We start from the raw sequence: 123,000 nt of genomic DNA on the forward strand, positions 1-123,000 counted from the left end.
CGTATTTCCACAGGCACAAGCTTAATGGCCATCTGAGATGTCTGATTCATTTATGATTTAAGCACTGTTTATAGGAGTTGACCAAAGAATTTACTTGATATCACTGAGGAATGCAAAACACATGAGCAAATTATACAATGCAGATATCCACATGCAACTTGCCAGAAGTGAAATAAAGCTCATTTACACTAAAAAAGTAAATTTTGCATGCACACCCGCTTCTATGCAATCATGCAGTCCCAGTCTCCATCACTTCAAACCAGTGCTGCAGGTTTTCAGTTAGCATATTACAATATCACATTGGAAGCTTGAATCTAACTTGATGTCTCTTGTTTTCTTGATATTACTCCCTTTCCACTACTCTCTGTCTCTCTGTGTCTTGTGCCTGTGTTTACTATATGACTACTACCAAGTGCAGTCAAGCACTAGTCCCTTGTTCAAAATAGGCATCTAGAGCCATTGGAGATTGGTTACTTGTCTGGCAGATGCTCCTGCAGAAGCGTGTGGAGCTCCACTGGTCATGTGCCATATTTCTCAGACTTTAGCAGACAGCTCTAAATACTCCATCTATTCATGAGAAACAATGGACAAAAATCTATGTTTCTATGCTAAACAAGACATTTAAGCTCCTGCAATGTACCCACAGCCCTCACTCCAGTCGACACAGGTACCATCAACAACAGCTTAATCCCATCTATTGTAGGTGTTTACCAACAGGTGTGATGAATTAACATTTTGAGGTGCCCATCTCCCTCCAGTGCCTATGGTTACATTTAAATTAATAAAGTCATTAAAGCTAGTGTACATAGTCAACGTCTGGCATGTAATTGTGCGTACTGCTTAATTGTTAGCATGGCCCTGGTGTAGTTTTGACCTGGGTCAGATAGCACTCTCCAAAACAAAGCCTGGACATATTTCAGGAGCTAGCCAGGGACTCTTCCCAATATTGACAAAAGAATGGTCCTGTGTCATTTTATTTACTGGAATAGATGTATCTTTCATAACTAGCTTAGATAATGTACTTATAATTACAGCATGGCTCTAGACCAGGTGAGATGAATCTTATGGGTATGACTGCAATGTTTATAGCTTCAGTGACTGCAGACATTCTGCTAAAGACAAGAACTTTGGTCTTGCAATTCCAGATAGAGCCAAGTATTACTACTTCAAAATCTTATATGACCCTAAAATGGGTGTCATAGTATTTTTCAGTCTTACTTAGAATTGGCCTCATTGCACCAACTGTTTTACAAACAAGACTTAACAGAAAACATCTCAAATACACTGAATGAAACAAAGAACATGGAAAGGTAAGGGGAAGGGTGGGCTATAAACTGATACAGTATGTATCAACAGCAGCACGGACATTTTAGTTAAGCAGTGTACATTTTATAAAATCACAGAATCATAGAATGGTTTGGTTTGAAAGAGATCTTAAAGAACATCTAGTCAAGCCATGGGCAGAGACGTCTTTCGCTAGATCAGGTTGCTCAAAGGCCCACCCAACCTGACCTTGAACACTTCCAGGGAGGGGGCATTCACAACCTCTCTGGGCAATCTGTTCCGGTGTCTCACCACTCTCACAGTAAAGAATTTCTTCCTTATGTCAAATTTAAATCTACCCTTTTAATTTAAAACTGTTGGCTTTTGTCCTGTCACTAGAGACCTCAGTATGCAGTCTCCATCTTTCTTGCAAGCTCCCTTAAGCACTGAAAGGCCTCAATAAGGTATCCCCAGAGCCTTCTCCAAATTGAACAACCCCAACTCTCTCAGCCTTTCCTCATAAAAGAGGTGTTCTAGCCCTCTGATCATTTTCATTGACCTCCTCTGGAGCCGCTCTAACAGGTACATGTCTTTCTTGTACTGGAGATTACATTTTGAAATGTTTGTCTATTCATTCTTTCATGGTTGTCCAGTACTGATGGATAATTTCACCCTAAAACAGATATGCCGTGATACATACCAGAGATGATACCATGATACATAAACAGGCATGCCATGATTAAGACATTTTCTTGAGTACTTCAGCTGGCTGCTGGAAGTTAAGCAGAATGAATGAAGGCTGCTGTGACTAAAGGAAAATTTTCAGATTAGTTCTTATATTAAAGATTGTCATGTAATATGATAAGACAACATGTAAAAACAACATGAGCAATGTGTTTTCCTTTACAGTCTCTCACACTAGCCATAAATACATTATTTCCTCCATAGTGACTTCTCAAAGGCATTAGGCAATCTGGATGTAATTCATTTGATTTACATTTTGTAGGGTCGTATTCTCCCATGTTACTGCTTTGCCGTAAAGGGACTGCATAAAGAGCATCCCAGAACTCAAGCAGACTTCAGAAGGAAATTTTTTCAAAGCAGTAAGCTGGTTGCTTATTACGGCCTATTATGTGGAACGTAGTCAAAAGGTACAAACAATCTGAGTGTCTAGCCTCAGTTAAGTGGAGAGTGGGACTTGTTTCATGGTCAAATACTTAGACTCCCTGGAACAATTTGTTTGATTCCTGGAAGAGCTGACTTGGACATTGAGATTTCCAAGGTTCCACTGGATGCCATGGAACTCACTGTGGGAGCGGCCACAGCCTGTTAGCCAAAAAAATTTAAAACCTGAGGTCCTCTTACTTGTGGTAAACTTTACACACTGTGGCAGGTTTTCACATGACTCAAGTGAGACATGACCTATGGCCAAAGCAGTACTTGTAGTCAGTGGTACAAAGTATGTCATTGCGGTTATTTGGCTACTTCTCTCATCACAGCTGTAGCTGTAGGTGAAAGCTCTTGATGATTAGTTATAAAATACACTTTAAGATTGCCTGGGATAAAAAAGTTCTGAAGTGATGCAACATTCACAAGCATCGGTACAAAGTGTCCCATAAACTTCACATGGGTTTTAGCTCAGGCCCTGCAGGGACATACTTTACTAAGTGGGCAAGGAAAGTCGGCAGGCAGGAGGTGATTATCATCTTTACATAAGCCTCACATCTGACTACTGGGAGTAGGAATTCCAGCTGGGAATGTTCAAGCCACTGTCTGTGCTGAAGTTATGTCATCAATAATGTAGCTCTTGGCTGGAGTAATTTCAAATAATAAAAGTTTCTGTAGTTTGTAAAACTGGGTTTTGGATATATAGAAGGCAGTCTAATGTCTCAGTGTTGCTCTCCAAACATCATCTTTCACTCTAAAACAGTGTTAAGGGCCAAATTCTCTGTGTGGCTTCAGCCCAGACTCTAACATTGCAGCTGTATGTTCTGCACAGGGTGAGTAGCCATCTAAATTTACTGGTCTTGAGGAGTGTACAGTTTAATTCACACACAGCCCAGCAAGGAATGGCAATGGACCAGCACAGAGACTGAATGATCATAAATAAGCCAGAACATTTCATTTCTTCCTTTTTAAAAAAATGTCAGGAAGGTTATTGGGGGGATTTTATTAGAAGGGCAGATGGAAGAAAAAATGCAGCAGGTGAAATTAAAAAGAGCAGAATGAGGCTTCATAAAGCCTTATAATTCATAGTAAAGTTTAAACCAAGCAGAGAAGCAACATGTGATAATTCTCAGAGTCACTTGTGGGAAAAATAGAGAGCCAAAGAAAGCATAAAAGTGTGCTTTTCCTGCCCTGTAGGAGCAGCAGCATCCTAAAGCTGTCACTTCCTTGGGCTTATTGTGCTCAGCTACCAGTGCAGCTGCAGCATATACAACCACTGTTCAAACTTTCTGAAGTTACAAGCAAATGTAGCACACTGTGACTCATAGTCTATTGCACATTGACTTTGGAGAGGCGAGATACATTTTATTAATCTCAGGTGGGATATAGTCTTCCTAATTCAAGCTATGGATGTAAACAAAGCAGTGCTAGAGCATGGACATGAATGATGGAATCCAGCCATCCACACTTCTTTTTTGTTGGCATGACTGGCACGTTTTCAGCCAGTTAGTGGTCTTCTAGGCATGGTTTGGGCACTGGCATGCACCAGGGACCCTTCCAGTAGGTGAAGTGTTATTTCAGTGGTGAGAGGAAAAGGAATGAGAGACTTTAATGACATGGGCATGGCTATTTTGTGCTACATGGACTCCTTGCTCTGCTCAGTTTATTATCTTGGGTCTTGTCTTAGATGCCTGAACAAGCACAGAGGTTCTCACTCTCTGAAGGTCTTTAAAGCATCCAGCTCTCTGCATGTTGGGAATTTGCAGTATTCTGTTCGGAATTCAGTATTTCACAGGGCACCTGTTTGGATAAAGCAGAGAGGTTCACACCTTGATTTGCTAGAGCTGAGGAGCACCACAGGGTGTCTGCAATTCCTTCTGCCTCTCTACAAGCATGTAATGTTACCAGCAGAAACCAATGTACAGCAATCTGATAACATCAATATGGTCTTAGTAGCAGTGATAGTAATGACTTATTAAGTATTCCCAGCACAGAACATGTTCAACAAAATAATAAGTCTTTTCTTTGAATTAATTATTATAATAAAGATTAAGATTTTCTTAACTCAGAGCAAATTACTTGAACAAACTGTATCATGCAGACTAAGAATTGAATGAGTAATTCAAGACAGAGAAAAACAACACTGTTTACATTTAGGGAGCCATGGTGTTATCATTTCTTAAACCTTCAGAGTTAAACTCACTTCTAACATATTCTGTACTCTGCTTTTGACTTTTCAAAAAGACAAAAGTCTGAAGGATTTCTGCTTTTAATATAGGATGCACAAATGAAAAAAACAGTTCTTTTTTAAAAATTATCTGTATGTTCTACCACCCACCATAAACTTCTCTTGGCACCAAACACACCTCCAAGCTTGTCTCAGCTTTAATCCCACTTGTAGCCATGAGCATCATTTTTGACAGGTTTGCAGCCCCCATTTATTATCAGCAACAACTGAAATCATCTGGTTTAGGACACCTCTCCTAGCAGCAGCAGTCCTCTTGGTCAGACCAATAGATTGGGAATTGTTACTCCCCATACGCAAACCGTGTAGCACCCACCTATACTGGAGGTTTTCACTGATTTTACTGGAATAGGAGCATCCTGAAGGAAATATCTAGATGACATTGTTCAGTGCCCACTTTGTCATTCAGACAAATTTTCATTAAAAAAGAATGTAATTTGTAAAGAATTGTAAATTATTTGTAAAGAATGTTGTTTGTAAATCAGTAAATAAGATATTTCAAATCTTGCAGCAGAATATTTACACAGAGCCATTCTGTGATCCAGTTCTCCCTGTGATATGCTTGAATTCAGCCATGGGAATCACTCAGACCTTGTGAAACACAACACTAAAGACAAGGAGAAGCTTTATGCCACTTCTTTGGCATAAGGCAGTTATGGGAGGTTGTAAGAGTCAGACAGAGCTGAAGATCTCTGTTAGCTAGCTGCTACTTCATAACTCTTTGTCCCACTCTTTAAGACTCAAAGTGCTGCCCCTATACCTGCTGGAAAACAGCAGTATTTATCATTCAGAGAGATGTCAGTGGCAGCCCTGGCAGGCAGACATGCAGTATCCAGCATGTCTATAGCTCTTTGAGAAAAGAATCTTCGGAGGCTGTTTAGTTAGTAAAGTTTAGGCACTGATGAGTGCAAAACAAATCAGAGAGGAAATGAAGTCTATGTGACAGATATTTGTCATATTACTTAATACAGTGCTAGATGCCTCAGTGATAAAGACAGATTGATTCTAACTCACATATCCAAAGAAGCGCTGGGCATCCATTCTGCTTCTGGTGTATTAGACTGCCAAACTTTCCCAGCCTCCCAAGCTGACCTTGAGACCGTCCTGGTATAGGAAGGGGTAGACACAAAGTAATTCAAGCTGCTTTTTCTTGTGCACTTCAGATTCAATCCTGAGACCACACTCAGGAGTGGACACTTTCTATGTTGTAAGTTGAAAGCAGGACAGTAACCAGAAATCTCTAACTTATTCCACATCTGGGGGAGATTAAAAGAGAATGTGCTGAGATGTCTTTTTATTTCCTCCTTAGGAAAAATACCCCATCATGCATAAAAAAGTTATTAATTGTCTGCAGATTGGCTAAAAATCATGTCAATGAAAGTAATAATAGCTTTGGTGTTCAAGCAGTTTTAACCAGGTTCCAAAGTTAACAGCCCATTGTAAAAAAGAAAGGAGTTCTCACCTTTCTAGGTCTTTTCATTTGAATCTAACTTCAGAGAAGTTAAGGCTACGAAATAACAGTCTGAGCTATGAAAAATGTCTTTACAGTAACAGTTCAGGAGAAACCCCCAGAACTCCAGCTCTGCCTCACAGTCCTCTGATGTGAGACACAAACCCTTCCCTGGCCCAACTGCTTGGACTGTCTCACAGGGGAGAGTGAGAAAGAACCTTGTCAGCTATTATTGATTATTAATTTATTATCATATTTTATTGTAGCACTCCTGCTCCATGACAGATAAGTTGTGTCAAGCAATTTATAGGTCTTTTGAACTTCCAGGCTAAAGTGACAGTGGCTATTAAATAGTGAACTGTTATAAAAGAAGCTGAGACCCCGTAAAAGGAGTAAAATGGGATGAAAGGTGTCTCCACAGATCTTCATGTCATCTCCCAGAGACTTATATTAATCCACCAATTTCTGATTAATAGTTCATTAGGGGGTGGGGTAAATTTCTAGGAGGAAAGTAAAACCTGTGTTAAAGTGGCACAATTTGCCAAAAACAGCAGACAAAATCTCCTCCTTCTAAGGGCAGGTAAAAAAGCATTTGGTGATGAATCAGTATGGTCATTAAACATTGACCTTAACTACATTTATACTGTCAATCCACAGTTATGTGAGGTGAAATCTGAGTGATCTTGAGCTTTCCGTTAAAAGTTATCAGTCTTCCAAGAAATTTTCTAGGCCAGATTAAATAAATCACATTTTTTTCCTTTGCACATGCATGCCTGGGGGTAAAAAAATTTAAATTGCAGGTACATTTCATGTCACTTGGATACTTAACACTATTTAAGGATATTCAGCACATTACATTCCATCAGCTGCGTGGGTGCAAAGGAGATATTGGCAGAATTAGTTTTTTGGGAAAAAGATGTGGTACTTTATTTCATTTTTTAAAGGAAGAGTCAAAAGGGTTTTAACTGAGTTGGGTTTTTTGATTTGGTTTGGTTTTTCTTTTAAGTGTTAAAATAAAACAGCTGGATATTTCTAGTATTTCTCCTTTTTGTGTTAAAAAAGACACAAAGCAGCAACCATTTTTACTTAGTTTAAATTCATGAATAGTTTCAAATCAGATGAACCTGCATGTCTGAAAAATCTACCATTTGGTCCCAAAATTTGCAAAATCATTGTCAAATCATATTTTAAACATCCAGAACTTTCTCAAATACCTACTGCATAATGAACCACTTCTTTTTGTTCCTTTTGAACCTGCTTTTATGTGGCTTCATTTGGTGTCCCTGTTCTTCCATGGGACAAGAGACCAGAGGTAGATGAAATTCCGTCCTACTATGACTTGCCTAAGCTTGTTCAACAGATGAGCAGCAGATATGAAGATTATGTGCTCTCTCTCTGCAAAGTACTTTTCTGCTTCTGCAGAAAGGTCTGTCTTACTTTTTTCTGACTCATTTCTGAAGCTAGAGGAATTTTGTTCCTTATTTCCTATTCAGAAACATTCATTCGCCCAAAGATGGTCTTCCAACAATTGAAGGCCATCAAGTCCTCTTGCTTGCAGATGTTACTCTGGGGGAACGAACTGCCCATAGCACTGTTGCCAGAATTGCAGGCTTGAACTCAGCATCTTGTTAAAGCAGTAATTGCAGCAATATTCAGAGTGGGTCTTGCTTTGCATCCTCTTTTGTGCTTTTTCTCCAGTCACTCAGGAGTAGGAGCTGTCCTGGACAGCATCAACACAGATCCCACCAGTGCTCTTGCTCCTCATTGGGCAGTGAGGGCCAGCAAAGACACTGCCTTCCCACAGAAGTTTCTATCCAGACATCTTATATTTCAGCCCTGCTGTTCATGTCTCTATGTATTCATGTTTAAATGAAACCACTCTTCTTCTTTGATGGTGTCCTAGCTCTGTTGCTCACATCATTGTGCCATATGTGCAGTATGGATGTGTTGTTCCTAGTGTAGCTGTTAAACCCCATATGCTTCAGTCTGTGGGAAAGAAAATATTATATACGCAATCAACAGGCTATTTCTCATGTAAGTTTTTCTTCAACGCATTAAAATGGATTTTCCAGTGAGCTTTAATATTCATTATTCTTGACTTATTCAAGCAAATCCTGCAATGATTTTTGAAATTTATTGATTTTATTTATTTATTTATTTATTTATTCCCTAAAAGTCAGAGGCACTATATGCCACTATGATATGAAAATTCCACATAAATAGCAACCAGTACACAAGAGGAAATGAGGAGAACATGGTCTCTACAGTTAGCATATGTCATCAGATATTTTAAAGTGTTATCCATGCGTGCCCTCTTTCTGAAGATTATTCTGCTATTGTATATTGTGGAATTTAGTACAACCAAGTAGCAGATGATGTAACTTAATTCTGCAGTTCTCTACCTCTGGAATAATGTCTAAGGCTAATTCCTTATTGTTCCAGAATCAAGCTCTATGTAATGCAGAGATAACCTAACACCCTTTCTGTGGAAAGAATATAAGCAATGAGATGACATTACAGTAGAGAACTGGTTGACATACACAATAAGTAGACTGTGCTCTGTTCAAGTCACTTAATGATGAATTACCATTTTATGAAGTGATGCCCTTAAGTAACAGAAGTTCAGGACTCTTAGTTGTCTTTCAGGGTGAGACCTTAACTGCAGACAGATTTTACAATGAGGTTGTAATTCTAGTGTGTCTAGCATAACTAGTATTCCCTGTATGCCTTGGGAATACCCAGGCTAATATAAATTACTTTAATATGCAAAAGAACGTTTGAGGATTTAAACAGTGACATCCATGTTCTCAGTAAAAACACATTTTTTTTCTCTGTAAGCCTGTTCCTGATTTCCAGATTGTAGAAGGTACAATAAAATATTATTATTTAAATGACCACAGTCAGGTGTTTTTTTAAAGTGCCTGCTAGCTATCCAAAGATACCAGTGTCTATTGTGATCTCCAGAGCAACCAAGTTTTTCTCTTCTTTCTTGATGTGCCCTCTTTGTTTTTTTCAAGCATTCCTCAAATATCTAAAGACAGTTGAAGTCTTCAAACCCTTCAAACAAAGCCAGTAAGAGAGACAATTATCTCGAGTTTGTGTCTTGTAAACACTAGTATAACACAATCTTAATGGAAACCATCACTTATTTTAGCACGTCACTTTCGATCATTACTAACTCATAGATAATGGAATAAATTTTAAGATCCATTCTCAGTCTAATGCTATTAAACAGCCAGTGATGAGCAACATGTATTCATGCTCCAAACTGGTCAAATTAAATGTGAGTCTGACCAAGACAAAGGAGTCTGAAACACAGGTCTAGCTGAAGCCTGCAGACTGCTTCAGCGTGTGTGGAGACCAAAATCAGCAGACCACTTCTGGCCATCATTTTCCTTCGTGTAACCTAATGGTGTTAATGAAAACCAAATGAAAAGTAGCAGTGAATGAATCAAAAATTGATCCTCGGTTTATGTCTAGTAAATTCAAAGAGCATCACAGAATATTTCACTGTCCACAATCATGTTCCCTGGCATGATTTTTGGCTCAAGTCAGACAGGTAGAGTTCAGGCATTAGCATGGGCCAGGCATCATTCTCAATGCATAGCTGCATATGGCACATCTTGTTTCATACATTAAGGCATTTAAATATCATGGATGTGTTCAGAATAAAACCTGTTGGCCCTCAGGCTAGAAAACAAGTCCTGCCATTGTTTAGTTTGCATACCTGAACTTCAGTTTACTTTCATTTACCTCTGAGTCACCTGGTAAGCCTGATGCACAACAATAAGAAGAGAATATAGTGCAAGACATGATGTGTGAGTGTCTGTGTAAATTCATCCTCCATCCCCAAGAAGGGGACGAAAGCAAAGGGAGTAAGATAGCAGCACAGTCTGCTGCTACTAGGGAGACCATCACTGAAGGGATAGCATCAGGACCACTTGCATGGAAAGGCAATGAGAGAGACCTTCGTCACTTATTCAGTTTCTCACAGCTCAAAAGGCCTGTGCAGCTCTCACAGCCCCTCTTCAGGCACATCAGCCAATATTTATTCCAAGCACTCTGACGAAAAGAGAAAAAATGGCTATTGAAAACAACTGAATAGCAAGGGAGATAAAGTGTTAGTCTTCCACTCCATGACACCCAGGTTTTCCACCAACAATATGACTAGAGAAAGGCTGAAATTCAAAAAGTAGTTTTGTTTGGCTCAATCTAATGAATTGATGCTTAGGTTTTGGGTTATGGGGGGGTTGTTTTTTACTTTTCTGATCACTGAAAACATAGTGCAGATATTTTTGTCAGGTTTTGTTTTCACTATCAGTGATCCAAAAAATCAGCTAATGATGCAGCACATTCTGGGATTCTCTGGTACTTAGCAAGCTGCAGAACTAGTGAATCATCACAGCAAAAGCACTACACTGTCAAAGCAGGTCCACTCAGGCTGATCGACTCTGAGATCATAGTTCTGCAGTTAATGAAGGGCCTGATCTCTTTGGATGATGAGGCCAGATGGAGATCATGTGATCCTGCCTTGGCAGGGACTCTGGCCCAGATTCTGAAATCTGCTTGCATATTAGATAATTCTCCAGTGCCAAAGAAGGAAATTTAAACCTTCAGTTTAAAATATGTGTGTGTATCTATCTGTTACTTCTACCAAACTGCTAGATTCCCAAATTAACCTCTTTTTAATCTGGTCCCTCAAGTAGAAGACCTCCTTACTTTAACAGACACGGTGAGGGAATGAGCAAGTGAGAACATACACACATGCAGGCACGCACTCTTTGAAAAACACATTAACAGAAGACAGCAGCTCAAGCTGTATGATAATATAGTGCATTAAAATGCACTCCTAATACATTACTTGTTGTGTGACTGAGTAGAAACAGCATATGCAAATTGATTCTAAGCATGCGATGTAATTCCCATGTATATCAGCTCTGCAAATGGGAATTCAAGTTTGTTATGAGCACTGACTGAGACACGATCTTTGGTTGTTTCATTTTTTTCTGACTCTGAGTCATCAGTCTCACTGCCTGATAATGAATTTGAATGCAAGTCTGTATAATACTTTCTCATTCTCAATCACATACCCTCCTGTCATCATGTCATTTCCAGGGAAATACAGTTCGAATCACATCTCACAGTGATGAGGCAAGAGATTGCTTTTTCTGGAGGAGGAGGAAATATTTGTCACCTTAATAACTTAAAAATTGATGCTTTTGAGAACAGTCCACATCACAGTTTCATTGAGCTCAGGAGCATTGTGCCATTTGCCTGGTGAGTTTCATCTTCATGGCAACTGAGAACGTGCCCATCAGGCTCACAGAGGGGGACGTGACACAACTGAGTGAAGTGACCCTGTATGGTATGCAGCCATGAAAAGCAAATAAAATATGAATCATCCATTTGTAGGACACAGTGTTGTCCATTGATGCAGTTTTCAGCTCTTCTTAAAAATTGCTCTTTCATGCTCTTCTTAAAAAATTGCAGTGTCTTGGAGTGGACTCTTCCCCCACCCCTCACATTATTCTGTTTTTACCCTCACACTTTCTTTTAAGTGGCTTTATGAAGTTATGAACATAAAGACAATGTCTGGCCTGGAGTCACCTGCGGGGGATGTATGGCATATTTGCTACTAGAAAAAGAATATTGCAGGTGGGATGACAGATCTATGGACAGACTGCCTGTTCCCTGGAATAATCCTGAGTCTGCTGTAAAGAAGAAAAAGGTGCCTAAGTAACAAATCCAGGAAGTATTTCCAAGTCTTTGAAGTCTTAGGTTTGAGAAGCCATGGGAGGACAATAAAAACTGTATGGACTGAAACCGGCAACTCTGAATGACAGCTCTCTTTCTCCATATATGCATCTCAAGAAATTTTCCTCGAGAGCAGCTTAACCCATGACTAATCCCACACAGCCTAAACAGGCCACCAGCAAAGTTCACAACATTTCTGATGGGATGTGGTGCTTACAAAAGGAGAAAAGCTGGCAACCTCAAAAGGAGAAACCTGCTAGCAGCAGAGCATGCCCAGCATGCCAGGGGAACAACTTCCCCCCCCTCCAGTCACAGGCGCAAACCAGTCCTGCCTCCTAACCACAAGTGCACTTCTTGCAGCTGCCTGCACACAGCAGAGAAGAGTTTCCTCCATCTGCCTCTGACACACAACAGCGAACACTGATATCTGTGTGCACATGAGGCAGCCTCAAGCTGACAGATGGGGAAGGTCCCATGCAGGGTAAGGTCCCACACAGGGTATCCTGATGTCTTCTCTGGAGTTCATGACCCTCAGCTCGCTGCCAGTCCAGGACCTGACAGTCTTATCCATGGTCTCCTGCAACCCCATGCAATTTCATATGGCAACTTGAGAAGTTAGGTAGCGAAAGGTCTGGGCTTCAGCCTTCCTCAGACAGAGGTCAAGCTGCTTTTACGTGCTTCGTAGACCATCACTGAACCAGTTAAGGACACCCTCCCCTCCCCCTGAAGAAGCTATGCCACATAACACTGAAGTTCAGTGATTACAGACGTAACCGGGTTATGGGAAAGCCTAGCTAGTGGTACCTATTTATGAATTATTTGTGTACTGTACCACAAATGGACACTTTAGGCACAAAGACCAGGACCCAGGCCTCTTTTTTTCAGTGCTCTAACCTCTAGCACTGATGGCAAAGTACCTTCTTACCTCTTATTTTCCTATCCCCATGGCTTTTTCATTTTTTGAGTCCAGGCCAGGGGCAGGATGCAGGAGGGGAGCAATTCTTTGAGGAAGGGGCAGAGTGGGCAGAAAGACAGATGGAGAATGAATAAGATCAGGGAAAAGCCAGAGGCAAGAGCAAGGATGAGAAAAGAGAAAGAAGACTGGTGAGGATAATACAGTTCATCAGGAGTTGGAGACAGGTTTCAGATCACATGCAAAAGGGCAGAGCATCAACTCTGAAGGGCAGAAGATGGTAGTAACGGAAAGGAAGGAATGTGGAGAACTACCACAGGAGTCAGGGGCCTGCAACTTAATAAACTGAAGCCACAGAGAAGGTATGAGAACAGAATTTAATGGGGATGGTAGAGCAGTAGCACATGATTCTTTCAATAACTTGCTAATTAATGTCTTACTCCTCTGCTTTTGCTTTCTAACAAATTGTTGAGGCACACTGGCAAAAGCGTATGTCTCCATCGCCCTCTAGTGCCAGGTCCACTTTGGAGATGTGTGACGGGGATGAGCCCTTTGGCCACACTAGGAAGCAAGTCTGAAGAGCCCAAGGTTCTTGATAACCTGAATAAAGGGATCAAGAGGAGGAAACTGGGAGATCAAAAATAAACATAGTAAATTACATCAAAAAGTCTAAAGTAAAAGATAATTGAGCACAAAGAGCCATGCACATCACCACTTAACAAAATGTCAACAGGTAATTGTCATTCAGTGTTGTTTATCTTGCTTCAATTTGTACTTGGTAATATTCATGTTCATTTAGCATTATTTGCATAGACATTGAACAAGATGCATGTGAGAGGTGGGCTCAAATAATAATAAAAGAAACCTTTCCCACTTTGCTTATTCATTTATTTATATTGGATGTGCAAGTTTATTCTCCTTCCAAGCTTAAAGGCCAACTGAAGAAACAGGAACATGGAAACTGGGCAGTGGAGGGAAGAGATTTATAGACTGTTTAAAACCCTTTTGATCTTCATTTGGCCATGCTGCTTTGTTGATTTATTTGGATTTAGTTTTACTTGTACAAACTTGGTGCTACCTGGCAGAATACTGTGCATTCATGTAAAATGCAGAAATATGTACTTTCAAAACTAATGTTTATGCATTTCAGGTAGTGAAGTGGAAACTTTAAGGAAAGTCCTCTCTACATGGGATTTATTTCAACAGGTGCAAATTCCTGGTATTAAACCTATTGATGAGATTTGGTTTAGTCTAATTTAGTCAGACCTCTGCTAAATCACAGCAATTCTCAAAATGCCTTTAAAACTTGAAGCACAACCTGTTCTTTAAACCTGCCTCCTCTCATCCAGCTGTCTTACTGTGATTGCTTAACCCATTGCAGAGTTTCTCCCCTTCTTAGTCAGCTTAAATTCAGACCCAGAAGTCCTTGGCCTCTGAAGGAAGTTGTAGAATAATTCCTGTTCCTTCAAACTAAGAAGTGATTCAAAAATGTGTATCAGCTTGCAGTTTTGACCTACCACATCAGAGGGACTCATCTGGAAGCCAAGAAGTCTGTGTGGCTGCTCTGCAGGACCAGAGCTGATACCCACTGGAGGCAGAGATGCAACTCCAGTGCAGATACACTGGCGGAAATGGACCTTTGTTTGACCCCATGACTCCTGCATTCAAAACAGGAATGAAAACATGCTCAGGCCCCAAAGGACCTTTCAAACCTCCATGGCTGGCCACACACCTATTTGTTAATCATCATTTGTGAAAAGAAAAGCTTGGGATTGATGCCTGGATGAATAACAGCTGTGGGTCATTTCTAGAGCCCAGGGCTCTAAGTTCCCACTCTTACGTTGCAGATTAACTAGATACTAATAATTTCTGATCCCTACCAGTTCCCCTGGGATGCTGACATTCTTAGTAGTTCTGAAGCCAAAAGTCAAGCTGAAACAAAACCAGCCTGAAAGCCACTATCCTTCCCTCCTTTTAACATCACAAAACAGAACAGTTTAGGTGGAAAAACACCTATAATAATAACTTAGTGCTCCTTTTGTTAAGAATTGCCATGTTTTTTACAAATATTTAGGAGTCATCCAGGCCTCAGTTACACTATGAAAAACAAGAAAAATATTTTCAGAGATCTAGCTCTGAAATCAAAAGATAGACAGGACTTAACAGTCAGAATGGCTGATGCACTCTTTGAAAAATGTGCACAGTCTCAGTATGTGTTTTATAAAACTATGTTTAACACTTTATAGAGCTTGAACTGGCCATGCACACTTTATTAAGTATGTGGAAACAGCTGTTCACAATTAAGTTCTTTATTCTTCAAATACCTACTGCTGGGCACAGAATAGACTGCCATATGTAATTCAAGTCAGTGATCTATATCTCCACATAGACATACTCCACAGTATCCTTAAACTGCTTCTCTTTATAATAATGTTAGTTTTCCTGCATAGTAAAAAAATGAAAACTCAAAGTCTAATTCTCCTCTCATTCTCACCAACATGAATCAAGGCAATGGAGCTGTACTGATGAAAGCAGATGTAAAATAGAATGATGGTCAGATCCCTGGAGCCCATTCTAATTTTTGCAAGTCGCATATCTAAATAATACTAAAACAAACACCTGCCAAGCTGCTATCAGGAAAAAAGGTCAGTCTTTCAGAGAGCAGCAGAACTTCTCTTTGTGATCAATATACTTTCCACAGGAAGGTGGAATTGTATGTCACTGCTGTTACGCATAAACCATGGGAACAGGCAGCAACAGCCTGGTCAGAAAGCTGCTTTCCTTGACTCTACATACACCTTTTCCCTTGGCATTATTAAAATATGCAGGAATGGAATATTCTGTTACTTCTGCAGAACAAGATACGCAAAGGAAATGGTTTGGCAAGCTTATTTCCAAGTGTAAAGGGCTTTCTTAGTTCCCAGTAGCCCTGCCAACAAATTTAAAGCTCTTCAAACAACATTCCAGTTGGTCTTTCCTTAGGATGAATTTAAATGTTCCTAAGTCCACTAAGGTACTTCCTTGCTTTAGAATTCTTTGTGTCCAAATGTCAAGTAATTACTAAGGATGAACGTGTTCCAACAGATGCTTAATACTAAACTCAGGAAAGTAATTCCTCATGTGTTGGGAGCCTCAAACATTTGAGGCTGTCTGATAGAGCAAGATATTTAAACAGGTGTTCAGTTGAACAAACACCCAGTTCTGTTGGATGCAAAAAACAGTGAAAACCTGAATCTACAGTTTACAGAAGACACTTGTGCTAATGCCCGCATTAGTCAGCAGAAGTTCAGGCACTTGTCTGCTTGTTAACTGTGTCCAGCCCCAAGACAGCAGTGACATGGAGCACCAGAAAAGCAGGTTTTGTGGCATGCCTTTCTTTCTGGGACGTGTCCTGTATGGGGCTCTCCTTTGGAACTTAATCTCACAGGGACAGGATAAACACAGCAAACACCACCCAAAGGAGAGACGGTTCCCAAGCAGTATTCACTGTGAGATGTGTTTGGTTGGGATTTTTGTAATGGCATGTGACACACCAAGAAAAGTTGTCAGCCGAGAACATATTGGGATTTCCTGTTGCAGCCTGAGCATGTCACTGTAAGGATGAAAGTACCTGAAATAATATTGATTCCAGTTATGTAAAAATCTAGGTTAGGCAAGATGCGCAATGGCATTTGGTTACTATAATATATCACAATCACATATACTTGAATATATGATAATAGTTTAATAGGTAATAGTTTATTACTAGCCATGTGTTAAGCAGTATAGATAGGGATTGAGTCAGTCAGTGTTTGCCAAACTCGCAGAATTTAGCCACAGTAATGAAATAACTAGAAGTTACTTTGTGTTTTTCATATTAATTTCCTTGATGAAACTATGTTTTATAATGGTTAGACTAATATCTCTTAGTTTGCTCCAATGGGCTGAAGTCATGTGAAAACTGGTGTTTCTTTGAAAGCTAGGAGGAAATTGAAGATTAGCTGCAAGGTTCTTGGAAAACCAACACAAATCTTCATTAGGGCAGTAATGAGCATTAATACACTGTAACTAAAATGGTCTGTTTCTTTTTCTTGTTAGAAACAGGATGATAGATGGAGTCCATTTCCTCTTTCTGATCACCATTGCAATTCTAATGACTTTGGTGAATAAATATATGATTGAACCGATCATGGAAAAAACCAAGACCATAAGGCAGTGATTTGATCATATAACTACCTTCCTCCCTCTAGAGATAAAGCTATTTAATTTTAATGGCTAAGGACATGGATGTTACACAATGACAAAAATGTTTATACGTCTTTCTATGAATTTTGGAGGGAAGTCTCTTGTTTTCGTCTCTAACATTACAAGACCTGTTCTAGACAATGGTCCTAAAACGAATAACCTTCATTTCCATGTTTTTGCTCTTTCTCTCACTACTTCTCATTTTCTACCATCCTCCTGGTTTTACTTCAAACCAGATTTCTAGTTGCATCTTATGAGGATATCAGTTAGTGTCCCAGACCTAGTATCATGCTACACTAGTGCACAGTACTTCGGTGTGCTTAAGAAAATTATGGGGTTTTGACACATGACAGTGGTCTGCAAATTATTGTTCCTTTATAAAAACTTTTTAGTAACAACTTGAAGAAATGTGAATTGTAAATTAATATTCAAACACGTACAGATATTATCAAGCAAAAAAACTACCTTAAGACTATATACATATCAGTCACTTAGGATAAGGAGTGTTCCTCATATGTTGCAATTATCCCGTTATTGAGTAGTCAAAAAATAAGGAATTCAGAAGTAAAGTTCCCTGGGAAAACAATCCAGGCTTTAAGGCATGAAATTGTATAGTAAATGCACTAAACAATACCCCCACTATCCAGCTGCACTCTGTAATATAAAAACAACAAAAATACCCAACAAAAATATTATTATATAGGATTTTTAATATTTATGGTGCTTCTTTAAACCATTTCAAAGATAGATTCAATTTGTTTAAAATATTTTTCCTCTCCAGTACAACTGTAATATCTCAATACCATCTTCAATACATATTATAGGTTACCTGTTTTTAAAGGCAGATGATAAATATGGAAACATTTCTTGCCTCCGTTGTGCTTTTTTTTCTAGACATTTTCTAAATTATCTTCCAAAATATGTGATCAAAATAATATCCCTAAGGGTTTCATCAAAACATTGTACTGGCATTCTTAAGTGAACAGTGGGAAAGCCCATGCATCCTAGCACATATGCAAAAGTACATACCAAATGTGTATCAGTTCTTTTCAGTATGATGTCTTCAGTCACTTCCAGCCAAAGCACATCACAGATGGCCATGAATTCTGGCTCAGAGGTAAAGTGGAGGAGGACAGCACAAATTAAGTATTGCTCAAGTTAGGAAACTTCTAACTCCCATTTTCCTCTGTATCCTATCATCTTGGCTGAACATGAGTCAGCAGTGTGCCCAGGTGGCCAAGAAGGCCAATAGCATCCTGGCTTGTGTCAGAAATAGTACAGCCAGCAGGGACTGGGAAGTGATCTTACGCCTGTACTCAGCACTGGTGAGGCCAGACCTCGAATACTGTGCTCAGTTTTGGGCCCCTCACCACAAGAAAGACATTGAGGTGCTGGAGCATGTCCAGAGAAGGGCAACGAAGCTGGTGAAGGGTCTGGAGCACAAGTCTTATGATGAGCAGCTGAGGGAACTGGAGTTGTTTAACCTGGAGAAAAGGAGGCTCAGGGGAGACCTTATCTCTCTACAACAACCTGAAAGGAGGATGTAGCCAGGTGGGCGTTGGTCTTTTTTCCCAAGTAATAAGTGATAGGATAAGAGGAACCGGCCTCAAGTCCAACCAGGGGAGGTTTAGATTGGATATTAGGAAAAATTTCTTCACTGAAAGGGTTGTCAAGACAGCCAGACATCTGTATTCATCACATCCCCAGCAATCTCTGTATGCCTAACTGCATTTGATTATTATGTTCTGGCACTGGCCCTTTAGGTCAGGTAGCAGACCTGTTGTTTTATCCTCAAGGAACCATGCTGAAGCCAAAGTGAAGAAAGCAGGCAACTTCCCACATTCATATGCAGATACAGTTTAGAGTACTTTTTTACAGCACCAGCCAAAGAAGGAAAAGAGCAGCAGACTTTACACCTAGATTTTTTTGTCTCAGAAGAGGCATTTAATCTTGAAAAATTTTCACTGATAAATATATTTTGGTGTGCTTTTTGTCCCAACATCTCACATGGAATGTTTAATGGAAAAATCTCTCTACATGTAAATACCAGTTCAGCCATGGAAAATTACATCTCTACAAACAGCCACTGTTGTGGAGTTGGTTCTTGAAGTGATCAAGGAAAGTGTGACCCAAGTGGGACTAATTTGGCCCTTCACATATGGCATATAAACCTATGCATAGGAGACCACTAATTTGGGGAAGAGGCCAGCCTAGCATTAATTGTGTCTCTAGGCTACACATTCTTCAGCTGATGCAAGTGAAAAAGTACAGATGTCATTTTGGCCCATGGACAGATCCCATATTTTTTTACTGATGCCACAGAAAAGCTGATCATGAACAAAGTGGCTAATAAAAAAGCATATAATATAAAAGCTCTCAAGTTTAAACAATTCACTGCTTCACACCAAAATACCCATACAAATAAAAAAAGAGCAATGGTCAAATTTAACTTTCTCTATGTAGCTCTTGCAGCAAAGAAGTTGCCATATTTTGGCAATAAATTTCTTCATAAAAATGGCACCTATTTATATGAATTTTATATCATATTAAAGTACAAAAACCTCATAAAGAATTATACCATGCAATACAATTTTCCTTTGTGTTGTGTGTTTCCTGTAAACTGTGTCCCCAAATCATTTGCAGAATGAAATCATACTATTTAATTTTATGATTTCTATTATTAGTTCTTATAACTATCAGGCCATGTACCTGGGGTTCTGAATAGACCTAGTTGCAATGGCCCATGCAGTCACTTTGTCTAGTCTCAACGGGCTAAGCAGACAGAGGCTGAGCCAGTGTGAGTGCTCAAGAAAACCTTTTTTGCCCTTTATGCCTCCCCTCTCTCTTCCCCCAACTGCAGCCAAGAATTAGTCACAGCTGCCTTTCTTCAGGTTTTATAAGCCTGTCTTAAGCCCTGCTTCCAAAAGGGAGAAGTCAAGCTCGGGCACTGCAACCCATTTAAATTCCACCGGCACTTACTATTAAGTGCAGTTTAATCATTTATTAAGGACAGAGTTGTGAAAAGAGGCTGAGCCTTGAAATCCTTCCACTGCTGTTGCTGCTAGGTAGGGCACTAACAGGGACACATGCTTGGTCTTTAGGACATTTTGCGAAGTGCTCTGTTGCTCTGCTGTGGCTTATTAAAGAAGTCTTGCTGTGACTCCTCTCCTGCAGTGGCAGAGCCTCCTGGTAGCACATATACATGGAGCTCTGGGACACTCCACACTCTGAAAATATATTCCAGTGCCATTACCCCTGCAAGCATCACAGGAGACAGGAAAAGAGATTTCAGCCCAATTTAATTTTCTCCTGTTTGTCTGAGAAAGCCATTGTCTCAGCTGCAGCATGTAGCAAATGTTTCACTATATGGGCAATCCATGACACATCCTTCACCATCAGAGGCAAACTGCAAACTGAGATACTAACTCAGAGAAGCCCATGTCTATCCTATCTCTCAGCTTGCTGGCACAGAAGACAAAAGCAAAATTCCCCCTGCTTTCAATGCCAGAAGGCACCACGAACAGCCTTGAAGGCCTTTCACCTGGCTAGCTGACCTTATGCTATTTGGAAGAAGAAAATGTTTTATTTCCTAGCTTCATGCTGTAGAGACAGCTGGACGAATTATTTACTTTCTACCCTAAGCCATCCTACAGTGCTGCTGTGCGCTGCCACACAGCTGCTGCTTTCGCCCCGAACGCCGTGGGCAGATGAGAGCAGGATCTTTGGCCAGTGGCCACACAGCAGGGGGGGATCGGGTGCGGGGTCAGAGGCAGCGCAGCCAGCAGTGGCGCGGCACACGCATGGTTGCACAGCCCTTGCCATCTGCCAAGGGGGGAAAGGCTGGCTCACGCTGTTGGAGATCAAGGACTTTGCAGTGGAAGAATGGGAAAGTGGGTCTGGGGGAGATGTTCCATGGCAGGGGCTGAAATTTTGGGTCATCTTTGAAACTGTGGCCAGTCTAAAATCCATTGGGTTGCGCTGATTCCTCCCTTTTTAAAGCATCTCTAGTTCAGTGGAGTGGTGTCTGAAAAATATCTCTGCCAAGCAGAGAGTACAGTCATGAAATGATAATGCCACTACTGAAAAGTAGCCACCTTACATAAAAGAGAATTATTTTTTAAATCCTCTGCAATCCTGAGCCATTACAATCACGTGTTATATAAATGTGTGCTAATATTTTGATTTACCCAATTGTGCCTCTTTCTCTTTTGCTCCTCATTTGCTTGTCACCTGGAAGAGCTTAGTATAAAATTTTGCAGCCATGTTTGTGATTCACAAGCAATAATTAAACATTTTTTTTCTTTTTTTCTTTTTTGTACTCACACTTTTGGCTCACACAATGATACTGAGTAAAGCTTAGCTTCCCCTGGTGATGTGCAGATCCACCTGAAGCCCTTGCCACCGTTAACGTATATTCCAGTGATGGTACAGAGATCACCTCTCAGAAACTGCAGCTTGATTTAAATTCATTCACTGCAACTCCTCATCTCAGCTGGTGCCCTGCTGTGTTTAATTGGCCCTCTAAAAGTACATCTTCCTTATATATTGATTATTTTGAATAGGAGGTGAGAGGGGAGGAGAGAAGTAAGAGGGAGATCTGCAAGGAGTGGAAGAGGAGGACAGAGGAGTGGCAGTACTCAAGTGTTGCAGCAATGGCATGAGTTATTGCAACATGCTCCTCAGGAATGTTATATGGTATATCCTCAGACAGGGTGAAGAAATGTAGCTAGGAATCCAGGTAATCACAATTCTTCCTACAAGAAATGGATTAAAAATGTTTTGGAATAATTTATTTAGTAAAGTTCATCAACACTATAAATGAAACAGTGCCATGATGATTCCTGAGGGATATGAACTTCATTGTCTATGCTGATAAATTTTAAGAATGGCCCTTGGCACAATTTTGGCCTGAACCAGACAGAATTCATCCAACCAATTTCCAGTTGGGAACTGATACAGTTCTGGAGTTAGCAACGGCCAGGGCCCATCCCCAACAGGCAGTCTGGATGCAGCCACCTGTTTTAGATGGCAACTGAGTTCAATAGGATGAACTCAGCTAAACCAGACCAGGACCTCATGCTCAGAAAAGAGGCCCTGGGGTCATTCTGTTTGTAGATGTAACTGATGCAAGCAGTAAATCCCATGTTGAATGGATACTGTGCTATTTAGGACTAAAGATGTCTTTATAGCTCATCAAGTTCACAGACAATTCTCAAAAAGATCAAATGTACAGTCAATAATCTGTTTAAATCTCCTCCAGACTGACAAAGAACACAAATCTCACTGCATCATTTTCTGAGTGAGTGCTGCAGACAGGAGGGTATTTTGAAGATGATGGGCAGAAATTCCTCCCCCAGAGATGGCTGAGGAAAGGTGAGCCCTCTGTGCTGAGGCATCACAGCCCCAGGAGCAGCATGCCATTTGGCTGACTCTGCACAGGGTCACCTCTCTGCTCACCTTGGACTCTTCAAGACTCTTCAGTCTATGCATGATCCTAAAAATCAAGGCCTGGATCCACGTGAGGTACAAACTATACATCCTCCACAGGCTTCAGTGGGACTACTCATAGGCTTCTACAGAGGTCTTTAGGTGATCTGTAGAGGTTTGGTGGACTCTTTACCAAAATAAATTCCCAAGTCCAGCAAAAAATCATATTTCTATCTACAAAGCTGTGTACTGGCACTATATCTTCATGCTACAGGGAAAATCACTACTGTAATTAATTTAAGAATGTGTCCTGTCTAAACCAAACTTCAATGGGGTTGTATTTCTGAATAATTAAGCTTTAAAAAGAAAATCTAATGAGACTAATGGCTATCAAATTACTAGATTTTGAAAATCATTGATTTTCTCATTTACACTCATACATGGCTGCTAAAATTAATTGATTTCATTTGCATACAGAGATTGCATTTGCTTTGACTTCCAGAATGTTTCTCTCCCGAGTTTCTCATCAAACTTTCAATATTCATTTTCATAAAAAGGCAAGTGATCCTTTAACTATGCTCATTTGCATAGGAACTGAGACATTATTCCTCATCTAAATAAGCCCTATTTTAATTATCCTTTTTGTTTGAGTGTGTACTATCCCAGAGTGCTCAGATATTTCAGCTGTGCTCATCACCATGGTATCTGAATACCTTACCAAAATTATAATAGAAAACTCAAACATCAGATTATTTCAAAACTTTTGCTTTCTCTCTTTCCTTAGAGAAATACTTCTTTTTCTCGTTTCTAACACATCAGTTAAGCTAAGTAATTTTTTCCACCCCTCACCAACTTTCCACTTTCTGCCTCATAACTTTCCCTTCTCCTGCTTCTTCTCTAACTCCCTGGTTGAATGGGAAGGCTGAGTTGTTCATGTGTTTGGAAAAGGTTAAGGCGCCAAATGACTCGTCTTTCCCCTACTCTAAAAAGTAGCACTAAGAAAAACACAAATTCTTTCCAAGAGGACCTATTCCTAACAGCAGAGACAGAAATATAAAAAGAAATCCAGATAATGATATGTGAATTTAATGCTAGTGAAATATGTTGGTGCTAATCATTTATCCAGAGATATGTCTACTTAGTATCAATAGCCAGCTTATATCAGCAAGAAAGATGCATCATGATCAGTACATTTCTCCCTATCATCTCTCCCTCATACCATACTTCTGATCATCTACTAAACTGCCTACATGGTTTAATCTCTATTTTTGGAGTATGAAATGATGCCCATCACTTCACAAAGTATACTGGAGCTTTAGAAAATAATTAAAGAGGGAACCTCTCTTTTACTGTCAGAATCTCCTCTTCCCCAGCCCTTCCTCCTCCCTTCAGCCCCCATTCTGCAAAGATCTGTTTTTACTGGTTGGTTGCTTTTGGAGTCTTGTTCTTTAAAAAATTGGTTTTGTTGAATTATGGACAGGAAGCTAGATGAAATAAGTAGAGTTAAAATTATGTTCTGAATTTGATGTGTTTGTGTTAATTCCAGTCTCTCAGCAGGGAGGGAGCCACTGCAGAAAAGCCTCATTTCTTGGGGAGGGTTGTGCAGACCAAACTGACTGTGCCCTGAGACTGCAGACTGTAGGTGCCATGGGAGGCTGCAAGCCTCTGGCTGAAAGGACTCTCCCAGAGAGGGCTCTGAAGAGGATTCCTGCAGTCAGTCATCAAACCAAGCTATTCTGCATGAAAGGAACATTTCTCTAATGTTGGTAGAGTGACTTCTTGAACTAGTAGCTGTTTTTCTTCACCGCACAGTTTTATTCAAAGATGTAATTTATCAGAGGAAGGGGCAGGGATGCCCTGACAATCTTAGTCTCTCCTGACTCCTGGTCCTCTAGTAAAAGAAGGCCTTATTGATTGACTATCCAGTATTAACAAGGAATAATTCAAGAGCATGTGCATCCAGTCCTTCACCTCTCTGCCAGGAAGAGTGCCACTTCTACTGGGATAGTATTTGTGATGTGAACACATTTTTCTGAGATCTCAGTGAGCCATGCCATTTTATGAGGTTTTGACCACAAGTTATTTGGACTTGAACCAGGATATGAGCCTATTTTGGCTTTCCTGGGTAGTGATGATCCATGTACTGGATAGCACTACTGAAGTTGGTGCAAGTCATATGTTAGCTTCAAAAGAGCTACAGCACTGCAAAGTAGCATAAGTCCCAACTTCTGGCATCCCGATACACTTTTGATGCTTTGTTTTGTGTTATGTTACTACCTGAAGTTAGTCTTCTCAAGAAACAGGTTAACAGCACATATATACTAGCCAGGAATACACATAACTGGAAATCAGAAGAATGTTTCAAACCATTAAAAGACTTCAATTATTAAAAAATCCTGCCACCTGGAGAACTGGGGTGGGAAACAATGGGAAATTCAAGATTAAATTGGTGGGGGTTTCCAGAGATTAAAAAATCCAAATGATTGAACCACTAAGAAAACCAGGAGCATATTTAATCCAGTAGATGATCTGCTACAGGCTCAGGTCAGAAACACATCCAAGTAAAATTACACTGGGAAAAGTGTTCTGCAGTGGCATGAAGAGCTGAGCATGATTTCAAGTGTGATGAATCATGGAATACTGACTATTTTGACTGTCCAAGTGTTCATGTGGTTTTTCGGTTTCCAAATCTTAGTTATTATTCTCTTGCCCTTCGTATTAGTTTACCTATGGCTGCACCAGATTGAATGCACCCAGTCTGGTGTCATCACAACAACTAAATAGGTTTGTGCTTCACTGAAGGACTAGCTGGGAATCCCTTGCTAGGAATTAGACAAGGATTCATGGTCAAATATTAGACCCCAGAAATCAAATGAGCAGGAATATTTGTTTGGTTGCATCATCTCTACTGAGATGATAGATGTGAACAGAATAAAAAATAAAACCAAAAATGTGTTTCCCTTGCAAAGGAGAACATTTTGAAAATTATTCTCTGTCACTGTCTGCAATGGTTTTGAGTATTATCATCTGTGCTTGCACAACGATGGAATCAGAGCATGTAAGATCACCTTACCAAAACTGAACAATAATTAGTATCAGATGGTCATCTCATTTTGGATACACAGAGATTAGTTCTTAGAAACCTATGCATGTGATATGCCACAAAGGCAGACTGTATGGACCATAACAACAAATGCAATTAAGTGCCTGACCGCTGGTAGTTTCATTAGCATTTGGGTTGTGTATCATTTAGGAATTGGGTAACTTCTTAATATCTATGAGTTCTCTGTAGTCTGCAAGAAACATATTTTGGCATTTGCAGGGAGAGTGCAGAGAATATCAATTTGAGTGGCTATTTATTTCTGTACAGAAAAAAAGGGGGCGAAAAAAAGTTCAATCCTATAAATATAAACCCAAAGTCTTGATTCAACCAGACGCACGAACATATGTGTAACCTTAGGCTCAGAATTCTTACTATTGACATTTAGTTTAAGAATATTGCTTAAATCAGGCTTTTAATTACTGGGGTTTTTTTCCCACAACTCTCATGTATCCTTCCAGTGGTCTGATATGCCCTAAACCAGATTCCCACTAAGTCAGTTAATCTGAATAAAGACACTGAAGAGTTATTAGTATTTTTTTCAGAGGTTTTTTGCTGTATTCTTACTCAAAATTTATTTGAAAATTTAGCCACAGAAATTTCTAGATGTACATCTGAAGAGGAAAATAGGGAGCGTTAGTCATTTAGCAGACACAAATCTACTTTCCTGAAAGCACTGAATTACACTTCTCCATTAAAAAGCCCATGATGATAGTTAAAGGAGCAGAAATACTTTTTGTTCTTGATAATGATCCTAAACACTTTCTTTACATGGCTAATATTAAAAGGAGAGGATTACTTGTTTACATGCATATGTACATGTTTATTTGAACAAGGTAATTCACCCTCAAAATAGGTGATTTTCTGCCTGGTTTGTGAGGACATTCCAAGGACTGAGTGAATGAGGACTGACAACACTCATTGCTCATGTGCTGATCATAGGTAGTGGAAAATATTTTAATTTCTGTGTGTGTACAGTGTGCTAGATTAAAATGTATGCAACTTTGTCATTTCTAAACAATAATGCCTCAGGCTTAATGAAGTAAATCATTGGTCAGTACAGTCTCTACAGGCAAAGAAGGGGATGTAGAACAATGGAAAAACTCCATTTTTTCAGACCAGAATCCTAATCAGAATTTCTTAATTACAATTTACAATTTTGATAACATGTGCTGATATCCTAGAGCCAAACACATTAGGGAAACAAAGAGATTTATATCCAACCTACAGTCAGTCTAAATACTGCAGATTGGTCCCTTTACTTCAAGAACAGCAATATTGTCAAGAAAGCAACCTGAGGCTTTCTGCTTAAAAAGCCCTGCCTGGGGGTTGTTTGCTTGGGGTTTTTTTGTGAATGATAACATTTTCTTATCTTGAAATTGCTCCTTTTTGGAAAGGAAACTGTTAAATCCTGAATATGTTCATTAGAAGCTCTTGGAGAACAAAATGCAGAGCTAAATGAAGCATGAATACCATCCAGAAATTGCTCTATGTACTGTGAGCCATAGATTTTAAACAGGCTTTGCTGGTTTGGGTGCAAACCTTGTTTAGGGGTTTATTTGGGTTTTTTTCAAGTGGAATTACATGAAGGTCTGTAGTGGAGTAATGAAGCAAGACATTTTAATGAATAGCTCACTGTATGGCTATTGATTATCATGGCCATCAAAATTTTTATATAGACAATGATTTTGGGATGCAGAGATCACCAAAAATGCATGATCTGTCACTGTAAAATGAAGTGGGAGTTCTGAGTTCATCCATATGGTCATGTACTCTACAGTAATAATAATAATATTTAACACATCTGGGTCATTCCATTACCAAAGTACAGGCATTATGGACTGAAAATTGTGGCTCTAAGGAACCATCTCAGCTAAGAGGAAAAAGTAATGGTCCGGTATTCCTGCAGGACCTTGTAAGGGTGATGTGCCTGAAGGCATCACCAGGGACAGAAGCACAAACCCATAACTGAAGGATTTTACAAACTGCAACATGTACTCCCCTGGCTACTCTGTGTTCTGTCATTATTATATCTAGTGCACAAAGGAAGGAGACTTCTAGCAAGGGCAGTGTCATTAAGGGCCCTGGCCCTGGTTCAGTGCTGCTCCAAGACTCAAGTAGTCTTTTATTGCTGCTGAAGGGAAGAGGAAGTGCAGACATCTTGAAAAGGTGCAGGAAGAGCTAGGACAAAGTTTAATTCTTCTTTTCCTTAGGACTTGGAGGAAGAATGTAAATGATTTCAAGACTTTAAAATATATGACAGTTGTTTTTTTAATTGGAAATTAAGTGAAAATTTAGGATAAATCTGTTTTGGATCATTTATAAGGTTCATTTTTTCCTAAATAAAGATGTTTTGTTGCAATAGCAATCAAAAAACAATTGCATTCTTTCAAGCTGAGGAAAAGATTGATTTTAGTTGCAAGAGAAATCTCATATTCTGAAAGTGTTGAACCAGGCCTAAGAATTAAGGGATAATGTCACAGGTACAGAGGCAGAGGCTCTGCCTGTGCCCTCAATGTTGAGAAATATGTAAGAAAAACTTCCTGTATCCTGTAGTCATTGTTACTTAATCTGATCTTGACTAATGAATTAATTGCTAATTAATACTCTGCAGTTATCAAAAAATACCCTGAGTCCCACAAACAGGTCTTTCTAATAATGAAACATTAACCAAAGTGAGACATTTCATCTACTGTAAATGAAATCAGCATCACTGCTGGTATGGACTCAAAAAACTGGTTTTGATGTCTCTTTTGTTCCTAGAAGTGTGTTCTATTTCATATGCAAGCTCATCATGTCTCAAGTAATATGTTTGCTCCAATTCATAATGAACAACAGCGGGGTTCACTGCACGTGGGCCTGAAAGTAATTTCTGATGTGGGATATTCCATGATAGAACAGATTCTGTGCCTTGTGCTTGGGACACCAGAAAGATCAAGCTACATCTTAAGCAATAAATAAATAAATAAATCCCTTATTTTTCTTAACTCTCAGCATAAAAGGATCCAGTGTTCAAAGTCCTCTGTGCTCTACACAGCGGATGAAGAGAGATCACGTTTAGGAAAAGGCTCTACAAAAAGCTATCTCTTGATGGGAGCCTCTGCAAACATTTCTGTAGGTCATGCTGAGAAGGATGTGTATTAAAGCCTTCTTCCTATGGCTGAGGTTCTATTTTCTGGGCTGGAACCTGGGAAACCTGGCTACAGTTCTCTCTTCTCCATGTGGGAATTACACTGGGACTCAACTGCCCAATTCAGCTCTCAGACTGGGACTTGATTGCCTGAACACAGGCATCTAGTAACAGTATGAGTTTGAAAGTATCTTAAAGACATAGCTTTAGCCATAGCCGTAGCTCCAGAAGGATGTAGGTCTCCCACAAGTCCTTCATTTCATCTGTGATCCCTGAAGATTCCTGGAATGGCAAGAGGTGTCTCAAAAAGCACTGAGCACCTACACCTTGGCAACTAAATCCCATCCTCCATGGTCAGTTCATCTGACCAAACATAGACATATAGTGCTATCTACCTGGTCTCCTGCTATTGATACTCCAAAAAGAGTTCTCTCCTAGGTCCTGCATTGTATCCGCTAAGTCCATGTAGATGTTGTGCATATTCTAGAGCATCTCCAATGGCCATGGGTGTCTGGTTGAAAGACAGACTGGAACCTTCCAGGTGGGATTCTACCGAAGGGTAGGACACCTAAATAAATGTAGATGTCTGCTGGAGGTGTCTAAGTTCCCTTTGTAGTCACCAGAGAGCTACTTAATACAGAGAGCAGAGTGATTCAGTGCACCCTACAGGAGGTAGTTAGTAGCTGGTCATCTAAATTGCTCTTTAGGCTTCCCTGGCTGCACTGACTTTCCATTGACTATCATTGGAGTTTAGACTCTTCCAGCACAAGTAGACACCTCAGTGTAGACACTTAGAAGTCTTAAGATGAAGACAAAATCCTCTACTGACAGAATGCTCCCACAGCATTCTTTTGGTGAAACTGGCTACTCGTGGCTTGGATGGGCACACATTTCGCTGGGTAAAAAACTGTCTGGATGGCCAGGCCCAAGGAGTTGTGGTGAATGGAGTTAAATCCAGTTGGCCATCAGTCACAAGTGGTGTCCCCCAGGGTTCTGTTCTGGGGCCACTCCTATTTAACATCTTTATTGATACGAGGGAATCGAGTGCACCCTCAGTAAGTTTGCAGATGACACCAAGTTGGGTGGGAGTGTTGATCTGCTCAAGGGTAGGGAGGCTCCACAGAAAGACCTGGACAGGCTGGAGCGATGGGCTAAGGCCAACTGTATGAGTTTCAGTAAGGCCAAATGCTGGGTGCTGCACTTGGGCCACAACAACCCCCAGCAGTGCTACAGGCTTGGGGAGGAGTGGCTGGAGAGCTGTGTTCAGTTTTGGGCCCCTCACTACAAAAAGGACATTGAATTACTCAAGCGTGTCCAGAGAAGAGCAACAAAGCTGGTAAAGGGTCTGGAGCACATGTCCTACAAGGAGCGGCTGAGGGAACTGGGGTTGTTTAGTCTGGAGAAGAGGAGGCTGAGGGGAGACCTCATCGCCCTCTACAGCTACCTGAAAGGAGGTTGCAGAGAGCTGGGGATGAGTCTCTTTAACCAAGTAACAAGAGATAGGACAAGAGGGAATGGCCTCCAGTTGTGCCAGGGAAGGTTTAGACTAGATATTAGGAAATATTTCTTTACAGAACGGGTTGTTGGGCGTTGGAATGGGCTGCCCAGGGAGGTGGTGGAGTCCCCATCCCTGGAGGTGTTTAAGAGTTGGGTTGACATAGCGCTGAGGGATATGGTGTAGTTGGGAACTGTCAATGTTAGGTTAATGGTTGGACTAGATGATCTTCAAGGTCTTTTCTAACCTAGATGGTTCTGTGATTCTGTGAAAGCTCTAACTATTAGGCCATAGGCTACTCTGATTATTGGGGAAAACCAGTATTGTGGTAAGGGGTTTTAATCCCTCCTTTAGAAAATGGCACATTTTTCAGAGGAAAAATAAGAAATTCTTGTACAATTGAGAGATAAGCAAGAGATTTGCCCTTGTCCTGGTTTTGGCTGGGATAGAGTTAATTTTCTTCCTAGTAGCTGGTACAGTGCTGTGTTTTGGATTTAGGATGAGAATAATGTTGATAACACACTGGTGTGCTAGTTGTTGCCGAGTCAAGGACTTTTCTGATTCTCATATGCCCTGCCAGTGAGAATGCTGGAGGAGCCCAAGAATCTGGAAGGTGACACAGTCAGGACAGCTGACCCCAACTGGCCAAAGTCATATTCCATACCATGTGACATCATGTTGAACAAAAAAACTGGGGGGAGTTGGCCGGGAGGTAGCGGCCACTGCTTGGGGATTGGTGAGTGGGTTGTGAGAAATTGCATAGGGCAGTACTTGTCTGTATATTCTTTTATCATTATTATTTTTTCCCCTCCCTTTTCTGTCCTATTAAACTGTCTTTATCTCAACCCACAAGTTTTACCTTTTTTCCGATTCTCCCCCCCATCCCACTGAAGGGGAGTGAGCGAGCAGCTGTGTGGTGCTTAGCTGCCTGCCGGGTTAAACCACAACAGCACTCAAGCTCAAAGAGCAGTTCAGGAGGCTCTTGAGGTAAATAAAAATCATATATTCCTGCCTAAAAGAAAAAAACATTGTCAGGGTTCCTTACTTTCAGGAAATGTAGCTCAGTCTGCCACAGTTAAACAGAATGGTCAAGCAAGAAAATTATAACAGAGAGATCAGAAACATTAAATTTAGGCAAGCAATGCAAAATACATTAATTAATTCTACAAATAATCAGAACCTGTTAGTTGTCCATGCTGTTTTTTAAATAGTGTTTTTGTCTGAAGAAGTAATCCAATTTTAATTGGACAACTTTATTGTTTGTGGTTTTGTTTGTTTATTTGTTTTAAGTTAGGCTACAGATCCTTGTCAGCTGCTCTTAGGAGCAAAAGAGAAATGTTGCCTGCTTAACATCTGCTGTCAGATTATGTTGCCTCTGCTATCAGAAATGAATGCAGAAGACCAATTCAAGTTCCTGTCAGCTGTGATGCCTTTTGGACATGTTTCAATCAAGCAGCAGGCTTTTCTTTACACTTAAAGAATCATTAGAGCAGCTAAAGTCTTAGAGAAAACACATTTTGATTGCAATTGTAAACTAATGTCTAATTCACTTAAATTATCATGTATTAAGTAAATATTTGAACTACTTTGAGATCCATCACACATAATTGTAGCTCTATCTTAAATATTTCTTCCTCCTCCAAATTCTGATCAATAGAAAGCAAAACATCTTTTAGAGTTAGTGCTGGAGCAATCTGATATGTCAGTGTATATGCCCACAAATTCTCACTAATGGTTATTTGATATTTTGCATATTAACTATTGATGGTTCCCACATCTCACAGTGAACTTGGTAAAAGTTAATGATAAACCTAAACATACCTCAGATGATTCATTTCCATCTGATGAGTCAGCTAAACTCGGATTCTGCTACCCAATGTCCAGGTAAATTTTTTTAAGTGCCCCTGGACCTCCTTTGTATGGCATAGGGAGTCACAATGTGACTGTCTGAATTCTTTTCATGTCAAACAATTGTCACAACAATCTGAAATCCCTCACAGTGATGAGTAGGGATGAATCAAGATTGATGTTTGAGAAAGGGCTGTATGGGCTCCTGTGTGAATCACCTTTTTCCTATCCAAGAATTCGTCAACAACTGCAGTTCTATCATTTTCCACACAGAAAGAAACAAAATGTTATGACACCTATTCTAGTAATGTAATTACAACATTTGGTGTTCTCCCAAAGCCTCTATTTCTAGAGCCAAGTGATTAGCCAAGTATCTCAGTTTTCAGTCTTTTTCACAGAGGCTTCCAGGAGAAAACTTGGAAATGTTATAATATGTTACCCCTCCAGGCTCATAAACCAAAGGCAAGTAAAAGTAGTTAATAATGCTTCCTCATTTCTAAAGCTCACTATTTTAAGCCTGTCACATCTTCAGATACTCTGTCTCATGGTATGGTTTCAGCTATACTGGTTTCAGCTCTAACGTTGCTGTTAGTATCCACTTCCCACATCTGCAGAGAACCCTCCTACTGTGGAATTTTCTGGGCTAAAAATCTGTAAAAATCTGTAAAAATCAATTAATCTGTTACATCTGACGTAGTCAACCAAAGTTGGTTTCTAGTTGAGTAGTGTCCAGCTGATCCCATCACAATGGTGTTGCCATGTTATTTTCTTTTTGACTAACATCCAAAGGTTTTCATCAGACCCACTTCAAATCTACTACCTTCAGCAGACTGGATGTGTCAGACCTAGTCTACATGTCCTACCAGGAAAGAATGCAAGAAACGGAGTCATATAGACTGGAAAGGAGGGTGAATAGCCTCAGAACAACTGTGTTCAGATGCAGAAAGGCAGTTGCAAAGAGGAAAGGAATATTCTTTTCTCTGTGTTTATGGGCAGAAAAGAAAAAAGCATAATGAGCTTAAATGACAGTGCAAAGAAAAAGCAAGAAAGAAACAGTGAGTCTGGTGTAATAGATTGCCTGGGAACTCTGTGAGCCATATTTAGGAACAGGTTACCTTAATAACTCACAGGAGTCAAACAGACGTCAGGGCTGGAAGACTGGAATATGCGATTTCCTGAGATTCTTTCAGCCCTACTTCTCTATGATTTTATGCACAGGCTGTCCATGAACTGCACGCCTGGTAAGTGGGACATGTTCCAGGTACGATGGACTAACAGTGTTAAGGGTGCACGTGAGGGTTGTGCTGCTTGAGCAACCCTTGGGTATGAGAACCCTACTCTTTGCAAGGCTAAACTGAGATTTCTGCAGCTAGTAACAATAATATACTAAACTAAACCAAAAGTATTTAAACACTGAACTGAATTTCAATGCTCTGCATTGTTGTTCAGGGGGAGAAATCCAGTAAAAAGCTACCTATGTCATGTACCACAGCATCCAATTTTTACATACATGACACACAGGATGGAAATTATACCCTTGCATTAGGCTCCCGCAATTCCTACCAAGCTTTTATATAAAAAGTGGTACATCACAAAAGAATTTCCCTCCTAAACAGCCTGCTAAAGGCAGTGCTAGGTGAAAGGAAATACCAAAACAAAAAAAGGGAAGAGAGAGAGAGAGATTTAAACTCTTTTAAACTCCAGATCTTCCACAGCACTGAGGCACCTCAAGGTCTCAGACAGAAGCAGCTTTTCCCCTTCTTGTGGGAAGAAAGATGGGGTAGAGGAGTGCAGTGTGCCATTCTCACACTTGACAGCATAGTTCAGTGGAGAGAGCTTAAGGATGATGCCATGAGTATGTTTCAGGAACAGGCGGGTGTAACAGAGCATTAGGGGTCCCTGACCAGCAGCAGCTGACGGGCTCTGTGGGGTCTGGGTGCTGCTCTGCCCTGTCCCCCCCCACCAGCTCCGGGCTGCTCTGAGCAGGGACCATGCTGGGCACAGAGCTGCACAACACACGCAGGGCCACACTGCCCGTGGCCACAGAGGGGTCTGCAACTTCAGAGCCTCAGGTTGACAAGTTTTTATTTAGTTGGGTCACACTTTTTTATGTAGGCTCATCACCTTCACTTACATCTTAAAAATTATGAGCCTAAATCTACATCACTGCCCCACAGACAGTAAGCACCCAAATCCACAGTGTGTTCAGCTCATTACAAAGAGCTAATGCTGACATACATATCCTTTGGTTTTTTCTTATTCTAACCAATCTGCCCTTAAATTGGGATGAGTAAAAACAGGACCTCTCTTTTCAGGATAATGAGGGAACATCTAGAATATCCCACAGAGAAATAAAGTGTTTCTCTAATTTCTTGAAGAAGATGGACAAAACGAAGAGGGCTTTTTTTCTGGTGTGGGAGCACTTTCATTTTCTGAGCGCCATAGTCCAGCAAACCTTCCACTCACTTCACATTTTGAAAAGACGCATTATCTTGTTCTCGGCTCAGATTACTAGCTCCGAGGTCCTGCTGCAGTGGAGTGGCAGGGTAGGTCGTAGGGAGAAGCCAAAACAAGCTTCTAAGACAAACTCATTTGTAACCTTAACTATGAAGAATCACTTCTCAATAATGTTAAAAACAAAATCAGTGCCAGCAAGTGGAAAAAGACAGGATAAATACTGTACATGCTGGAGAACTATGTCTCTCTGCTCTGCTGACTCACAGCTTAAACATCGTGCAAGTCAGGTGACATTACCACAGTGATAAATCTGATCTGTATCTACAGGAGAAGACTCCTGAGCCAATCCTTTGTTGAATGCTGAGGAAATCATTGCCATATGTGAACATTTTTTAGTGGTGCCTTCTGACAAAATACATATTTTCCATTCTTGATTGAGCTGTTTATCTAGACTAGAATTATGATAAACTTCTCAAATGGTTCATTTTCCCAAGATTCATATGGAACAAATTAAAAATGAGTTTCCATAACAAAAATTACTTAGCAGTAGAGCTATGAGATCTCCCTCTCCTCCTCCTCTCAGATGAGCTTCACAGCCAGGCAGATGCGATCTGCTCCATTTGTGGCTTCCCAACATTCAGTTGCACGTGCCAGAGAGGCAGCCCTGCTCTTCCATGAGGATGCACAAGGATAAGGATGTTGCCATTGAGAGACTCCAAACCACTACTGCAGTGTGGTGAATCCAGCAGGATCCCATATATTCACTTCTTCAATTCCTTTTAAGGTGGTATTTTCCTCAGTGAACAAGGGAATCTGGATCTGACACCTAAAAAAGACGGCATTTGCTTTATAACTACATGCCTATATCATTTTAGTCTGAGTACTTCAGTACAAGGACTAGAGATAATCTAATTGACTTCTAAGAAAATTTTTGGCTAAATAACATGTGGATATGAACATAAGTAGCAGGCCCATTTGTGCTTCAACTTGGTGTCTATCCTTTCATCCCAGCTAAGGCTGCCTGACATTTCTTCTTGTATAACCATGTTTTCATTTGAAGCTTGGAGAAACTTTCTGAGATTTCACACTTGTCATCTCTCATGTTACCTTATATTTTAAAAATTGCTAAGACCTTTTCAAAAACAAAAAACAGAAGAAAAAAGAAAAACAAGTGCTAAACAACATTTGAAAAAATGTAGTTGCAAAGCTTTAGAACTCTGTGTTTTGCGGGAACCCTGTGTGGAGGAAGAGTGCGGCTTTTGTTAAGGATAAACCATATTTGTTCATTTTTATTCCCTGTGAAATATATCCACATCCTAAAAATGTACAAGTCTTTGACAAGTAGTAGTTTTACACATACTTCATAAAGACTTGCCAGCATTTCATAGCTGAAATCCCCAGGCAGTTTGTCTTCACTGAGCATGTCCCAGCTCCTTACAAGCTCTGTATGTGGCTGAATTCTATGTGCTTCACAGCCACTGAAAAAAGAAAGTTTAAAAAATGTATTTTGCAGCATAGGGCTATAGGAATGTAATCAGTTTTCCTCTGTAATGGCTGTCCCCATGTGTCCTGAGCTGGAACAGTCCTGGGTACTGGATGTTGCACCAGGGAGCTGGTCTCTCTTGCACTCTCAGTCCACCCACTGCTGAAACAGAGCATCACAGAGCAGGGAGCTACCTAACTGCTGTTGAACAAGGACAAGAGGTAGATCAAGGCTGTAGGAACAGGAAGTATGTAGAAAAAGGTGGATTTTTCTGAAGGAGAACACTAGGTCTAGATGTGGTCAAGGAATAGAGATTGGGACTAAATCAGGGGAATCATAGAATCATAGCATCATAGAATGGTTTGGGTTGGAAGGGACCTTTAAAGGTCATCTAGTCCAAGCTCCCTGCAATAAGCAGGGACATCTGCAACTAGATCAGGTTAGTCAAAGCCCCATCCAACCTGACCTTGAATGTTTCCAGTGATGGGGCATCTACAACCTCTCTGGTCAAACCGTTCCAGTGTTTCACCACCCTCCTAGTAAAAAATTTCTTCCTTATAACTAGTCTGAACCTACTTCTTTTCGTTTAAAACCATTACCCCTCGTCCTATCACAACAGGCCCTACTAAAAACTCTGTCCCCAAGTCTATCTGGGAAGGGCTCAGCAAACTGGGAAAACTGGAAAAGGAATAGGGGGTAGAGCCTGGGAACATCAAGGTGTGCCATAGGTCCAAGCAGTGGGCACGACCATGCTGAGGGAAGAGGTGGGACTGTGTGTGTGCAAAGAAACTGTGCTCAGGGGTGCACAAGGAATGGAATGAGGATCCCATGGACAGAGACTGTGTGCTAGTGCAGAGGAATGATGCTTACTGGAAGAAGTTTGAAGGCTGACTGAAGATTTGGTGAGGGAAAAGGAGTCTGGGGAAAGGAAAAGAGTGAGAATGGGATAAGAATCCCTAAATGGGGCACACTTGGACTTTCTGAGATTTCTATGGTGGCTACAAAGAGCTAGACATGGGACTGGGATAGGACTGGAATGGGACTGGAACAAGAATAGGCAGCTCAAGAGTTCTGCTTAAGGGGCAGAAAAGCTGAACACAACCCTCCTCAGAGCTGCAAACTAAGACCAAAATCTTTCAGCTCAGTCCTTTCTCTGACTACATGTCCCATGCTCTGCTAGTGTACATGTGTGAAATTTGCAGCATCCCTGTTACATCAAACTGCTAATCTCTGCCAGATGCAGTACTGCTGATGAGCAATGAGGTATCTGCATGGGACAGCATGAGGGACTTGCTGGGAAGAGGAGGTCAGCTCCAATCTATTTAACGTGGGTAAAATACAATATCATTTAGTTCTCAAAACTGAGGAAAACATCATGAGATTGGTGAGCTAGATGGTACTCCACTGGCTGTAGTGCACAGTCTGTACCCACACCCCATCCCTGCCCAGGACCCTTCTGCCCTGTCCTGAGTTATTTTCAGGACCCAAGAGCTTTGGAGGTGCCACAGACCCTGTAAGGTAATTGCCAAGGTCCTGACATGGTCCCTACTGGATGAGGGGACCCTCTCCCTAGTATGCTCACCAGAGCAAGGACAAAGCAAGAGGGCCAGAAAGCATTTGGTTGTAACATAAAGGAACTGAAATCCATACCTGGGCAATAGGAAGATCAGAGTATAGTTTCCACTTGTTCATGACTGGAAATAGAAACCCTGGTTTAAATGATTTGCACAGATCCTCACATGATCTTTGCATCAGAGGCACAGATAAAATCCCGTTCTGAGTGACATTCACCTACCTCAGCCACCAGACAACCCGCTTTCTCCCTACTGTCCCCCCACCTCATTCATTTCACATGTTCCAACTTGTGCAACAAATGAGTCAGGGGACATAGCAGACAACAGATGATTTCAGAGCACAATTCTGATACAGCCCCCTGGCAGAGTGGGAAAAATCATATATGACTATTTAATTCATGACTGTAACCTAAGAAAGTGAATGAAAAACCACAGACAACATTAATGCTGGTATTTTGTTACTCTTTAAATCTTTGCCTCTGCAACCCTAGAAATGTTCTGGTGAGAGCTATTAGATATCAGATGGATTTTTTTTTTGTTTGTTTTATTTTGTTTTCTGGTACAACCTAGCTTAGACTGCACCACAAAGAATTGGCTTTATAATCCCAGGGCAACAAGAGCACAAAGGTTCACTTGGATTTCACAGAGATTCACTTGGATTTATCTTTTTTGATTCATTATAGTAAAAATTCTGAAACTACTAATTTACTGTGGTCCTATCCAAAAAGATAGTCATATCCAATTAAAAAAATGATACCCAAAAGACCTAGATTAATTTGTACTTCTGTATGTACTTGATCTGCGTGTACTGGTTCTGTATATACAATTCATCTGTTTTCTGATGTGTGCTTTTCCAGGAGTCCTAATCCTTGAAGATTTTGGAGATCTGCAGTCTGGCCTGGTGGCAAACATGATGCACAACACATGGAACAGTTCTGATACTACAAATGCTCAAAGCAGGGTAGGTTTGTTTTGCAAAGTATGCACACACAGAGAGAGGTTAAAATGCCCCAAATGAGTCACATGTTTTCATTATCCATTGCACTGGGCTGCAAACATTTTCCATGGAAGATAATAATGCAATAGATTCCCAGCAGAAAAGTTCTCTGCAAAAGAAGAAAAACAAAGTTCTCTGCAGAGTACATCACACCAAAGCTGTCAGCCATGCAAGGGTTCATAGAACTGGCACAGTCAGATCAGATGAGTGTTCATTTTCATACACCTCTAATCCCCTTTTGTTCTTGTGGGTTATTATTTGATGGGGATTCTGCATTCTCATTATCTTCTCTTCCACATTCATGATACACTCCAGAGAAAAGTAGAGGTTCTGGAGAGCAATAGAAAGTAATGTCAGCAGACATTTCCTTCCTGACTACAGATATGCTCACTGGATTTGATGAACTACAAAGATTTTTCAAGTATCAGTGACAAGGTTATGATTTCTAAACAAATCCTTAAAATGTCTCTAATTTAGAGACTATCCCCCCATACTACCATTGATTCTTCAAGTACCTGGCTATAGAAGATTTTCCATAAAATACATATGAAGGACACTGAAATATCGTGCTCTACATGATATGGCCAGGAGTCTTGAAGCTTCTTGAACTGCTTGTTGCTGAAGAATTGGAGACAGGGAAAGGCCTGTCTGACAGGGACAGGGAAAGGACTGACAAGATCAGCCTCAAATTTAGCTACTGGCTCCTACCCTGTGCCTGATGTACTGAGACTGGGGCTGATTTGGATCCAAAGTCCCATTAGCCAGTTCATAGAGAGTCAAGATCATAGGACAACAAGCAAGAGAGTCTTCTCAGACTGCATAGTTTTGTCCACTCTTTGATTATGAAGAGGACAGAGGAGTTATTCCCACCATTATTCATCCTAATTTAACTTGCGAGGTTTATGTGTTCCTAGTACTAAACAGAGAGGGAGAGGCATTCACCTAGAAGACTGTTCAAAGCAGAAGGCTGACTTACATACTCTGAGATAAGATCTATCACTCTTCACAGCAACACTTGAGACCCAAGTGCCTGATGCACCAGCGCAGCCAGAAAGCTCAGAGCTTGGAGAAAGTCTGTGAACTCTCCTGCCAGAGTTCCCCTACCTGGAGAACATGTCAGCTCTCCCCAGACAAGTCAACACAGAGGCCTGTGCAGATTGGGCTCAGGTGTCAGCTCACACCCTGAGCTTATTTTGCAATACTAAAGGTGGCTTATGAGCATCTGAGTCAGGCTTCACCTCTGAATCACCTTCTGGAAAGCGCTTCTTACCACTGAGAAGAGAGGTTGAGAGATTTCCCAAGTAAATCACACTTGATTTTGTGACTACCCCCTCCCTTCCACTCACTCTTATTTACAAGTCAGGCATGCTTTTAGCACAGAAACTAAGCTGGAGAAGTTCAGATCCAGATACCCTCAAGGCTGCTAAACAAAGGTTTGAACATCTCCTTAAGTATCAATTGATAGGTCTTCAAACTCAAACAGATTTTTTGGTCTATCAGGCAGTGTTTTATTAGCTCCAGCAAACTGCTGTATTTGCTATTAGTTGTTTAGTTCTGCTGGAAATATGCATATAGTGCCATAAATATGATGCAGTTAAAAAAGGGCCATCTTCTCATACATATTCTCCTCATTATAGAAAATGAAATAACAAGGAAACATCAAGAGCAGAAAAGGATTAGGATACAATTTCTATCAAATCTTCAGCATGCCTTTCACCAACTCCTATATTTTCACTTTGTAGGCACACAGTGTGTAGTACATGAAGTGCAAATGTCATCAATCTACTGTTTACAGTCTTTCTAACCTGAATGGCTAATAAGTTTAACACATTCATTTTTCAGTACAAATTAAGCCTGTCAGAATGACTCACACTTCTATATAAAGGAAGTTCTAAACATATTTAAGGGGAAATTTAGCTGTCAAAGTCAGTTAGTTTGTCAAAGTAAGAGGAATCCCATGTTTCTTTGTAACCTTTCAGAGAACATGGTATTTGGCAGATGCAGACCTGTGCAAAATAAGTTGTTTTTAAACTTGTTTGTATATGTATGTGTGTGTGAAAGAGAGCAATTACAGACTCTGGAGAGCAATTCTGGAGAAGTTGAAGACATACATCTTTGTCCTTTATTACTAGCAAGGGCCTTTCTGTAAGTTAATTTAGCGAGGTCTGAGAAAGGGTTTGCATGCCCATTTTATCCCCCAATTATTGAAGTTGATATACTGAAAGACATTACTGTCCCTACAAATCTTGCGTTGCTGATGTCCCCAGGTATAGCACTACTGTTTGTTGCACTTCAAGATCATCTTTCATCACTAGTTTCTGAAATGTCTTATCTAAATATTGGTGCTCAGAATGATCTTTTCCTGAAAAAAGATCTAGCAAAGCAAAGATCTTGTAAGGTATACGTGGCTAAAAGACAATTCTACTTTATAATTTTTCCAACCAAAAGGGGAAAAATTTAGAACAATGCAGAAGTTCATCAATTTCATTGGTCAGCTAGCTAAGAACCCAATTTTCTGTTCAGGCATTGTTTCAGTGGAAATATTCTGAGCAGCTCTTAATGAGTCCCCTCCCCTCATTGTTGGTGAAAGGAGACTTTAGAAAGATGAGACGACATGCCAAGAATGCAGAGCAAGTTAGTTGCTTCTCCTGCTGTTAGTATATCCCATATCCCATAAAGAAACATGGGGATACTTCCCAAGTCTCTGAGTTCACTATGCTGCATTCAGTCCCTCATTTCCCTGTTCAGACCTGGAGGTCCACACACTATATGAATTGTTGCCTAAAAGGTATGCCAGTAAATGCCAGCATGTCTGTGTCCAAAGCACAGGCCCCTGTGCAAAACCAAAATTCACAGCTTGAAATCTGGTCAGAAAGTATGGACATCATTTGAACCATAAGTGCAGAAGACTTGCAAAAGCCCTGGACCAAAAAGAAAAAGAAACAAGAGGAAGTCTAAGTCTGAAGCATGGTGGTGAAAGCACTGAGCCAGGAGGAGGAGAATGATGGTGTGGGAAAGATGACTTATCACTGGAGAAGTAAGGAAAAAGGAACCAATATCCTTGCTGATACCAGGATTACAGTAGGCAATGTTGCTTCATTCTGGAGGGGTTGATAAGGAGAGTCTCAAGCTCCTTCCCCCAAACTCCACTTCTGGACTACAGTCCACATCCCTGAACTGAGGTTATTTTAAAAAATTCTGAGAAATACAGGAAGTCTGAGGTACCTAGGAAGAAGTCTAGTCTACATTCTAAAGACAGGCTGCCCTCGCCTCCAGGTTACATACATAAACTTCTTCAATTTACTGCCCTTAGGAAGCCCAGGCATGCCCCCTAGGCAAGCTGGATCACTCAAAACAGTTGGAGCCTTTCCCTAGATGCCTAGAAAAATAGCCAGTGAAGGTATAGTTCATGCTGAGTATGGGCCTTGTGATTTGCATTCATAGTCTTTAAACATCAATAAGCCATCTGAGTCCTTCCTTAGCATCTTGTGACCTTTTGTGGATTTCAGCCCTTGTTTAACCATTAAAGCAACATGTCACAGCATGCAGGTGGAACTGCAGAGGGACGTCAATCTTTGACTTTTCCTTCTTCTCACCATCCCTTTCAAAGAACAGGAAATTTTCAGTGAAAAATGTCTTTGCTTCAGGATCATGAGATCGCTTTTTAATCCAATAGAGGATTAAAGTAAGATGCATGTTAATGATGAAGCTAATTAACTAAGTTGCTAAGGATCAAAGGTAGTTTTAACATGTTGCTGTCCACTTTATCTGTGGGCAGGTAATGTTGAATTCACCCACTACTGGAATTCTTGCACTTCTAACGGCACAGTTGATCTCTCCACTTCCATTCAGAAGACGCTAAATCAGATGGTGTCCTGAGATGGGTGGGCACAACATCCTTTTACAAGGATAATTTTTGGTCAAAATTGGAGCCCACTTTCAAGCCTACTTTTCTTTGAACTCTCTATCTCTTCTGCCTGAGAGTGTTAATAGGCTAATATGACAGCAACAACAGGTCATGAGAGATTGCTGTTACCTAATCAAAAGAAGAATTGCTTTTCCAAAAGATTATATTTAGTTCCTTTTTGGAGGAAGGGAAAGGAAGCTTAGAATCAAATGAACTGTTTCAGGTCAGGCCAGTCACCATGGTAACAAATTTTTCTGATATTAGAAAGTATCACTTGGGAAGTGTGGTTAGTATAATAGCATCATGGATCATTTTCATATATTCACTTTAGACTTAGGTCTTAAAGGAACTATCTCCTTTCCTTCTGAAAAAGACTGTGACATACTGTTGTCTGTGCAACATACAGATCATAGGTGCAAAAAATTGTGCATATCAAAGAAACCAGACAATCTCAGTCAAATACAGGCCTTCAAAATTTTGGCTGGCAGAAACCCAGACTTAACTACCTAGTAGCCTGACTGACACACACAGCTGTCGTAGACCCTTTTTCCCCAATGACTACAGTATAACAGTATTTGTCTGCTATTTTGCTATAATTAGATGCATAGATGCAGATTATTTCTGCAGAGCAGAATATTACCTTGAATAGTGACTGTATTTGAATTGTTTCATTTCTTGTCACATTAGATTGAGCTGTATTTAAAATATGCTGGATTTGCTTTTAACAGTAAGGATAAATATGTAATTTGACTACACTCGGGGATTTTCAGTCTGTAATGTCATTCTTTTCAATTTTTCCTCTCTAGAGGTAGGCACATAGCTTCTAAAAGTGCTTGAAAAGAGCTGCTTAATGAGATGGTGGATTCTTAAATTAAGCCCTTTGGAGGATTTGCTCTGATGACATGAGAAGTGTTGGATTCAGTGCAGATATTAGGGATGAAATCTGATGTGTACAAGGCAGAAGGTTAGACACACCTATAAACTGCAATGAAAGTATTGAAGATTCTTCCCTGTCAGCTAAACAAGTCCAAAATTCATGACGGGACGAAAGAGATCAGTTACCTCAACTTCCAGCTCAATCTAAACATTACACTGCAGGATAAAGCAATGTACCACAAATACATAAATATGTATCTTACACTTTTTTATACAGGGGATTAAAGAAAACTTTTCATTGGCTACCATACTGTGAGAAAGAGTGAGCCAAATTCTGATTTTTCTTTCATCCATGTTAAGCCGTGAGGTGCCAAGTGAAACTCCTTTAGGGTTTACAAGCTAGTAAACTGATCTCAGGATACAGCCCAGTATATTGCATGAGGTAATGCTCACCTATATAGCTGGCTGGAGAGTTTCCTTATGGACCAGGGAAGAACTGCTCAGTCTGTACAGGAATCACCGGGTGAAGCTCCGTGGCCTCTGTTCTGCATTAGGTCAGACTAGATAATCAGAGTGCTCCCTTTTGGCCTTGAAATCTATGAATCTATTAAATGAAAACAAATGTTACAATTAATCAAGCTGCTTTTCCTCTGCTCTAACCCACAGGGTTAGTCATGAAAAATTGACTTCTCAAGACATGGTTCTTTATGGCGATTTTGAGTGTTCTTTGGTGCAACACTGCCATGAATAAAGACACAAGAGCTGTCAATCTTTCGGCTTCATTTTAGCATCAGTTACCTGCCGGAACTGAAATCCTGAAACCCTTACTCTGCTCTGGCTTAGCTGAAGCTTAACTCAAGTTAGACCTTTGGAAAGTCTGAATAAGTAATTTCAGGGACTGGATGCAGTAAGTGCTGTTAGGCTGGTAACATACAGACATGTGTCTGTCAGCTGCAGCCTGCAACAGCAGGATGATGAATAATAACAAAGGACATACGTCACACATGTGGGCAGAGTTTAACCTCCTACAATGGAAACCCTGTTGCATCATTCTCATGTAGAGGATTGAATGATTATAACTGTGTAAGTGTAAACAGGATACATGTCATATATCTTTACCTGGATCCTGCACTCATTATATATTTGGCATGGCTGTAAGCCATATCCAATGTGTGCTGCAAAACTTGAGACCCATCTGTGGGAACACAAAGCACATAAAAATACAGATGCTTCCATTGCACAGTAAAAATATGACATCTTAACAATCCTACCCAACGATTAAGCTATCCTGAAAATAACTATTCTAAGTCATATTAGTTGCTCAGTGTAATGGTTCAACTTCCTTCTATGAATAAAAAAAGAGGAATTGTTAAATCTATTTATCTGACATGTTGAGTAATTTGCTAACAGTTGAAACCAAACAAAACATACAAGCTGCAAGACATACACACTTTCGTTACAAAATGTGATCTTCATTATCACATAAAGCCTTCAAAAATGGGACTTTTGAAGCTGAAGGTTTACTATATGCAATGCTGGTTGTTTATTGTGCTTGATATAATGATCTGAGTAAAGATCTTTGCACTGAGGATAATCTTTTCAAAGAAATTTTCAGAGCTTATTTTCCAGACGAGATATAAAGTGAAAATACATTCTTCCTCCTTTTTTTTCCCCTCATACTTATATATCTACCAGCCTGTACTATTTTGAATCACCATAATAGATTAGAAACTTTCAGTTATTCTGAGACAAAATAGAAAACACCACTCATGAAGTTGGTTGAATATGAAAAAATATGCATTATTTCATGTTTAAATGTATTACAGTTAAATTTTGCTGTCATTATTTGGGCTTAAGCATGTGAATTACCAAACATGCTGGTAGAATATGACCTGACAATTCACTGGGGTGAGTTTGAAATGGCAACATCTGTGATTATCAAAACTAGGAATGACTGATGCAGGCTTTCCTACCAGATTAAATAAAACCTTCTAATATGACTATCGTCTAAATGAACATATCATTATATGAATGATTCAGAAAGTTTTAGCATTTGTACTGAAGTGACTTCATGTGTTGCATCCTATGATCTGTGACAAAAGGCAGAGCTTTGGTGCCCACACGTAGCCATTTTGCATTTTTTTTAGGTGTCATAGGTTGTCTGAGACATCTACATTGGGCCAGCAGAAATGACCTGCCTCTTCTGATGATACAGCTGGAGGCCAGACAGGGTTCTCTAGAGCATCTACCATGGCACTAGACATCAAAGTTTAGTCAGGTATATTGAGCCTGAGGCATCCAAGTTTGCACCGTATTAACAGAGATCTATTCGATACAGTCACCAGAGTCTGGAGGGTGACTCAACTTGTCTGATTGTAGACAGATAGTGGCTAAGGAGCCAAATCACTCACTGAGTCTGAGTGACTGAATTAACCAGATCTCCACTGACTATAACAGGAGTCTAGATACCTAGTTTATGTGTAGATGGGTATGCATGGGCATATGGATTCTTAATCTCAAATGGCTTGCCAACCATAGGGCTCAGTACCACTGCTCAAAACATTTAGTGTCATTTCAGATACCTAGGGAATCACTCATGGCATCTAACTAGTTTTCAAGAAAGGCTAATGTCTACCATATGTTCTGCATTACACCTGCCATTGTTATGGGGATGTTTCAGACACATAACACCTTGCCTTCCTTCCATAATACCTTCAGCAACTGTGGATGCATTCCAGATTGCAAAGACTACAGCCCCTAATAAGGACTAAGCATGCTTAAGGTAACATTATATGCAGAACTGGGCAATTAATTAACCAATTGCTCAGCCAGTCTGGGTGTTGGGAAAAACTCAACTCACTAGAGCCTTTAGCCAATGGCAATCACCATCCTTCCCATCCATCCATCACCACACTCATTTAGTGGTATTTTAAATCTTTCCTGTCCATGACTACATTGACAAAATAGATTATCAGGGGCAACGAACCTCAGACTGCCCAGAAGATGGTCAAATTAATAACTGGAAGGGGGTGCTCCGAAATTGTCAAGGGCAATCAGAATTAATGCTTGAAAGGAAATAAAACCAAGCAGATGAAAACCAAGAAACTGGGACTTCCCTGAGGGATGACGAAAACACTTTAGAATAATGGCCCAATTATTTAATTCTGAATTTCAGTGAAAATCCTATAAAAGTACTTAAAACACCCCCATTAGCACTAAATGAGCTCATCTTGATTAATGTTATTGAAACAATTGCCAAAGGGTTTAGTAATGATTAAGTCTTTTATCTCAGGTGATAAATTCTTAACATTCTACTAGCTACATTAGGATAAAGTATAAAAATAAAAGTTTATTTTAATTTTAATTTTTCTAATTTATTATCTTCTTTCTTCACCCTTCAATCAGACCCAATAACATGTACACATTTCCACCCTAATCTTAGTAAGTGTTGTATAGAAAAATTACGCAATAATTTTCCCACTGCTTCAGATGGGTACTTAGGTGTTCTTCCCACTATGTTTGAGCACTATTCAAGGCACCATATTAGAAGATTAATCTAACAACTCTTAACAGTTAACAGCATGGGATGGGCTCAGTAAGATAGTGTGACCTGCTGTCTGACTGCATCTCTCTCTTTACGCTGATCTACCTTAGACATCTTCATCAAATGCCTCCATTTATGTGGATGAATCCCAGTCTTCAAACCCTGCGTAGGCATGCAATTAGAGTAAGAATCCAAGCCCAGCTGAAGCCATTAAAAAGACCCCTGTTGACTTCAATGCTGAATTTGCCTAGGCTTTACTGTACTGGTAACTGAGAATCATGTTTGATAGTTTTCACATCCTTCCCACAGTGTCCTGGCCTTTCTCTCTCAGGGCATCAAAAGAACAAAATTGGTACAAAGTATGGCTTTTGTCTGTGGCACACAGTGAAGGAGCTAGGACATGTGAGTTCTGCACCACCCAGGAGCAAGTCTTCTCAGATGTGGAGAAGGTTTGTCCTTGCCCACCTTCATCCCCACCGGGACAGCAGGGAGAGAAGCTGAGGGCACAGCCATAGTGTTGCTTTCCTCTGCCAGCACCGGTTATGGGCCACGGCAGAGAAAGACATGCTGTCTTTCCAAGGTAGTTCTGCTGCCACTGTGGATCATGACAGCCAGGGAAACTCCAGCTGCACTGTCTGCAGAAGCTGAGGTCTCACTTTCAAATAACTCTAAATGCTCAGAACCTTGCTATGTAAGTGCCATTTGCAGAGGACAAAATACACAGGAAGTTTTTATTTGCATGGGTCAAACCTCAGAGTGCACAGCTAATCACCTTCTTTGAAGAACTTCAGAAGTTCTGATTCCTTTTCCTTATATATGTGCTTCTCATGTACTAAATCCCTTCCTTCCCACCATCTCAATGATGAGTGCATATTGGTGTCACTTTGCTGCTGCTGGGTAAGAGTTTTGATGTCCTTCAGGTTCAAAAGGTGTGGTGTGCATGTCAGAACACCTTGAGAAGGTCCTTAGAGTCCTTACTTACTTTTCTCAAGTTCCTTTCACATGTCAGCAGGCATTTTCCTTCAGTCAGGGCTGAGAGCAAACTATGACTCATGAGTACTCAAGCTGTGTTGCACTGAGAATGATAGGAGGCTGCTTTTCCTTATCTTCTCTGTTACAGGCTCTTCTGGCTGCATCAGGGCACACTGAGGTTTGCTCTTGAACAGACATAAAAGGGAGATTTGGGAGGTGTTCTTCTCCTGTGCAGTCAGATGAGCTGTAGTCCTTATCGCTGAGTAATTATACAAATATCTCTGTGAAATCCCTTGGAGACAGGTGCAGACAGCACCATTGCCCTTCTTTGTATAGATGGCATCTCCTCCTCAGAGGTACTGGGAGTATGGTGCCTGTGTGGCAAGGAGATCTAAGGATCTCCCACCCTCAGGTAGACACAATGGACAGAGCTATAGGCAACCCATGAAAAGCAGACACAGTGGACTTATAGCCACCAACTGCAATCCACATCCTGCATGAGCATGCACAGCCTCTGGTGAAGCCTGCATGGCCACAGATGGGCTGTTCTACCTGGTTACAGCATGTCTACATGGGCCTCTGTCACCCCTCTGCAATGCACTGCGGACCTAGCTTCACACCACAAAGTGCCTCCAGCTCTTCATCCAAAGCCCTGTAGACATCGGTACATTCTTGTGTTTTCACAAGTGGCACATAGGGCAACCCATCATGGATGGATACAGCAATACACAGGATAAGGGTCCTGTTAGCAACTCCCTGTAGTGGCACCAAGAAATGCTGAAGTGGAAAGAAAAAGGTGGCCTCAATCCCGTTAGGTTTCTTGGCCAACCAGCTTCCACATATTGTTATCAGGTTGTTAGAGATGCTGACAAAGAGCCCACTTGATCTGAAGTGACCTTAGTTCAAAGAAGGTTTTCGATGCTATTTGTGTGCCTGTATATAGAACAACTCTTGGTCTGTACAAAGGGAAGTGACAAAGAAACCTGAGCCTGTAAATGCAGATCTGAGAAATAATAACACCAAGAGTTTTCATGAAATAAAAATAAAACCAAACAAGTTTTAATTACTTTCTCTGACTTGAGTACTTTTTTAAAAAGTTACTTGTGAGTTGTGCAAAACCTCTGGTTTTCTACTTCATGACATTTCTTTGACAACTTGAAAGATCTCATGAATTCTCTGGAAATGTATAGAGTGAAATGTCCTCAAGTTTCACAGATCTTTTCATCCCACATTTTGCAACATGTAGCCGTTATTAGATAGCAGTTTGCAATTTGCTTGTTTTCACCAAAACTTTTGCAAAATGTCCTTATTTGTTGCTGCTGAAAAACCCCATTGAAGTTTCAGTAGTTTCTCCTTATGTGACAATGAACTGGCAGCAACATGTGCTTTCTTGCAGCTTTCTGGAAAATATCACCTACTCTAGTTCACAAACTTTGACTCCTAAGGACTCATTTGGCCTCTGAATTTAGTTCTCTCTGGCTTTATTTAGTCTCTTTAGTCAAGACACTTTTCTCTTTCTCACTCATCTTGCCCCTCTCTCCCTTATCCAGTTTCTCCTGCTCAAGGATGTTTTTCTTCTATCCAAAATGAAGATTCCCAGTCCTACAGGTGAACCCTGTACAGACCACAGGAGTCTGTTCAGCCACATCCATACTAGCAAGTTAAGTAGAGCCAGAACACAAGCACAGATGCTCATCATCTGAACAAGAGAATGGCTACAGCAGTGCCAGGACCATTTCTGACCTGGGCCAGCCAGCATCCTCCAACCAGTTCCTGGGCATAGCTAGGGAGGTCACACAGTGGAGGGACTGGACTAGACCAGGGACTATTCACTAGCCAAGTCAGATGCAGCCACCCTGTTTTGCAGGCAAAGAGACTTTAACAGTATGGACATTGCCAGATGGCTTCAGGGACAGAGAATGAGGCCTCAACAGATATACTCTCGGGGTCCCAGTAGTCCCTTCTCAGAAACTCTGCCCTGCTGCATTCGTGCAAACAAAAGCAGGCGTACTGGAGGCTGTTAACCTGTTCTGCTCATTGAATGTGTCTCCATGCTTTGAAAGGACGTGCCCACATAAGCCTGTGAACAGGCCCATGAACACTGTTTGCAAATGCAGGTGTTCCTCTTTCGATTTCACTCTGGCATAGGTTTTCTTGAACCCTCCTCCCCATCCAGCCACTCTCCACGCCAACAAAATACCCTTCAGTGTGGCTGGCTGGATTGTGCCAAGCGACTACTGCTAGTGTGGTGCTGGTAATTCCCATTGAGAAGTAATGCTGAATTTGACTGTAGGTGTTTTTCCCCAACTAAAACTAGCAGGTCTGTGCTTTCAGCATGGGGGGAAGGGACGTGTGAAAAAACAGAAGAGCCCCATTCAATTGCACAAGCTTCATGAGCAATTAGTAACTCAGAGGGGAAAGAAATCATGAAGCAAATCATAGGAAATGGCAACGGAGCTGCAAAGATGACATCATAGTTTATTGGAATTATTTAAACATCTTAGACATATGTGCAAAGCTCAATGGAGAACTCCAGCACTACATGCCAGTGTAAATCAGCTTTTCATTCAGGATCAAGTCAAAAATCCTTCTGACTTCATATTGGAGCGCTTTACTCATCTTTTTATACAAGGCATCTAAATAAAGCCTCTGTCACAATTAGCTGTGCTGAAACAACCTTGGGTATCACATGATGATGCATATGCTTTAGCTGATGTGCATCCGGAGAGAAAGCTAACCAGAACCACAGGATATTTCAGACCTCGAGGGGAGGGAAGTGAGCAACTCTGCTGTGGAAAGTAGCTGGAAGTTATCCAGCTTCCCCAGGCCAGTCAGTCATGAATATCCTGCTTTGGCCACAGAGGGGTTGTGGAGGAAGCAGGCTCACAACAATTGGGAAAGGTTTGTAACCACAGGAGTCAAATGAATGAAGCCAAGAGGCCGCCAAGTGATGCAATTCATGGAAAAAAAAAAAAAAAAAAGAAAAAAAAAAGAAAAAAAAAAAGTCCTCAGCTCCTACACAGGAGCATTCATCATTCACTGTGACCTTCCAGGAATGTGCTGACAGACACAAAGCGTTTTGTGTGACATTGTGCCAGTGAACTGGGATGACTGCTGCTCGCTGCATTGTTTCCTAACAGCCGGGCACCATCTTCTGGAGGCTGCAGAGACTGTCCCCGCCGCTCCTGCGGCAGCGCGGGGTGCGGGGGGGGGGGCGTGGGGGGATGGTGCACCATCCCTTTGAAAGCAATTTAGGATCTAAAAAAACCCCCAAAACTGTGTTCAGACCTCATATTAAAACCAGCCGCTGCCTCAGTTAGGCACAGGCGCCTGAGTGCCCGAGAGGGGTGTTGGAAGGGAGGGGGGTGGTGCTGTACTGTGAGGGGCTGGAGCTGGGGGAGACCTCTCCAGAATGTCCTGTCTGCGGGGTGGCTGGCAGCCATCGGCACAGCACAGCCACCGCTGGACAGGCAGAGAAGGAAAAAAGAGTGTATTACAAAGAGAACAAAGTGCGTTTCTTACCTTCGTTGGGCTTTCCTGTATTTTCCAGAGACAAAGATACATCTGTCTATTTGTTGGCCCGAAGGAGGATCGATTCGATCCACCACCTCCAGGTTAGCTGCCTTTGCTGCTGCTATGGTACTTGTAGTGCTGGCAGCAGTAAACTGGTATCTCCTTAAGCCACCAGGACCTGATATCAATTACTTCTCCCTAGAAAATTTAAGAGTAAAATACACTTTAATTTTAGGTGCATTTTATGAAGAAAAAAGAAAAAAAAAAAAAAAAGAAAAGGAGGCTTATATACTGGATACAGGCATATATGGTGACTTACACTGAAATTTAGAAGGGAAATTAGAGGCATTAGGCCACCATTTCCCACTGACACATCCATTAGGCTCTTTAGGCTGTTTTGGCTATGCCATACTTTATTTCTGCTTCCAGAGCTTTACACTGCTATGTCCCCACTGCTGCAGCATCACCTGAGAAAAAATGCTGTCCCCACAAGCCCACAGACACGTCCTGCTCCCTGCTCATGGTCACCTGTCAGGAAAGGGCAAAACCCAGAGCTTCAACATCCTGCAGGGCTGTGGGATGAAGGCAGCGAGAGGAGGAGGAGCACCCAGACAAGTTGCCATCTTGACAAGCAGCCACTTCACCAGCTTCTCACATGGATGGAAAAGACTGCTGAAGGCACAGGGGAGGGACAGGTATGGCGACTGAAATTTCCCTGAATTTTCATTGTAGGAAAACCCTTAGGGTGGCCCCAACATGGCTCTATGCCATAAAGACACAAGCAGTGCTGTACACAGCACTGAGAAATACAAGCACTTGTGTAAAACCAGTAGCCAAGTAAATATTTTCTGAGAGCCTCAGTCCACACCAAGAAGTTCAGCTCCCAGAGCTGTGTCTGCCAGGAAAATTCAGAAATGCTGCCAAAATCACTCTGCCAGCAAAAGTGGTACAGGAGGGGACACAGTTGGGGTGGCAGGCATCTCCCTTTCAGCTGTGCCTCTGCTGGGGACTTTGCCACCCTGGGTGCTGCCAGTGAGGCTGTAGCAGCATGGTGTTTACAGACACCGCGTTGCCAGGGCACACTCTGCTTCCTTACAAGCAGAAGATGTGGCATTGGAGGGTTAGAGGTCATATCAAGCCATGCTTAGTGCAGATGACAGCGTCTCATTCTTCAGAAACATGTCCAGCGCCCTCTTCATTTCCTTCTAAGTGGGGTAAATTTTATTCCCCGGTGATGCACCAGGCAACAGATTGTTGGTTTGGTTATGCCCCCAATGTCATCTCTCAGACCCTCTTTGTAGAGTCCATTGCTCTCCTTTTTCTGCCTTTTCAGACACTAACTCAGTACAACATACATTTGCCTGAGTGCGAGTGTATTTTGTTCTCCCCTGTGCAATGCTGTTGTCCAAACTCTTAGACTCATTCAAAGAAATTAAATTATACCTGCTCCAATTTATACCTGCAAAATTCTTAAGTCCCAAGCCCTTTGAAGTCTGACACACATCTTGCTATTCTGCTCTTATTAAAACAGAAGTCACATATTTTAGCTGAAGGACAATGCCATAGGTACCACAAACAGAAGTGTCTAGGCATCTGGGTATATCTGTGAGCACCTGGGTACAAGCTGCTCCCCATCAGTTGAAGGGTGGCTGGGCAGCCAGAAGGTTTCCCCACCCTCCTTTTCTATTACCTTTCCTGCAACCCTTCCAGCACATCACATCATGCAAAGGGAGAGGTAGAAGAAGGAGTAATGCAGGGGCATGTGGCATTATGCTGCCCTTGGCACCGTGGTGTCTGCCTTGCTTTGGCTGCCAGGAGAAGAGAGGTTGTCATGCTGCATCTATGGATGGTGCAGCCTTCGCTGCACAGTGCATCTGGCTGCTGTTGGCCAGACCTTGTTCCTGAGTGGACCTGGGGCTCCGCAGCCTCCCAGTCAGGAGAGGAGTGGAGCCTGCCCAACAAGGGGAATGGACGTGGGTAGCAAGGTCCTGGAGATCCTGACCGTGGCTGGGGTTACGCACTGCAGGATTCCAATACGTCTTTCTGGATTTCAATACAGCGACTGGAATAGGTTCATTTGAACAAGAAGAAATAAAATAATCAGTGACAGTAAAAGGTACAGGGAGCTGCTGGCTCAACTGTGTCCTCCACAGAGATGGTGGGTCACCTGGCCAAAGCCAGAGAGAGGACACAGTCAGGTGATATGAAGACAAAGACTGGGATGGTAAGGAGCCAGTACAGGAATGAGTGTAGGATTATGGTCCAGGCTCAGAGAGGTAGGATGTGGGGAAACAGTTGGAGGAAATAATAGATGCTATAACCCTTTAATAAAAAGAGAGTAGAAGATGCCAAGATAAACTTACTCCTCTGTCCTTGCCTGGAGCTAAATTTTCAGGCCATCCAGGTGTTGAAATGATCAGTCAGGCAGAGATAAAGGATTCACAGCACCTCTGTGTAGCACTGTCGCTGTAAAACTGAGTGCTCAGTGATGTCCAGTGTGCCTTAGACAAGCATTTGAGTTTTGCACTTCAAAACCAAACCCGCTGCTTCATTTCTCACAGTCCAGCTGCAGCCCTGAGTCTCCCACCGCTGCTGCTGGCTGCGGTCACAAGGCTGTTCCCATGCCCCTCGCTAGCTTGCTTCTTGGCATACACTTCTGGGAACGGCTATCCCTGTGCCCCGTGTATCTGGGAGCATGTCATCCTGGGCAAGTGCCTTATACCCTGTATGCCGCAGATCAGACTTACTGGGAACAGTTCCCAGGGACTTCCTCAGTAATTGACCAGTGGTCTCTTACAGTGTTTATTGGAAAATGGGGAGACAATCAAAGCAAACCTGTAGAGAAGCATAAAAAGATCAGATCTAATCTAAGCCATGGGTAAGAGCCTGGCTAGACAGTAAAAGCTTCCAGTTACAATTCATTTAAGAGACTAACTTCCTTCTATTCAGTGCCTGATGCAATAGCTGATTTTTATGAGATAATCAGCCAGAGCTCTCCAGTTATCTCAGGGAAGGCTTCACCTCCCAGTGAGCAATGAAATACTAAACCCACCTGGTGTCAAATGGCGTAATTTAACTGGTGGTAGTTTGCACCAGTGGATATCAAAGAAAGATCTGACTCGGTAGCTGCCAAGGCAATGTTAGTGAAAGGTAGTATCTGTCCACTACATAACTGTGGGTTGTGGCAGCATGGCACCAGAAAGTCTATGAAATAAAGAGTATTGTCAGCTTGTGTGGGACTTTCATCCCCAGGTATCCCAAGCCTTTTATGCTTGCTACATCCTGTGAATCATTCCTCCCTATATAAAGACAACAGAGTTGTGTCCACCTTTGCAAGACAAAGACTAGACCCCCACAAGCACTTCACTGATTTATGCTGAAGGTCTAGAAAACTGACACAACGCTCTATAAAAACAAGGTTATGGATATTATGATTTATCAGAAAAGCAGGGCTACCACATTTTCTTTATCATAAAATCAAGGCATAACACATTCAATAATTGCCAATGTCTTTTTTTCTAATTCCACACATGTTGAGACATGGAAAATTGGGTATGGGAAGGTTTTTTAAGGAGGAAATTACATCTTAAATTTTTTAGTATATTTCCATAACTTCCAAGCTTTTCAAGAGTTCCTGATGAATTAGAGGATCTCAGTCCTGAGAGCTAAATTTTAACGACCATAAAAGGACTTAAATTTCAGATGATGGGTGCTCAGCCATTCTGAAATTCAGGCGTTATTACAGTGTTTCCAGTTAGGCACCCAAAGTCATTAGTCACTTCTGAAAACCTTGGCATAGAGTAAAAGAGAAAATCTCCAACTGAGCTAACATCCTTCATGTACAGTCTCGTAAAACAAAAACTAGAAAAAATGTCCTAAAGCCCATGAGTGAGTCAATCTCATTCATTGTGACTGTGGTAAGCTGTAAATTATTTTTATTTAATAATAGCTAATACCTGGCTTTTACACAGCTGCTTTTTTTTTTATCAGTGGGCTATAAATGTATTATAATCTTTAAATGCAGCATCGTGGAGCCATTAGTACAAGAATTTAGTCAGTGTAGACAGACCATCATAGCAAAAGAATCCGGCTAAACAAAATATACACCAAAGTATTTGCTCCTTAGAAGACAATGGGAAATTTCAAGCAGGCAAAAATTCTGATGCCTTTCTCACATATTATTCTTGAGAAATCATTTCTCAGTCAGATCAAAGACAGTTGTGTTATTATTTCTTTCTCCAGTTTCTTTTGGTTCCTCCTACCAAGCCAAAGGGAAGGAGACTGTATCACACATCCCAGCATCAGGTTTTCTATCCTGTCCTTCAGAGCAAAAAGGCAGGAGGTTGCACCATGGTTGCAGTGTCTCCCAGGACCACGTGCAGAGCGGTTGTTTAGGCATTTACCCAAGGTTGTATGTGAAACAATCTCCTGGCCCGTAAGCCACAGGAATTGATTCAACAGCCAAGGGGCCAAAATCATCCTCAGCACCACTCTCAGCCTGGGGTATTTAAATATTGTGGGGTACTTATTGGGGTACCAGTAGTTTGACTGCAGGAGTGGACTTATTCAGGATGTGCCAGCATCATGTTTCTGCTGGCCAGGCATGTTTTACCATGGAGCAACATGCTGCCAGCCAAGCTACTGCATGCCTGCATAGGCCTGATCAAGCAGAGGAGCCCTTTGGCAGATTGGTCTGACTTTTTCCAATTCAAAAGTTTCAACCTTACACAGACAGCAAGCACCAGCACTGGGCTGTGACACAGAAAAGCCAAAGTGGTGGTGGTTGCCCAAGCAGGGCCGTGTTTCATCCAGCACAGTAGGTCTGTGCCAGATCCATCACCCTGTGGCTTAGATAAGCCCCAAACTGAGCCTAAGTTGTACTGAGCTCTACTTCTCTCATCACAACATTTTTTCTGTCTGGGGCCAACTTTCCTGAACACTCTTACACAGGGTTGAAAGTATGTACAAAGCCAGGCTAGAGCTGCAAAAGGAGCTGGTCATCTGGCTCCTTTATGAGGGCTTTACAAAAGTTACTTTATAAGTATTTTTGTAAGTGATGCTATACAGCTTTTCTGCACATACCCGTTGAATCATTACTCCTAGCTAAAACTGGTTTCTGGACTGGGCAGGCTGAGGGTTGATTTAGGTGGGGCAGCTCCAGCAATTTTCAAGAGGTTAATAAATAAAGTAAGTCCTTGTGAAATCTTTGCAGAAAGCCTTGGTGCCATGAGCAGCTATCATTTTGTTCCTGCCAACCCTACAGCTGAGCCTCCTGACAACAGAGAAGCAGATGAGCATATAGGCAGGATCAGGCCCAATGCAACCCCATCTCACAGTCCCTCTTAAATAAAAACAGATCCTGACACTGGCACGCAAAACAGGCAGGTCTTAAGGAAGGTAAGAATAAAGAATCTAGGAAGAGAACACAATTTAAAATGCAAGCACAAGCCTCCAGGAAAGAAGGAGGGAGAGGTGGATGCAAAAGAAAAGAGAAATACATAATAGGCAATAATCCATCCAAAATACCAAAGCAAATGTCCTGGATAGATGCAGCAGTCAATACAATTTTCTGGATATTTTCTTTCTAGCCCAATCCTAGAATACTGTGGCTATGTGTTAGTTTTATATATTCATTTAACAGTCAAACCAACCCTCTGTTTCATTTTTACCTAGCTTTAGAAGCTGGAGTTTCATTTGCTTTGCAAATAAGATTTTCTTTTAATGTAAAATGATTCCAGATTAAAAAAAACAAGCCCACACCTGACAAATTGTCACATAAAAACTTTAAAAAGCATTTTAAAGAGTTAAGGACTACAATATACTTGTATAGCCCATCATTAAAATAAATATTACTTTTTCATCCCTAAGTACAAACTATTAAATAGTCACGACAAAATATTTCGCCAGAAAGGAACATAAAAATTGTTATCCCCCTCCTGAAAATAGGCAATGGTTTTATTTGACTTATGTGCTTATACCTATTGAATTCAAGAAGTGTTTGCTCACCACTGTGGAAGGTCATGCATGTGGTTATTACTAATATATTTCAATCAGTTTCACAGGTAAATCAGTAGGTGGCTAATTTGACCAGACATCTGAAATTTTCCAATTTTTTTTAGATTAAGAATTGCAATCAGAGTATTATTTTCAGGAACAGTTATTGCTGTTATCTGCAGTATACCCCACCAAATGCTCTCTCTTCAAAGGCGGTATTTAGAAATTCACATTAGCTGAAACTCTACCTCTGTGTTTGTCACCAGTACATTGTGGAAACGTTATCCCTGGGTCAACACTCATCTTGCTGAATTTTAATGAATGGTGTGAGCCCTTCTGATTTGCATAATAGCCAATGTTTTCAAATCCAGCTGGAGCTAACACCATATTATCCCCTTTCACAGGAGTACCTGGGTAGCAGTGACCTGGACACCTCACCGTTGCCATTATTCAGTGGATGTGATAAGTGCTCAGAGCTTCTGAAAACCAGCCTGCATTTAATAGGTAGCTAAAAATACATAGGCACAGGCTTGCTTGTGAGCCGGAACCCTTTAGCTGCTCCACCCTGCCTACACGCCAGTGTCCCCAGCTCTTTCACCTTCTTCTTGGTGATAGGGGTTTGGAAGTGGTCTGATACAGAACTGCATCACTGTCACTTAGCAACCTTTGCTGTGTTCCCTAAATGAAGTGTTTTATTGAGGAATTCATGCAAATACGGCATTTATAACCAAATCAAAGGCTTTTTCCCTCTGTCACCAGATAATTAAAGTATAATAATTAAAGTTTAAAATAAACCTGTGAGGGCTGTTTCTCACTGATAGAAATAGAAACTAGGAAAAACTGATCTAAGGTTCTGCTGCCAGTTACTGCGATTGTATTTACCTAATTTTTAACCTCTTGCCTGCTTGTTGTGAAAGGACATTGCTGAGCTGGGGGGTTGCCAGGAACAACCGCCTTGGAAATTGCCTGTTGCCAGAGCCTCCATCAAGCCTTAGCTACACTTACAGTTTACTACAGTAAGAACAACTTTAGTGGGAGATGTGGTTGTTTCCTGACTTATTTATATCAGTGCAACTTTTAGGTTGGATGAATTTCAGCATTACGGTTTATGCCCCTTTTTAATATAAATAATAATGATAAAGTATTGTTAAGTATACACGTGAAAATTTGAAGCAACATAGCTGCATGAGAGTCTTGTACAGATTTAACAATACACATATGGGTAATGCAGCAATATTTTTTGCATATACCAAGACAGTGACTATTTAAAAATATGGCAAATAGCCCTGAATGTCTGAAAATGGCTATAACTGCATGCTCCTCTACTGACCAGATTGGGGGTGGTGGTCATCTCTCTGAAACTCTTGACCCTCTCCACCAGCAACCAGCCCACCCTTGGCTGCCTCTCCCTTGGCTGGTAGAGACAGTTTGGGGTGGGGAGAGAAACTGAGGCAGGGCTGCATGCAGCTGGAGACAGCTTGTACGGTGGGTCAGGGAGCAAGGAGGGCCTTGAGAGGACCATGGGGGACCATGGATGCTGGGTGTACAAACCAGGACGTTGGTGCTCAGTTCTATCAGCAAGAGTCAGGCTACAGCTGGGACTGAAAGCCAAGAGCTGGCTAAGCTGGCTGCATGGGCACAAGTCCTGCTCAGCCCTCCTTGCAGGAGGGAGTCCCCACCCCCCGCTGAGAACTTCCCGCTGAGCAGCCCGGGAGGCACCGAGCAGGAGACACAGGTGTGTCAGGCTCTTCAAGTGATTTTTTTCCCACAAGACAGCACTAAAAAAGGAAATGAGAAGCGGCCTCCTTCATGGCTGAGATTCGCTCTGGAGGGCTGCTTCTTGCCTGCTGCTCTCCTCCTATGTTGCAACACAGGAAATTTGCTTCTGCTAACACCTGGTGTTGTTTCAAACAGCCAGATGGTCCTAACCTCAGTCTCCTGTAATTGATGGCCTACTTGTCTAACCCTGTAACTATCTCTCACTTTAGACACAGATGCTGCATCTCTCTAAATACCATTCCACATTAAAACATCCTACTTTCCTGTTTCGCATATCAATCAACACAGCAATTCTTACAGAAACCAGCAATGGCCTGTGTAAACCAGGAGACAGTGGGTGTAAGCAAGCAGAGATAAAATTATGCAGGCTTAAATTACAAATTGGATGTGTGGTTGAAGGATTTAGACTCACATTGCAAAATTAGCTGGGACATAACCAGCAAGCAAACAAACATTATGCAGTGACCCCAAGAGCAGATCTCCTAGCTGTTTGGACTTAGCCCACAAAAGCCAGGATGCCCTGGTATATACTATTGTCTGTTACAAATGTTAATTTGGTGTTTCTACACACCACCCTAACTCTCTGCCCATTTCTAGCAAATCCAAATAGCCTTATACTTGTAATATCCATTTTCTGGGTTCTTCTGGTAGGTTGTTCTCTCTGGGTCTCTTACTGCAGGGATCATGATGAAACCTCCTAGAAGCCACCGCAGTACCAGAAGTCATTAGCAAAGCAGTGACACTTCATGAGTTTGAAGGCCAGAAGCCTTTTCCTTGACAAATTAAAGCAGGGAGCTCTGCCCTGTGCTCCCCGCTTCCTCTCAATCCTTGTTCTGAACACCGTACGTGGCTGACATAGTACCTGGGACCCTGACGATAGACTCAGGAAACCAAAGCTGAATTTACTGAGGCTACCAAGACCTTTTGTTTCCTGATGTTAAATGGAGGCAGTATTCTTCCCTCTCTCATGGGCCAGCAAGGACAAAACTTGACTGTCAGGTGTTCAGAAGCTGAGCCACTGGTGGCGGTTCAAATATCTTTCTTGCATAACCCCTCAGTTCTGTATCACAGCATCTCATAGGCATTAATGCCTTGTCCTCAGAGCATGCCTGGGACAGAGGAACTGCCATCATCCCCATCTTGTGCACAGAGGACTGAGGCACAAAGCACATTGAAGGATTCACCTCAGCTGACACAAGATGTCTGTGTCGGGGCATGGGCTGGATCCTGTTCCTGACTTGGGATCAGGTTTTTTATCCCAATCAGTCCTTCCATCTTTGGCAGATGGTTTTGATCCTGCAATTTCTTTACTTGTGGTATGTCGCCACTCATGGTCTCATCTGGATGTGGTTATGTCCATGCTCTCATATTCACTGATTGTCACCAGGCATGTCACTTTATAACGCCTGCCCACAATTATATGAAAATTACTGTAAGAATAAAGAGGTCAGGTGTAGGATGGAGATGGACATAGTAAAATTTAGATTGCACTTTCATAGGACATAGACAAAAGCATAAGGTCCTGCTTCCCTCTGAACCCATTTAACTCACTAATGCAGAACAAAACTATCCTGGGAGTACAGCAAGGGGGTGGGGTGAAGAATCAGGAGAAGCAAAGGAGGAGGCAAGGAGAGTGACTTTTTCCTTTAGGCAGTAACACACTGGTAGATCAGATCAGTCACCCATGAAACCACAGCCTTGGTTTACAAGAATTTACAAGGTCAAAAGAAAATGGTAGTGATTCCATGCCAATGATAAGTGCAGAGAAGCAGTCCAGAGCAAGAGAAGAAATGAGCCTTGCAGGGAGGTGTAATACTGTGTGGGTTCTCTGGTTGTGCAGAGAGTGCATTAGAAAGCAACATGGCTATGAAAAGCTGAACTGCTCCCTAAGTCACTGTATCTCAATACAATCTGTTACTGACACAAAAACAAATGAACAACTCCGCAAAAAAACCCACTCCACCCAATCATACTTTGAGAAATAAAGCCATTTCTCATGTTATTTCCATTCACACAGTACATGGATCAGAAATGAAGTCCACAATACAGGGCATTGCATTTTTACATGGTATCTGGACCCCTAGTGCATATGATAATACTGGGTCTCCCTCTTTCTTTGCTCTCAGTACTTTCCCAATACAGCTGCTTCAGTTTCCGAGCCTGACAATTTTTCCTTCCAATTGTTGTCTCTGCCAGCTTGAACTTGACAGCTGAGATAGGTAACTGAAAGGTCATATTTTTAACATGATCTGTTGAATTTCTGCTTTCCCAACGTGTTTATTTGCTCTCAAGTATGGTTTTTTGTACATCCCCATCCACACTTTTGTCTCTAAGAAGTCTGTGTTAGCAGAGCTTTTAGATTTTTTCTGGCCTTTTTGCAGAACTGCAGGGATGATCTCAGCCTCCCTAACATGCTTTAATATTCCACAGGCTTGCACTAGACAGAGATGAAAGCAGTTCAGGACCAGATAGTGCCTCCTCTTGAGATCGAACTGAACTACTGAAAAACTGAAGCACTTCCTCAAGCCCATAGGAAGACCCCAGCTCATCCCAAAGCCTCTGGAAGGAGAGGTCCCAATATCTCATTATGTGGCCAGATGGGATGCACCTGGGGAAAGGAGCTACAGCCTAGACCCAAGACCTCGACCTGGCTCTTTCCAGGTACAGCGTGGACACGTCAGCAAACTGACAGGGCACAAGTCCAGGCTCAGGCATGCAATCGCCTAGCCGGTATGCTGCTAGCGTGGTCCCCAGCTTGACCTCAGCCAGGCCAGCCAGTGCTCCTCCAAGCCATGACTGGACACATTCCGAGGGTCAGCAAAAGCCAGCGATTACCCTGACTTGGCAGGCAGGCAGCTGGACACTCGCCAAAGCCTGCCAGTTGGCAAGGGGACCAAAGAACGGTCCCTGCCCTTTATTGGGCAGCAATTTATCTGCACAGACATAGCCACTGAGCCTGAAATATAAATAGTTGTATCTAGCAATGGGGAATGGAAACTGTCCCAATCATTGGTTTTGATGTATTTATGGCTGCTTTTAACGTAAATCTAAGTTTTCAGTGCTAACAGTCCAAGCTTGCAGAGGATTCTCTCCTTCTGCCACATTTTTGGCAAAAGTCAGAAACAAATACATCCACATCTCCTACCTCTTTGTCTCCAGTATCCTAAAGGGATGAGAGGGATCTGGAATTGGATGGAAATCTGTAGCGCTTGCTATTCACACTTCAGATTGCAGTTGTAGCTGTGCATATCTGAGCAGCCATCCAGATGCTAATGGAGCTGCTCCTGTGTCAGTAAGATCAGTGAAAGGCCTCCACTGTTTAATTTTTGGATATTTATTGGCTATAATTCAAAGGGCTAACACATATTGAGATATCAGGGAAAATGTCTTTTTTAGCTGTGTTAACAGCAATGTTCTAAGATAAAGCTGTTAGTTTAAAACACGACCTATTTTCACTTTGCACTAGTATTCCTAACTGTCCTGAAAAGAAGGATGTTTATACAATTTTGCAAAGAAACGTGAACTGTTCTACTCCATTTACATTTCTTTGTTCCAAAATGTATTCCTCTTGTTGAGATTCCAGCAGACAAGGAAAGCAGACACAGCGGTTACTTTCCAACGTGAAACTTAAAACCACAATCTCCTGCTCAGAAAACACAGAATGAGTCACAGGAAGGGGCCACTTGCTTGCAAAACTCATTAAAAGCAAGGCACGGCAAAATGGATTTCCTGTATCAATAAATAGATTGCTGGCAGCAGGCAGAACACCTGACAGTGCTGGAGGCTAAAAACCGGTCCAAGGGTAACCATTAGAAAAGCCAGATCAATTCTTCAGCTCAGAAACTGTATCTCCCCAGTACACAGTTTTCTTGGCATTAGTTGGCTTAATCCAGTAAAGTGCTTAAGAATATGCATAAATTTCAGTGCAGGGAGCGGTGAGTTAAGCACATGCTTAAATAGGCTGATAAATTCTGTATTTTTTTTTTTCTGAAGCAAGCCTTATTAAAAGGATGCATGCGTGGGACTATAGGGGTATATAAACTGCAGGTGAAAGTTTTGTTTCCCAAGTTCATGAAAAAAAATAAGGTCTAGTGCTTACCTAATCTTAAAATTTAGCTGTAATTGCAACTTTGTTTTGCTGTTAGCAGTACCCCTTGGACACTTAAGCATAGATTTCCTTTTGGTCAATGCTATTCTCTCCTGTTTGGCAAATGAAGCCAAAATGGCCTTCTCGCTTCTTCTGTGCAACGCAGACATGCAGGATTTCAGGCAAGACTGCTTAAGAGGCAAAAGGCAAAACGCAGCATCTGACCTGGTACCACCTACGTTCAGCACTAGGGTGGAAACCAGAAGCTGCTTTTTGCCCACTCTTTTTGTTCCCTTTCTCTAGTTCCTCCTAGAAGAAAACTAATTTCTCATTTTGCCTTTATCTTTCTCCCTCACATCCCAATGGCTGGAAGGGTCTTGAGGAGGATCTCTTCCCAAAAGCATCCAGCTGCTGCAACTCCTCTGCACCACTGCTGGGTTTTCTTTAAAGCCAGTCTCTCATCCCTCATTTACAAATAGCCCTTTCCTTGCCTATCTCCAACACGCTACAGAACAAAATGAAGGGCTGGATTTCACTGCGAGCAAAAGAGCTAGGACTACCTGAGGTTGTGGCACTGTGAATACTTCTTTCACCACCCTAGTTTGCTGGGCTTTTACGAGAAGAAAAAAAGAAAACCAACCAAAAAGAAAACCCACACCAAGAACAACCTCCAGGTTTCATCTTTTTATGCATTCACAGAAGAGTTGAAAGTGCTATTAATTATATTTTTAGGCACTGGCTTTTAGCACCAACAGTCTTCTGCTTCTTGCAATGAACTATCCTGAGGTACCTGATGGCATCTGCAATGCATATTGAATTAAGACTATTTATTTATAAGGAAAATAAATAATGTATTCTGGGAATATTCTCTACCTTCCCCATGGCATCAAGAAAACCCCAACTCCATGGTCTTTGCTCCACAGGAGGCTTGCTCCCTCAGACTTTTCTACCTCTAGTGTTAATGGGATATTCCAGGAGCAATGAATATGTCCTTAGAAAGTTTGGTTTGCTGATGCAAAAGCACCATTTCTTTGACTTTTAATTAAAAAGGCACCTTCATTTCAAAGCCTGTCTCCAGAGCTCCAGTGTAAATGTTTGTACAAGCCAGAGACATACAGAAAATAGAGAAGACTGAGGAATCAGTGACTGCAGGCTGCCCAAATACGGCTGCTTTTGTATTTTTAACACAGAACTTGAGCTGCCGCAGAGCCTTATCAACCCCAAACATCTTTGTTTTCATACCAACTAACACAAGCCTGGCAGTATCACTACACTGCAGTTAGTTTGCTCAGCAAACCTGTCTGAGGGAGCAAAAGGCAGCGCTGTGTTCACACAGACAGGAGGAAAGGGTGTTTGCTTCTCACCAGCAGAATGGCCAATGTCAAAGAAGAGAAGAAACAAAAAAAAAAGGCTATCTCGTCATTCATGGCTATGAGACAAGACTCCCATTCAAAACATATGGCTAGTTTTTCCTTAGGTCACACTAGGAATTAGAGAAAGGGAAGATTCAAAAAAATTCAGTAGGGTAGGATTCTTGACTGGTCCAATTTGCTCCAGTCCCCGTCTGGTTGCTCTTGGCTCCTTGGTGCTGTTCCCACACCCCAAAACAGCCAGAGCCCAGATCCTGGCTCTGTCTCCCTCAATAAATTCTTTCCATTTGAAAAGGCTCTGGGTCAAACACTGTAGGTGAACAGCAAAAATGTTGCAAATGCTGGAAGTTACACCAGATAGTCCTGATAAGAGACACACAATTGAGACTGGAGCTACAAAAGCCACACTTTACAGAGTTTCAGCAGTTCTGCAAAAGCACTCTGCTTTTATCAAAGCATACAGAAAAATACAAAAGCCAGAAAAAAATTTATATTTGCCTTTATTACAATATATATTTCTACCCTTGTGGCATTCAACAGATCAAAATGAGGTGTTAAAATTATTTTCATCATTGCAGTAGCACATACATATACACAGTAAATACTGTATATAAATAGGCTTTGAAATAATAATCCATATCTACAAATAAAAAATACCCAATACCCTGTTTCTCCTCCCTCCCCAAATTACAGCAGTAACATTTTATCTTCAACATAACTAATGCAAAAAGTATGGTATTCTTTCCCTCCCATGACACAGCTGGAGCAGTATGGTCATCAGCTTCAAGAAAATAAACATTAGTCACTCCTCACTGCTGCATATTCTAGTCTGTGTATTGTATAAATAGAATATACTGTGATTTAATGTGTCTGCATATTTATGTTAGCCAAATATTCTTTCTGTAACAGAAACCAGGATTACACTGCAAGCAAGGCTGAATATTTTTTTCTTTCACAGAAAGAGTAGGAATTTGTTAAACCATTGCTTTTTCTTCTACATGACTTAACAAAGCAGTTTAAATATTATGCATAAAGTTGCTCAGCTACCCAATCAAAATGTCTTACACTCTGTGAAAAAGTATGGTGATGTTTCTAGCAGGTTAAAACTTTGATTTTCACAAGTGTCTTTTCTGTGAGCAAATTCGATAAACATTAGTTATAGAAACACACGTTCATTTCACTGTTCAGCTATATTTCAACTTTCAGATACAAAGGGGTGAACAGTATGTCAGAAGTAAGGCGTTTAACTTCACAGAATCACAGAAATGTTGGTGAGAAGGGACCCCTGGAGGTCATCCAGTCCAACTTCATGCTTGAAGCAGATGATTGCCAATATGAGATCAAGTCAGCCATAGCTCTGTTTAACCAAACCTTGAAAAACTCCAGGATGGAGATTCCACAGCGTCTCAGGGTTACCTGTCTGTACCAGTGCTGCACTACACCTATAAATCTGACAGAACTCTAATGACCACTCATTCACAGTCATTTGATTTGAAATACTAATGGCAACAAACCACCCTGGAGTAGCTATTTATTAAATTATAAATAAATACATCACAGGCTTTAATTGTGGAGAACTTTCAGGGACCGTCTTTTCTGGTGGAAGCTACTGTATGTGGTACCTTAGGAAAATAGATCTTTACTGTTAAGGATAAAGGCCACAAAACTGACAGCCTCTTCTGAAGAGAAGCATTGGTTTGGTTTTATTTTGCATAATAAATGGATTGAAATAGGCCTTTACCAAAACTGAATTAAAATAGGATGCAGTTAGTATATTCATCCCTTTATTCAATCATTAATGACAAGTATTAATAGACACTTAAAGGATGGTGTGGCTATATTTAGAGATGCAACCATCTCAGTTTGGCAACCTGCAATCCCCACTGATTGTCTTTCAGAAAATCCATACCACATTTCTTCCGTCTTTAAGTAAAAAGATATTTGCGTTTTCTTTAAACTTTCATGAGAGCATAATCAGTCTGAGTTGTTAAACATACATTTCTTCCTCTTCGTGTTTGCCTAATCCCGGTATCTCCAAAGTGGACATGCCTCTTGCCCAAAGCAGCAATGTTCGTGTGAAAAGGAAGACCTAGGGAGGGCTCACCACTGCACATTGCAGCTGTATAAAAGGATTGCACTTATATTCATCACTATTGAAGGCACAGAGAAATCATAAATTGGCCCCCTGACATCCCAGATAAAGTCTGCAGCACTAAAAGTTAGAAAACCCCTACTATAGAATTACCATCCTACCTATCACTCGACATGCAAAACCAGAATTTGTTGAAACAGAACAAATGTGACACAGAGCAGCTGTTCCCAAACTTTTGGGTGCTAACTGACCACAATCACATCTTAAAATTTCTCCTGGACCACTCTGCCTTCCTATTATTAAACTCCTAACTGAAGACACTACAAAGCAGCTGCAAAACATGTACCACAGCCTCACAGGTCACAACCTGGCAGAGACCACAGCTTGTGAACCACTGTTTTAGCCATATTGAAATACAATATACATGGAATCCCATGATGCCATTTTCAGTGTTTCAGAGAACAATTAGACTTTTAATATATTTTAAAAAGGAAAAAAAAAATAGTTCTTTCCTAGCTACAAGCACATTTGAGAATCATTTGGCATATGGTCACTTGATGTCTACATTTTAAGTACCACATTGTGTAAAGGCAGACCATTTGGAATAGATTATCAACTGATCTGCAGTATTGCTTTTAGCACACACAGTCAAGTCTTAAGGCTGTCAAAAGCAGGTAGCAAAAACAGTATCTACAGCTTGTGTCTGGACAAATAAAGGAAAAAAAAAAGATGAAAGAGGAGATTTCATTATCTTGGAGGAGAGTAAATTGCACTAAAAGTATCCATTCTTTATGACACAAAACCAAAGAAAAAATTCATACAGTAAAAACCTGAGATGCATCATTCACCAGCATCAAAGTTCACATTTTAGCCAAAATTATGTTTCAAATAAAACTATTCCATTTTGACAAAATCCTCTGTGTTCTTGGCTCAGTAACAATCTTGAAACTCAGCACATTCTGTGGGTAAGATGTCTTTACTGAAAATCACTGACTTCAGTAAGATGGGAACTACGCACAGTAGCCTGTATCTTCCACTGCACACTTACCTCAATCCAAATAGCTATTCTTGAAGCATGGTACTTCTCAAATTGAGAAAGACTGCCAGAATCTGCCCATCTTATTTCATTTGCTTTCTATTTAGATTACACATCATTTATTTTCTCTGAAAAGTGTTACCGTGTCAAACCAACAGGCTGGAATAAATCAACACAGCTCAACTGGCTTTGATAGCTACACTGATTTACAACAGCTGAGGATCTAGACCAGTAATTAACTCTTAAACAGTTGTTGGTCAAGCAATGGGAAAGAAGAAGAATCATTTGCTCCTTCAGAGAAAGGAATTTTGACATATGGATTGCAATCCCTGTCCGTGTCACCAAATGATGTCAGGAATGGTGAGCACCTTCAGCTCCCTTACTTGCAGGGTGTTCTGATGAGATGAAAGATGACTTCAGTGATGCAGAAAAGGTACAGAACCACTTTACAACCTTATGGCATGTTTAACTGCAACACCAATATCACTTTTATTTGACCTTAAATAATGAAACTGTATGGCACAATTTGAGGAGCTGGGTGAAGAACTAGAAATGCAACTCCTGTTCCTAGTAAGACTCCTTCTTGTCATCTGGAAATGTGACTATGAAAAAGCATTTCTAAATTTGCTCACAGCAAAAGAATACAATGCTCACAATGTCACATATTCCAGTTGAATTGTCAGCAGCAAAAGCCAAGAGGGGTCCTTTCAATACAAAGCTAACTCATTCTTTGAGCTGAGGCCAACAGTTTGGAGATGCAGTTAAGATGAAGCTGGATGTACGTCCTGAGTTTCAAAAGGTGGTAGTGGTTCTCTCCAGTAGGTGAACTGACTGTAGGTATCCGAACAAGGGAAGTCTGAAGAATGGCTTCTTCTCAGCAAAGGGAAAATGTGATCTACCACTTCACATAGTCTGACATAGCTGGAAAATAAATAAGAAGAATGCTGAACCATTTCAGATCTTCTTACTTTGAATTTTTTTAAGTCCCCAACCACTAAGGCATGGCTACTCTTGCATGGGCAAGTCACCCTCCTCAAATGAATAAAACTGAACCAGATTTTGGTCCCTAGCTTCCAGAGAGGATTCACAGTTTGGATAAGAAATCCATTCCTTCTAAGCAATGATACTTACCTAGTAAGAAACAGATGCCATTTTCCACCCAGATCACCTGCTAAAATATTCAATCCCCATATTCTGCTTCTCCATTTTTGTCCAGCTTGGCTCAAGCAGCTCCCTGCTCTATTGATTACTTGTATTTTATACACATATGGCTCCCCCTTCAATTAAGGACACTCTGAACATTACTAAAGGCCATCTCCATTCAGTGTTAGGTGCTACAGTGCCTAAGCATCTTGCTGGAAGCCTTCAGCCCTGTCTTCAGATTTTGTTTTCTGGCTCTTCTAGATAGGAGCTCCAGGAAAAGGAAATTTTTGAAAAGGCCATGAAAATGCAGATGGCTTCAGGAAACTAGATAGTGTCATTTTTATGCAGACTAAATCATACACTGATAATTCCTTTACATGATTAAAGAAGATGGAATATATTAAACTAAATACTGAACAATTTCTTTTTGTCAGGTTTTTTTGTCAGTTTAACTGAAGGAAAATGGAAAGTATATTTTACTTTAAATTTTTTATGTTTGTTTGAAATATTCTAAGGAATCTTTCATTAGTAAAATCAAATGCATCTTTGGGCAACTTGAGCCATAAATTAGAACAGCAAATTAGTTTAGAACGTGTTAGGGTAAGAGATTACTTACGATGAGATGTTTGTCTTTGCATGCTCTTGTATAAGTTCTCCTTTGGGGTTAACTGTAAATATCCTGTTTAAAGAAACCCCCACCTGTTTGTATGAATAAACATCCTAAACAGAAGAGAGGAAAAAAAAAAAGGAAAAAAAAAAAGAAAAAAATCATGATTCTGCCTTTGTGAAATAATGTTTATTCTTGCTGGAATATATTACACAGAAGAACATAATTGCACAGTATTGGTACTAAATTTACCTAGTTATTGTGTATCTGAAATTCTCCATTATGTTACAAACGAAGTCAGTCTAACAAAATGCTCATGAAACAGACAATTTGCAGCTAGGCAAGGAGTTTGCCACTTCAGTTTAAACTATTGATCAAAATCATGTTCATTTTTTCAATAACTTCCCTTGACACAAAAATAACATTCAATAAAAAACCGATGATATTTGGTGTAAAAGCATTTGCACTTTCATTCTTCTTTCAGAGAATATTTCATTTCCCGAGTCCATTGTACTAAGTATCTTGCAGCAGTGTACAGAGGTTAAAACATAACTGACATGTAAAATAGTGATTAGTTTGTAAGGACAAGGTCACAAAAGGAAGTCATAACAACTGTGTCTACATTAAACCCCCTGGAAACATCTCTCAGCTCCTGAGCTTGGATTTGTGACATACCCATATATTGACTCCATGTCAGAGCAAGGGGGAAAGAAGAGAAAGAAAAGAATATATGCCAAAATAGCAGCAGGGAGCCCCAGCAGGTAATGCAGATGCAACTCTGGGAAGTACAATTAGAAATAGGGATTAAGAACATCCTCTAAGAAAATCAAATTGTTAAGGAAAGCAGTGAATAAGTTTTGATCCCTTCTGAAGAAAAACTTGACAAAAGGAAAGATGAAAATAACTCTCAAAAGATCAGAGCAAAAAGCAGCTTCCATTTTACTAATATAGATCATTGAATATGATTTTAAAAGCTGAGGTGGTGAAAGACTGGCATCTTAATAAAGATATAAAGGGTATTTTGATCTCTATATTGTAAAGACTGTCCCAAAAAAACTTAAGTAACTGAACAAGAGTGAACAGCAGTCACTTCAGGAATTCAGCATCCTGGCAGTCCATGCCTGTGACATCCATGAGTACTGAAATTGAACTGAGTTTGTTCTGGGAAAAAAACAAAACAAAAAACCAAAACAAGCAGTACAGAAATTTGAGAGAGAGATGATCCTGATCTTCCCAAAGCCAGTGACACACCTCACACCTGAACACACTCCAGCAGTGAGCAGTTACCAGTAATTCCTTTAGAAACATTGTTACTGCTTTACTTGAAATTTCATTGAAGTACACATGAAAATAATGATTTTATTTCCCTGAGGTTCAAAAAAATGGAACCAGATGTAGACATCATCCGTAACACAAAACCACAGAAGTGTTTAAAAAAGTTATATCAGAACCATGTCTAAAGGTACCTTGATAATGGAAGTTAAGCTGTGTATGATATAACAACTTAATATAGCAATTGGACAGTGAGGAACTCCCATCCTCTCTGACATAATGCTTCTAAAAATGTAATTGGCTAAAAGGTGAAGCTGAAAAAGTTACTGCTAATAAATGCCAGCAACCCTAACAAAAACACCAGAGATGTGGAAACAAAGCCCCACCATAAAGGCATGCTGAATCCTCTCAAATAGCAACAACAAGTTCCTCTCAAGTAGCAACAACATCCATGGTTTCAGTGCCAAAATATCTTACCAGGCACATCTACCCAACATTTAGGCGTCTAAAGTGGCCAGTCTCTGAATGTTCGTGTTCAAACTGGCAGTGGCCTATGTTCACATTTATACTGTTAATTTCCCCAAGGTACCAACGTTTCTGCTAGGGAACATATCTCAGCTCTTATAGGGCTGAGCAGCTAGGGCTGGAATTCACAGTCCTTGGAAGCCTTTAGCTCTCCTGGACTCAGTGAAGAAAGACGGTCACCTAGCACCCGAATTACTCTCCAGACATGTCCCATTCTCTCCACCAACTAAAGAAAGAGGTAACCAACTGAAGTCTTCTCTTGCTAATCATACTAGGAAATATGAAAGGTCAAGGGCCATTCTCTTAAGACCAAATGGCACAGACAGGATACAGGTATACAGTTAAGCAGGCTTAGCTTCCAAAACAGGGTGGATATAACCCAGGCTGCATGCCAACAGTCCTTAGCCATAAACCCCACACTGGTGTTACCAGGCTTCTTGTTACACATTGCTATACTACACATCAGTTTCTACAGGAGATATTACCTGCCAATACAGAGCTGGAGGAAGTACCAAACACTCTGTGGAGCTCCCAGGCACAAATAAGGGCCTCATCTGCCTAGTTTAGTTAGCATCTAAACTTATATGCCCAGTGAAACTGTAAACATCTAAAGAAGTAGGTTTTTTTTATATATCCCCTTCTGAAAGCATCCTGCTTTCAGAGATTTTAAGTGAAACAAAGCTTCTGTTTTTCCTTAGGCACCTATAATGATATCTACACCAGTAAACTAAACAGTGTGATTGCCCATTCTCAGACATGGAAGTCTCTTGACATTGTGTCAGTTTTATTAAACTCTATATACCCCTCCCATAAAAAAAAAAAAAACAAACAAACAAAAAAAAACCACCACACACACAAACAAAAACCCCAACCCAAAACCAGCCCTCAACAAAAGCCAACCCCCCACACCCCCACATACACACACCCCCAATATAGCTATATCAAACGCCCATTGGGAAGAGTCCATTACCCACACTAACACATCAATAATATCCAGAAATTGCCTGGGAGACTGCTAGCTGCCTGTGTCAAAACAGTCTCTCGGATCATGCTAACAATTTAAAAGACGGGATAATCACATGCCAGTGTGCCCTGGCCCCTGAGGCTGTTTCCTTTTCTGGATGCATAAAAGTATTCTTTGGGCTAGGACAGGAGTAAGAAAAGCCTATAGCCCAATTATACAGCCTTCAAATGGGTGACAGACACATATCTTCACCTCTCTATGTTGCACAACATACCACTTTCCATGCAAAGTAGAACCTTTTGATTTCAGTGGGACATCCGAGTTCTTTTGAATGTACTTAGAGTTTGAAGTCGAACACCCACCAATATTAATCTGAAAGACTTTCTGTCTGTCCAGAGGTATCTCACTGACACTGTATCAGTGTGGAGTAAAATGAGATCAGTGTTTTCATACAAGCCTAAGGATTTTTTACATAGTTAGGATTTTAACCAGTATTTACAGTTAGGCTAACTTATGCAGATATAACATAGTTACTTTGCTGCACATCCATCTCTCTTTGCATCCTACATTGTGAGGTCTTTGAGGAAGAACCTTTATATCTTCCTTTGTACAGGGCCTAATAAAATATTCTTAACTCCCATTTAAAGCTTCTAGGTTCTAATGCAACAGACCTAAGAAATAACAGCAACCTTTCTGTTCTCTGCAATAGAAATAAATTCAGCTATTACTTACAGCAGGTCTGTTTCCAAAAGCAGCATAAAAGGGTTCTGTGTTAGGATAAAACAAGTTTTTGATGTCTGTCAAACACTGAACTTTAAATTTTTCTGGCTTCTTTTCTATCACCTCCCTGAAATGATAAAAAAAGGGAGGCTGAATAAGTACACATGAAATACAGCACAAACCATTTTATTTTCTTTATTCAGCATTTTTCACCTAGCTAGATACTCCTACAGAGTCCCCACCCTTCTCCAATATATCTTCATTTGGAAAACACAGTGCCCATGAAGACAAAATAGCATTCCCAAGCTTACATGAAGGGCACAGTAAATAAATCCTCTGAAATGAGGGAACTTCTACTGAAACCTATGTTGTAAAGATGGCTACTGAGCAAGGACTGTTGATTACAGGGAGTAGCTGCTAAATAAAGACTTATGAAACATAAATTGTCATCAAGTAAACTGCTTCCTGAGCACTGCAGAATGATTCATAGATTATACTAGCCTTCACTGTGTATAGCTGCCTTTTTTTTTTAAAAAAAAAAAAAAGGACTGCAATTACCATATGTGCTAGAAGCACCTCAGCCTGTTAAAATACTTCTACAGTCAGGGTCCTCCATCACTGCTAATTACCAGAAGTTAAGGAATAAAGGAATCTTCTATTTCTCCTCAGTTGATCCTTACAGTACACAGAATTCATTAATGAACAGAGGAGTTCTCATCTCTGGGCAAAAGCCCTTTCACAACAGCTTCTCTTGGCAAGGAGACTGAACAGGTGGCAGAGTCTGGAGTTCCCATAACATAGGAAGATGCCAGCATGACACAAAAGCCCTTAAGAAGCTCAGAATCCCACATCCTAGCACCAACACATATGTCAAGGAAGATGTGAATAGTACAGAAGCTTCATAGGAGTAATACAGCCCTTTGGAACAGCAGCTCCATGTATAAGTCGAAGTTTGAGAATGTGCAAAAGAGGAATAAAACCGTCTTTCCTCAGTCTCACATGCACCTGATCTCAGAGCCCTCAAAGTCACAATAATTACATCTATAGGTAACAATGAAGTAATTTATTGACTACACATCACAGCAGTTACAATAGTGTATACTGAAAGATGGGCATTTTTTAGTCTAAAGATACCAAAAAAGTATTACTTTAAATATATTTCTAGATATGAGGAGCATAAGATAACAGTAACTACCCTTTCACTGCATTTATTATTTAATCAGTCTAAGTAGTGCTCTGTAATACCTTCACGGTCTCTTATATTTAGAACACGATTGGTAAGACAGCCTGTAGCATGTCACTCAATCAGGAGAACATCTGAACAGCTTCCCATTAAAAATTCTAATGAAATATATCCTGTCACAGCAGCTTTTAACATCTTAAAATATTTTCAGTAATCACTTGACATGCTTCACTGAATTAGGAAAAAGGTATGATTCAAAATCTGTACTATTATTATTCACTTATTACAGTTCAACACCTAGAAAGAAAAACATTGTCCACACAGAATACCACACTGCAGTCAGGAGTATAAAAAGTTCATTTCATTTTCACATTGATTTCTTAAAAACCCACCAAGTGATATTCTTCCACAAAAAAATATTTTTGCCAACTGGAACACCTTACAAGTCAAGACAAGAGTGATTGTTATTAATATATGAATGTTTTTCCCATAGCTAAATATTAACACACCATGTTAAACACATGAAGCCAACAGGCCATACATATTGGTAAACAGTGAACACGGATGTATATTGAGGCATGTCTAAGAGATAAACTAAGCAACGAGACTATCCACTGAATTTTGGTTTAACGAAATTTCTTCTTAATTAAACTTTGCATTGATATGCAAGAAAAAAACATTATGAGTGATTTCAAGCACTCACATAAAAAAAGCTGAGAATTCAGCCTCCACCAACTTTTAAGTCTGTTTCTGCTTAAAAGTGAAATTGCATTACCTGTGAAAAGCTGAGAATAAGCTGCTTGGACTCAACAACACTGGCCCTTGAGGCAGCACAGTTCCTCGTTCATTGACCCAGTGCAAGTATCCTCTGGTCATGTCTGCCATTCCAATAGCACGTGCCGAGCAATACAAAAATTTATATCCATTTCTGTGAACAGAAATAAAACAAATTACTGTAAAAATAAAGCAGGTATTTTGACATTAACAATTTTGTGGGTTTATTTTTACATGAATCAAATTATGACTGTTAAAACAGACTTATGTTTAACCTAGACTTATTTAAAAGGAATAAAAACATTTATGCCAGAAACTTGGATAATTAAAATCAATCTAGCTCCACTGCAGTTAGTGATTTATACCTAAAGAGGGCTCGTTTATCTCTGGTCTTCTCATGACTTATGACTTCTTATGGTTTTCTATCCACCCCTGCATAGTGGAACCATACTCCTTAGAATTAACTGAAATGGTATCTGCTAAAAGGAGAGCACTTGGCATAAAGCAGACAGTGGTGTATTAGCCTTTGCTGTATTAACAGTGTTGTAGTCCTGTCTCTTGGGCCTCTGCAAAAAAAGACTAGTCTATGTGCGGCAGTAATATATTTCTTCAAGTTGGAGCAAATTTGAACTTCAAAACACAGTATGAGACGTAATCTTTGACTTGACACTGAAATAAACATTCCAGCAGAAGTCACAGGTTACCCTTAGTTCTGTTCATGATAAAACAAAGTCCAATGATGTTAGTTCAACTTAACTGCAATTTACTTTGCAAGTCCTATAAAGAAATTATTGTTCATAAAATAAAGAACTACTGTATTCAGTGCATACACGGTCATTACATCTAACTATTGAACACTTATATGGTGTTCAGCTGTAGTATTAGCCACTACATAATTAACTTGGGTAATCAGAAAAACAACATGACTCAAATCTAATTTTTTCCCCTATGTTTATGAACAACAAAGCCCTAACAATTGACAGTGCTGGCAGGCATAGAAATAACAATGCAATTTAAAAAATTAATTAACATTTTCATCAAATGTAGTGCAGAGGTTATGCACAGAACTAAATACTGCTCAGCATGTGAATTATCAGGCTGTCCTGTCTTTTCTGTGACCACATATGCCTATAAAGAATAAAAGCACAGACAAGTGTCTCTGGCATAATTTAGATTCCATCATCCGTAATTTATAATTTATCATCTGTGTAAAACAAAAAGCAATAAACAAACTCTAGCGTAACCCTAGTACACAGAACAAATCAGATTAACTAAGAGGACAGTTGTGATGTGTACCAGAGGCTCTTCAAACATTTTATCATAACAGCTGAATTTAATGTAATAAAAGATGACCAATGTTATTTTCTGTGTAAAGCAGAAATACCAACCTGAACAGACAGCAATCAGTAATCCTCCTTCTAAAAGTTAAAATCAGATACTTCATCCGATCCCATTCTGACACCAATTAATTTTTCTCCTCATTTCCTTTTTTCCTCTCAATTGCTCATCACAAAAGTCACCAGTCTGTCTTTGATCCTCCAATGTACACGGTGGCTTGACTATGTTGCAAAATGTATCCAGTGGAACAACAGTATACCTGTACTTTTGCACTAGCCTTGCTCATCTAGAACTACTCCCACACACCACCCATGTGAGTTGGTACAGCCTGATTGGTTTTCTCCTGTTCACATTCATCAGAGGAAATATCACCTTTTTTTTTTTTGGAATATCTTGTTCTAGATCATACCAGGATATTCTCCCTGTTAATGACATTAACTGACCTAAAGCACAGCTGATCTACTGTTGCCCAGTATTTCTTCAATAGCTAATGGAAAAAATATTTTCACAGAATCACAGAATCATCTAGGTTGGAAAGGACCTTGAAGATCATCTAGTCCAACCATTAACCTAACACTGACAGTTCCCAACTACACCATATCCCTCAGCGCTATGTCAACCCGACTCTTAAACACCTCCAGGGATGGGGACTCCACCACTTCCCCGAGCAGCCCATTCCAACGTCTAACTACCCGTTCTGTAAAGAAATACTTCCTAATATCCACTCTAAACCTTCCCTGGCTCAACTTGAGGCCATTCCCTCTTGTCCTATCACTTGTTACTTCATTAAAGAGACTCATCCCCAGGTCTCTGCAACCTCCTTTCAGGTAGTTGTAGAGGGTGATGAGGTCTCCCCTCAGCCTCCTCTTCTCCAGACTAAACAACCCCAGTTCCCTCAGCCGCTCCTCGTATGACATGTGCTCCAGACCCTTCACCAGCTTTGTTGCCCTTCTCTGGACACGCTCGAGTCATTCAATGTCCTTTTTGTAGTGAGGGGCCCAAAACTGAACACAGTAATCGAGGTGCGGCCTCACCAGTGCCCAGTACAGGGGTAAGATCACTTCCCTGTCCCTGCTGGCCACGCTGTTGCTGATACAAGCCAGGATGCCATTGGCCTTCTTGGCCACCTGGGCACACTGCTGGCTCATGTTCAGCCGGCTGTCAATCAACACCCCCAGGTCCCTCTCTGACTGGCAGCTCTCCAGCCACTCCTCCCCAAGCTTGTAGCGCTGCTGGGGGTTGTTGTGGCCCAAGTGTAGCACCCAGCATTTGGCCTTATTGAAACTCCTACAGTTGGCCTTAGCCCATCGCTCCAGCCTGTCCAGATCTCTCTGCAGAGCCTCCCTACCCTCGAGCAGATCAACACTCCCACCCAACTTGGTGTCATCTGCAAACTTACTGAGGGTGCACTCGATCCCCTCGTCTAGATCATCAATAAAGATGTTAAACAGGAGTGGCACCAAAACCAAGCCCTGTAGGACACCACTCGTGACCGGCTGCCAACCAGATTTAACTCCGTTCACCACCACTCTTTGGGCCCGGCCATCCAGACAGTTTTTTACCCAGTGAAGCGTGTGCCCATCCAAGCCTCAAGCAGCCAGTTTTGCCAGGAGAACGCTGTGGGAAACTGTGTCAAAGGCCTTACTGAAGTCGAGGTAAACTACATCCACAGCCTTTCCCTCATTCAATAAGCAGGTCGCCCTGTTGTAGAAGGAGATCAGGTTTGTCAAGCAGGACCTGCCTTTCATAAACCCATGCTGACTGGGCCTGATCATCTGGTTTTCCCGCACATGTTGTGTGATGGTACTCTGGATGAGCTGCTCCATCACCTTCCCAGGCACCGACATCAAGCTGACAGGCCTGTAATTTCCTGGATCATCCTTCCGACCCTTCTTATAGATGGGCGTCACATTGCCCAGTTTCCAATCTGTCGGGACCTCCCCGGTCAGCCAGGACTGCTGGTAAATGATGGAAAGCGGCTTGGCTAGCACCCCAGCCAGCTCCTTCAGCACCCTCGGGTGTATCCCATCCGGTCCCATAGACTTGTGTATGTCTATGTGATGCAGTAGGTCACTGACTGTCTCCTGGATTGCGGGGGGGTCGTTCTCCCAGTCTCTGTCCTCTGGCTGAGGAGGCTGGATTCCCTCAATACAACTAGTCTTGTTATTAAAGACTGTGGCAAAGAAGGCATTAAGGACTTCAGCCTTCTCCTCATCACTTGTTACCATGTTTCCTCCTGCATCCAGCAGGGGATGGATACTCTCCCTGGTCTTTCTTTTGCTACTGACATACTTATAGAAACATTTCTTGTTGTCCTTGATTGCTGAAGTCAGGGTAAATTCCAGCTGGGCTTTAGACCTCCTGATTTCTGCCCTGCATTACCTCACAGCTAGTCCCTTCTTCCAAAGGCTGTAAACTTTCCTTTTCTCCCTGAGTTCCAGCCAAAGCTCCCTGTTCAGTCAGGGTGGTCTTCTCTGTCGCCGGCTTCTCTTACAGCACCTGGGGACTGCCTGTTCCTGAGCCATTAACACTTCCTTCTTAAAGAGTGCCCAGCATTCCTGGACCCCTATACCCTTCAGGATCATCTCCCAAGGTATCCTTTCAAGCAGGTGCCTAAACAAGACAAAGTCAGCCCTTTTAAAATCCAGGATGTCATTTCTGCTGCCCCCTCTCCTGGCCTCCCTAACAATAGAGAACTCTATTATTTCATGATCGCTGTGCCCTAGTCATCCTCCGACCGCCACATCATCCACCAGTCCTTCTCTGTTCACAAAGAGGAGATCCAGCAGGACACCTTCTCTGGTTGGTTCTCTCACCAGCTGCGTCAGGAAGTTCTCCCACACATTCCAGGAATCTCCGGGACCGGTCCCGCTCTGCTGTGTTGTATTTCCAGCAGATGTCTGGGAAGTTAGTCTCCCACAAGAACAAGGGCAAGCGATCGTGAGATTTCTCCTAAGTGCCTATAGAATATTTCATCCACCTCTCTGTCCTGGGTGGGTGGCCTATAGTAGACTCCTACTATAACATCTGCCCTGTTGGCCTTCCCCCTGATTCTAACGCAAAGACACTCTACCCTGTCTTCACTACACTTGTGCTCAAGGCAATCATAACAATCCCTACATACAGCGCCACCCCACCACCTCTCCTTCCTTGGCTACAAGCTCTTTAGGAGGGACAGACATCAACAGGCGCACTCGTCATGGGAGACATCCCACCATGTTTCTGTAATAGCCACGACATCACAATTTTCCTGTTTCATCACAGCTTCAAGCTCCTCCTGTTTGTTACCCATGCTGTGTGCATTGGTATACATGCACTTCAGATGGGCTGATGTTTTGCCCCCTTCCCCCTTCAAATCTAGTTTAAAGCTCTGTCAATGAGCCCAGCTAACTTCTGCCCCAAGATCCTCTTCCCGCTCTGGGACAGGTGCATTCCATCTAATGCCAAAGTGTCTGGTGCCCTGTATATCAACCCATGATTGAAAAATCCAAAGCCCTGATGGTAACACCAGTCTTGGAGCCACAAGTTCATCTGTTGAGTTCTCCAGTATTCTTCTTCATCCATCCCCCCAACTGAAGGGATGGAGGAGAACACAATTTGTGCCCCCGACCCCTTAATCACTTTCCCCAAGGACCTGAAATCTCTCTTCATTGCTTTAGGACTTCTCCTACTAATGTCATCACTACCTACGTGACAAACCAGGAGAGGGTAGTAGTCCTTGGGTCTCACTAGACCGGGGAGTTTTGCCTTGAGGTCCTTGATGCGGGCCTCAGGGAGGCAGCAGACATCCCTATGAAACAGGTCCGGTCTGCATATGGGGCCTTCGGTACCCCTCAGAATGGAGTCACCCACTACAACGACTCTTCTGGGGTTCTTTTTAGAACTGGTTTTAATACCTGGTCTGGAATGACCCGGCCTTGGTGGACCTTGGTCTTCCTCCTTGTTTGTCTCATTTCCTTCCTCCTTCTCTTCTTCACTCAAAAGTTCCAGGGCCCCAAATCTATTGTGAAGGGACACCATGGAGGGTGAGGGAGGTCAGGAGAGGATTTTCCTTCCTCCCTGAGCAGGGACCTGTTTCCAGCCTCCCCCATCTCTTAGGTCCCCTTCTTCTGACTGGTAGCAAGAGGATGAGGGATTACCTACCTCGTTTGGAGCCTCCATTTACTCCTGTTGCTTTAGGGATGCTAGGGTGTTATTCCACCAATCAAGTTCCCTTTCACGCTCCCTAATACTTCTTAATCTCTCGACCTCTTCTTTGAGTTCCGTCACCAAGCTGAGCAGGTCATCCAGCTGATCGCAGCACACACAGGTGTTATCACTGGTGCCTTCTGACAGGACAGGCTCAGACACTCCCTGCAGCCTGGGACCCGGACCGGGGCATGTTGTCATGGTAGTTCCGTCTGGGTCGCCACGTTCTTTCTGGTGGTGGTTTTGACCCGAGTGGAGACCATGGTTCAGTCTACTTGTGGAGGACGATAAGATGAAACTAGCTCAGATAAGTTCTAGACCCCGGAGATAGACTGCGCCCTGCCTGCGCGAACTGCCGCGCAAACTGACATGCCTCACCCTTCTGACGCGCCACGCCCTGTTCACCGTGCTCCCTGGGGGCTGCTCTTGTACATGAGGGGTGTGCGGTGTTGTCACTCCAGTCTCCGCCCACTCTGACTCACCACCGCCCTCGTTAGCGGCAGCTCTCTCTTCCCGCTCAGCGGGGAGGCAACTTGAGGCTCTCCCTCTTCCCTGGGCTTCTGCCTTCACAGCTTGCAGTTTTGCCGTGGGTTTTTGATGCTTTCAGGAGGGTCCCCCGCCGCTGTCCTCCTCCTCAGAGTCCCTCTCCTCAGCAACGGAGCTGAAATGGCCACAACTGACATCGCTAACGCGTTCTTCTCCATCCCAATAGCACCAGAGTGCAGGCCACAGTTTGCATTCACTTGGAGGGGTATCCAGTACCCCTGGAATCGATTGCCCCAGGGGTGGAAACACAGCTCCACCATTTGCCATAGACTGGTCCATACTGCACTGGAGAAAGGTGGAGCTTCAGAACACCTGCAGTTCATTGATGATATCATTGTATGGGGGGACACAGCTGAGGAAGTCTTTGAGAAAGGAAAGAAGGTAATTGAAATCCTCCTAAAGGCTGGTTTTGCCATCAAGCGACAGAAAGTTAAGGGGCCTGGAAGGGAGATTCAGTTCCTAGGAATAAAATGGCAAGATGGGCATCGCCACATCCCAATGGAGGTGATAAACAAGATAACAGCCATGGCCCCACCAACCACTAAAAAGGAGATTCAGTCTTTCCTGGGCGCTGTGGGGTTCTGGAGGATGCACATCCCAAACTACAGCCTGATTGTGAGCCCTCTCTACCACGTAACCTGCAAGAAGAACGATTTTAAATGGGGCCCTGAGCAACAAGCCTTTGAACAAATTAAGCAGGAGATTACCCAGGCAGTGGCCCCTCGGGCCAGTCCAGGCAGGGCAGGAGATTAAGAACGTGCTCTACACCGCAGCCGGGGAGAATGGCCCTTCCTGGAGCCTTTGGCAGAGAGCAGATGGGGAATCCCGAGGACGACCTCTAGGCTTTTGGAGCCGGGGATACAAAGGCTCTGAAGCTAACTATACCCTGACTGAGAAGGAGATACTGGCAGCGTATGAAGGAATTCGAGCTGCCTCAGAAGTGGTCGGCACTGAGACACAGCTCCTCCTGGCACCCCGACTGCCGGTGCTGGGATGGATGTTCAAAGGAAAGGCTCCCTCCACACATCATGCAACAGATGCCACGTGGAGTAAATGGGTTGCGTTGATAACACAACGGGCTCGAATAGGGAACCTCGACCGCCCAGGATTAGTGGAAGTGATCATAAACTGGCCAGAGAGCAAAGATGCTGGGATGTCACCAGAACAAGAGGTGAAATGTGCTGATGAGGCCCCACCATATAACAAGCTGCCAGAGGAGGAGAAGCGATATGCCCTGTTCACTGATGGGTCTTGCCGCATTGTGGGAAAATATCGACGATGGAAGGCTGCGGTGTGGCATCCCACACGACGAACCACTGAAGCTGTTTAGGTACAAGGTGAATCGAGCCAGCAGTTCACAGAGGTGAAAGCCACCCAACTGGCTTTGGAGATTGCTGAGCGAGAAAAGTAGCCAAGGCTCTATCTCTACACTGACTCGTGGATGGTGGCAAGTGCCCTGTGGATGTGGTTGCAGCAATGGAAACAGAGCAACTGGCAATGCAAGGGAAGACCTGTCTGGGCCGCTGAAGTATGGCAGGACATTGCAGCCCGGGTGGAGAACCTCATTGTGAAGGTGCGCCACATGGACGCCCATATACCCAAGAGTTGGGCCACTGATGAACATCGACACAACCAGCAGGCAGACCAGGCTGCTAAGATTGAAGTGGCTCAGGTGGACTTGGACTGGCAGCATAAAGGTGAACTGTTCATAGCCCGGTGGGCCCATGAGACCTCGGGCCACCAAGGCAGAGATGCAACATACTGGTGAGCTCGAGATCGAGGGGTGGACCTCACCATTGACACCATCGCAGAGATCATCCACGGATGTGAGACGTGTGCTGCAATCAAACAAGCCAAACGGGTGAAGCCCCAGCGGAATGAAGATCGATGGATGAAATATAAATATGGAGAGGCCTGGCAGATCGACTACATCACACTGCCACAGACCCGCCGAGGCAAGCGCCACGTGCTCACAATGGTGGAAGCAACCACTGTGTGGCTCGAAACTTATCCAGTGTCCCACGCCACTGCCCAGAATGCTATCCTGGGCCTTGTAGACCGAGTCCTGTGGCGACACGGCAACCCAGAGAGGATTGAGTCAGACAATGGGACTCACTTCCGAAATAACCTCATAGATGCCTGGGCAGAAGAACACGGCATCGAGTGGGTCTACCACATCCCCTACCACGCACCAGCCTCTGGGAAGGTCGAGCGCTACAATGGACTGTTGAAAACTACATTGAGAGCAATGGGGGGTGGAACCTTCAAACACTGGGACACACATCTGACAAAGGCCACTTGGTTAGTGAACACAAGAGGATCTGCCAATCGATCTGGCCTGGCTCAGTCAAAACTTCCACATGTTGTAGACGGGGATAAAGTCCCTGTGGTGCGCATGAGGGATCTGCTGGGAAAAGTGGTCTGGGTTAGTCCTGCGCCGGGCAAAGGCAAACCCATCCACAGGATTGTTTTTGCTCAAGGACCTGGGTGCACCTGGTGGGTGATGCAGAAGGATGGAGAGGTCCGATGCGTACCACAAGGGGACTTGATTGGGGGTGAAAACACACCGTGAATTATACTGTGCTTTTGTTAATTTTTCTTTGTTATTGCTAATTGCTAAATGGCAGCTGGATGTGACGCACATGGTATAGAATAAAGGGGTGGATTATGTCCTGGTTTAGCTAGGATAGGGTTAAGTTTCCCCAGCGGTGGGGGGAAGCTCTAGCCAGGTTATTCATATACCATGCCGATGTCAGGTCCTGGCGCCCAAGCACGGGAGAATCAGTGCGTGTGTTTTCAGATCGCTCTGCTCTCACTGCTGTATTGGTAGATATCTTGCTCTGTTCATTGTTATTACTGTTATTGTTATTGTTTGTTTTGTTGCTGTTGCACTGTTGTATTAAACCTCTCCTTATCTCAGTCCCAGGGCTTTGTATTTCACTCCCTTTGTGGGGGAGGGGCAGCGGCTGCGTGGTCTCAGACCCTGGCAGGGACTAAACCACCACACCACCCTAGGCTAAACGGTCCTTCGGTATTTCACAATCTCTTCAACAAGGAGGGAAGGGAAGGTGTATTAGCATCTTATGAATAAATGCTGCTGCGACTACCAGTTTGCAGAAGAGTTCTACTGGCTGCAACTACACAACTCATTCAAATTACTGCAGTTTTAGAACTAACTGGAGCTATCTGTTTGGGATGGTTGGAAAAGCAATCACTACTCATTGATAGGGGGCCTTCACTTTTGTTACCATAAGGCAGGTTTCACTCTGGATATCATAGAACAGATGCTTACACTGTGTAAGCATCACTGAAGTGACAAGATATCAATGAAATTGTCACCCTTATAGGTTAAGAGAAGCCTAGAGAAATTTTAGATTTTTATGTGTAAATGAATAAACACAAGCCACAGATGCATGAACAGATTTACTGAATACTCACTGGCTCACTTTATGGTACAACTTTGCGATCCCTTGGTGTGTCCAGTCTTTGCCAAGAGTCGGCAAAATATGACCTAAAGTATCTGACCTGAATAAGGGAAAAACAATATAATTGAACTGAAAAAAAAAAAATCACAATATTCATAAGAACAGTTTAGGCTAATACAAACCCCACTAACTTATTTGGCTAGCGGGAAAGGAAAATAAGGTTTTCTGTAAGGTACTGATTGTGATCAGAAAAGGATGATTTTATTCCCCCTTCTTTTGAAATAAAAACCAACATACCCATCCCTGGCCATGTTGTTTTCATTACTCTTGTGCCCCAGGTCTTGTCTTCATGGATAAGGTCGTGACCCATAAGGTAACATGGAAGTTACAGCATATAGGCTATGAATCAGACCTGTGTAGTAGGCCAGCCAGTACTAAGCATACTTTTGAGGTTTACATTAAATGTTTCCTAAATAAACTAAATCTACCCATAAGGGAAGTTTATGGGAAATTGCAAACATGAGATAAGTCACATTCTAGCTCACTTCAAACTAAATTCTCCACACGAAGCTGGCAGTTGGTCACATATAAAGTATTATGAAATAGTTATACTGGTTTCAATGTACTTCCCGCTTTACATGAGAGAGAATTTATACTATAATAACATCTAGAAATTCCAACAAATGAGCACCTCACTTGACTAAGCACTGTACAGATACACAGCAAGAAATCCACACCCTGAATATCTTGCATCTTAGAGAGGAAAGCATTGGGCAGTGGCTTAGGATGGACTTGCAATGGTATTGTAGGGTGAATTGATTCAGTAACTCTCTGGTCAGCTCAACAGGAGAGAGAAGAATAGATTCCATTCACTCTACTGAAGCTTAAGAAAACAAAAGGGGTGGGGGAGATATTCATTTATGTTGGCACCAAAAAAAAAAAAGTTTGCCCTACAATGGATAAATCACAATGAAAAAGAGTTTCAGTTTAAATCAAGTATTTTAGTTCACCTCAGATTGCTCTTGGAAATTGTTTTTTCTTGTTCTTTTTTCTAATTAGATATAGCCAAATTTTTGAAAAAAAAAAAATGGTTTTTAAACAAATCTAAGCATTTCATTTTAAAAGGTCAAAAGACAATGCTTATATTTTTATTGTTTCTCTGTTCCACTCACAATTGTTTCCCCCAATGTTAAATAAATAGCTAACTAAAAATCAGCAAGTGAATGAATCATTTTAGTCACTCCACAATTGTGGTGTTTACCCAAAGTACTAATCTGAAACTTTCCATCAAATTCTAATCCTGACATTGATTTTGGAGTCAGGTCTTCTAAGTAACAATGCCTCTCACTGCAATGCCCCAGTAATGCCTTTTAAAACAGAATTCACATGTTTCTTCTTTTTGATGTACCCAGTATACTTCATAAGTGTGATGCAGCAAGAGTTATGATTTTGCAGAAGGTCCTCCAATACTACTGTAAATACTATCATGAAACACCAATGGGTGACAAATAATGGGCACATACGTTAGTGTCTTTATTAAATTAACAATTCAGCCAATGATTCTTGCATTGTTTGAAAGCCAGATAAACCCCACTCCACCCCCCCCCCCAAACACTAGAATATGATGATTCTGTGACTCAAAATTCCCTATCACTTTTTCCTTTAGTCCAAAGGACAACTTGTCCTTGCAGATAAAGCCTCTCCCTGTGCATGAACTCACCGTGTGATTGTTCCATCAATGTCAGAAATAATAACTTTATCGTCCCAATTCCACAGGTAAATGGTGCCTTCACAGCGGCAAGTGCCTTGATACTGTGTTGTAACACTAAAGGTCACATCATTGGGGCCATTCTTGAGCTTTAAGCTCTTCTGCAAAACATTATCAGCAAGATAACCAGCAAACTGAGCATGTGAAACTAACACAGTGCAAACACAAAGCCACACATGATCATTGCCTTGGTCACACTGAATCTTATTGCTTTCAGCAGAGCTATTGTCTAAATAATGATAGCAGAGGTTTGCCCTGTGTGGTGGACATTAGGCATTGATTTATAGAGCAGGACAAAACAAGTAAGTGAAAACTAAAAAAAAAAATCTGTTTCACAGTCAGAGATATTAGGAAAAAAAAAGAAAGAAAAAAGTTCACATAAACTAACGAATTATGGAATAGGGACTATCTATGGGGGTTTTCCATTCTGAGAAACAGATACATATGCAGAAAGAAATGCGGGAAACAAGGAGTTCCATGAACTCTAATTAAGAGTGTTTATATGGGGATTTGTATTCTATGGTATTACATCTCTTTCCTATAATAACCCACCTCTTATACTATATGATCTATTACGCTTCAGTCTCCACCAAATTTCCTTAACTCTCCCACTTCGCTGCCCTTCCCTCCCACTGTCTCCTGTGTCACTTAGTGACACAGTGGGCAAGAGACTAGTGATTAGATTCTATTTGTGGACTCAACTATCCATTTTCACAAAACCTGCAGGAGTTTAAGTGTCTCTTCTTCTTAGTTATATTTCACTGCAATTGTTCAGTGAGTTAGAGTGAAAAGAAGGTGAGAATGAAGAACCACTGATGGGTAACTGATGAGTCTCACCCACTGTTTCATCAAGAACCCATCTAGTTTTAGCTTCAGCTAATTTCTGCAAGGTTTCTGTATCTGAAAAGTATCAATATATTTCTGTAACCCTTGCTTTCTGTTTGCTATAGAAAATTACCAACATATTCTATCTGTCTCTTGGGGAAAATTCTACATTTGTTACAAACTATTCAGGCAGTGAGTGATGGCCTGTTTAATGCTGTACACCTTGTGTGGGTTTCCTTCAGAAAATTAATTTGCTGTAGAGAAGACGACAAAAAGTATTTCTCTAAAGTAGCCCATTTTTCCAGATCAAACTGGAATGTGCAGAATACAAAACTGTAACAGCTTTGTCACCATTAGTCAAAACGCCTCTGTCACGGAGGAAGAGAATTGGCTCCAAAGAAATTAATAGCCTGGCCTCACAGTAAATTCACAAGCAGCTCTTTCAGAAGCTACTAACAGTATTTCTGTAAAATGTGACTGTCTGACTATGAATGAGGGGAAAGGAGAGAAGGAAAAAAGAAAAAAGAAAAGAAAAAAGAGAAAAGAGGCCTGCGGGTTAATATACACATACACAATTCAAAAAGGATGTGGTTCCAGTACGCTTATTCAGGTGACAAATACATACTCTGCAATTTAATTTTCATATTTTTCTACATGGGATCCCATGTCTCCCAACATCTGAACCCCAGCACTTCCTGTAAGGTACAACATTCAAGCTTAATACTGAAAAGAGAAGGGAAAGTTGGGGTTTTTTTGAAAAATAAAACAAGAGAGAATTAAATGCAAGACATAAGAGCTAACTAAGCTTTGCAAGGCTGAATAACAATATTGCTCATGTTGTATTAGAAATGACATTTCAGAAGAAGGATGTAAAATTAACTCACAAGCTGGTCAGAAGTGAGTCGAAGTGTTTTTTTGTAACTGATTCCAGACAATAATGAGACATGACTTGAGTTGGTTTGTAATGCCCCGAGGTTTTGTTTGGCAACTCTAGGGTCTTCATCACTTGAAGAAGATTCATCTTTTATTCTGGAACATTGCACACAGAGAAAATGATGTTATCATGTCAGTAAATGCATCTCAGTATCCATTAAAAATGCATTAACAGTGAGTCACCAAATAAGTCATTGATTCTCTGCTCCTAAGGACTGTCTCACAGGTCATTCACATCATGGCTTTAAATATATCAATGAAGTGCCAAATTTTCATTCACGTATATTGCCCATTACTCATACTTGGATTGTTCTAGCCATTCACTTGTCTATAAGCTAGTTTTCATTACTTAAATTTAACGGATGCAAATTAATGTGCTGTATTGACTCAACAATCTCATAGTGGTAAAAAAATAATACCTATTAGATACTGTAATTACAAAAGTTCCTCAGTTCTTAGAAGAAGAAAGAAGCATTTGTTATGCTGGCTTTCTCTTCCCCACCTTCTCTCCTCCCCCAAAGAATTTAGCAATTAATAAGAAAAATCCAGGTGATGGACATTTTATTACAGAAAGTAATTCCTTCTCTTTCAAGAAGCAACTTTAGATAATGGGATTATTCTTTTCCAGGATTTGCAGGATTACCCGATTCAGGATATGATGATGAAAAGTCATAAAACCTGACCTCCTTTACACAATTCTGTTTAAATACACATCAGTGTAATTCTTTTTTTTTTTTTCTGCTACAACCACCTTTTTCAGAAATTTGTTAAAAATAGTTTTCTTCAGAGAGAAAGTTTTCCTGCAGTAAACAAATCCATCACCTTAGGTTGAAGGTAAAATATCCTTTCAGATCCTACAAATCTCATCTTTAAAACAATCAGCATTTGGCCTCTAAAGTCAATCACACCTGGACGTTGTTTGATGTTAGGAAGTCTTGACCCAATATCAAGGTACTGCATGTCATGACTAGCAACAGTTAAAAGCCTACCTTATCCTTTGTAACATCAGATCTCAAAAGCTTACTCAACATCCCACTTGTGGCATTTTTCTTGCAAGCAAAAAATTCTTAATGACAGATTTCTAAGGTCAGTTAAAATTTAAACAAAGAATACCTATTACAGAATCTAGTCTGCTTGAAGTCTTAATCTCACTTTAAAGCTTAACTTTAAACCATGTAAGAAAAACACCTAAATGTCATCCTTAAAAGGAAAATCAGCCTTTCCGATCTATGCTGTTGCTCCCACAAACTCATAGGCAACTGAGATAACAGCTAGTCTCCTACAGAACGAGGAATCCTCTTTCCAGCATATTCACCTGGACTGCAATTGTTGACCTCCAGAAAGAATGGCAGCTAATGCTTTTTTGTTTCATAAAGGTGATCCTTGAACTTAACTGAATGAGCATAAAGCATATTTGCATCTGGCCCTTTACAGCTTTAAGTGCTGAGAGCACACACAGACGGGCTGGGCTGTCTTTACAGTAAGATCTGTATGTACAGAAAAGGGGTGAGGTAGGAGAGCTGTCCCTGGCCAACTCATCCCTCCAAAGTCTCCAGAGCAAGTTAAAGCTCATTTATGGAACCCTCCTTGAAGGAGAGATTCTGGCCGTAGAGTACGATTAGTCTGAAGCATGAGAAGGAAGAGACTTCTGCAGTTCTTGAAAGAAATAATAGAAAACCATGACTACTGCCTGCGAAAAAAACTCCAGAAAGTCTTAGGCCCCTGAACTTCCCCAAATACGCAGGAAAAAATTAAGTTGTCAGGTCATAAATATAAGTAAATCAGAAATTTTAGCAACTGGGATCTGACAACAGCATGGGGTCATCTATGATGTTCCCTTGAAAACTCTAGAGAGATACATATAGCTTCGGAGAACTGCTCCAATTATTGTTTTCAAGGGGCTGGAGTCTGTGTCACAGAGCTGCCAGCCAAACCACAGAAACACCAGAGTGCACGCGCAAGGTCTGCAACCCTGCCATGGGTAAGGCCTTCCTATCTGCACTCACTTGGTGCAATGAGTAACAAATTAAATATATTTCACTCACAGTATTTCTTTGTTCAAATATAAGAGGTAGCTTGCTTTCATTTTTAAATGGTAACTCCTGGTCATTTCAGGTACAGGTAATTTGGGGGGTACCTGTTTGCCATGCTCATTTGTGAAGAGTCTTCTCCTGGAAGTCCACTCCCACTCATACCTTGCTCTGGCTTTGTTTCCTGAAAAATACAAGTACAGGAAGCTGTGCATCTCCTCTTGGGTATAGAGCAAATGTTTTTAGAAAAATATTTGAAAACCAAATTCTGTCTTGTACAGACTCGGTAAAAATCAACAGCATGTTTGTTTCCTCTGCTTGTAGTCAAAGTAAAACTTCATGGCTTTCTTAAAGAATAAAGGCTGCACAAAGAACTAAACATTGCAAATATAAAACTCATAAGAAGAATTAAGATTAAGTTTTTGCATGGAAGAAGTACAGAAATATCAGATTTCACATCTAGTACTGTTGAAGTTCTGGGATCAATCCCATGACTACTCAGTTCATGCACCTCAAATAGCTAGATTTCACCTGAAAAAGCAAAGTATGGCTCTGAAGAAGAAAAAAAAAATACAATTACCTTTCATAGAATCATTAAAATCTTTAATTCAATAAAACTTTCCAAACTGCTTTTACCTCGCGTAGATGTTAAACTCTATCAATTTCATTTCACAAGATTCTTAAATAGTGAATGATTTTGAGACACACAAACAACAACCACTCTTTCTATTTATTTACAGCTGTCACAGCTCAAGAGATAACCAAATACTTCCAGAGAGAAATTCTAAAAACTTCAAACTGTAAAAACTAAAATCTCATACTCTGAAGTCCATACCCACAGATCAGTACAATGGTTATTTCATGCAAGGCTAAAAAAGTTCATCGACTGAAGCACAACCATAAAAATGTATTACAAGTAATTTTCTCCCCTCAAGTACTAATGCTTCTGTAGTATAAATTAATATGAAGAGGTTTTATTAGTCAACTTTAAAGATTAAATGTGTCTAGACAGGAGATCAATATTTCATATAAAGCTTTGCTTTTTTCACTATTCTTTAATGTTCATCTATGGCTTTAAGACTGTTAGCACAAACTTTTAATGCTCAGAGAAAAAATTCAAAGAGACTTTAAAACTAATATATAGTCAATTTTCCATCTTAGGTTTTGCTGAATTTTACAGCTCACGCTACTCATAAATATGTCTGTTCTTCAATTATCAAAAGAAAGCTGCAGAAAGGTCGGTAATCTGCACAAAAACACTAAATTAGTGGCACAGCTCTTCGATTCTAGGCTCCCAAACACAGACTTAATCCACTAGATAATACCGCCTCAGGATTGTGTAATGAAAATAAATGCAGAACCAAAACACTGCAGACAGATGTTTCAGGTAGGATCTGATCCAAAGCTTTCTGAAGTCAAAAGTCAGACCATTTAAACATCTTTTAATGCGTATATCCTCGGTCAAATTGAATATTGAGTTACTGTCAGAAATGAAGTTCTGAGGGATGAATATGGAGTTATCCAGTTTTCCCACTGCAACCAGAAGGAAACTTTGCTTGCTTTTTAAAACTTACCTCTTTAATAGTGCTGTTCCTCCCTCGCCATGAAAACCACCACCTTCCACCTTTTTTGGGCATCTTGTCCCTCATTATAGATTCCACAGTGGCCTGTGATAAATGGATGGTAACATAAAAAAAATCCAAACCAAAGGACAACCTGATATATGTAAATGAAAGAAAGTACCAAACACACAATTTTAACTGATAATAAATACAATAAAAGTAAACATACTGTCTGTGGACCATAAATTCTACTAAAGCAAAATCTAATGGTATCCAGAGCTGCTCTGAAGTAACTTAAGCATGAATACTTATGGTATTTTTAAAAGGAAAATGAAAAAGATATAAAATCAAAGAAGAAAAAAAAGCATAAATAGATATTAGTATAATGTCTAGAATGGAGAACCTACTGTTCAGAAGTTGAAGTTACTTAGTGCAAATTATATTTAAAAAAAAAAAATCACTTTCTGAAGGAGCTCTCATGCAAAACAGTAACAAACCCACATGCAAGATTGTTATTCTCATTCAAAAATTACTACAAAGTTCATATTTAATCACCAGTTTGGAAAAAAGCAAATACATTACTAGCTTTTATGAGTTTAGTCTTGAGGCTATGACCTTGACTGACAATGTAAGAACTGATTTTTTTAAACCCTGGCTATTTTTCATTGGTTATATACAATAAACCTCAGTAAAGAAAAGTTTCTCTCACTACCGATAACAACTGGAGCCTTATGCGTTGTAACAAGGAGAGCTGAATTCTTTCACTCAGAGAGCAAGCAAAAGGCAAAAGGGAAAATGTTACAGTAAAGGTGGCCACAGTGTTTGGTACGCCCTAGAATAGCTTAGCCACTGACTGCCTGAGATGATAGCGTCCACTGTAAGTAAAGTCACCAAAATAAAACCGTGACATTGATTAGTGATTTAAAGAGAGGTAATAAACGATTCCAAGAATTCTTAGCAGTTAAGAAAGAGGGTTGAGTTCAGCTAGTGTATGGGACAATGCATCCCTTTTCTCAGTTTTCCATAGGTTCTCTTCGCTATACTATCTAAAGCATATGAGAAAAGAAAAAAAATGACAGAGGAATACAGTGAGCAAATAAACTGAAAACTTTTTAAACAAAAGTAAGAAAAACAAGAAACAGATGGAGCTACTGAGAACAGAATGCCACTGTTGAGAACAACGGCTACAATTTAAGGATAAGGAGGTTCTCAAACATAGGGACAACTTCAAGCAGATATTCTATTGACTTTTAATGAGATAATTCACATGTTTACAATTAATGATGTGTTTAATTGTATTTTGTGGGATACGAGTGATTTTTTTGCAAAGGAAGGAAAGTTTAGGTTCCAAAATATATTAAATCCATGGCTAACCAGGATACAAAATAGTGCCAACGGTGACTACTTCTTTATATACATTTACAGTAGTGTGTATTTCTGTCCTGAGCATCTATGTGCCACCAGGTCACATGGAATTGGACCAAGTTCATCAACACATTTAATATAAGCCATCATATACAGCTGTCATATAGTCATAGCTATCTGCCACTACCTACCCGGGTTGGTTATGAGCAACCATCCAAAAAATAGAAAACTGGCAAGCTACAGGCCTTCCTTATCTGGTAGTTAAAGCTTAGTCACTGAGGTTAAAATTCCTGGCCTCTACTTTTATTTAATAATATATGCTGTACACAGATAAAATGGAAAGCAGTCACCATGTATTCAGCTACAGCAAATATTAATATAATTTATGTTTACAATCCATATTAATGAAGGAAAACAGGAAGTTTTCCTCCTTCAAAGTATTTGTAAAGATCTTAGCCTAGCAAATAAACACTATTCACAGATCAAATTTTGTCCTGCTTATTTAACCCTTAGCATAAGCTAAATGAATGGTTATGTGTGAATAGATATTATTGATGGGCAGATTCTCTTGTACAACAACCCTCTTCCCTGCCTTAATAAATAGTAGAATGTCACAACTCCTCCTCTGACCAACCTTCATGTTCAATCTCACCTTTGGCAGAGGTTTCTGAAATGCCTGCATTGCCAGCAGAAGGGGACCAGCTGTTGTCCAGTTGTAGTACCTAGGCATGCAAGAGAGGCAATTACTGCATTTTGTAATCCCAAAATTCCAGTTCATAATCTACCTAGTATTTATCACCTGGTAGGTTAAAGCCATCAAGCCTCTTCAGCACAGGTCACACTCCGGCCTGCATCAGTAATAGCAGACCCACCTTATTCCACAGCATGTTCACAGGTATTTACCACATATACTTTTCAAGCAATGCAAGAGAAGTCCTTAAGTAGAAACAGTATTTGTCATACATTCCTCATGTTCATACTATACCTCATTAGCACAGCACAAGCTACATTTATCACAAGTTGTTTTCACTGCTTTTCCAACAAGGAACTACATAAAAGTTAGGGGCCATAGTCTGTAGGATGTCTTGCTTTTGATATTATGTGCTGAACATGGGTCAACTCTTGTTACAGACTGTAGGACAAATACAGTATTATCGTCCATCTGCCTAGGGAAGCTGAAGCTCACATGACATCCAGAGAGTATGACAGTAAGATCCTCACTAAGTACTCCTCTCCCCAACTTATCAGTAGGCAGGTAAACATTACTATCAAATTCAGAGAACTATGGCAGAGAAGCAATAAATGACTCACCTCAGACCACAAAGAGGGTCAAGTATGAGGCTGTAACATACACGATACAAACTATCACATAAGGGTTCAGCAGGCATGTCAAGTTTGTATGAACAATGTCTATGACTAAGGGTAGCCTAACCTCTAAGTGCAGCACAATTACATGATCTCCCCTCTACTCTTTTAACATCATATGCCAGGTGCAAGGAGCTCTCAGTTTAAAACATCCTCCAAAAATCTGCATCTGTCATAGACCATAGTGCTGCACTGCTGCCAGCAATATAAACATACAAAATAATGTCTTAACCTTGCAGAAACAGAAGTCTCATATTCTGTGGGTGAAGTTTGACAAGTCTTGAAAAGCAATGCCTCCATAGAGGCTTATTAGAAAAATATTCAGTATATACAGACAAACTGCTGGGTACAGAGTGCTTGCAAGCAGACTGCCATATCCCTATAAATATTAATTATTCAAACTGGCTCAGGGCAAGCCTTAGCAAGTTCACATGCTATTTTATTTTTACTCTGCCTATTGAGTGGGAACACTATTAGCATTTAATACTAGCTTCTTGAAATTCAAATTGTGTCAGTTAGCGACACAGGTTATCTGAAACTGCTCTTTACTTTCAATTTAAAGGAGGAAAGGTAACTGAAGAGCCTGAATTCACTAGAGAGTTGATTCTTTCGGGATGAATCTAAGCTATGAACACCCAAAACCTATTTTTCAGCTACAGTTAAACTGATCTAATGCACTGAAGTCCTACAGAAGTGTTTTTGTTGCAACAGTGAAATATTTTTTTCCTGAAATATACTTACTTATTTCCAATCTTAACCACAAGGTTAGGGTCATCAATGATAGCAGGATTGTCCACAAACTGCTGATATGTTACTGCATGTTCTAAGAATTCTTCTGTGGGGGGAAAAAAAGTACATATGTAAAGCATGAATTTACAGATGCCTGGGATGGGCCAACCTAAACCTCTTAGCATCTCTCAGACACATAGGTTTCACATTCAGGGTCAGCCTTTCATTACTAGGGTGCTGAAATTAGCAGCAATACGGAAGCAAAATGTTCAGAGACTCTCAATCCCAGAAGATGCTGAAGGTTTCTTTGTTAGATGCTGGGTGTCTTTCCCATTCAAAATACAAGCTAAGGGGTGGAACCGTGAGGAAGGGAAATCAGGCTTCTAAGCAAGGCAAGGAAGTACTTTGTCATGCCTTTCACTGATCCTCTGTCCAAGTTAGTAGCAGGAACTGATGGGCTCAACGTATATATAAACCCACAGCCAGAAACTTAATGATCGCTTGTAAAGCCTACAGCAAAGTGAAAATGTCTACAAATAAATACCCCTTCCACTAGCTGTGACTCATTTCACAAAATCTATGTAATTTACAAATGATTCAGATAACAATACAACTCCAGTGAGTAACAGTATATTTGAAATGTTTTAATAACTAGCTTCTGAACAGCAGTCAGTGTAGCATCAGTGTCATGATTTTATGATACTGTATTACTGCAGAAAGTGCAAGTCATAACGCATTTATCCTCACATTATACAGTTGGAAGTTCAAGGCACAGAGCAGTGTAAATGATTTATCTAAAAATCACACAAGAAATTGGGGGCAGAGAAGGAACTCAGGTTAAAGTTTCCAACTTCCCCTCCTCGTGTCCCCATTTACAGACCACCTTTTTCATTCCTGACACCGACAGCTGTGAATTTCCTAGCTATACTCTGTACCAAGTGGTAAAAGTACCATTAACACTATTGTGATACAAAACATTACTATCAGGAAATAAAAATACCAATAAAATACTCACCAAAAAAATGTAGCATATGGTGGATTATTAAAATGTGTTAAAAATCATAAATCCTATGTAAGTCTATTATTTTAAGTATGAAAAATTCTAGGAAACTTATCATTAGAGGGACAGTATTTATCTTATCAACACATTCTTAAGTACAGCCACAGGAGGGCACTGCTTCCTCCGTCTAGGATGCTAAAATCTGGCTGACAGCACATACCTATAATTCAGAAAGTAATTCTGTACCTTTGGTTATTTCTTTGTTGTCAGTAAGGCCTCCACAGAGAGAAATGGCAATCGAGGGCAAATCTCGAATTCCATCCGAGGTGTTTTCAACTCCACTGTCAACACCTGAGCTCCCAACAGACTGTGGAGACTGGCTGGCGGACCGTGTCCCTGTCTCGTTCATGTTCTTGCTTTGGACATTATCCCCACTGGAAAAGTAAAATCAGGAATTCAGTCTTCATGTATTCATTCCCAAATTCGCTCCCTTCTAAAAGCACCATTTACATTTGACACTCACTTAGGAAAAAAGGAAGAAAAAAAAATTTTTGCTTAGTTTTGTTGTAAAATTTCAACAAAGTAGCACAGGCCTCATGTACCTTCAAATATTAGATTGCTTCTACTTACTTGCCTAAACTACGCATGTATAATTATAGCTTCACTTATTTAGAAAAGATAGGAAAAATAAGACAATAAACTGTACAATCTTAGTAGACATAATAATGCTACTGTAAGCAGTGTTCGTGGTAGTTAAAACTATTACCACACAGGAACAAGAATAAACATATTAGTTTATCATTTAATTTATATTAATTCTATAAACTGATAGCTAAACCCAAAACAAAGGATGTGTATGTTTGTGTATTTATGTCATGTATATATAATAAAATGCTCCACATATAAACTACTAGGATTAAAATGTTAAGAAACAAGAAATCATTATACCCACTTAAAATCTGTGTATAGATGAGATCATTATTACAAAGTGCAGGCTCATCCAACTCTGCTTTCCATTCCAGATTTACATGAATGCACTTAAGAAAGGAATTTTCAATCCAGCTTTTTTCTCCGTATTACTAATCTTTCTCGATTTTATTGAAATGCTAATATTACAACAGCTGAGTTTAAGCAAGCAAGAAAGAAAAACAAAATATGCAAACTACTTTAGTTGTTCCTCAATGACTTTAGTCAAATGACTAGAGTATGACGTGGAAAGAGGACTATAAATAAGAAGGTCTAATAAAGATGGGAACAAGTTGGAAATTTTATGTTCAGGGTGCAATATTTTCATAAATAAATCTGTCATGCATCTTCCAAAAATTATTTTCTAACATTCATATTTATAGGTGATCACCCACAGCAGAACAACATCAGAGCAATAATGTTGTGTTAATACTGTTAACAGTAAGAAATGTTCTTCACGGTACTAAGCAAGGACCTAGTGATAAATATATTCCAAGGCCAATTGTTCTACCAGGGCATGTAAGACTCACAAACATCAGTGTACATTACATACTAACCCACCATCAATATATGATGCTTAATTGACCAAAATAGAAAATCAGTTTCAAGCACACTTCTCAGGCCCAAATGAAGAGCCTTCCAAAATCTCTAATATTCCTCTCTACAGTTTTATTTTCCTTCTGCCTTCACCTCCGCTTGGACTCTGAAAAAGAGGTCTTATCTGGTTGGCAATTAAGAGTTTGATCTAAACTGGAAGGTGGTAAGAGCTCTTTTAAATAGTAAAAATATAAGCAAAGGACTTTTACTTCTTGGGGAAATAAAGTGCAGCAACTTCTGGATCCATGTCAGTGAGGTCATCTAAATAGACACCATCAGCACCAAGATGCCGGCTTCGTTTGTCTGTAAGGGACAGCACAAATAAGCCTATTAATGAGCATTTTCTGAGTAACAAGCCAGAACTGTTATTACTGTCTAACCATTCACTTTAAGATTGAGAAACCAGACAAGTTATAACAGTCTGTGAACTGTATTTGTATAAAATGGTACTGCCAAAAATTGCAAAACAAGTTGCTCCTATACATTGCTCAGACTTTGAATACACAAAATGGGACAGCAGAGGACTGTTTTGGAGATATGCTGAAGCCTCCCTATCCCACACAAAACCACTGGGAATTAGAAGTCAGTGGTCACTGTAGGAAAACAGCAAAATGAAAACTTTCTGAGTATTTGCATAGGCCTATTATCACAGTAAGGCAATCAGAGCATTTAATCTCCAAGAACTAATCTTCAATCCCCCCTTGCAAAAGGGAAATAACAGACTATACTGTAGTCACTAATACACTATAACTGGCTTGTTAGGGAGACAAGATACTGTTTAGCACATACAACTGATGTGTTGTGTGTGCACATGCACCATTGAAGGGGACAAGACAACCCTCCTAGGTCTTTCACTAGTGCCAACACACTGAGTCACTGTTGTCCTGTTGTTGGTAGTGCATTCAGATAAGTAACCACTGTAAGACCAAAACCTAATCTGGAATTCATTTTAAAGCCCATGACTTCTCACTGTCTCAATTTCCAAACACCAGAAAAGCAATCAGAAAAAAAGTTATGTAAAGACTGAATCGTAAGCAGAGAAACACTGTCATTTTTGTCTTCAAAGACAGTGGAATGCATGGGAAAGTGGCTAAGAAACTTGTACATTTACTGATTAAAAAGCAGCTGCACAAACAAGACTTATATAGGGCTTACATAATTATAGAACAATAAGAGCTCTAAAACATAACATTTGTAAGCAAATAAATTTGATGTGAAGATTGTAATACTTATTATAAAATACCACAGATTTAGAGCCCAGAAGTTAAGAAGTAGAAAAGCAATTACATTTCACACAATCAGGACAGGATGTGTACCACACAGAACTGAAATTGCTCCTGTGAAACAAAAGCACCTTATATTATAGCAAATCTGTTGTTTGTGCAAAAGACATTCTACAACTTTGTCCTACAGCAGAGAGGTTCCACAACTACAAGCAACACATAACAACTCAGAAAGTAGTCAAAAGGAGGTAAACCAGCAGATCTATAGTGTGCTTGTACCAAAAAGTGAAATTTCTGAATCTGTCAAATATGGATGAATTTGGAGCAAGTTTTGCAGTCTTGCTCATACACAGAGCTGCCAAAAATTCCAGTTCAAGGAGAATCTTTTATCTTACTATATGGCTCCTGTGCATGATGCACAGCTCAGGTTTTGAAGGTTCTTTCCAAAGCTTATCTCTTTACCAGATCTGTAAGTGCTTTCAGGGCACAGATTAATTTATATAGCAATAAGGTGCTTTATCACCACAAAATTTAAAGACAAAATCATACATATAAAAGTGCAGAATCAACAGCTTTACCTTTCTTTCTGGAAGGAGAATCTGTCTTGCCAGCTGTTTGGGCTGAGCAAGCTGCAGCTTGTTTTATTTCTTCATTGGTAAGCAATGGTGGTACAGCTGCTCCTGAAGATTCTATCTCTGGCTTATTTGTCTCAGCTGGTAGGGGGTCACTTTCATCAGCAGTTGCTACATCTGCTTGTCGAAGGGCAGGTAGAGGAGATGCAGTGTTAAGCTCCTCTACAGAAGAGCTTTGGATGACCCGAAAGTGAGTGCTTTCGGAAGGATTTACATCCACCATGCTGGGTTCCTTTGCTTTGAGCAGAGAACTGGCCTGTGAGGAAAAATAAACAGATTGCTATAAAGAAAAGCTCTTAAAAAATGCAACAGCCAGAGTTTAACCTGTTCTGTTTGCTCCAGCAAGATCAGATTCTCAAGGTAATCAACTACAGCACAAAACCACTACTAGCTGAGGAGGAGACTACAGTGTACAAAAACCTCTCTGCTGTGCATTTGCTTGTGCAAAATTCATCTGTATCTTGGGGCCAGGAAAGATTTGTTCTGCAATGTGCTCTTCATTTTCCACTCACCTGTCTGTGAGCAGATCACAGCTCCCACCCTGCCCTCCTCCTTTCCTGTGCAAATCCTAGCTTTTTTTCAGAAGGTAACCCTGACAAACATGGGAAGGGAGCGCAGACTGAAGTCCTTACACAATCAGGGTGCTCTCAGGGGCCAGGACAGGAGTACACTGTCATACAGCTATACCCCTGATTTAGATTTTAAATCACTTTATAGGAACAATTCCAGATCTCCGAGTGTGGGACAGGAGGTTTTCTTACAGACGGGAGCTGAACTCCTACAGCAGCAGCTGTATAGCTGCTATGACCTTCACATCATAGCAAACAAACTCTTACACGAAGATCAACAGCATCCAAAACATAACTCCCAGTTCAGGTATGGCCACATCAACTCTGAATAGCTTGGCTAGGGACACAGACAGGGACTGCAGAGGGAAAAGCCTTCAAGAATAAGATTTGCAACACACACCAGGCTGGATGACTGGGATAAAAATGAAACACCCAAATCCTAAATCCTAGACTGGAGATGCCAATTTGAAACTCCTGCCTGGACCTGTGCACTTAAATCAGTTCACTATGTACAGAAAATAGCTGCCAGTTTTCTTGTAATATACATGAGGAGGAGAATAATGCGGATGGGACAGTTCATCTTTGGCATATTAAAGAGGCCAGAGCTCTTCTGAAGGAATTAAGAATTCTGGATTCTCATCCTTACTTTTGTCACTAGCTACCAACAGTGAATTCAAGGTAAATTATAGTAGTGTCATTATAATTCTGGTGCCACCACCAGAATGCAGAAGTCTGAGGAGGATATCCGCTTCCCATGCCTGCAAAGCAGGAATTTTGTTTCTTCATACTGTTTCTGACCCCATCACCCCTGCAGTCCTTTCTGCACAGAAGCCAGCCTTCAGCAGAAGGGGACAAACCCTGCACCATCACTGCCCCCATAGTTGCAGTATGCCACTGGAACTGGACCTTTATTTTTCACACCCCGAGGCAGGTGTAAGCCCTAAGTCTCCCCTCTCCTGTATGAATGCTCTGACTCCACAGCTATCACAAGAAGCTGGCCAGTATATGACTGACCTGCAGTGTACGCAGCAGCACATGGCTACTGTGCAGCAGGAAGACAATGCTGCTGGCACACTGCAGATCCTGCCATCTAGCTGGGCCAAATGGCTTCAGGGAGGAGACAGGCACCAAGCCAGTCAGCTCAGCCAAGAGAACAGCATGTCTGGGCATGCAGAGATACAGAACTGCAGGTGTTTCTGGATGCTTATGTACTCAAGCAACTGATTATAGTTTTTGTGAATCACGCTGCTAACACCAGGCACCTAACTTCCATCTAAGACCATTTATGAATTTCAATGATTTATCAAAGGACATTGGGTTTGATTTTATATGTTATTTAAGCTTCTAACTTTTGCAAGACTAGGTGTCAGGTACTTCATTTTCTACTGTTTATCACTGGTGTTGAGAACATCCATGGTACAAGGTACTTTCCTGTACCTCCTAAGGAGCAAGATGTAATTCACTTACATAAAACACTGCAATTTTATGTAAAACCAGGATCTATTCCCTCTTCATCAGTCTGCAATAGAATAAGCACATGTGACCCATTAAAGCACAACAGATGCTAGCAGGATTTAAACAAATTACATTCAATACCTTTGCAGCCTGGGGTAGCTCTCCCCATGCCCAGTGCATGTGGGGATTATTCTTCAGTCCACTTCTATCCATAGGTTTACTGACTAATTCTGAGTCACTTTGAGGAGTAGGAGGGCGTGAACCTGATGGGCTGAAGAGAAACAAACAAAAAATATTACAAAACCAAAAGTAACCACAATGCACTAAGCACTTTCTAAACTGATACCCACCAACCCAAAGCACTGAAGATCTAAATTAATCATTGGCAAACTGCAAGTGTGAAAGCATGGAAAAAGTTTAAACAGTTCAGGATCCTCTTAGACTAGCATTCAGAGGTTTCATCCATTTTTTAGTAAGTGCTGTCACACAACCAGGATTTGAGATGCTGAAAGAGATGGAACAAGACCACTGGACCTAAACATTTCAGGAGGATTTTTGTTTTTCTGTGTGAAAAAAAGAACGGAGGTGGTACAAGCAGCAGTAGATGAATAGATGTTAGTATTGTTATAATGGATGTGAAGTGCAGAAATTACTCACTTGCATCAACAAGACATTTTATCCTACCTAAGTAATAAATTGGTCTAAAGAATCCAGCTGATTACTTCTTTCTACTAACTTGTTCAGTTCAACCCTTGGATGCATGTTTATCAGGAAACCAGCAGGAGAGCTACACAAAGAATTTGAGTCCTTCCAATTAAAAAAATATTTGTTTGTTTTGCTGACTACTTAATATAAAATATTTAATAAGTAATTAGTAAATTATCAGTTTGTAGCATATTTTTAATGTGATGAAGTCAATAATGTGAGGTCAAGTCAGCCATTAATAAATAATGGTTCACTGATTTCAGGACAAAAGGAAAACTTCTGATTATCTACTCTGCCTTTCTGCATAATGCAAGTCATAGTATTTCACCCTGAACAAAGCCCATTATTTTTTGTCTGACCATAGCATGTCTTTGGTATACTCATACAATCCTAATTTAAAAACTACAAGCAACAAAAGAATCTACAACATTTCTAAATCAAAGGTCCAAACTGAGTTACTTTCACTCTCAAAACCAAAAAGCTTCCTACATTTAGTATAAATTCTTCATGCTTGATTTGGTCTTTACCTTCTTCTGGATAAACTGAATATCCAAGACAGTTTTGCTTTTGTAAGGCAGTTTTCTAGAGTTGGCTGGTAGGGAATTCACTAGTCACAGGAAAATAATTACTTCTCACTAACACTAAGCAACTTTCAAAAATCTGTGAATTTCATATCTGAAAACATAGCAACCTAATTATCTATATCAGTCCTTGTTTTCATCTATGTTGCAGTAAGATATACTCTGAATGTGGACAAACGCTATGACTTTTTAGCTACAGATAATGATGTCATCTAACTAAACTGTAAAATTTATAAGCAGTACCACTGCGGAAGATCTTTTTTGGTCATAAGAATTTCAAATTTTTATCAGTCCTACCATTTGACAGATGAAGGAATCAATACCATGTGATTTTAAAAGTATTTTCAAGCTCTAACGATTCATGAAATGCCTGGTGGATTTTTCAGCAACTTCTACATCTCCCACTGACAAGTTTGTAGGATTTGCAGTATTTTCCATGCATCCTAGGGCCCACTGAAACCTTGGAAGTCAGGTGCACGTGCACTTCAGAAAATCTCAGCAGACAATAGTGCTTCTACTGCTGCTTTAAGCCCAAGACATCTACATTTAAGGAAGTGTTGTCACTGCACGAGTTAATCTGTGCACTACACACATTGTAACCTTCGAAATACCTACTGTTTACTTAGAAAAATCTCCAGTCTGGGCTCTGGGGTATGTTCAGCCCAGGTTTACTTACCCAGACAAACGACCTGAGAGAACACAGGCATTGCTTCAGTTTGGGCTAGAAACTCTGCATTTTGCAGTGAGAACACTGACCAGGGGGAACCTTGCCTTTTCCATAATTTTCCCTGAAAATATTGTTCCCTTATACACTCAAGTAAGTGGGGAAGAAGCCCAGGCTGTTACTCAGCATCCCAAGAACCATGATGTATATTCCCAGCCACACACATGAAAGTGTCAGAAATATGGCACTTGCATATGTACATATATTAAAACAGACAGAGTTCTGCTCTGAGAAGGCTCTTGCTGTGAAAGGCTGCCCGAGGATCCATGCACGAGTCTGAGTTACTGGTTCAGGGTAGACATAGCTACAAGTATAACCATGGTAAGCTAGAAACAGGGTGAGCATCTAACCCCCAAAATATTGCCCACTCTCCCAAAACAAAGTACACAAAATACACACTATCTACTGAACTTTCAACACAAGCACAATGGAAACATCTTAATTCTCATTCTATAAATAACACTTTTCTGTAAAATAAAATACAAGGATTTAGTAGTAACAAAATGTTAGATCTTCAGAATTCTTTTCCGTTGATTTCTCCTTGTGTAGTAGCGTAAAAAATGCCAATACAACATCAGGGTAGACCAGAATTTTCATTGCAATGTCATCTTAATTTAAGAAGCCCAAGACCAAATCAGACTGCAAACATGCATCCACAAGGCAAACAGGGTAAATTATTTTGTTTGTATGAAAGGCTATCAAAGCATTCTCATTCTTTATATCATCTGGAACATAAGCTGGAATTTTCTACGCGACCCACAAACCTTACTACAGGGTTGGTGGCTTCCTGATGAGAGCTGGTTTTCCCTTAGAGAGAAATACCTTTACTGTTTTCTTCATATGGTATATTGTTGTTTAATACTCAATAGCTACTCTCTCCAACTAATATCTCTCTGGAACAGCAACAATAATCTCTGTAGTTTATGGACGCAGATGGCAATTATGCCTACTACAGTCCTGTTTGTATACTTTTTGTTTCTACAGTTCTGCTTCCGTACGTAATGCCAGATGTCGTCTCCTTTACCCGCACTGGGACTATTGTGGCTGCTACTCACTTCACAGTATTGCCACCAAAGTAAAATGAAGTCTAACAAAGCTCACAATCACATTCCTTTAAATTTTTTTTAGCTCATTTAGGTCAAACTAAATCCTGAATTAATGTTATGCTTGCACTGGGCGTCAATAAGGCTGAATACTAAGACCGTGTAGGATATGTAACCCAGTGACAGTATCCTGCAAATGCATCCATGGACCAGATTCAAAATGGGTCCTTTATTCCTTACACCACCAAGACGTTTGTTTTGGGCTCAACCATGCCTTGCAATTCCCCTGTCCATAAGTTAGGCACTCACCCAGCCCAGCTTAAATTCTCTTGCCTTACATAGATTGCTGAGATATTGCAGACCAAACTAGAGCCACCCATCCTGTCAGCACTGCACAAGAAGGAAGGGCAACTTCAGACATTTAGATCAGCATATCTGATTCACATCCCATAAATGCTGATTATTTGTGTCACAGTCCTACGTATTCCTTAACAGCTATGATTGTACTTAATGTAACGCGATGTCAAAGAACTTGGCCTGTAGTTGGCAGTTCTGCAATAGGAAACCACCCTGATCTTTTCAGTGTTTCCCACTGAAAGCAGAGGGCCCTGAGAAAAAGTCCTGTCTTGACTGAGGCCAAATAAAGTAGGAAAATTTAGTCAGAAGCGAAGAGACCTGCCTCATGTACGTGTCACAACAATAGCCAAGAGCCTCTGAACCTCCTTTGAGGTGGTCGTCATAGAGTTTCTTATTTCACACAGAGGAAAATGGTTGCAGACACAGAGGGCTTTACTCAGACAAGTTACTACAGCACTTTAGCTGTGTATCTGGACTGCAGGACAGGTGAACCCAGAGCAAAGTTCATGAAGCCACCCAGAGCACACCACTGCTCCATCCCAACCTGTGTGCCTACCCTTCCTTCCCATGAAAAACACTGAGGAGATCAGCCTTGAATGCCCAGGATCTCACCTCCACTTGGTGCTGCAACATGGTCAGGTTAAAGAGGGCAGACCTAGAAGCTGGGAAAACCTTAAGATTATTGGTTTCAATACAGCCTTAGGCACCTAGTATGGCATCTAAGTTGAGATAAGCAACAAGCAATTTAGCTCAATTTATTACTGAAAGCTTCCTCAGCATTAATGGAGAATTGTAGAGATCATATTCAGACGCCTACTTAAATTTTTTTAACCGAGTTGCTGTGACTTCTCTCCATTTACTTAATGAGGAGAAAGGGCCTGGCTGCAGAATCTTGAGACACCTCAAATTTAACGTATCATAAAAAGTGTCTGTATCCACTTTTAGCTCTGTAGAAAAGGGTCCACAGACAGAGGAATCCTCTACTACAGCAAAGGCTTAAGTCTGGGTCTCCTAAACATTAGACAAGATGCCTTATCTACTGTGTCCTCTTTGCTCTATAAAATGCTCCCTCACTGCAATCCAACACAGAGAAGTCTTCCTTTCCCCCAAATCAGGGAACAAAGGAAGAGAAGCTGTCTCTTTGTACTGGGTTCCTCACATTACAAGCTTTGCACTCCTTATTGCTCACTTAATCTGAGGGCTTTGTTTTGCTTTTACTTTTGCAACCTATGCACAAGCAAACAACTCAGGAAAACCATGGGATAAAAATGTAACTGAAATATACACTGACTGTAAAAAGCCATATGGAAATGTCAATCTTCAGAGGAATGTAAGCTTTCACTAGCTAAGTTTTCTTTTTTTTTTTAATCATCTTAATCAACTTCAGTTTTAACTCAGGTTTTCACTGGTCTGATTTTTATATTAGCCATCTTTATTCAATAGATGATTCATCAAGGTAACTTACCTCCAGTCAATGCCCACAAAGTAGCAAGCAAAGGAAGTGGTTTTCAGTGTCACTTTCTTCAAAGTGTCTGGGTTAGCAATAAGTGCAGTTATAAATTCAACAGAGTTCATATACTATGAATGTGTTAAAAGTGTATTAATGTGTTAAAAGGATTAAAGAGCAGCCCAGAAAAGAGGGAGGACAACTGTTCTACCTGTCTGGAGGAGAAAAGTGAGAAGGTTGTTGAGGACAAGAGTTAGATAGGCCTCCGTCTGCTGGAACAGTGAGAAGGGAGGATTGCCCTGTGCAATCTATAGGCTTACTGGACAGCACAGCATGTTGGTAGAAAGAAAAACAGGGTGTCATTATTCACAAGTGCTGATTAACATAAGCTCTTTGTGCATTAGCTACATGAATGCTGAATTTACATCTAGAATTTTCAAAATCCAGAATACTGCAAACAGAATGTACAGTTCAAAAAGCCATCGAAGGGGCAGTGTATTGACAAATGCTGTCACCAGACTGGTGAAGCTAATCACGTTAAGCTTTACAGTCAGTGGAAAAAGTTTCTTCCAGAATCCAATTCAAAACATTAAAATTAGGCCCTTGCTCTGAAATAATCTCCCCACTCTCCCTTCCGCTGCCCCTCAACTATAGACGCAGTATATTTAGATTAGACTTCTTAGGATAAAGTCTTGAGAATATTGCTCCACTCCAATAGTCTGCATGGAGGGTGTAGGGCACATGTGCACAGGGCACACACACAGAGACCACTGGAATTATAATGCAATGCACATTAAGCAAAAAAATTGTCCCTTTTGATAGCATTCTGTAGACACAAGAAAGGAGGTCCAAACTGATCTGTTTTGACATCAAAGGTACACACATGCACACAAATACACAAACAGCAAAAAGTAAGCATTACTGTGAGTGTTGTTTTCACACAGTAGGTATTTCATGTCTAACTGTGTAATTCAATAGATTAGCTTTGAAAGGGACACAAGAAGTTCATATTCTTAATCACTTAAAAAAAAAAAATCTTGTTTTTATACATCAACCTTGCAAGTTCTTAAAAGGATTACGTCCAAAGTACTAAAGATTTATATACCTGCATTCACTTAAGTCCTTACAAGGTGTGTGCATTCAAGCAAAGATTCAGATTTCAAAAATGTTCATCCTCTCTACAGTACTTATATTCAAACAGTGACATTAACAGATATAAACATTCTTCAGAATTTGTGGACCTGCATTTGTATGCATGCACTTGTTGAATCAAGAACAAAGCTAACCTGAAGCCTCTGTACACTCTGATTTCAAATATAGAAAGCACTCATCTAGTAGTTGGCAGCGACCATGTTTGATACCAAAATTTTTAGTTAGATTTTATATAGCACTAGCATATAAGACATTAATGGAAAGAGGAAGATTATTTAGAACTGTACTATCAGAAAAAGTACCTTTGAATAGGTGACCATTCTCCATCTGAATGAGGGTAAGATGCAGACTGAGAAAACGTAGAAACTGCAGCAGCCTTTATGTCAGATACATCATCAACAAAGACATCTGGAACAGGGATCCTACGTAAAGGGAAAGATGTGACATTTAAAAACCATACTTGATTACTGAACTGTTATATACTTCACATAACAAAAAACCCCTACTGCAGAGAAGAATTAGTGTAACCTGAACTGAGATAAAGGTTATCCGACTCACACCTTTTAGTTCACAGCATGATGGAGGATTGTACTTATGTTTTGAATGTAATTTTCATGATTTTGGTTACTAACATTCCCAATAGCTTTTTAGCCTAAATCTTTTTCTTAAAAAAACATGTTCATCAGTCACGTGTACTGACTTAGATAGAAATTACTGTTAGAAGGTATGGAATAGAACATTAATCCAGCAGTAGGTTTCCATTACATATCTCAAATCCACTGTGATACCTTGAACTGTCCAATGGTTCTTTTTCTTCCTCTGAGCTAATCTCTATAGGAAACATGTCTTCATCTTCCGATGTGTCGCCAATGTCTTCTCTTTTTAAGCTGTCTATTTTATGGGTAGACTTCCTCCTCTTCTTCCTCCTCTTTTTCACAGAGCTACAGACTGGAGATGTTTCAGTAGAAGGCTGGGATCCATGGGCTTGGGGTGGTACTTGTGAGGATGCACTGGTGTCCAGGTTTCTTATCCTGTCTGTGGAGTTCCTCTTCAGCTGAGCTTCCATTAAAGCAGTTCCCTCAGACAGAATGGGAGATGTGGAGAGATGATAAGGAATTACCTCCTGAGAAAGAAAAAATTTAAACCATGCAACATATTAGTTCCTCCACCAGTTGTAAATCTAGTTCTGAAATCCATGCACAATTGCCAAAATCTAAGCCATTTATTCATCAGAAAAGTAATAAAGATTAGACATCTGGATGCTCAGTATGATCCTATAGCATACGGAAATTGTTCCATAGCTGCACCTCCTTAGACAAGCCAGGAACAATACTCTTAACAAAGAGGATCCTTTGAGCATCTACTATTGGTCAGATTATGGCAAAAGGCTCTATCCACTTGATACTAGATATAGAGCAGAAACAAAATCCTAGTTTATAACCTGAACATTTTGTAAAATCCAATTCTCCTTCACAGTTCAGATGACAGATAGTAGTCAGGTTTATAACTAGGTCACACAAACATAGTCTTATTCAGTCATATATATACATCTTTAGACACTCATGGAAGTATTTCTAGTGATTTTCAGTCACCAAATAACTGTTATCACACAGGAGATTTAAATATAAAGATCAGAATATTTAAACATAAAGATATAGAGAGAAATAGTGCACGTGCACACAGCTCTCACCTGAAACTAGTAGTATCATACTCAATGTAAGAATCTGAAAACTCATCCCACTCCGGACAGTGACAAAAATTGTTGGGATATCTGAAGAGACATGCCTGTAAAAAGCTTTTCTTATGCTACATTATGCGTGGACTGTTCAAAATTATTGTGACCATAACTTATTTAGGCTAGTAGTTAAATTACAGAGCTCAAGAGCAGGCATTCTCTTTTAAATATAATTCCACATGAATAATAGTTGCAAGATCACGTCTTTGGTGAGTACCAGAATTATTGTGTGCACAGATATTTACAGGGCATGTGGACTTTTACTGGCAGTCTGCTGAGTGTATATGTTCAAAGTAAAGATTTCTGCAAAAAACAGGTCCATGGACACATTAACCTCTGTTGTACACACCTTTGGAGCATATGAACATATCTGTACATGTTATTTCTGCTCACACACTGGCACGCACATAAACTATGATTTATTTTCCAGTTATGTGATTACCTTCTTTAGATTTTTCCATATCTCAGCCACTGCATAGTATTGAATTTTCATAGCAGAAGATTGTCCAGAAACTTTCAAAACTATAAAATGGGTAAAGATGTATTTTTCAACAAAATTCCTAAACTCAAAACTGACTCTGAAGAGCAGGCATTGAATTTTTATCAAATTAAAACTAGCTTTGACTCTTACCTGATCATTATCCATCTCCTGCACAAAAAAGGCCTCTCCATTGTCTCCTAGTTTCATGTGCAAATCTACAGCCTCTCCATTAATTTCTATGTCAACCTGGAAGACAATAAATATACTCTTGTATGAAAATAAAATTATTTTAGGTACACAGTTCCTGTTCAGCTATCCTACTGCTGTCACTGGGCAAATGCTTCTCAGGGAAGTGTAGGAAACCTCATAAAAAACATAAAACAGTGAACTTCTCTGTTTCTCTCCTCACCCCTTCACAAGGCCATCAATTGACAAAATGTTTTTTCTAACTCATTCAGCTCATTGCTGGTTTGCTCCTCTACTCAGGAAGGTTTATAGACATTATATAAAGTTCTGAATCTTTTTAAATGTAATTCCGAATGCTTCACTCACAACACAGACCTTTTTGCTCTTTAATTCATAGCCTAATTTTGAATTGTGCAAGAAGTACTTTCACAAGCAAGTTCTTAATATGCTGTCTTTCAAATTCATTAAACAGACTTCTCTTTACATTATGGGAAACTCAAATAAGAAAAATTGTTTTACATTCTCAATGCAATTCACGTGTCTATTTCTTCCGCACATTTATCTCACTGCTATACAGTCCCAACTGTTTCCCTTGCTTCTCAGGATGATCTCTCCCTTTGACTATAATCGTTCTTGGCACCAACTCCATTTTCACTGTATTTTTTTTGGAGACTTGGACAAGTCTACATTTATGTTATACTTCAGGATACAGTATATTATTGTCACGGTAACATTTTCAACTTTTACCCATTCTAAATATTGGAATTTCTTTCTGATTTACGTAAGAGTTGAACAATGTCTGTGATGACATTAGGATCTTTCTGCTGAACAATTATAGCTACATTAGAACCTAGACTATATGTAGTTACAAATTATTTTCTAAAATAATCTGTCGTGCATTACTCACTGGCAACTTCGCATCTGATATCATACTGCTAGGTCATTCAGCCCGGTTACATTTATCTCAAGGTCTTCACTGCTTTTTCTAGCTTCAATTAACCTCAACATTCTGTTAGCTGAAAATATTACTTCATTATTACCTCCCTTTTTGTAACTATCATTGAACAAAGGGGTCTTAATACACTAATGAAATCTAGCATAGGCCCAAATTAGGACATTCAAAATTTTGCTCTATGAAAATAAATGGTACAAATGTCGTGACTTGTTTTGGTTTTATTATAGTCAACGTCTTACAAATTATGCTTTGAAATGCAAGAATCAGTAAACCATTTTAATTGAACCTTGCCTCAATTTGGGCACTTTATAAAGAATGTCTAAAGAAAACCTTGACTAGCACACCACAGAACATTCAGTAACTTTCATGCCATTAGAGTTAACCCACAGACAGACATACCAAAATCATCAGTTTTCTTACCACTTTCTCCCTAGAACGTAGAACTCCCATTTTCCCAAAGCGTACATGGAAAGGGGAACACTGAAGATTTCCATCTGGCTGACGTACAACAATTATATCTATACATCCCGACAACGTGGCTGGGTTTAGTCCCTTATAGAGCTCCTTCACAGTTACAAACACCTGCCCTGCTAACTGTCCAACGTAATTCATGGTTTGGACCTGAAAGGCAAAAGATAGAACAAGTAAGATTTTGATCCCCGCTTTACATTTTAGAGTCATTTGAGACAGAGATTCCAGCAGTGGGGTTTTCTCCTGTTTCACAAATTAACAACTTCACACAGAATCAGGATTTCCCACCTAATTTATTTACAGCTGACGCATGTTTGTAGAGAGCTATTAAAAGACAAAAGCAAAAGAGAGCTTGTAAGTCAGAGAATTGTAACAACTTTCGAAGTTCATAAAATCATTTGCATTCAAAACCACTGTCGGACTTTTAGACTCTGCAGCTCATAAATGTCTCCAAAGCATTAATTCCAAAATAACATCTCCTACCATTTATTGTGCCCTCAACACCAAATATACTTTTCTCATGTATTTCTACAGGCTTTAAGGGCAGGGCAGGTGAATGATTTTAAGCAGATCTAATTTCCCCTACGCTGAAGTCAAAGACTATTTTCCCACTTTACAAGGATTTCTCCTGTTAAAGGATTATTATAATGCATACGCACAATAGGTAAGCATTAAGATTTGACAAGCAACCTTCAATCCACAGCGTCTGAACTTCAGAGTGCTTCCCAATGCAACTTTACTGTTCTCGTTTTAAAACATACTTTTAGTATCAGCAGGTTTATTAAAAATCAGGCATGTGTTGATGGTTGAAGTGATTGGCTTTACTTCCTCTGCTCCTGGATTTATTTAGTATTTAGCATTTAGTGTCCTTCTTCTACTTCATTAATGCATGTGCTGTTCATGATCCATTGATAACACTCCCCTAGACAGGACAGCATGCATACTTAGACATACTTAAAAACTCAGAAACTCTTTTAAGGGCTCTCAAAATATGAATGAATTTAAGCCAATACCTTCCTGAATAGTGGAGATTTTAAGGACTTCCAGTGTCTATTGTTTTCATTATTTTTCCAACACTTCTTGCAGATTCTAAAATACTGATTTCACCAAATTCCTTGTGCACTCAGTATAAAGAGTATGTCTCACATACAAGTTCTTTGCTAGGCTCTACAACATCACCTGGACATCAATAAAGAGACACTTGCAGGTTAGGCAACACTAAAACTCCCGCTAATGGTGATGAGAACATAACTGAGCTCAGTCTAAGAGGCAGTCACCGCACTGAGCTGCACAGCATGTGTTAAGCAGCATCAGCTGCTACAACAGACTCTCTTTCAGCTGTGTTCTCTCATAAACAACAAAAAAAGGTGTGAAATGCTGTAAAAATAGCTTAAATTTTTAACTGTGATTTATACTTAGAAACAAAAAACTACTAAAAGAAAACAGTGAAAGAATTACAGTAAAAAAAATGGAAAGTTAGGAAATGCTGCCATTAAGGTTGGTCTCTTCATGCATAGCTGTTCTAATTAATTAATGATCACCTGTGGTTTTTTCCAAAAGTCCCTCCACATAGGATGGACTGAAGCTTTGCTTTCTTCTCTGTTTCTACTGCAATACATGGGTATCAGGACACAAACCATGCTCTGAAGGAAGATTTATTTATGTTCCTTTGGGCTTTATGATAGGCATCACTACATTGCCCCTGAAAAGAGATGGTGTTTCTCCCCACGTGACAAATGGGGAACTCAATGACAAAAAGATTAACATTCAAACTAGGCACCAATTTTGGAAACCAAAGAGACTTTTTAAAAGTATTTAGTATACAAGATGTTAACTAATGAAAGAACAATCTCTAAATACTCTTTGGAGAAGCATTTCTGCACAGCCCTCAATTAAGGGATCTAGAAAGTGCCAACTACTGAAAAGTCAACATGCAAAAACTTCAAGGCAGAAAGAGCCACGATTATATTCAGTTCTTCAGCATTCAACTGGTATTAGCACTTATGGGCTCCTATTATACATTAGAAACATGCCTTCCTGAATTCAAATCTAGTGATAAGCTGTTTCATAGGGAACTGCGCTTGAAACTCATGCTGCACCCTATGCTGCGTCATGGAACAACAGGTTGGAACAGACCTGTAGAGGTCACCTAGTCCAAAAGTCTGCCCAAAGGAGGGGCAACTTGGACCAGGTTGCCCACAACCTTGGTCTTACTGAGTTCTCAATGTCTTCAAGGATCGAGATTTTTCAGCCTCCCTGCACTCCTGTTCCTGCTTGCCTGTCCTTACAGCAAAAATTTTCTTCCCAATATCTAATCTGAATTTTCTTTGTTGCAACTTGTGCCCGTTGCCTCCTCTCCTATCACTGTGCACTCTAAGATTCTGGCTCCATTTCCTCTATACCCCCCAATAGGTAACTGAATACCTTGAAGACTGAACAAAACCAGCTCTCCCAGACTCTCTTTTTAAGTCATAAACTCTTGGCCCCCTAATTATCTTGGTGGCCATCATCTGATCTCTTTAAAAAGCTGACACCACACAGGCATAGGCCTAAATTCAGAAGTGAGCCTCCAGGGTGACAGATGTCAGCAAACTTTCAAAATTATCCCTTTGCTTTGGAAAAATACTTCACAGTTTCTACTGTGGATTTTTCTAACCTAAAGCATAATAAGAAACACGTTTCTTATTGAGCTAATATTAAATTTAAAGATGGCTACAATTAGACTCAAAATTACATGGTGTAGTTCACCCCAGTTAATGCTTGGTCTGCTGAAGCAACAAAATTTCTAAGTGCAAAACAGCCACAACTTCCTTGGTGGGGAAGGAGTTGCTGGGACAGTACATACACCCCACTGTTCAGGAGAGTTATGGGCAAACAATCCAAATATGAGGACTCACACATCCTCTTAACAAGTTACACCAGGAGGTCTCCTAAACTCCTAAACAGAGAATTTTGCAACTAATCTTGTTCACAACAAATCTTAGCTGCACTGCCTGCACTGTTTTAGGACACAGAGATTATTTTTATACTAGTGAATTAAAAAAAGGTAGACACCATCCTCAAGCTCTGAGGCCAACTGGCACAGCACAGCTTGCTTCCATACAGTGAAAGACTCTGATGCCTTAAAAAGAAAGTGCCGCATTCAAACCGTCAGCTGGTGATGGACACTCCTTTCAAGCTGGGCTGAACCTGACTTGTGCAACAAAAACACTGCAGGATTAAAAGAAAAACTGGAAGACTAATCACATAAAACCTACTTCCTCAGGAAACTAGACAGAAATGGTTTTGTATTTCATATGTAGCAAACAAACGATGCTGTAGCAAAAAGGGGGAAGAATTCAGGAACTGGACTCGGATGTAGGCCCTTTATCCTAACTTTTATACATGCCAACCAAAGCTGAGACTGTAGTCTGAGGTTTGTAAATTTATACTCCAAACCTAAAGTCAGTCCATACTCTGCCAGTACTCCAGAAAACCAAAATTCCTCAAACCCCAGAGAGACTGCCTGTGGTTTTGGAGCAACATTTTACTCTGGCTACTCCAAGAAGTCTTTCACTTACTAAACAGGCAGCAGCAACTTCAGCAGTAAACATGAGTTTACGTCATGGGTTAAACCCCCAGTGCCTCCTTGATAATTATACTGAATTTAGTAAAATTCTTCTTCTCACACCATACTAGTGGACATAGAATAGAATATTTTTTGCTGCTAGGAAAATTCAGAATCCTTTTGATCTAAGCTTGCAGCAAGTGAGAACAGCGTGTACTGCTTCTGTCAGGATTTTCAAATGGCTTGAGTTTTGGTCTTCGCCAGGAGAGACTCCACAGCTCTATATCATGCATCCATTATGAAATTAGAAGTATTTTGTAGTATAATTCTTAATGTCAATTTAACTAGCATCTCCTGCCAGGAAGCTCAGAAAATTTCCAACTCTTTTGATGGAAAGACAGCAGTCATTTTCCAGAATTGATCATCCCATGGAAAAACAAATGAAAAATAAATAGCTAGGTGTTCCGTTATTATTACTTAACTTAGCAAAGATTGACCTAACAATGTTAATTCTTTAAAGTCCCACTCTACTGGATGCCACAGTAAAATCAAATGCACCGTCATCTGGATAACCCACTTCTTTCATACAGATACACCAGACTATGTCCTCTAATTCCACAGAAAAAGCTAGTAATTGTACCCTTAGTGGCACATTTTTTACAGCCTAGCTCTTCCTCATACCATTTCATCTTTCTTTACCGTATTTTGTAAAATAAAATACTGAAAGTCATATGACTAAAGGCCTTTTTTCCCTTCGCCAGACCCAGTGCCTCCTCAGATGCCACAACACAAGGCATAACAGGTTAGATATCCACACACACCCAAATTACTTAGGGATATAAGTGCTATTCAACATGCTCTAAAGATAGTTTTTGAAAAAAACCCATGATTTAGGTAGCATGCTGTAAGGGTAATTAAAAACTATAGGAAAACACCAGTACAGAAGATTTTGAAGAGCAGGACAAACATCTGTTGGGACTGGTTTAGGAACAGGCAACTGTAATCTCTGGGACAGAGACTGTCACTGTGTCTGTGTCCAAAGCAGTAAACCAAATCGTATCACATCACAGACCTGACCACTACAATTCGGTCATCTATACTGAATCTATTTAAATTACAAAATCTGTTTCTGGTACATTTTAGGCACAGGCCAACAAGCACTCTCCCAACAATTCCCAGGCACAGCTAATGAGATAAAATGGACTAGGGACTACTCCCAAGGCCAGTTTAACCGTCATCACCTTCTTCTAAAGGTTAAGAGAGCTTTATAGAATAGATGTGAATAGATGGTGGTAGCTGGTCTGGCCACCATTGACTTTGGCACCGTTTCGTTCACTAGCAGGGATGTAACATTTAGGTTCCTTTCAGCACCTTTTCTCCAGTTCTACAGTTATGACTCTGCAGGGGTTATGCAGGCCATGATAGGAAGATTTGCAGCAATGGTAAACATAACACAAACCAAGTGCTTAGCACAAAGAAACACAACACATGCAGACACACCTTTCAGTTACGCTTTTCACACCCGATGTCATGATGAGACCCTGGTTCACGACTGAAGTGATAAGTATAAGCACAAAACAAATTGACTTTCCTAAGAACTTCTCCATTCAACTTGTGAAATGGTGAAAGGGAGCCAAAAATTGATGGGCTAATGTTCAGTTAAAATAAATCACTGCAGCTCTGCTGCTGACACTGAACCTATGACAGTTTTACAAACCTGATCCATCTGGTCCCCTGATCTGCCCTTGGCTTCTGTTTTGAAGATGTAAAGCTTGAAGGAGACCAGACTATATTTGGGAACCAGATTGTGGCCCCTTCAAGAGAATTACTCCTCATTCACAAAAAAGTAAATTATAATATTTCAAAGGCTCCTAGGTACTGCCACTCTATTATTACATATCATTTATTTTCTTGACTCTGAAGCAGTTCAGTTTTGTTTCCAGTACTGAACACCAACTCCCTCTACGGCAGTTAATGGAATTTTACTATTGACATATTCTTTACCATGAAAAACAGTATCAGAGGTTACATTCTAAAAAAGATTTATGATAAAAATGTAGGGATTTTTTTCAAAACTAAGCTTAGCCTTCATGTCTGTACCACAACCATAGCAATGATGACTTCGTAACTACAACAGCACACAATAACTATCGTTCTATTATTTTTAAGAGGTACTTCTGTTTATTAGTAAATGCTCAACACACTGTAAAGTCACTAATGCTGTGTGACCATCACATTCAAACCTCTTAATATTTTAACTCATTTCAGGTTGGAAACTGAAAATCATTAAGAACTTTCAAAAGCCTTTTTCTTAACTATGTGTTAGCTCCCACAGCAATCCAACCCAAGGTCACTGTCACGAATTCCCATCCCACTTTTTTGAGTAAATTCCCAGCCAGAACCCCAAAGTTATACTTTACTCAGAGCAAAATCAGATCCTGGATTTACTTTCTCTAGAGAAGCCGTAAAGACACTGCACAGGACTTTAGGAGACCTCAGTTTAGGTTCCTGCTTTCCTACAAGATTCCCACACAGCCTTGGGCAAGTTACTAAGGCTTAGATTTTAGAGGGTGTTTAACTCCCTTTGGCCTCAAGCAGGGTCTATGACTGTGGCTGTACCTCAACTGCAGCATGCCAAGCTCATCAGAGTGAGACACAGACAAGCACTCTCCTTGCACATTTCTTTTTCCTGGGAAAGGAAACCTGGACACATGACCCAGAAGGGATCCACAAACAGCCATGACCCTGATTTGGACAAGGTGTTGAGGGAGAACTCCAGAGCACTCTGCTGAGCAGGGTGATTCCGGTTGTTCTGTAAATACAAGGGTGAGCTCCGTTCAAACCTGATAATGTGCCCATTTTTTCTAGACTTCCCCATAGCCACAGCAGCGTGGGACAGACTGCATTCCTGCAAGTGATTTGACAATACGTCTGGTCAATCAGGAGACTGCATGTCCCAAATCAGAAAGCAACATGCAGCATGTGGCTGCTGGCTCTATACCAGAGTAAGAGCATTTTGCTTCCTTCCAGCTAAATCTCCAGAAATATTTTAGGTTTGGGATTATTCTGGGCTTAATTCTATTAGGAACTATTTGACTCCTACTCCAAGTTAGCCAAGACCAGTGCCAAAAACCATGACTTCTTATAATGGCCAGAGAGTCAAATGGATCAAATGTCAAACTTATCTTCCAAGCTGCCAGTTCCTTCCAGAACCCATACACTCATAGTCACTCACAGATAAGGACTCTGACTATGAGATGACTTTTCACTTGGTTCTGGTATTGCACTATCTTTCAAATAGTTGAAACATTACTTGGTCCAATACTTCACCAAGTCCCCATACAGGACAGAATATTTTCTTGAGAGCAGATGAAGTCAAAAATTCAAATTTAAGACTCAAACTTGCCTTTAATGAATGTTCAAACGAAGGGAGGACTGGCCTATAGTCCCACAGTCAGGGCTGGCACTCAAGAGTCCAAGAGAATTATTTCATGGCCAGTTGAAGTTTACAACCATGGTCCCCACACCAACCTCCCAACCATACATTCCTAACCCTCCCAAATCTTGCCCTTGTGTCAGCACTTAACACCACTAAAGCCATAGAAAAATAATTTCCAGATGGATCAATGGGATGATCTGACTCACCACATAACCATACAATCGCTAGTATTAACTAAAGAGAGAAGCTGAGAAAGAATCGGTGGTGGGTAGCACCAGGGACACTTCTTTTGGCATTTCAGGCAATCTCGAAATCGTACCTCAAGACTTCTCCTTTCCCAGAGATCTCCTGGACACCCTTCCACATTTCCCTGGATCTCTCTGCGCCTCAGCTTCCCAACCATACGGTGCTTCCCTCCTCATGGAGACACTCTGAGGGAACATACACAAGGGCTGACAGCCCTTTGGACTGACGCTGCATAAATAGGGTCAAACTCTACAACAAATTGAAAAGTACAAACTAATGCCTGAAACCAAGAACTTCTGAAATAACTGGAGAATATATGGTAGGTCACATACTGTGCTGCCCTGTGCTACTGTTGTGATGTCAGAGAAGGAACATAAATCAGAGTGGAAGCACAGCAATAGCTTTACACTATGCTGATACCACTAGTGACTTGGCATCCTTACTTTCAGTGGGACTGGAAAACAAGTTTGTCCATTAGGCCATAACTTTACATTTTCCACATTTTCAGAGTTTAAAGTAAGTTCTTACTGTATTTCAACTGCTTTTGATGATGGCTGTCTGTATGTGTGTTCATAGATAAACAAATGTACGCACCTGCACATCCTCAGGTATGGAAATGGGCCAAAGACTAAAACTTGCCCCACTCCCTTACAATAGACCACATGAGTCAGGTAAGTAGATATTATCAGGTAGTCTATATTCTGCATTAAGTAATTGGAGCTATCAGGAAAGCAGAAAGTATCTAAAACCATTAGAAGCTATTTTCATGGCTTTTTGCCTAAAATCATACCATAATTATGTTGAGTCTTTCCCATCTTAGCTCCTTCACTGTCTCCCCACTTTTTCTCCAGTTCTTTTCGTGGAATTAGGCTTATTTTACTGTAACAGGAGTACATGCATCTGACTTCTAACTGGGTACACTGATGACAGCAAAACCTTATCTATGTACACTAAACGTTTGCCAGTATTTGTTTCCAAGGACAGCAGAGACACCAGTAAAGCCACCTAGAAAAAAAAATAAACAAACCACTCCAAAACACCCTCCAGACTCCGAACCAAATCAGAGGTCAATAGATCTACCAAGGTTGAGGACTTTACATGTGAAAGGAAAAATGATCTGCTAGTCTGCAACATCAATGCTGAGATCCTGTTATCAGTGCAGGCCTCTACACAATTCCGCTTTTTGACAGAGATAACAAAAATACTGCAGTTTTGTCTCCTCCCCGCCTCCACAAGATACATTCCTTTTTCTTGAAGGTTGAGGAAATACACTAATCAACAGAAAAACTAATAGCTGTTCTGGGGTGGGGGGGGGAGAAGAATCGCATAAAAGAAACCCAAAATATCTGAAAGTTTAGTTTCATATGTAGCAATTGCACTACTGCCAGCCAGGCTCTGCTGTGCCACTAAATCCCTCCAGCCTGTCACTGCTTTCATTATTGCATCTCAGGGAAAGTATTAACGAAGCAGTGGTACCAATGCAGCAATCTGCACCAGCAGTTGCCAGCCAAAGGCAAGGAAAATATTATTTCTAACGTGAAAGGGAAGCAGCGCACTGGACTTCAGCAGTTCACACAGCTCGGCAGGAGCCGGGACCCCAGACCGACCCCCCCCGCAGCGCTGGGTACCTCCCTCTGAAGATACACCAGCAAAGCATTCGATCTCCCTCTAACCCCGCGCACAAAGCGCTGCCAAGCCCACACAAACCCAACAGCTCCGCTGCCTGCTGCCACTCCCCAAAGCCAGACTCCTCGGCAAGGAAAGGCAGATGCCGCGGGCGGCCGCCCGGAGCCCCGCCAGGACCGGCGGGATGCCCAGGCCGGCGGGACCCGCTGCCTCCACCGGCTCCAGCCCTCGGCGGGGTAAGCCAGGCCGTCCCCGCCCGGCTCAGCGCCGGGGCGCAGTGCTCCCCTTCCTCCCGCTCCCCGCGGCGGCCGCCCCAAGTCCCGGCACCCACCTCTGCCGCCCGCCGCCTCCCCGCGGCTCCGCTCGCCGCCGCCTTTCTGCGCGCCGCCCGCCGTGGCGACAGGGACGCACCCGGCTGCCCGGCAGTGCCGCCCCGGAGGAGGGACCGCAGCACCGGGAGAGGGCGCGGCGGGGCGGGGAGAGCGCCCCGGGCCGGCGCTGGAGCTGCCCCTGCCCGACCCGCCTCCCGCCGGCGCAGGGCGGCGGCGGTTGGGCCCCGGCGGCGGGGCGGGGCGCGGCGGGGCGGGGCGGTGGCGATTGGGCCCCTGGCTCGACGGCCCCGCTGCCTGGCGGCGCTGAGTCAGCGCGGGGCGGTGGCGCCCTGAGGGGACCCCGCGGCTGGGGGCGGCCGCCGGACCACTCGCCCCCGCGGGGCCTCTCGTGGGTCGCCTCGGAGACCGGCGGGGGCAACTGCGCTGCCCGCTGCTCTGCCGTGGCCGGCGGCGAGCTTCGGCAGCTCAGGGTATATTTTTATTTATTTAGGCCATTACTTCAAGCTTGAAACGATAATCACAGAAATACTTTTTTTTTTTTTTTTCCACCGGCTCTTGTCAGTCGATGTCAAAAATGTTTCACAAAGGAGGCATCTTTATTCAGGTTGGTAGATGGGAAGGCCAGAGAGCAGAGAGGGCTGATGGGCACCGACTGAGGCCACAGCTCCCAGAGCACAACACTCACGGCCGTAGGAAGCACTTCTTACAGTGTCATAAATAAATGCTATGAAATAAAGTTTTTTCCACCAGATGGATACCAGCTCCCTTCCACTTAAACCATATTGTAACATCCTTTAACACGGAGTGCCTTAGAGAAATAGGGAAGTGGATGTCTGTGATAAAAATTAACTGATAGAGGAACCTTCGAGGCTTTTTTCAGGCCTGTTTACAGAAGGCGGAAGAGGGCAGTGCTAAGTGTAAAACAAATGAGCAGGAAACAGTAACACGGGAAAAAGAGGACAAAGAATATGCACAAAAAAAGGATCAAAGTTCATCAGCTGAAGAAGCATTTTAGGCTTGAAAACAAGTTTTTCAGAGCTGGATTTTGTGCATTTACATGTTCTAGTCCCCAAAATGTTCACTGAAGCCTAGAAAGAGTTTCTTGTCGAGTAATTGGCACTTAAGCCTTCCGTTTTCTATTAACTTTCCAGTTATACTGTAAAGCAATCCCCATGCAATCTCCTCCAGGTCCTCACACAATTGTAATCCTTCAAACTGTTTTTCTGTGGCACATCTTCCTCCTGTAGTTGTGTTAGCTCTGTCTCCACATTGGCTAGTCTTTGTGCAGCGCACAACTACAACAGAACCTCCGGGTGACGGGGCCTGGTGCGCACTCACAGACTTGAATCCCTGCTTCTTGTTCTCCTCCATTCCCACTTACACCGATGAGTTCACCTCAATTTTAGAATAAAAAAGTCAGTGAAGACAGTTTCGGCCCAGGCATAACAAACAAGGGTCTTGACTTAATCCCAAAGAGAAAACTGTATGCAACTGAGCCCAGAAACACCTGCAGCTTCGTTTCCCAGACATACTGTATCTAATCCCTTGTCAGTGGACAGTCAGCAGGCAATGAGACGTGCTGGTAAATAATCCCATCCCTGATGTAAATACAAGAAGCTGTGTCTGTGCTGGCTGTGGATCCTGACCAGTGCTCTGCCCACCACATTTGTGTGGAATACGGTCCTGTATTGTGTTCCCTCTGAGGGGGTGGTATCCTCCAGCCATCACTGTCCAGGACTGCTCTTGTTTCACTACGGTCTTTCACTACTATACCAAAATAAACCCACGATCGTAACACACTGAATCAAAACCACTGTCTTTCCACAGCCTCAACAACACCCACCCTTCTCTGCTTCTTTCAGAAACTCAGAAGCTAGAGCCTCAGCTTTGGAAGTACTGTATTGTGTTTAGTTATTCATCATGTCCGACCATCTGCTGCTTGACATAAAATAACCCACAGAATAATGCTCTACATTTTCAATGGTTCCACGTGCAAGATCGTGTTTTCTCTTCCTACAGAGCAGTGTAAATATAGCCGTGATACACACAAGATGCTGTAGAACGTGCCAAATGCTGGCACAGCAACAGTAAATTTCCATTAACAGCAGGGCACCATCTCCATCCTTCTGTGCTTTTTTACTCTGTTCTCACTGATGGTGTGACCACCGTGCGGGGCAGTGTTCCTCAGATTACTTCTTTGGAACAACCTCTGCCAACTGATTCTGAAATCCTTACTTGTTTTGTGCTGCACTTCAGCTCATAACTATTCTCACCAGTTACATCTATGTAGAGGACCAAGTACTAGTACATAATCATCTGTACCATCCAAGTGTTAGCATGGTCATGGCTGTGGTTTTTGTTCTGCCCAGTGCAGAGTTTGGAGGACACTGTGGTCAGGAACGATTATGAAAAAGTAATCTGGAGTTACCCACAAAACTAGATAGCTGAGGGGGTACGGTCAGGAGACATGCTCTGCCCTTGCAAGAGAACAGTTCCTGGCAGTGTCATTTCCAAAACACAGGAAAAAAATCCTGTAGCATTTCCCCTTGACAGGTTTCTTTCTGGAGGCATT

The 123,000-nt window shown here is 41.0% G+C and overlaps 1 protein-coding gene across 4 annotated transcripts; it reads right to left on the reverse strand.

The window, feature by feature from the left end:
- Positions 1 to 65,052: 65,052 nt before the first annotated feature.
- Positions 65,053 to 120,530, reverse strand: LPIN1 (lipin 1). 4 transcript variants are annotated; one of them, XM_074861549.1, is made up of 21 exons: positions 120,428 to 120,530; positions 111,188 to 111,388; positions 109,777 to 109,872; positions 108,199 to 108,533; positions 107,713 to 107,832; positions 106,470 to 106,577; positions 101,543 to 101,672; positions 99,324 to 99,633; positions 97,732 to 97,825; positions 96,206 to 96,393; positions 94,972 to 95,065; positions 93,518 to 93,587; positions 91,513 to 91,605; positions 90,046 to 90,122; positions 87,860 to 88,004; positions 86,103 to 86,251; positions 84,396 to 84,482; positions 74,887 to 75,039; positions 72,941 to 73,055; positions 69,457 to 69,560; positions 65,053 to 68,618 (listed from the first exon to the last, which is right to left on the reverse strand). In XM_074861549.1, the coding sequence occupies exons 2-21, from the start codon at positions 111,377 to 111,379 to the stop codon at positions 68,459 to 68,461; spliced, it is 2,820 nt and encodes a 939-aa protein (XP_074717650.1). In that variant the 5' UTR covers positions 111,380 to 111,388; positions 120,428 to 120,530; the 3' UTR covers positions 65,053 to 68,458. The 4 variants fall into 4 exon arrangements, 3 of the variants coding, with proteins under 3 accessions (XP_074717650.1, XP_074717649.1, XP_074717651.1); XM_074861548.1 differs by lacking the exon at positions 120,428 to 120,530 and adding an exon at positions 118,544 to 118,656; XM_074861550.1 differs by lacking the exons at positions 106,470 to 106,577; positions 120,428 to 120,530 and adding an exon at positions 118,544 to 118,656.
- Positions 120,531 to 123,000: the final 2,470 nt, after the last annotated feature.

Source organism: Strix uralensis, chromosome 3 (genome assembly GCF_047716275.1).
Source record: "Strix uralensis isolate ZFMK-TIS-50842 chromosome 3, bStrUra1, whole genome shotgun sequence".
NCBI classification, from domain to species: domain Eukaryota; kingdom Metazoa; phylum Chordata; class Aves; order Strigiformes; family Strigidae; genus Strix; species Strix uralensis.

Bases quoted from the DNA above. Each gene is read 5' to 3' on its own strand.
- LPIN1 (XM_074861548.1), bottom strand. From the start codon at position 118,627: ATGGTTGGGAAGCTGAGGCGCAGAGAGATCCAGGGAAATGTGGAAGGG. The intron at 108,534-109,776 runs GTAAGAGTCAAA...TTTCTTTCTCAG, and splicing joins AGGAGATGGATAATGATCAG to GAGGTAATTCCTTATCATCT. The intron at 86,252-87,859 runs GTGAGTTAATTT...AATGTTTTGCAG, and splicing joins GACTCACTTCTGACCAGCTT to AAGAGCTTAAAGCTCAAGAA.